General features: G+C 44.8%; 2 protein-coding genes across 2 annotated transcripts in view; both read right to left on the bottom strand.

Annotated features, from left to right (window-relative positions):
* Positions 1-14,836: 14,836 nt before the first annotated feature.
* Positions 14,837-85,423, bottom strand: LOC142313025 (uncharacterized). Its single transcript, XM_075352012.1, has 8 exons — positions 85,352-85,423; positions 61,442-61,530; positions 61,133-61,312; positions 60,928-61,051; positions 53,916-54,013; positions 53,629-53,719; positions 47,366-48,334; positions 14,837-16,324 (listed from the first exon to the last, which is right to left on the bottom strand). Exons 2-8 carry the CDS (start codon positions 61,517-61,519, stop codon positions 15,924-15,926), a joined length of 1,941 nt encoding a protein of 646 aa, XP_075208127.1. The 5' UTR covers positions 61,520-61,530; positions 85,352-85,423; the 3' UTR covers positions 14,837-15,923.
* Positions 85,424-93,745: 8,322 nt separating this feature from the next.
* The window catches only part of LOC142313024 (uncharacterized), a 327,494-nt gene continuing 284,727 nt past the window's right edge, over positions 93,746-136,512 (bottom strand). Inside the window, 6 exon segments of the mRNA XM_075352011.1 lie at positions 93,746-95,173; positions 100,093-100,183; positions 100,381-100,440; positions 112,911-112,974; positions 122,035-122,090; positions 122,184-123,304. Coding sequence (XP_075208126.1) covers positions 94,248-95,173; positions 100,093-100,183; positions 100,381-100,440; positions 112,911-112,974; positions 122,035-122,090; positions 122,184-123,304 — 2,318 coding nt within the window. The 3' untranslated portion in view covers positions 93,746-94,247.

Raw genomic sequence — 136,512 nt, 5'->3', positions numbered from 1 at the left:
CCCCCCAAAACGTGCAGCATCGCCCCCCCGGCCAGTGCGAGCCCCCCCCCAAACATGCAGCGTCGCCCCCCGGCCAGTGCGAGCCCCTCCAAACGTGCAGCATCATCCCCCCGGCCAGTGCGAGCCTCCCTCAAATGTACAGCGTCATCCCCCGGCCCAGTGCGAGCCCCCCCAAACGTACACGCGTCGCCCCCCGGCCAGTGCGAGCCCCCCCCAAACGTGCAAGGCGTCGCCCTCCCGGCCAGTGCGAGCCACCCCAAACGTGCAGCGTCGCCCCCCCGGCTAGTGCGAGCACCCCCAAACGTACAGCGTCATCCCCCCGGGCAATGCGAGCCACCCCAAACTTGCAGCGTATCCCCCCGGCCAGTGCGAGCCCCCCCAAACATGCAGCCTCACCCCCTGGCCAGTGCGAGCCCCCCAAACATGCAGCCTCCCCCCCTGGCCAGTGCGAGCCCCCCAAACATGCAGCCTCACCACCCCGGCCAGTGCGAGCCCCCCCCAAACGTGCAGCATCATCCCCCCGGCCAGTGCGAGCCTCCCCAAATGTACAGTGTCTTCCCCCACGGCTAGTGCGAGCCCCCCACCAAACGTACAGCGTCATCCCCCCGGCCAGTGCGAGCCCCCCCAAAACGTGCAGCGTCGCCCCACGGCCAGTGCGAGCCACCCCAAACGTGCAGCGTCGCGCCCCCGGCCAGTGCCATCCCCCCCAAACGTGCAGCGTCGCCCCCCGGCTAGTGCGAACCCCTCCAAACGTACAGCAGTCATCCACCCGGCCAGTGCGAGCCCCCCCAAACGTACAGCATCATCCCCCCGGCCAGTGTGAGCCCCCCAAACGTGCAGCGTCGCCCCCCCGGCCAGTGCGAGCCCCCCAAAACGTACAGCATCATCCCCCCCGGCCAGTGCGAGCTCCCCAAACGTGCAGCGTCACCCCCCCCGGCCAGTGCGAGCCCCACCAAACGTGCATGCGTCACACCCGGCCAGTGTCGTCCCCCCAAACGTGCAGCGTTGCCCCCCGGCCAGTGCGAGCCCCCCAAACGTGCAGCGTCGCCCCCCGGCCAGTGCGTGTCCCCCCCAAACGTGCAGCATCTCGCCCCCGGCCAGTGCGAGCCCCCCCAAACGTGCAGCGTCACCAACCCGGCCAGTGCCATCCCCCCAAACGTGCAGCATCGCCCCCCGGCCAGTGCGAGCCCCCCCAAACGTGCAGCGTCACCAACCCGGCCAGTGCCATCTCCCCCAAACGTGCAGCGGTCGCCCCCGCGCCAGTGCGAGCCCCCCCAAACGTGCAGCATCGCCCCCCCGGCTGGCCAGTGCGAGCCCGCCCCCAACGTGCAGCATCGGCCCCCCGGCCAGTGCGAGCCCCCCCAAACGTGCAGCATCGCCCCCCGGCCAGTGCGAGCCCCCAAACGTGCAGCATCGCCCCCCGCCAGTGCGAGCCCCCCCAAACGTGCAGCATCGCCCCCCGGCCCAGTGCCGAGCCCCCCAAACGTGCAGCATCGCCCCCCGGCCAGTGCGAGCCCCCCCAAACGTTGCAGCGTCACCAACCCGGCCAGTGCCATCCCCCCAAACGTGCAGCGTCGCCCCCCGGCCAGTGCGAGCCACCCCAAACGTTGCAGCGTCGCCCCCCGGCCAGTGCCATCCCCCCCCAAACGTGCAGCGTCGCACCCCGGCCAGTGCAAGCCCCCCCAAACGTACAGTATCATCCCTGCTCCGTGTAACCCCCCATAAGACACTTACCTTATTGAAGCCTGAGACATACCACGAGCTGCAGCCCCCAACACAGACAGGAGACACTGCTCTGTGCCCCCAACATCCAGGCTGAGACCCCAGAGCTATAACTAATGAGGAAACACTGACTCTTCTCCACCTCAGGGTCAGGATCCTCCGCTCTGCACAGAGGAGCACGAGCACTGCCGCTTCCGCCCACAGATCTGCACGGCACTGAGAAAGCCCCGCCTTTTCCGGTGACATCATGATTTCATGAAATCACTCCTCCCACCTCAAAAAATCAACTCCGATCTAGCCTCTACCCTCCTGCAGAGCCGCACACTAGATATATGGCTGCTCTGTGCTTCAGGACCTGTGATGATGTCACATGGAGGGGAGGAGTCAGGGGTCACATGATCAGCTCCTCAGTGTCACTTCCTACATGTATGGGATTCCTATGGACACACCATCTGAGTGAAAACATGGAGGTGTGAAGATCACCATTCCTTCTCATTACTATGCATGTGTTTCTGCTACGTGTGAACGATGTCTTACATAGTATTATTAGTTTTTTTTATAATTATTATTACTAATAATAATAATGATAATATATATTTATAGAGCACCATTAATTCCATGGTGCTGTACATGAGAAGGGGTTACATACAGAATACATATACAAATTCTCTACATGAGAGCAGGGTTTTGCAGCTCTTTACATTGCAAGGATAAGTTCCTCTTGGTGTGTCTGAGGGCATGAGAACTTCGGATCATGATGCTCCCTTAAATTAGGAGGTTGCCTGTAGCACAGCAATGGAGGATCTTTGAATATTGTTTTTAACCGGTTATCCTTGTGTAGAATGGGGTGAAGTTTCTTGGCTGTTCTTCTCACTACATCAAGCTGTGGGTTGTACAGGTCACCACCAGTGGCGTAGCAAAGGGGGGGCGGAGGGGACGGTCCGCCCCGGGCGAGACGTGTCAGGGGGGCGGCATTTTGGCCACTCCGCCTTCAGTTCTGCGGCCCCGCGGTCGAGTTCCGGGAACCGCTGTCCTCTGGCAGGAAACTGTGGCTGCAGTCCCTTTAAGACCACAGCGTCCTCCTGGTTTGAGCTTCATCTGTGGGCAGAGCTACCGCGCGCGGCCTGCTCAGTCCCACAGATGAAGGAGGCGCAGAGCCAGCCAGCGACCATCTCGGCGTTGTGTGTGTCCCCCCTCTCCTCCGTGACGGAGCGGTAAGTGCTACTCCCCCCTCACCCTCTCGACCTGTATACTCCCTCCCAGCCACCCGATTTATGGGCCCCAGTAAGCTGCATGGGCTTCCCCCCCCTGGAGCCGCGTGTGCGGGCCCCCAGGATGTTGGCGTATGCGGGGCCCCCAGGAGCCGCGTGTGTCGGCTCAGCTCGGCTACATCTGCCCTGTGCTCGGTGCAGGCTCAGCTTTGCTACATCTGTCCTGTGCTTGGTGCAGCCTCAGCTCTGCTACATCTGCCCTGTGTTTGGCGCAGGCTCAGCTCCTCTACATCAGCCCTGTGCTCGGTGCAGGCTCAGCTTTTCTACATCTGCCCTGTGCTTGGTGCAGGCTCAGCTCTGCTACATCTGCCCTGTGCTTGGTGCAGCCTCAGCTCTGCAGCAGCCGCGTGTGCGGCGCCCCAAAAGCTGTGTGTGTCTATATGTGCAGCAGAGTTGTGTGTGTATGTATGCAGTAGAGCTGTGTGTGTCGTATGTAGCAGAGTTGTGTGTGTCTGTAGGTATGCATGTATGCAGCAGCTACAGAGTTGTGTGTGTCTATGTATGCAGCAGCTACAGAGTTGTGTGTGTCTGTATGTATGCAGCAGCTGCAGAGTTGTGTGTGTCTGTATATATGCATGTATGCAGCAGCTACAGAGTTGTGTGTCTGTATGTATGTAGCAGCTGCAGATGTTGTGTGTGCCTGTATGCATATATACAAAGCAAGAAGGCCTGCGGAGGGACACCATCACATGTTTCTCAACGCTGGCAGGAAACTAGCCAGGTCTTTCACCGGGAAGGAACAACCACGGGAAGGGCAGTCTCCAGTCAAGGAGACCACCTATGCAAACATGGTATCCATCCACAGACAGCGTTTTCGGGGTATTTGCCCCTCATCAGGTGTGAGTAGGAATCTGGCTAGTGGACATTTGCCTAGTAAAAGACTATGTGAGCAAGGATGGTTGACCTTAGGGAGCTCAACATCCAGCCACTGCGGAGACACCATCACGTGTTTCTCAACGCAGTCTGTGGATGGATACCATGTTTGGCATAGGTGGTCTCCTACTTGACTGGAGACTGCCCTTCCCGTGGTTGTTCCTTCCCGGTGGAAAGACCTGGCTAGTTTCCTGCCAGCGTTGAGAAACATGTGATGGTGTCTCCGCAGGCCTTCTTGCTTTGAATATTTCCCAGGGGGCATTGCTCTAGAATCACTGCGTTGAGAAACACGTGATGGTGTCTCCGCAGTGGTGGATGTTGATTCTCCCTAAGGTCAACCATCCTTGCTCACATGTATGCATATATATGTATGCAGCAGCTGCAGAGTTGTGTGTGTATGTATGTATGTATGCTGCAGAGTTGTGTGTCTGTCTGTCTGTATGTATGTATGCATTGTGTGTGTCTGTATGCAGCAGAGTTGTGTGTGTCTGTCTGTATGTATGCTGCAGAGTTGTGTGTCTGTCTGTATGTATGCAGCAGAGTTATGTGTGTCTGTATGTATGCTGCAGAGTTATGTGTCTGTCTGTATGTATGCAGTAGAGCTGTGTGTGTCTGTATGTATGCAGCAGAGCTGTGTGTGTCTATGTATGCAGCAGAGCTGTGTGTGTGTGTGTGTGTGTGTGTGTGTGTGTGTATAAGCAAAAGCAGTAGCTACTCCACTGGTCACCACCAGGAGTACTTGACCAGATTTCTCTTTTTGATTGTATTGAAGCAGTTCACTTCTAGGGGTCCTTGTTGCTCTAATGATCTGATCATCTAGGAGGTGGGGTGGTAGCTTGTTAAAAATGTCTTTTTAAGATGGGTTAAGTGTTCATCCCTGTCTGTTAGGCTGGAACAGATACAATTATATCTGAGGGCCTGGCTGTAGACAATGGACTTTTTAATGTGTTTGGGCTGGAAACTGTCCCATCTAAGGTATGTGGGATGGTCAATGGGTTTCCGATACACTGATGTCTGGATTGAGCCATTTTCAATTTTTATGGTTGTATCCAGGAAGTTGATTTCGGTTTTTGAGTGGTCCAATGTCATGTTTATGGTAGGATGAAATGCATTGAATTTTTCATGGAGTTTTAGAAGCTCTTGTTCAGACTTGGTACAGATTATTAAGATGTCATCTATGTAACGGAAATAGGCCAATGGTTTGAGGGAGCAGGATGCTAAAAAGTCATTTTCCAGTTTAACCACAAAAAGGTTGGCATACTGTGGTGCCATTTTGCTTCCCATAGCAGTTACTGTGCTTTGTAGCTATAGCTCCTTGCCAAAAGAGAAAACGTTTTGTGTGAGGATGAATCTGGTGAGTCTTAATACAGACTCAGAAGGGATTCCATTAGCTTCAAGAAACATTTGGCAGGCGGTTAGTCCATCTTCATGTGGGATGTTAGAGTATAAGAATTCCAGATCCATGGTGGCTAAGATGGTACTCTCGAGTAGGGGATCTATTGTAGATAGCTTTTTTTAAAAAGTCAGTGGTGTCCTGTATATAGCTGGCTGTGTTCATTACCAGTGGCTTAAGGACATTTTCTACCCACCCATACATTTTTTCAGTGAGTGTTCCCACCCCTGAGATAATTGTCCTCCCTGGGTTACCTGGCTTATCAATCTTGGGAAGCATATAGAAAATTCCCATCCTTGGTTTCTTAGGTACTAGGTCCAGAAAGTTTGTGGAATCTGTACCCAGACATCTGATGACTCTTTTCAACTCCCTCATATATTTTGGGGTTTGGTCATTATCCAGTCTGGTGTACTACTGTATATCCGTCAGCTGTCTGTTTGCTTCTTTAATGTAGTCCGTTGTATTCAGGAGAACTATAGCGCCCCCTTTACCTGCTGGCTTAAAAGTGATCTTGTTTTTCTTCAGGCTGTGGATTGCCCTTCTCTCCTGCACACTGATGTTAGATGTTTCTTTTGCTTTTTTTTGTCCAATATTGTGGACTGTACCGAATATCTAAATGAGTCAATATATAAATATATGAGTGAATATAAAGGAGAAGCGCACATGAGAAGCACCCCTGGATTAGATCTTAGGTTTATATATTAAACTGCTCACCTGAAGAGGTTGTGCGCCCCCGCACAACCCCAGTTGTATGTATGTACAGTGCTGGCCAAAAGTATTGACACCCCTGCAATTCTGTCAGAGAATACTCAGTTTCTTCCTGAAAATGATTGCAATCAAAAATTCTTTGGTATTATTATCTTCATTTAATTTGTCTTCAATGAAAAAAAAATTAAAAATATGTCAAAAAGCCAAATTGGATATAATTCCACACCAAACATAAAAAAAGGGGGTGGACAAAGGTATTGGCACTGTTTGAAAAATCATGTGATGCTTCTCTAATTTGTGTAATAACAGCACCTGTAACTTACCTGTGGCACCTAACAGGTGTTGGCCATAACTAAATCACACTTGCAGCCAGTTGACATGGATTAAAGTTGACTCAACCTCTGTCCTGTGTCCTTGTGTGTACCACATTGAGCATGGAGAAAAGAAAGAAGACCAAAGAACTGTCTGAGGACTTGAGAATCCAAATTGTGAGGAAGCATGAGTAATCTCAAGGCTACAAGTCCATCTCCAAAGACCTGAAAGTTCCTGTGTCTACGGTGTGCAGTGTCATCAAGAAGTTTAAAGCCCATGCCACTGTGGCTAACCTCCCTAGATTTGGAAGGAAAAGAAAAATTGACGAGAGATTTCAACGCAAGATTGTGCGGATGGTGGATAAAGAACCTCGACTAACATCCAAACAAGTTCAAGCTGCCCTGCAGTCCGAAGGTACAACAGTGTCAACCGGTACTATCCATCGGCATCTGAATGAAAAGGGACTGTATGGTAGGATACCCAGGAAGACCCCACTTCTTACTCTGAGACATAAAAAAGCCAGGCTGGAGTTTGCCAAAACTTACCTGAGAAAGCCTAAAACGTTTTGGAAGAATGTTCTCTGGTCAGATGAGACAAAAGTAGAGTTTTTTGGGAAAAGCCATCAACATAGAGTTTACAGGGAAAAAAAGAGGCATTCAAAGAAAAGAACACGGTCCCAACAGTCAAATATGGCGGAGGTTCCCTGATGTTTTGGGGTTGCTTGGCTGCCTCTGGCACTGCACTGCTTGACCGTGTGCATGGCATTATGAAGTCTGAAGACTACCAACAAATTTTGCAGCATAATGTAGGGCCCAGTGTAAGAAAGCTGGGTCTTCCTCAGAGGTCATGGGTCTTCCAGCAGGACAATGACTCAAAACACACTTCAAAAAGCACTAGAAAATGGTTTGAGAGAAAGCACTGGAGACTACTAAAGTGGCCAGCAATGAGTCCAGACCTGAATCCCATAGAACACCTGTGGAGAGATCTCAAAATAGCAGTTTGGAGAAGGCACCCTTCAAATCTCAGGGACCTGGAGCATTTTGCCAAAGAAGAATGGTCTAAACTTCCTGCAGAGCATTGTAAGAAACTCATTGATGGTTACCAGAAGCGGTTGTTCGCAGTTATTTTGGCTAAAGGTCGTGCAACCAAGTATTAGGCTAAGGGTGCCAATACTTTTGTCTGGCCCATTTTTGGAGTTTTGTGTGAAATGATCAATGATTTGATTTTTGTTTCATTCTTTTTTGCGTTTCCATTGCAAGCAAAGTAAATGAAGATAATAATACCAAAGAATTTGTGATTGCAATTATTTTCAAGAAGAAACTGAGTATTCTCTGACAGAATTGCAGGGGTGCCAATACTTTTGGCCAGCACTGTATGTAGAATCCTCCAGGTGAGGGATCCTGCTCCTACTTCTGTTACCTACCGCTGATGTGGTTGCTGAGTCCGGGCTTAGTATCACTCCTGGCTCCTTGGATCCACCGGCACCATGGATCTTGAAGCACCTGTGCGATCTTCCGTCCTTCCGTCCTCCGGCAAGGTATTCTGATTAGACTTGGCAGGACCTTTACTCTAAGCAGCTACTTCCGAATTTCCCTTTAAGGGAGTAGGCATATATGAAGATAGGTATTTCGGTCTAATAGAGCGCTAATAAAGTGGCTGCCAGTAGTTTATATGATAAACTTTAATACTGAGCTCCTATTATTACACTACTCGTTTCAGAAATCCTCTGTTGCTTTCATCAGGTATATCCTATATACCTGATGAAAGCAAGAGGATTGCTGAAACGCGTAGTGTAATAATAGGAGCTCAGTATTAAAGTTTATCATATAAACTACTGGCAGCCACTTTATTAGCGCTCTATTAGACCGAAATACCTATCTTCATATACATCTACATTTCTGGCCCAGATGTCACATCTTTGCTGTCCAGAATCCCGGAGTGTCTATCAGCCATATCTTCCTTCCTTTCCTCTTGCCTCCTAAAGCTCAATGTGGCCAAAAATGAACTAACCATCTTTCCTTCATCTCACCTACATTCCCTACCTGATCTATCTATTACAATAAATAACATCACGCTCTCCCCAGTATCCAAAGTTTGCTGCCTAGGAGTAACCTTTGACTCTGCCTTGTCCTTCATACCATACATCCAATCCCTCACAACCTCCTACCATCGTCAACTCAAAAATATTTCCAGAATCTGTCCTTTCTTCAATTCTAAATCTACAAAAATGCTAGTGCATGCCCTCATAATCTCCCATCTTGATTACTGCAACAACCTCCTCTGTGGCCTCTCTGCTAACACCCTCGCACCTCTCCACTGCATCCTTAACTCTGCTGCCCGAATGATTCACCTTACTCCTTACTACTATCCCACTTCTCCCCTCTGCAAATCTGCAAATCCCTCCATTGGCTCCCAATCTACCACCATATCCAATTCAGACTACTAACACTGACCTACAAAGCCGTCCATAATCTGTCTCCTCCATATATCTCCGAACTAATCTCCCGCTACACTACAACACGTAATCTCTGGTCCTCCCAAGATCTCCTTCTCTCCTCCTCACTCATTCGCTCCTCATGCAACCACCTCCAAGACTTCTCCCAAGCATCCCGTTTTCTGGAATTTGCTGCCTCAACACATCAGATTATCTGCTACACTTGCAAGCTTCAAACGGAACTTGAAAACTCAGAAATGCCTATAATCTCCCTTCACCCAACTGTCTCACCACCATGCTGCAACTGCTGCCTCACCAACACCCCACCTACTGTCTCCTCCCCAATATCTTTTAGAATGTAAGCCCGCAAGGGCAGAGTCCTCTTCCCTCTGTACCAGTCTGTCTATTGTAACTTGTATATGTATTCACTATGTAACCCCTTCTCATGTACTGCACCATGGAATCAATGGTGCTCTATATATAAATATTAATAATAAATAAATAATAATGTGCACGTGCTGCCAACAACAGCAATGGCAGTGCAGCTCAATATTTAAATAAAGAAAAGGGGCAAGTCAATGTTACCTCCTACTACTACTCTGCTTCCTCCTCATCTGGTCAGCATAATACCTGCACGACCAACCTCAGCGCAGCCAGGAGGAAACGACAGGAGGCTGTTCTGAGACTCAACTTTGTGAGATTGAAATCTACCACTGCAAAAGGAGCCGTGGACAGACTCCGTAGGGGCCTTTTTAAAACTGTTGCTCTGTGGGGCAACTTTGCCTGTCTCGACTGTGTCAGGGAACTGGGAATACAGACTACATAGGGGAAATTTGTTGCTCTGTGGAGAATGTCTGGAAATCATGGCTGTGTGGTTGAACTGAGAATACAAATACAGGCTTCATAAGGGCCTTTTTTTTTTTTTAATTGTTGTTCTGTGCAGAATCTTTGAAATCCAGCCCTGTTGGCGTCACTGTTAAAATATTTAGTTTCTGCATTTACTCCCTATGTAACCATAATGGCTATGGTGACAGAAGCCCTTTCAGTTATTTTGCTATCCACATTTGTTTGCAGAGCAGTTGCCATGCTCTTACTCCCATTTAGGCTCCTTTTGCAGCCCCCTAGCCCTTACTTGACCATTTTACAAAACAGAACTTTGAGTTCCCACTGACTTGTATGACGTTTGTTTTTCGGGGTCAAGTTCGATTCCCAAACCAAACTTTTTTTTTTCAGTCCGTGCAAGTTTGGCGAACCCAAATATCCATTTGTTCGCTCACCCCCTACTTGTTAGGGCTCACTCTACTAGAGCAACTTCCACTTCTTGGTCTGAATTGGTACATGATCATGATCCAGTAGAACACATCTGTAGAGCTGCCTCCTGGTCATCTCTTTCTACTTTTGTGAAGCATTAGAGATTAGCTGTCTCTGCTACAGGGGATTCAGCCTTCAGCAAGAGTGCTGGAACAAGGTGCTGGTTCCAGTACCCTATCATAAAAAAAGTCCTCCTAAAAAGACTCCTCTCCCCCCTTTTTGTGTATATTTCTAATTGCTGCATGAACATACAAGGTGGTTGTGATCTTTGCTGCTTTTATGGTATAGAATGAGGAGTAGTCAATCATTTGTGGTTATTATTTTTTTGTTATCCTGTCTTCAGTTTCTATCTAGGGGTAAACATTAACCCATCTGTGCTGTGTACCAGCCACAAATGTCTTCACAGTACGGTGATCACGCTTACGTGTTCGTAAAATATTTAATGTTTTCATACCTTCTCCAAGACATTGCACTATTTTATGCTTTTCAGAAGCAGAGAGATCCTTTTTCTTTCCAATATTGCTTGAATCCTGTGTCTACATAATAATGTGGAACATCTGTCTTAAGTTTCCCTTTAATTGGGCTCATCTGGCAAACTCATGATCACAGGTGTTTGAGATTGATTTCAGTGACCAAAGACCATGAGACACAAGACCATCCATGAGTTTATTTGGAAAATTAAACAAAAAAAACTTTGACATATTTAATTTCCATAATAATTTGGAACGTAGCATATGTATATCATATACTGTATATTAATAGAAAATATTTGGAGCTATTTGGATTCTATTTGATTTTTGTATTCATGAAACGTCACTTTTGTAATTGATATATGTTTTCTTGTAGTATTTGATCATAAAATAGCTCAAAAAAGGCTTTTTTGTAAGTTTTTTTAAGTTTAAATTTATATCTCAAATTCAGAACATAGTTACATAGGTTGAAAAAAGACCTGGGTCCATCTAGTTCAACCTTCCTCCACCAATTCTACATTTTGCCATTAAGTCATTTATAACCAACAATGTTGTGTGTACTGAAGAAATCATCCAGCCCTTTTTTAAAAGCTTGTGTGAGTGCTTTTTCAGGGATTTCGTTAACTGTGTGACAAAAGGTGTGGTGTATATGGCTACATGTGCATGCTATTTAAACTATGTTGGAAAAACTAGACGAGAACCAAGACGACGCATTGGTGACCATGTGGGGGATATACGTCATACACGTGATACCCCTATATCTTGCCATGTTATGGAGTTCCATGGGGGAGAGGAAAATGCTATCTCCTTCTATGTTTTGGAAGTAATTAAACAGAATGATAGGGGAGGAAACTGGGATAACAGAATCCTTTGTAAAGAAACCAAGTGGATTTATCGTATGGATTTTGTGAGTCCCAAGGGTCTCTGAGGCCTTTCAGATGTTTCTTAGACTAAAAATATTTTTTCTAGGCGCTGGGTTGGCAACCTCTGCTTGAGGGGTACTTTTTGTGGTTTACGGTCAGGGGTTTTTCTTGGCCTCTTATCTTTATATTTGCAATATCTTTATCTGTAACAGCAATGATCTGTAATCTGTTACCTTCTGTGAAGATGCCTGCCTGTGCAGTTTGCGTGGGATTGCTCATGCGCTGTGCTAATTGTGGGCGTGTTGCAGTGGTGTAACAGGGTTGTGCGCACTGGTTGGACTCTTATCTGGGAGGAGCTGCCCGTATGGCATATTCCGTTGCGTGAATAGCGCTCTTACGCTATTCACGTAGAATGACGCATGCACAAGCTATGGCGGATATGTTGGGGTAATACCGGGAATGGGGCAGCATACACTGCTTAAAAAAGTGGCGGTCAGAAACTAGATTAGGTATGTTGCGTATTGGTGCCAATCCTGCTAGTTGGTGAGGGCCAGCTGGCCTGCTCAGATAAGGAGACGGGGGTGGGAATTTACTGATGGACCGCAAGACTATGTGGACAATGGGCTTATTGCCTTTGCAGGCCCATAGGAGACTAACTTTGAGATTTTGGTGAGTCAGTTTGTCCTATCATACATTGTATCATTATTGTGTATGGTTTCCCCCCTGTTTGGGCTTATTTGAGTGTTGTGCCCAGGATTTGGCACAAAGAACAAATACATGCACTTTAGGGGGAATGGGGAGTTAGGATTTTGGAACATGAATTGATGTATTTGGCAATCATAGGACCAACTTTTTTGTATTCTCTCCCCCAGATCTGTCAGGTGAATACTGGATCTATTGTTCCCACGGATTTATACAATCTTAAAAAGCCTCCAGATGAACCCCTGTGTCTAAATTGGGTTTGGGGGGGAAACACATCGAGGTGGAAGAATTCAGGACTGTATGCTAGATTATCTACATCATTTGGTGACCAACTTCAACTAATAATAAAAATAATAATAATCTTTATTTCTATAGCGCTTTACAATTCGGGAGGTTCACATACAAACAAGTAACAATTATAGAAAATACAATAATTAGAGGGAAAAAAACAACACTGCTCATGAGAGCTTACAATCTACAATAAGATGGGAGAAGGGGGGGGAACAAGGTACAAGTGCTTATTTACAATGACAATCCAGCCATCTCAAGGAAATGGGGATAGATAATGGCTTCCTGGACAAGTTGGCTAGAACCTTGAGATGCATTTGGGTGCCAACTACATTGAACCTATGCATCATTGACTAACTATGGTTATGGTGGAAGCATCACAGTTAAATCAGTGCCATATGCGTGACCAGCATTTAATGTTTTGGGGGGGTCATGTGTTTCATATCATAGCATTTCTATATGCAAGGTGTCGATTCGTATTGAATTGATGATGCCCTAAAACTTTGTCATTCACTTTTTTTCTCTATCTCATTCCATTTTTGAAATAAAAATGCTAACTCCGTTGTTTTCCACCAGGTGGCGCTATAGGTGGTTTCATTGTGTAGCGCATGGCTGCTTTACTATACCTAGACACCACTTTTACGCCTATAGCTGCCATCGTTCTCAAGTTAATGGCGGTGGACAGGATATGGGTGGACACACTGTATGTATATGTACTACCCCAATAGACGCCTGTAATATACGCTTATTGGATGTATTTCCCAGTGTATAGTATATCTGTGAATAGGGAATATTGCAGGTGTATATATAAATATTTTTCAATATCTAATGGTGTCTATTGAGGTAGTGTGGCTAACCAGATTCTGGTAGCACAAGTTGGTAGATTATAGTTTTATATTTCAATTAATAATTGCTACTTATAGCGGTGGAATGTGTGCCGCATAGTATCTCTAATAGGGTTATTCCTCTTCTATACTTTATCTCTCTCCTGCCTCCTCTTTTGTTGATGACCATTGGTTGTTGAATGGGTTAATTGGATAGAAGAAGGGTGAGTGGAGGTTTTGAGTAGGAAAGCCACCGTGGAGCACCTTTTACCTTATGGTGTACCTCCGCGTATTAGGTAGGTGGTCTCCCTACACCCTCCATTCTGGCATACATTATTGTTTGGCTATATCCTAATGTACTGTATTAATTTTATTATTAATTTTATTGAGTGGGGGTGTTTTATCAATGTATTGAGCAATAAAATATTTTTATTGGGGTATGTCTGTATTTTTTCCCCTATTGCTTGAAACCTGTGGGTGCTTAATAATGCGAAAAATCCTTCTGGAGTTTCCCTTTAATTGGGCTCACCTGGCAAACTCATTATCACAGGTGTTTGAGACTGATTTCAGTGACCAAAGACCATGAGACACAAAACCATCCATGAGTTTATTTGAAAAATGAAACAAAAAAAATCTTTGAAACTTTGAATTTAAATTTCTATAATAACTTAGAATATGGCATATGTACCGTATTTTTCGGACTATAAGACGCACCGGACTATAAGACGCACCCTGGTTTTAGAGGAGGAAAATAAAACTTTAAGCAAAAAAATGTGGTCATGACACACTGTTATGGGGCGAGGATCTGCTGCTGACACTGTTATGGGGGTAATGTCCCCAAATTCTCTACTAAGGTACCCCATCCTGGTAATGATCCTCCTGCCTTGTATATGATCCTGCTATAAACCCCCATCCTGCTCATATACCAGCATCCTGCTCATATTCCCTCATCCTGTTCATATACCCCCATCCTATTGATATACCCCCCATCCATCCTATTGATATTTCCCCCATCCATTCTGCTCATATACTCCCATCCTGCTCATATACTCCCATCCTGCTCATATACTTCCATCCTGCTCATATACCCCCATCCTGTTCATATACCCCCATCCTGCTCATATACTCCCATCGTGTTCATATACCCCCCATCCTGTTCATATACCCCCCCATCCACCCTGCTCATATACTCCCATCCTGTTCATATACCCACATCCTGTTCATATACTCCCATCGTGTTCATATACCCCCATCCTGCTCATATACGCCCATCGTGTTCATATACCCCCATCCTGTTCATATACCCCCATCCTGTTCATATACCCCCCATCCTGTTCATATACCCCCCATCCTGTTCATATACCCCCCATCCTGTTCATATACCCCCCATCCATCCTGCTCATATACCCCCATCGTGCTCATATACCATCCTGGTATATGGCCTGTATCCTATAGCACAGAGAAAAAAAATAAACGTTTATACTCACCTTTTCCTCACTCCCTGCAGCACCGATCATCTTCCTCTCAGCGGCAATGACCTGTGTGTGTGGAGCCGTTCCCCTGCAGCACGCGATGTCTTCCTGTCTGTGCCGATCAGCTGACCGGCACAGATCAGCTGACCGGCACAGACAGGAAGACATCGCGTGCTGCAGGGGGACGGCTCCACACACGGGGACGGGTGAGTGTACTGATTCACTGCTCCCCGCGCTGATGATGACGCGCGGAGGGCAGTGAATACAGCCGCACATGATCACTCCAGGCTGTAGTTGCCAGGGGTGATCATGCGGACCGGCTCTTTACTAAGCGCGTGTCCCCGCTCGTCCTCCCGCCCACCTGTCAGTGCCGGCTTCAGCGCTGAGAGATGGGCGGGAGGATGGGCGTGCATATGTAATGAGCGGGCCCACGTGGTCACGGCAGGCGCTACTGCTGCCTGCTCGTGCCCCTGATGACCCGCTCCACCCTCGTTCCCGGCCGCAGCCCTATAGTCAGACCATAAGACGCACCCCCAACTTTCCCCCAACATTTGGGGGAAAAAAAGTGCGTCTTATGGTCCGAAAAATACGGTATGTCATACACTGTATATATTAGTATAAAATATTCAGTGCACAGGGTGTTATTTATATTTCAGAAATTTGGATTCTACTTGTGTTTGTCTATTCATGAGATGTGACTTTGGTAATTGATGTTTTCTTGTACAATTTGACAATAAAAGGTTAAAAATCGTATTTTGGAAGTTTTTTGAAGCCTAAATTTATTCTTTAAAAATTCAGAACATGAATATAGCTTCTCCCGTTTGTGATTTCTCCTATGTGGAACAAGATTTATTATCTAATAAACAGAATTAAATATTCAAATAAATACTTCCAAAATTCTGGGTATGAAAATTTGTTTTCAAATGTGTGAGCTGTGTTGTTTTGAAATAAAGAAAAATTTCCGACATTCTCAACATAAATATGGCTTCTCCCCTGTGTGAATTCTTTGATGTATAATAAGACTTGATACCTGATTAAAATCTTGACCACATTACGAACATGAAAATGGCTTGTCGACCGTGTGAATTCTTTGATATTTAACGGGTGTTGATTTATCTGCAAAATATTTCTCACATTGTGAACATGAAAATGTCTTCTCCCCAGTGTGAGTTCTCTGATATATAACAAGACTTGATTCCTGACTAAAACTTTGGCCCCAATCTGAACATGAAAATGGCTTCTTGCCTGTGTGAAGTCTTTGATGTTTAACAAGAGTTAATTTATCTGCCAAACATTTCCCACATTCTGCACATATAAACAGCTTTTCCTGTGTGAGTTCTCTGATGTGTAACAAGAACTGATTTATTTGCAAAACATTTTCCACATTCTGAACATGAAAATGGCTTCTCCCCTGTGTGAGTTCTCTGATGTGTAACAAGAGTTGATTTACGACCAAAACATTTCCCACATTCTGAACAAGAAAATGGCTTCTCCCCTGTGTGAGTTTTTTGATGTCTAACAAGAATTGATTTATTTGTGAAACATTTCCCACATTTTGAACATGAAAATGGCTTCTCCCCTGTGTGAGCTTTTTGATGTGTAACAAGAGTTGATTTATCTTTAAACCATTTCCCACATTCTGGACATGGATATGGTTTCTCCCCTGTGTGCGCTCTTTTATGTGAAACAAGGTTTGCATGACGATTAAAATATTTTCCACACTCTGAACATGAAAACGGCTTGTTACCTACGATAGCCCTAACATACTTTTGGTGACTTTTATTATCCTTAATAGTCTGTGATGAATGATGTTTAAAAGGATCAAATGGTAGGTCTTTGCTGTCAATCACCGAGGTTACAGCTGGGATAATGCAATGTTCCTTAAGTGTGTCTTCTGGCACACCAAGATCATATGACTGAAAATTTAAAGATGTCAGAAGTCCGTCTGATGTCCTAGTACAGTCACCTGCAAAAAATATATGTACGAGAAGAATTTGTAGAAAGTGTAAAATTAAAAAAGCAAATTCATTTTTGAAGTGTTTTTTTTTTTTTTTCAGATTGTCAAAATATACTGGGTTGAGATAGAATGTGGTATATTTCAATAAACATTACTCATCTTCTTAATCCATTGTAATTTCAGACCTACCACCTTAGCGCTCTATCCAATCTTGGTCTAATCTGCTGTGATGAATAGCCCGATGCAATGGTCATGTGTATCACATATACTGTGAGGCTATTGCTGGATTATAGCGTTCACATGTTGTATATGGCACATTATGGATGCAGTCAAGTACAGAATGACCAGAGACAAGCCGCAAAGCAGCAGGGGCTGTGATTTGCGAGTAATGTTCCTCTTATTTATTTTCCTATTCACATATTTCCCCCAGCCCCGGGAGGTAGTGAACCTAAATTCTGCAACCAACTTCTATAAAAAGTCTAACTATTCTAATGGCCCATTAAGTCAAAGCTAGAAACATTAGAATACATTAATAACCGCTGTAAAAGACCACATACTCCTTTCTAGAAGACTCAAGATTTTTCAGTAAATCCACTAAGTATATCCATAACTATTTCATTGTTTGTTTTTATTAATGTTGATGATTATGGCTTACAACCAATGAAACCCCAAAAGTCATTATCTCAAAAAATTAGTTTATATAAGACCAACTGAAAAAAAGATTTTTAGCTCAGAAATGTTGGTCTTCTGAAAAGTTTGTACAGTAAATGCCTCAATACTTGAGGGGGCTCCTTTTGCATGAATTACTGCATCAATGCGGCATGTAGGCGATCAGCCTGTGGCACTGCTGAGGTGTTATGGACGCCCAGTTTGTTTTGATAGCCGCCTTCAGCTCATCTGCATTGTTGGGTCTGGTGTCTCTCTTCTTCCTCTTGACAATACCCCATGGTTTCTCAATAGGATTAGGTCAGGCAAGTTTGCTGGCCAATCAAGCACAGTGATACTGTGGTTATTAAACCAGGTATTGTTAGTTTTGGTAGTGTGGACAGGTGAGAAGTCATGCTGGAAAATGAAATTTCCATCTTGAAAAAGCCTGGCGGCAGAGGGAAGCATGAAGTGCTCTGAAATTTCGTGGTGGACGGCTGCGCTGACTTTGGTCATGATTAAACAAAGTGAACCTATACCAACAGATGACATGGCTCCCCATCACTAATCACTACCAAACCAAATCAAACCATCACTAATTGTGGACACTTCACACTAGACCTCAAGCAGTTTGGATTGTGGCCTCTCCGCTATGCCTCCAGACTCTGGGACCGCGATTTCCAAATGAAATGCAAAATTTACTTTCATCTGAAAACAACACCTTGGACCACGGAGCAACAGTCTAGTTCTTTTTTCCCTAGCCTAGGTAAGACACTTCTGACGTGGTCTATTGGTCATGAGTGGCTTGACAGAAGGAGTGCGATAGTTGTAGCCCATGTCCTGGATAGATCTGTGTGTGGTGGCTCTTGAAGCACTGACTCCAGCAGCAATCCACTCCTTGTGAACCTCCCCAACATTTCTGAATGGCCTTTTCTTAACAATCCTATCTAGGCTGCGGTTATCCCGGTTGCTTGAGCGCCGTTTTCTACCACACTTTTTCCTTCCAGTCAACATTCTATTCATATGCTTGGATACAGCACTCTGAACAGCCAGTTTTTTTAGCAATGACCTTTTGTGGCTTAACCTCCTTAAAATAATAGGCAATATGCTGGCCTCCTGATCAATGCTGAGGGACGTAATGTAGTGGGAACAATTGTGTTATTTTGGCGTTTCTGAAATGTATCTGTTAATTGTCACCTTCCTATAACCTTCAGACAATGTTCCCACAGAGCAGATTTGCTGAGAACCTCCGGTAACTGATGACCCGCATCATTCCCAAAGTGATAAATCCCGCTGCCGATAACATTGTGAAACATGTGAGGGGAAGCTCCACATTTCACTCTTTATGAGTGAGACCTATATCTGCAGCATAAACTGTCAGACTAAGCATAACAATCCCGCAGCTCCTGGCAGTTTACACTTTGGATATATTTCGCAGCGAGTGAATGAGATTTCTGAAATTACATAAAAGCAGTGGATTTTTTAAACGAAAACATTTAAATTTCACATTACAAAAACAAAACAGTTGAAAATAAGCAAAAAATGAAGAGCAACGATCTGTGAACCTTTCACCATAACCTGCACATATTCCATCTCCATTCCCAATTTAACAAACATAGGGAATAACCTCAGTAAATCTAAAAAGCCTACACACCCTTTAAAAACCCTGCCCTTAAGAATCACTTCAAAACTTTTTTCATCTTTAACACCTTCCCTATACAGCCCGTTTTAACCTTCCTGACCGGGTCAAATTCTACAGTTCTGACCAGTCTCGTGTTATGAGTAGTGATGAGTGAATAAACTCGGCATTATTTGTTACTCGCACGAATAGTACGGTATTTGCAATATCTGTTACTAGATGAACATTTTGCTCCTCGCTTGGCGAGATTCAAGTCTCCTCCCCGCATGTTTGAGACCTGGTTTTCAGCCACTAAACATGCTGGGATTGCTTGCCAATCACAAAAATGCCATGGCCATCTTTGCTAGTAGGATTCTGTGATTGGCTGGCCGGATCGTGTCATCAGGTCTATATATGACCCACCGACAACATCTTAGGTGAATTTCATCCGGAGCAAGGGGAGGGAAAGTGTCATGGCGCAGACTAGGGGAGAGTCTGGCGTGAGCCAAAACACACAACAACAGGGGTTACACCATGACAAACAAGTTGTACAACGGGGACACTTTAACAATGGAGGGTCCTTAGACTAGGGAGAGGGAAGATGGACACCTCCTTCATTTACCTGCCGATGTACCCTGCACTTCCAGCCAGTCCCTATACAGGTTCCTCACCTGTCGCCGAGCAAGAACCTGAAGCCCTGTAAAAGACCCTAAGAGTTCCTGGCTAGGGAGTGGGCAGGTGAAGGACACTAGGCCCACTGCTGCACTGAAACAAGACACCAGGTAAGGAAAACAGACAGGGGGAAACACCAACAATTTGCTGCAGACAGCGCTAAGAATGCAACCACCACAGCAACTTAAACAGAGGGAATAAGCAGCTCCTTTCACCTCCTGGCCCAGCATCCAAATGGCAAAGAGAATAACCAACACCCTTTGCTGCTAGCAGAGGATGTAGAAAGGGACTGGGAGTTGTCCCAAACCGGAAACACCTGAGCGGGTAATTAACCAGCTTGCTGGCAAGGAATACTGACATTTACCCTACAACTAACTGCAAAGGAAAGGAAAACACCTTTAATATTGAGTCAAGAATGGAAAATTACTCTCAAGTTCTGAATCTGTCACTAGTTTCATATAGCAAAGAGATGAACGTGACAGAAAGCTGCTATTGCTGCTGGATAAGGGACAGTGTTAGTGCGAGGTAGGACCTGCTTGAAGATTTAACCTTCATTCAACTTTTTCAGGGCTAAATCACAAAACCATTGGAAGCTGAGTGTAGTGCAGGGGGAGATATCGGAAGAGAGTACAGTTTGTGTAGAAAGGCATTTAGGCCAGGTTGTTTTAAATTACCTATTGCTGCTACAAAGAAGACGCCATTTTAAATGGATTATTCCATAACCACTGCTATATGAGCTTGTTTGTACAGGCAGAGATGTCATAGTAAGGTCCAGTTTGTAAAAAAAAAAAAAAAAAAAAGTATTTAGGCCGGGTTGATTGCATAAAATTACCTGCTGTATCAAACAAAACGCCATTTTAAAATGTAGGATTCTAAAATTGCTGCTATCTGAGCTGTGCATACAAATCAGAGTGAAGAGGGGGTTAATGCCGCGCATCAGCCAAAATGAAGATGTAGCACGTTGATGTTATAAACGTATTCTTTTATTCTATCGGTCTACGCGTTTCGAGGATATACCTCTTCTTCAGGACCAGTGCATCAACATAGTAACTATGTTGATGCACTGGTCCTAAAGAAGAGGTATATCCTCGAAACGCGTAGACCGATGGAATAAAAGAATACGTTTATAACATCAACGTGCTACATCTTCATTTTGGCTGATGCGCGGCATTAACCCCCTCTTCACTCTGATTTGTATGCACATCCATGTGGGGCTGCAGCAGACGCCTTCATCCTATGCTCTATCAGTGGTTGTGACTATCACAGCCTTTTCAGGTGAGTGTATTTTTCCTGATCTACCTCACTGATCTGTTGGTATTACACTATCAGCGCTCCTTATTTTTCAGTTTATCTGCTATCTGAGCTGGTTAGTACTCAAAGTTTAATGGAATAAGGGCTACAGAGTGTTTAAGGCTGTGTCCGCACTTTGCGTCGTCCTAATTGAAGTTCAAAACGCACCCTCTGGCAGTAATTGATTTTGCCAAAGTTGCTTCTGACCACAAAATAGCGCTAAAAACGCATGCGTATTTACTGCGTTTTAGCCGCGTTTTTTACGCTTTTTACATGCTTTTCCATTGCATTTTGAAAGATGCGTTTTGAACATAACAACACTGCTAAATAAAGTTGAAACAGTCAAACAATGAAAAAAGGGGGAAAAAAAAAGGAACATATAATTATTGAAATGATAAAGAAAATAGTTATATTTCTTATAATTATAGTGGTTTTATACTATTTAACAAATAGGAATAACGTTTGGAACACCATTCTAAGTCCGAACTGGGTGCAAAAACCTAAAAAAAACCATCACTATGGGGAGATAAGGTATGCACACCAGTGACTATGTAAGGGGAATACATGAAATAGCAGAAACTGCTGTGTGAATACTGACTTGAAAAATCCAATAGCTATATCCAAGAGTGAAAATGTGAAAAATGGAATCTGCATTACTGCCATGAACATATGAATCAAGAGAAATTTAGCTACTGAATTGATCAATGCAATAGAGCCCCAACACTACGCCAAAGTATTTCTCTACGTTGGGGTCCCTAGCTTGTGTGTGTCCTCTCATGCAGTTAAAAAACTTACCGTGTATGGGAAGCTGAGACCCAGGCTATTTATGCGTATGATATGGATTGGCAACACACACAAGCTAGGGACCCCAACGTAGAGAAATACTTTGGCGTAGTGTTGGGGCTCTATTGCATTGATCAATTCAGTAGCTAAATTTCTCTTGATTCATATGTTCATGGCAGTAATGCAGATTCCATTTTTCACATTTTCACTCTTACATATAGCTATTGGATTTTTCAAGTCAGTATTCACACAGCAGTTTCTGCTATTTCATGTATTCCCCTTACATAGTCACTGGTGTGCAAACCTTATCTCCCCATAGTTTTATACTATTTAGCGGTAAAATAGCAATAAATTTATATTTTTCATTAATTTAATTGTCGGACTATGTGTGTGTGTGTAAAGGGACATATTATTCCATTATTTTAATGTCAGAAAAGATTGCGTTTTGGAATTCCAAAACACATGTTTTCTGCACCTAAAAAGCAGGTAAAACGCTGGAATTTTGATGTTGCTTGCTTCTTGCTACTTCTCATTGACTTCAATGTTAGCAAAACGCAGCCCAAATGGCAAAAACAATTGACATGCTGCTTCTTTGAACACATGTTTTTTGCCACAAATTATGCAAATTAAACGCAGCGTTTATAAACGCTAAGTGCGGACGGAATTTCAGCGTTTTCCATAGACTATTATGGGAAACCAAAACGCATGCCTTTTGGCATGAAAACGCTGCTGCTCAAAACGCTGCGGAAACGCAGTTGAAAACGCAGAGTGCAGACACAGCCTAAAAATTCCATTTAGATCGGACTGATTGCCTTAAGGGTACTTTACACGCTGCGATATCGGTATCGATATCGCTAGCGAGCGTACCCGCCCCCGTCGGTTGTGTGACACGGGCAAATCGCTGCCCTTGGAGCACAACATCGCTAACACCCGTCACACGGACTTACAGTTAAGTCCAGAAATATTTGGACAGTGACACAAGTTTTGTTATTTTAGCTGTTTACAAAAACATGTTCAGAAATACAATTATATATCTAATATGGGCTGAAAGTGCACACTCCCAGCTGCAATATGAGAGTTTTCACATCCAAATCGGAGAAAGGGTTTAGGAATCATAGCTCTGTAATGCATAGCCTCCTCTTTTTCAAGGGACCAGAAGTAATTGGACAAGGGACTCTAAGGGCTGCATTTAACTCTGAAGGCGTCTCCCTCGTTAACCTGTAATCAATGAAGTAGTTAAAAGGTCTGGTGTTGATTACAGGTGTGTGGTTTTGCATTTGGAAGCTGTTGCTGTGACTAGACAACATGCGGTCTAAGGAACTCTCAATTGAGGTGAAGCAGAACATCCTGAGGCTGAAAAAAAAAAAATCCATCAGAGAGATAGCAGACATGCTTGGAGTAGCAAAATCAACAGTCGGGTACATTCTGAGAAAAAAGGAATTGACTGGTGAGCTTGGGAACTCAAAAAGGCCTGGGCGTCCACGGATGACAACAGTGATGGATGATCGCCGCATACTTTCTTTGGTGAAGAAGAACCCGTTCACAACATCAACTGAAGTCCAGAACACTCTCAGTGAAGTAGGTGTATCTGTCTCTAAGTCAACTGTAAAGAGAAGACTCCATGAAAGTAAATACAAAGGGTTCACATCTAGATGCAAACCATTCATCAATTCCAAACATAGACAGGCCAGAGTTAAATTTGCTGAAAAACACCTCATGAAGCCAGCTCAGTTCTGGAAAAGTATTCTATGGACAGATGAGACAAAGATCAACCTGTACCAGAATGATGGGAAGAAAAAAGTTTGGAGAAGAAAGGGAACGGCACATGATCCAAGGCACACCACATCCTCTGTAAAACATGGTGGAGGCAACGTGATGGCATGGGCATGCATGGCTTTCAATGGCACTGGGTCACTTGTGTTTATTGATGACATAACAGCAGACAAGAGTAGCCGGATGAATTCTGAAGTGAACCGGGATATACTTTCAGCCCAGATTCAGCCAAATGCCGCAAAGTTGATCGGACGGCGCTTCATAGTACAGATGGACACTGACCCCAAGCATACAGCCAAAGCTACACAGGAGTTCATGAGTGCAAAAAAGTGGAACATTCTTCAATGGCCAAGTCAATCACCAGATCTTAACCCAATTGAGCATGCATTTCACTTGCTCAAATCCAGACTTAAGACGGAAAGACCCACAAACAAGCAAGACCTGAAGGCTGCGGCTGTAAAGGCCTGGCAAAGCATTAAGAAGGAGGAAACCCAGCGTTTGGTGATGTCCATGGGTTCCAGACTTAAGGCAGTGATTGCCTCCAAAGGATTCGCAACAAAATATTGAAAATAAAAATATTTTGTTTGGGTTTGGTTTATTTGTCAATTACTTTTGACCTCCTAAAATGTGGAGTGTTTGTAAAGAAATGTGTACAATTCCTACAATTTCTATCAGATATTTTTGTTCAAACCTTCAAATTAAACGTTACAATCTGCACTTGAATTCTGTTGTAGAGGTTTCATTTCAAATCCAATGTGGTGGCATGCAGAGCCCAACTCGCGAAAATTGCGTCACTGTCCAAATATTTCTGGACCTAACTGTACCTTCTCTGCGATGTCACTCTGGCTGGAGATCCGCTTTCTTTCTAAGGGGGTGATTCGTGCGGCGTCATAGCGACGTCACACGGCAGCCGTCCAATAGCAGAGGAGGGGCGGAGATGAGCAGCCGGAACATGCTGCCCACCTCCTTCCTTCCTCCTTGCTGGTGGACGCAGGTAAGGAGATGTTCGTCGTTCCTGCGGTGTCACACATAGCGATTAGCGCATAGCATAGTGTTGCATAACGCATAGCGTTGTGACAAACAACATCGTACCTGTAGCAGCAACGATATTATTGAAATGAGCGACGTATCAACAAGCAACAATTTTTCACGTTTTTGTGCTCATTGATCGTCGCGCCTTGGTTTCACACGCTGCAATGTCGGTAATGGCGCTGGATGTGCGTCACTAACGACGTGACCCCGACAATATATCGTTACCGATATCGCAGCGTGTAAAGCACCCTTTAGATTACCTGATGCCATCCCAAACAAAATGCCATTCTAAAGGGAACTTGTCTCCAGGATTTTCCCTTATAACCTACGGCATTCTAGAATACTGTATATAAGTACCAAGGCTGTATAATGTAAAAAAGAGCTTTTATTATATTCACTTGTGGGGCGGTCGGGTCCAGTGGGCGTTGCTGGTCTCTGCTCAGGCGCCTCCTCTCTTCCTTCAGAGCTCCATGTGGATGATGCGTGGATGAAGCCTCCATTGCACTCCTGCGCATGTGCACTTTGATCTGCCCTGCTGAGGACAGAGCAAAGTACTGTAATACACAGGGAAAGGTCAAAGACCACCCACACATTTGCACTACAGTACTTTGCTCTGCCCTCAGCAGGGCAGATCAAAGTGTGTTTGCGCAACAGCGCAAAGGAGGCCTCTGTTTGTGTTGCAGGCGGAGGGGCGCGCTCGCCACGCTCGGGTCCGGGGCTTCTGCTGCTGCTGCTCGGTGGCTCGAGCGGTGGGCCGGACCCGGGGACTCGTGCAGCGCTCCTCACCAGTGAGTGAAAAGGGATGGTTTGTTTGGGGAGATAGTTTGTGACGCCACCCACAGGTCGTGGTGATAATGGGCACCACTGCTGCTGGTGAAGGGGATCCCGGGAGCGATGGCAGGGAGCAGCTAGGGTGTTGTCCCCTCCATGGGTAGGGGGTTGGTGCTCCCAGGGCCCGGTGATGATGCGGGGAGGCTGGATGGCTGGGGTGCAGGGGCAGCGCAGCGCGGTGCCGGATGGCACTGTTGTACTCACTCAGACAGAAAGTCACAAAGTCTCTGGTAAACCAAACGGCCGGATGGACGGGTCCCGCAGCCGGCTGCAGTGTCTTTGCTCTCCCCGGACAGGTGATGGTGGCTGTCTTTCCCTGCACCTGTGTAGAATGTGTCGACTCCGATGGTTTCCCAACGGTAGTCCGCTCCCCGACGTATAGGTACCGTAGGAGCCCTTTTGCCCGCAGGCGCTGGCCCTTGTATCTCTAGCCTGTGGCGGTGTCTGTGTATCCTCGCAGTGTGGACTGTTGCCTTCTAGCGGGACTTGGGTGTTAGGAAACCCCTGGGGTCCCGGTCACTCTCGGATTTGACCGTTGTCGGCGGCTCCAAGCCTAGTCGGGGTCCGATGGCCCTGCCTGTGTGCTTAACTTCACTCCGCTCCCCGGTTCGGTACCGGTGGGCCACCGCCCAACCCCAGTCCTACGGTTCCGCAGAGATCCGCTAACTCCTGCAGACAGCCACCACCGTCTGCCGACCTTGCTGTCATTGCCTGGGCTCCTATCCAGGCACACGCAGACGTTTTTCTCCTCTCACTTTCACCTCCAAAACACATCTGTCTCCTTTTACCGCCTCCAGGCCTGTGAACTCCTCGGTGGGTGGGGCCAACCGCCTGGCTGCACTCCACCTGGTGTGGACATCAGCCACTGGAGGGAGGCAACAAGGGTTTTTGGTTGACTGGTGTAACTATCCAAGGGAGGGGGTGTGTGTGGTGTTATGTCTGTGACTACCTGGCTAGTCCAGGGCGTCACATGTGCATGACGTAGGGTGCATCATCCAGATTGAGCTATGAAGGAGGACGGCGATGGAAGGTGGAGAGGAAGCGCCAGATCTGAGACTAGAGACGCCCATTGGACCCAATTGCCCCCCCCAGGTAAATATAATAAAGCTGTTTTTAACATTATACAGAGCGGCCTGGGCTCTTTTATACAGTATTCTAGAATGCTGTATATAAAGGCTCACTAGTGGTCGCTGCAGGTTATAAGGGAAAATCTTGGTGACAGGTTCCCTTTAAAAGGGAAAATTCTCAAACTGCTGTTATCGTTCCTTGTTACTGTTTAAGGTTTACTGGAGTGAGGGCTACAGTGTTTTAAAAAACACCAAACATATAAAAAAAATAAAGCCTTTTAGGCAGGGTTGATTGTGTTACATTAACCGATGCCGCCCAAACAAAACTTCATTTTAAAAAGGTAAAATTATAAAATTGCTGCTATCTGCTGCAAGATCAATCAGTCCCTTAAAGGGATAATTCCAATACATTATATTCTGTATTAAAAGCTTAGCTATGTACCTAATTGGAAAGTGGACATGGTGCTGATGTAGGCAGATGCCATGGCCGTGTGACATGGCAAACTGTGCAACTGTGCCTGCTTTTGTGGGAGCAGCCCAAACCTCATCTCATTCTAGGTTCCTGTCCCAAATTGTAGAGGGGGTGGGGGGGGAGTACACCCCTGTTGAAGTCAGAACAGTGCGAGCAGGTTGTGCCCTGGATGGCAGATAATGCTTCCAGTCTGTTTACTGGAACAACTTTGTCTTGCACACAGTGTCACTAGCCAAGAGGCTGAACCACATAATCCTCACCCTGATCCTCCTTTCTCCCACCATGAAGAGTCCAGGGAGACAAGAAGATCTACACTTGGACAGTCCAGGGAACTCTTTAACTTTCCATTCATGGCTTCTTCTGGCCTCTCTCCATGCATGTTTCAAGAGGGACATGAGAAGGTCATGTGCAGTGATTCACAAATATTTGAACAGCCATGGTCAGAAGAAACCAAAAGAAGGGAACTGCAATTACTCTCTCAAGACGTGGATGATGATGAGATACAGCTGACATCAGATCAGACTAAGAGCAGCAGTCTGCACCTCACACAGCTGCTCAAGGATTGCATACATGCGGCAAGACACACACTGGACGACATTGTCAATAATGGAGCACATATTACTAATGTGGATTACAGAACACAGAAATAAAACAAGTAAATAATTCCCCGAAGTCACACAATTAATGCAAATCACACTCTCTATAAAAGATGATTTCCAGAGCTGCTTTATCCTTAACAACAAACAATACAACCTGCAACTCACTGCAATGTCGGCCGTGGTGATGAGACTCCAACCCAAAAATGAATGCTCTCATCAATTCAAAGGTTATTTCAATAAAATATTAGTTTAACGGTGTGTAGATTTATGCAACCACATTATTTTAGCTCTCAGTTTTATAATTTTTTCCACTCAAACAGATCTTAGTTGGTCTCTAAATTAATTTTTACAGATTATGAGCGACATTAAAGGTGGAAAAAGTTCTGAAATTATTCGTACTGTTAGGATTATTTTTACACATTCCCCGTGTCTAGGATGTACGGGAAACCTCTTACACTTTATTTTTAGGATAATAAGTTTTGTTCCTTCTTCTTAGTCCCACATTGTAGCAGCTGCTGAATGAGAAGAATCTGTGACTTCTCTGCATTTAGTGGTCACTACTCACCTGGACGGTTATCTGTAGGAATCTCCTCTTTACTCCGCTCATCACCTCTCACATATGTCTCTGTAGTATTAATATGGGGCAGATCTTCACCCTGAAACAAATATTGTAAAAGTCACAGACAGATGGAGTAGTCCCATCTATGATCAGCTCTAATCCTGCCATCTCCACCGCTCTCATTACACAAGTATAACACATATAATACTGGAGGATAAAACAAGACTGAGCACAAGACCTTCACAGCCGTCTACACATCATAGGGAGATTTCATGGCCCCTTCTCTCCATCTACCTGATGATCCTGAGGAACATCGGGATCTTCTTGTTTACAGTCCTGTGGGAGAAGAGGACGGGGACATCTCTCTGGTGTTGTCCTCTTACTGGATAGACCTGGAGGAGATACATACAGGGACTGAATTCATTCCTTACATACAGATAATTATAGGCCGTGTGTATTTAGTCCTGTCTATTACCTGGTGATGTGAGGGGCTGGGGAACCTCCATCATGACGTCCTTGTACAGATCTTTGTGTCCTTCTAAATACTCCCACTCCTCCATGGAGAAATAGACGGTGACGTCCTGACACCTTATAGGAACCTGACACATACAATGATACCGTCACCCCCGATCCCTTCATAGCATTACTGTATAATGTCCCAGCATTCCCAGCAGTGTCACCTCTCCAGTCAGCAGCTCAATCATCTTGTAGGTGAGTTCTAGGATCTTCTGGTCATTGATGTCCTCATGTATCGGGGGGTGAGGTGGAGGCCCCGTGATTGGGCTCAGGGGTCTTCCCCATCCCTCAGACACAGGGGCCTGACAGCGCTCACTAGAGGTCTTCTTCACTACTGTGTAATCCTGGTTATGGAGAGACACAGTAAGAAATCTCACTCCAGACATTTCCAGAGTCCTCACCTCTCCAGTTCTGTCCATCTGTTATTCCCATAGATAAGAATGGTGTAATGTGACGTCATCAGAATCTCTCACCTCTCCAGTAAGCCGGAAGAGGATCTCTAGGGTGAGGTGTAATATCCTCTCCGCCATCTTGTCCCTGTCCATATCCATCCTTCACGGGGCAATCAGGAGAATTCTCTTCTATAGAGCGACTGTTCTCCCCAGCATCTAATGTGTATGGAGCCTGAGCCCAGTAATGGGGAATCTCCACACACCTCCACCTGCAGAGCCGCACACTAGATATATGGCTGCTCTGTGCTTCCAGGACCTGTGATGATGTCACATGGAGGGGAGGAGTCAGGGGTCACATGATCAGCTCCTCAGCGTATGCAGGACTCTGCTGTGCTGGGTGTCATGGTGCTGGATGAGGGGAAGGTTATGTGTGGGGTCAGGAGGGGTTTACAGTGTGGATCTAGTAGAGCCGTGTGTGTATGAGGTGTCCGGAGCAGAGCCGTGTGTGTATGAGGTGTACGGAGCGGAGCCGTGTGTGTACGAGGTGTACGGAGCGGAGCTGTGTGTGTATGACGTGTACAGAGCGGAGCCGTGTGTGTACGACGTGTACGGAGCAGAGCCGTATGTGTACGACGTGTACAGAGCATAGTCGAGTGTGTACGACGTGTACGGGGCGGAGCAGTGTTAAAGAAATTAAAGTAAAAAAAAAAATGGTGTAGGGTCCCCCCCATATTATGATACCTAGCACAGATAAAGCATACGGCTACAGGCTGCAGCCCCTAGTTGTGCTCTTATCTTGACTGTGTATCAAAATAAGAAGAACCGCATGTGACTTTTTATCTTAACTAATTTACATAATTTTAAAAACCATAATGTGGTTTCCCCACAATTTTGATACCCAGCCACATGATAAAGCCAAAAGCTAGGGGCTGGTACTCTAAGGCTGGGGAGACCCATGGTTATTGCCCACCCAAAAAATAGCAGCCACCCAGGATTGTTGCATCCATTAGAACTTTACCCGGCTGTTCTCGATTGCCCTGGTGCGGTGGCAATCGGGGTAATTGCGGTGACAAGGAGTTAATGACAGCTCACAGCTGCCACTAAACCCTAGATTAGGAATGACCGGCATCTATAAGACCCTCTATTACTAATCTGTGAGTGAAAAGAAATAAACACAAACACTGAAAAAATCCTTTCTTTGAAATAAAATACAAAAAAAACCCTTTCACCCCTTTATTAACTCCAAACACCCATTTCCGACGTAATATACGTCAGCTCCCACAACGATTCCAGTTTTGCTACATCTGAAGTGACAGCACATGGGCACAATAAAAAACTGAGATTGAGCCACAGCGGTGACGTCACTCGGGTTATTTGCGGTCACAGCTGGAGGTTGCCACGGTCCTCCACCTGTGACCACAGATAGCCTGACCTCAGGTGACCTCATGAAACTCAATGACCTCACTTCAGGTTCGGTCAATGAGTTCACAGACCTGCATCACCTGGCAGAAAACCTCATTTTGTTCGGCAAAAGAAGAAAAGTTTTGATACCGTGTTAGCCAGTTGAAAAATGATTGACTGCTCTCATTGAGACAAACAAAATTATAAATCTTGTAGTTCAGATACCTTTTAATGGCTAATAAAAATAAAATAAATTATATTACAGAGCAAGCTTTCAAGACTTCTCAGGTCTCTTCATCAGGCATGGTATGACAAAATATGTAAAGAAATACACATATATCCACAAACAGAGCAGAGGCATGGTATAATAAATGGACATTTAAATAAACAAAAAAATTGCTTACAGAGTGAATCCTTATTTAGCTTTAATTAGTGGTGTTAAAGTTTTATGGTCCCATAATTGTCCCAATGTCCTCACCATCTCTGGAGCAGAGTCCTCAGATTCTGTATCCATGTAAGATCAGAGTCTTGGTGTCCTCACCATCTCTGGAGCAGAGTCCTCAGATTCTGTATCCATGTAAGATCAGAGTCTTGGTGCCCTCACTGTCTCTGGAGCAGAGTCCTCAGATTCTGTATCCATGTAAGATCAGAGTCTTGGTGTCCTCACCACCTCTGGAGCAGAGTCCTCAGATTCTGTATCCATGTAAGATCAGAGACCTGGTGCCCTCATCATCCTTGGAGGAGAACCCTCAGATTTTGTAGTGAGTTAAAAATGCTCCTGACAGATTTAGTCGTGTGTGGACAGAATCAAACATTGTAATGAATTTATATTCCCAGACCATTGAATGATTGTGATCTGAAGTTGCCTTTTAATATGACAATTTTCATGTGGTTTGTGTTGTGCCCTGAAGCACAGAAATGTTTGGCCACAGGTAAATGTTTGGGTTTTTTTGTCTCAAATTGTGTGACGATGAGACCTTATTCTTGCTCTCAGTCTCTGTCCTGTTTCTCTAACATAAAAACCCCCAATAGGACATATAGTGCACAGGATTAAGCACACCACATTGGAAGAGGAACATGTGAATGTCCCAGGAATCTTCTAGTCCTGCTGTGTCTTAAGCCTTTTTCACATGTCAGTGATTCAGGTACATATGTGACAGATTTTATACATACCAGAATCACGGACATATGCAGACCCATTAAAATCAATGGGTCTGCGCACAAATCAGTGAATTTTGAATGACCGAGTCTCTGTGTGGCGTACACGAGTGTCCGTGTACTCTGTACAGAGGCATGTACGTTTTTTTTTCTGGCATCACTGATCTACCATGGTGTGGTCCGTGAAACACGTACCAGAAAAACACGGGCATTGAAAATAAAAAGCAATTTATACTCACCTTCTCCAGCGACGCTGTGTTCAGCCATTGCTCTCTGCTGCTTCCAAGCCGGCTCATTATGGATATATTTATGCAATGCACCGCGACCCGAAAGTAGCTGTAGCGGGGAACATCTGAGGCCAGAAACACAGCAGAGCTAAAAAGTTCAGCACCACAGACAGCAGGAGCAGGGACAAGAGTTTATCTCCATGTGCTATCACGGGTGTAATGCCAAAACAGGTGGGCACTTCCAGTTCTGCGGTGCTCGAATCACTGGATGGACAGACTCCACATCAATTCAACAAGCAGGATGTGAGGGCTGATCCTTTTTCATTGCTATCACGGATGACGGAACACGTATAATGGATAGCACATGGATAACCCACGTGTGCCATGAATCCTGAGCACACATAGGGACATGCGTTTTTCAAAACCTGTTAGGGACAGCACCACCCTCAAATAGAAGCATGCTCCTACCCATACACATATGAGAGCAAAAAAACAAAACTATGGGAATATAGGGCACAGCTAAACCATTAGTATATTGAAATATCCAGGGATATGAATAAAGAACAATCAAAGACCTTGATGTATGCAAAAAAAAGTGTTTAAATTTTAATGAGTTCAAAATTATAAAACACGTTAAAAACATGGGGAAGACTCAAAAACAAAGGTCCCCCCATATAGCAAATTGCACACAAACACTAAAGCGGGCTTTACACGCTGCGACAACGCTAGCATTTGTTGGCGATGTCGAGCGCGATAGCACCCGCCCCCGTCGTACGGCCGATATCTGGTGATCGCTGCCGTAGCGAACATTATCGCTATGGCAGCGTCACACGCACATACGTGCTCTGCGACGTCGCTGTGGCCAGCGAACTGCCTCCTTTCTAAGGGGGCGGCTCGTACAGCGTCACAGCGACGTCACACGGCAGGCGTCAAAAAGAAGCGGAGGGGCTGAGATGAGCGGGAAGTAATATCTCCCCCACCTCCTTCCTTCCGCATTGCCGGTGGAGGCAGCTAAGGAGATGTTCGTCGCTCCTGCGGTGTCACACACAGCGATGTGTGGTGCCTCAGGAACGAGGAACAACATCGCTAAGAAGCAGAAAACGATTATTTGTTTCAGGACAACCTCTCCGCTGCAAACAATTTTGACCGCTTTGGCGATCGCTTCAGGTCGCTCATAAGTGTCACACACTGCGATATCGTTAATGAAGCCGGATGTGCACCACAAACACCGTGACCACGACGATAATTCATTAACGATATCGTAGCGTGTAAAGCCCGCTTAACACCTCAGTGGCAGATAATAAATAACACAGGCTAGCAGAATAATAAAGCCTAAAGGTACACATAAATAACGATATCACATACAAAAATATCTTGAGGTACAGAGCAAGGGAAGCCTGTTATTACAATACTCAGAGTCTAATTGTGCAGGAGGTAGTGTGGATGCGCTTGCCCGCCCCACGTGTTACGCCACCTTATGTGGCTTCATCAGGGGTGTACTCAATTCAACAAGCAAGATGCGAGTGCCGATCCTTCTTGTTCAATTCATGTGCTATCACGTATGACGGATCACGTATCATGAATAGCACATGGATAACCCACGTGTGCCATGAATCACGGGCACACGGAGTGACATATGCATTTTTAAGACATCAGTGAAAAACGTCTGACGAGTGAAACAGGCCTTAGGGATCGGTATCCGGTCTTTGGTCTCTATAGGAGTGCAAATTTTGCGGCTTTTTACATTGCAAGGATAAGTTCCTCTTGGTGTATTTGAGGGCATTGAACTTCGGATCATGATGTTTCTTAAATTGGGATGTTGCCTGTAGCATAGCAAGGGAGGATCTTTGAATATTGTTTTTAAACGGTAATCCTTGTGTAGGATATGGTGAAGTTCTCAACCGTTTTTCTCAGTATCGGGAGAAATGACTCAATAATATATGTGCTGGATGGTGGGTGAAACAAAGGAGGCCATGTGGTGTGTTGTCTGACTTCTTTACGTTTTTAGATGGGAGTAGTCTCCAACACCTGGCTATACACACGCCCCAATAACATCACTTTTTACAGCTAATAAAAGCGGAGGTGAATCTTGGTCACAAGGCCCCTATATAAGTGTACCGCCCGGCGCTCGGCTACAGCCGAGCCGCACAGATCCGGGCTCGTTGGTGGGTGGCTTGAGCGCCTCTGGAGCCGGGGTCACTTCGCTCTGAAAGGATGCTGGCGCTACGTAGGGGTTAGGTTTACGGCTGGGGCCGTGGTTTTTAGTTAAGTTCGTGATGCCACCCACGGGTCGTGGTGAATGTAGACACCACCGCTGATGTTTACTAGGCCCCCGGGGATGTTGTTGCGCAGCCAGGTGTTGACACCTCCGTGGGTAGGGGGGTGATGGTCCCGGGGCCCGGTTGTGAGGGTGCGGACGGATTGGTGTGGTGCGGGGCGGTGCGCGGCCCGAGGGCACAGTTGTACTCACTCTGACAGATACACCGGAGTCTCTGGTAAAAAAAAAAAAAAAAAAGATGGTGGTCGGTGCCCGCAGCCGGCTGCGTCTGGTCCCCCACCCGATTTGGTGGTTCCCGCCTTTCTCCTGCAGCTTGTTTTGTAGCTGTGGACTGCCTGCGCTTCAGCGACGGGAGTCCGCTCCCTGGCTGTGTGTGTGTGTCGGGAGAGTTCGTTTGCCCGCAGACACTGGCCCGTGGGATCTCTCTGCCTGAGCGGTGGCTTTCTATCCCCCTCGTTGGGCTGTTGTCTTCAGTCGGGACTTGGTTGGGAAAGGACCTAAAGCCCAGACCTCAATCAGTGAATTAACTTAGTCCGGTAGATTCGGGACCTCGTTTCAGGGTCTGAGTATCCCCCTCTGTGCTCCGGTTTCCAGTCTGTTCCCCGGTTCGGTACCGGCGGGCCACTACCCTGTCCCGGTCCCTTACGGTTCCACCAGGCCGTCTACCCGGCTCCTGCAGGCGGCGACCACCGTCTGCCGCTTGGCCAAAGGGTGTCCAGGCTACGACCCAGAACCCTGTCAGACATTTACTCCGCTCTCTTTCACCTCCAAAACTCATCTGCCCTGTCTTTCCCGCCTCAAGCTATCCAAGCTCCTCGGTGGGCGTGGCCAACCGCCTGGCTCTGCCCCCTGGTATGAACGTCAAGACCCGAGAGGGGTGACCAAGGTTTTTAGGTTGGCTGCTGTTACTTATTTAGGGGGACGGGTGTTTGTGCAAGGGCCTGTCTGTGACTACTTGGCTAGTCCAGGGCGTCACATTAGTATCATACCCTGTGAGGGTCGCTCTCTCTTTGCTCTTCCTCTCAGGCTGCCCACACGCAAGAACAGCATGGGTGGGCTATAGTCTGTTGGGGTGGTATGTAATTGTGGGTTTGTGTATTTGTAAAGATATTATTTACTGGTGTTTCCTGTATTGTATGTGTATAATTTAGTACATGCTTTTACATGTGCTAGTATTATATTGTGTATTAAGCGTAGTCTTGTTAGTGAATAATAAACTTGTTATATTTTATTATTACAACAAACATTTTTAAGTCTGTGCTTGTTTGGGATACACCAGGTAGATAAAGTAAGTAATAGTAATAAAGAAAATATACCCTTGGGAATATATACAGTATATCTATGATATTGGGAATAGATCCTTTGTGCCCTTTTTCTCCATTCCACAAAAGCAGCCAGGCCATTGGCAAATGTGCAGGCAGGATTTGTTCCACCTGTAGTAAAGACTCCCCTTTTACAGTACCTCAAGCTGGGGGGTATAGCTCACCACCAGAGGTACATTACTAATTTCTCTTTTTGTTTGTATTGCACCAGTTCACTTTTAGGGGTTAACGGCTCTAATGATGTGATAATCAATGGAGGTGGGGTAGTAGCCCTGGTTTAAAAATGTCTTTTTAAGATATGTTAAGTGTTCATATAGGGCTGTGGAGTCGGACTCGGGTGTTCATTTTGGTGGATTCGGAGTCAGAGTCGGTATAAAATGGACTGACTCAGACTCCTAAAATATATAATAAAGTGGGTACAGTAGTTCAATGCAGAATGTGCTGAATATTTTTTCATAAGAATTTGGGAAAGTTATGAAATGTCCTATAAATGTCTGTTCTATTCCTGATCTAAGGCTACATTCACACACAGCATTTTTACTGCGTTTTTTGAGGATACGTTTTTCAGCTGCAAAAGCAGATCCGCTTTTTAAAAAACCACATCACCTGAAAGGTTTTTGAGCTCATAGATAATGTTTAATAGCAAAAGCAGATTAGAAAAACGCCACACAAACTGACATGCTCATTCTTTGTGAGGATCCGTTTTTGAGCCCAAAAACGGATCCTCACAAAACAATACTTCAAACATGATAAGTACAATTAAATTGATGAATGAGAGTAATGAACAACAGCTAGAAGAAAATTTAGGATTCAGTATGCTTGAGATGGAAGGCCACAGTGCTCTTCATGTAACTGAGGAACAAACAGATATTAGAACAGAAGAACAGCAAATGATAGTTTAGAATTAGATGATCTTGTTGAAGCTGCTTCAAAACACTTTTATATTCATCACATACGCTGTGTTGTGCACACACTGCAGCTGGCAATAAGAGATAGTCTGCAAGAGGGACATGCCGAAATTCTGATTGGAAAAGTGAGGAAATTGGTTATTGCCGCCAGAACCCCTAAAATTGATTCCATTTTAAAGAGACATGCTGGGAAAGGGGCAATTGTTGATCAAGCCACTCGGTGGGGAAGCACTTATTTAATGATTTGGCGATTGCTTGAACTAACAACGTTTCTTATAGATATGGCGAACCCTTAGGTAACACTAAATGAAGGTCAATGGACACAGGTGGCTGAATTGAAGGAATTGCTTAATCACCCATTTACCGTGACTAAAAAATTACAAGCTGAGGATTTAACTCCTGGCATTTTCATAATTGAGTGGAAGAACTTGCTATTTTGCCTGTCCCAAAGAGGAGGTTTAATCGCAGATGGCATTTCTGCTTCAATGAAACGGAGAGAGACACAGCTATTGGAAAATAAAAATTTTCTGGCAGCTGTTTATGTGGAACCAAGACATCATATACTGCTTGATGATCAACAGCTAACTAAAGGAAAAGAAGCTCTGACTGAGGTAGCAGTTAGGATGAGTGGCCTACAGGACTGCCAGGCGCAAGAGGACTTGGGTCCTGACAGTGCTACTGCTGCCATATCTTCATCCTAATCAGATGGGGAGTTTAACTTTGACAAGTATTTGGATGACATGGAGCAGGCAAAGCAATGCTGCAAGGAAATATATTTCGCTCCGTCTCCAATAGCAAGCAGACTGACCATATTTCAGCAAAATTTTTCACTTGCTCTCAAATAATAGAAAAAATCAACTGTTCATCAAAACTGTCTGTGCATGAGGCAATTCTTTTATACCCGGAAATTGTTAGCGATGTTGCCCATTTGGTTACGGCTTTACCTCCAACCCAAGTTAGTGTAGAGAGATTGTTCTCCAGCCTTAAAATTATTAGGTCAGATTTGAGGTCATCTATGAAGGAGGATCTGATGGAGGCAATTCTATTTCTTAGAACAAATTCATAGACTGCGCAAATGTTTAGTATATTTTTGTTGAAAACTGTTTTTTGCCACTTACATAGTTTATTACATAGCGTATACATATTTACAATTTGTTACAGTTGTTTGTGTTCTAAAGTTGTATTCCAATAAATATATTCTATGTTCTATCTAAATATCTTGATTATTGTATCATAAGAATGATTAAATGTCTGATGTTCACATTGTACTACAATAATTTTTTCTCTTAAATATAAGCAATATATGTGGGCATCGAAGTCTGAGTTGGTGCAATGGAAATTGAGGAGTCGGAGTCGCATGTTTGGCTTACCGACTCCACAGCCCTGTGTTCATCCCTGTCTGCTGGGCTGAAACAGATTCAATTATATCTGAGGGCCTGGCTGTAGACATTGGACTTTTAGGGCTCGTGCGCACGTTGCGTAATTGCATGTATTTACGCTGCGTATACCACTGCAGCGTAAATGCATGCATCCTGCGTTCCCGGCACAATCTATGAAGATTGTGCATGACATGTGCGCACGATGCTTTTATGAACGCAGCGATTTGGGTGCTAACATTTTGACTGAAATCCGTGCGTTCATAAAAGCAGAATGTCAATTATTTGTGCGTTTTGGATGCAGCTCCCACTCTGTCTATGGTGTGGGCAGCATCCCGAGCGCATGAAATCAGCTTTTTTTTTTAACAAAAACAATGCATTCATTATGCAGTGTTTCTGCAGCGATTTGAAGCGCACATGTGCTGTCAAATCGATGCAGAATATTCAGCAGTTACGTGCGCATGAGCCCTTAATGTGTTCCGGGTGGAAGTTGTCTCATCTGAGGTATGTGAAACGGTCAATTGGTTTCAGATATACCGATGTATGGAATTAACCACTTTGAATTTTTATGGTGGTATCCAGGAAGTTTATTTCCTTTTTCAGTGGAGCAATGTCAAGTTTATTGTAGGATGATATGCATTGAATTTGTCATAGAATTTTAGAAGTTCTTGTTCAGACTTGGTCCAGATTATTAAGATGTCATCGATGTAACAGAAATAGACAAGTGGTTTGATGGAACAGGATGCTAAAAAGTCATTTTTTGCAGTTTAGCAGCCATGAAAAGGTTCACATACTGCAGTGCCATTTTGCTGCCCATAGCAGTTGTTTGCCAAGAGATGCCGATTTGGTGAGGCTGGTGCCCCCAATCTATACCTCCTAGCAAAAAAATAGCATCAAAACCATATGCAATATGATACGGTTTTGATGCATTTTTTTGCCAGGAGGTGTAGACTTGGTGGAGGTGTAAAAATGTCAACACCAAATTTGCATCTATTGGCCAAAAAATGCACAAATACATTTTTACGCCATTTGGTGTTTTTCTGCCAAATAGTGAAAAATTGGTGCTGAAATCTGGTGCAGACATTTCTGTGTAATCCATTGTAGCTCCTGGCTACAATGGATTACAAGGCCAGGGATATCACCTGGCAAACAGGTGGCACGGGTATTTGACAGTGATCCCACTTCAAGGGGGAATGGCCAGAGAGATGTGAGCACCTTACAATTAAATATTAAACATCTAATGTATAAACGAACACAAATATGATGGAACAAAGCTTTCCTGGTGGATTACATTAAAAAAAGCTGATTCCATGTGGTTTTATTCCCTATCACTGATGAATCATTTTTTACTAGATAGGAAAATATCTGCACTGCAAGTTATAACCAATATATGGAATTATTCATAGAACTAAACCACAATTTGCTGACTGCATTAGAAATTGAATTAGAATAGTCATATAAAAATGTATCCACACCTGAAAATCTATCATCATTCAATACATCTATGGATAAAGCATCTGATGAATGGGAAAAGGAGATACGTGAGACAAGCCAAAACGTTGCTCTGAAATAGCAATGACGATCAACAAAAACGAGTCTACAAATGGCGATGCATCCCTACCCACAACCGTAACCAATGATGCCTATCCATATCCTGTATTTCGTCTTTATATCAGTCAGATACTTCCCAATTTTCCACGGCAACCTGATCTGACAAGAGAACTAAACGTAAATGGGATCAGATTTCTTCAACTAACAAATGTCCACAAAATCCAGAAGTACTGACCAAAAACACACCAAAAGGTCATCAACCTTTCACAGCATACTTTTTCTGTCAAAAGGTTTTACTTTCTCACCCAGTATATGTTTTGATCGCTTTACAGCTATAAAAGTACTTAAACATTTTTGCGAGGTTCCTTTCTGTTCAAGAAGATGTGGAAAGGTTTCCCCACACTCAAATAGGCAACTTTACTAATGCTAGAGGAGCTGGCTACCGAAGATGACAGTTTTGCCCTAGCTAAGATGTCTACATCGATCTAGCAGAAATAAAAATTCCACTATTATCCCTATATCTGCATGTGTAAATATTTCTACAATTGGTGTGCAATGACTTTAAAAGAAATACCATGAACTTTTTTTTAGGGATAACCTAACCCAACAGCAACATGCGAGTCTTAAACGTCTTAAAAATCTCAAAGATGTGATATAGAAGTCATAGTATAAAGCGGGTAACACTGTAGTGCGACTGTGCAAATTGTATAAGTCTGAGGCCTATTAAAAGATCAGTTTTGTTACTAGAAACTCACGTTCAACCCTCATAATTCTTCCATGCTACTTGGAAGAATTATGCAAAATACAGCTATCTGCCACAGAAATTCATTATACAGCACAAGGAGGTGCAAAACGGTCGTCGTCCACTGGGGGCCCGCACCCGGCTCTTTCCCCGCTATTTGTACCTGCACCGAATGAAGTAGATAAAGCACTTTGGAATATTGGATGGATTGTGCCATGGCTCTCTCTTGCTGGATTGGATTTAGACTTTCTCCTACTCTGACCACGTGTACACGTGACCATTTCCCTTAAATCGGATGACCTGGAGCTAACCTACTTTCCGGTATAAAAGGTATGGCACGGTTGTTGCAAAACCTCTTTTGCGTAGCATTTGTGAAATTTATTGCTTATTTTAAACTTAAAAAAAATATATATATACACAGTATAACTGAAAAGTGGGGCGTGCAATATTATTCGTCCCCTTTACTTTCAGTGCAGCAAACTCACTCCAGAGGTTCATTGAGGATCTCTGAATGATCCAATGTTGTCCTAAATGACTGATGATGATAAATATAAGCCACCTGTGTATAATCAAGTCTCCGTATAAATGCACCTGCTCTGTGATAGTCTCAGTGTTCTGTTTAACACACAGATAGCATCATGAAGACCAAGGAACACAACAGGCAGGTCCTTGATACTGTTGTGGAGAAGTTTAAAGCCGGATTTGGTTACAAAAAGATTTCAAAACTTTAAACATCCCAAGGAGCACTGTGCAAGCGATCATATTGAAATGGAAGGTGTACCATACCACTGCAAATCTACCAAGACCCGGCCGTCCATTTAAACTTTCATCTCAAACAAGGAGAAGACTCGTCAGAGATGCAGCCAAGAGACCCATGATCACTCTGGATGAACTGCTGAGGTGGGAGAGTCTGTCCATAGGACAACAATCAGTCGTACACTGCACAAATCTGGCCTTCATGGAAGAATGGCAAGGAGAAAGCCATTTCTCAAAGATATCCATAAAAAGTGTTGTTTGAAGTTTGCCACACACAAGCCACCTGGGAGACACACCAAACATGTGGAAGAAGGTGCTCTGGTCAGATGAAACCAAAATCAAACTATTTGAGCACAATGCCAAACGATATGTTTGGCGTAAAAGCAACACAGCTCATCACCCTGAACACACCATCCCCACTGTCAAACATGGTGGTGGCAGTATCATGGTTTGGGCCTGCTTTTCTTTAGCAGGGACAGGGAAGATGGTTAAAATTGATGGGAAGATGGATGGAGGACCATTCTTGAAGAAAACCCAGATTCTGCAAAAGACCTGACACTGGGACGGAGATTTGTCTTCCAACAAGAAAATGATCCCAAACATAAAGCAAAATCTACAATGTAATGGTTCACAAATAAACGTATCCAGGTGTTTGACTTGGCCATTCCAAGTCCAGACTTAAATCCAATCGAAAATCTGTGCAAAGAGCTGAAAACTGATGTTCACAAACGCTCTCCATCCAACCTCACTCAGCTCCAGCTATTTGCAAAGGAAGAATGGGCAAAAATTTCAGTCTCTCGATGTGCAGAACTGATAGAGACATACCCAAGTGACTTGCAGCTGTAATCGCAGCAAAAGGTGGCACTACAAAGTATTAACTTAAAGGGGACAAATAATATTGCACGCCCCACTTTTCAGTTAATTTTTTTTTAAAAAATTTAAAATAAGCAATACATTTCGTTCAACTTCACAATTGTGTCCCACTTGTTGATTCTTCACCATAACATTAAAATTTTTATCCTTATATTTGAAGCCTGAAATGTGGGAAAAGGTTGAAAAATTCAAGAGAGCTGAATACTTTTGTAAGGCACTATATATATATATATATATATATATATATATATATATATATATATATATATATATATATACATACATATACATACATACATACATACTGTATATGCACACTATATAGTTGTATAAAAATAAATAATTAAAAAAAGATGTGGCGCTCCGCAGTATTTTTGATTCTCAGCGCAGATAATGCAGACGGCTTTGGGCTGCCACCCCCGTCTGCCTGGCTTTACCTTGTCTGGCAATCAAAAAACAGGGAAGCCCATTTTTTTTAATTATTTAAAAAAATAAGTACAAAAAAAATAAAAATGCGTGGGCTCCCGCCATATTTTGATCGCCAGTCAAGTAAAGCCAGGCAGCTGGTGGCTGGAATTCTCCACAGCCTGCAGCCGCCGCTGGAAATGGCGCATTGTTTCTTAGTGCCATTTTCAGGCGCGTAAGCGGCCCTGGGTAATAAAGGGGTTAATACCAGCTTTGTATTCTCAGGTGGTACTAAGCCTGAAATTCATGGTGTCACGCCAAATTAGACATTAGACCACCATAAATTTCTAGTAAACAGTAAAAAAAAAACAAAAACAAAAAACATTTTTTTATTAGAAATAAAACAAAAAAACATGGAGGCTCTATCTTTATTATAAAAAAAGTCCTTAGTCCGACGTAATCCACAGGGACAGCAATGTCAACTCTGCTTCATCACTGTGCACACACACAGTCTATACACAGTGAGAAGCAGAGAGCATTGTCAGCTCTGCTACATTGCTCTGTACAAAGAGATAGCAGGCAGACAGTGAGGGTATGATTTCACTTGCGTCTCGCATTGTATCACCCCGCACCTGATGCTCTCAGGACAGGAGCGCATCACCTGCTAGGAAATACATGCAGCTGACCCGCTCCTGTCGGGAAATTGTGCGCTGTGATGCGATGCGACACTCGCACAGTGACAATGAAAGTTCAGTTACCAGGACCTTTGATGATGTCAGTCATGTGACCAGTCTGTAGCCAATGAGGTACTGGTCACATGGCTATGACGTCACGGAAGGTCCTTTTAGTCAGAGGTGATTACCGGGGGCCACAGCAATGATCGGACAGACGTTAAGCTGAAGCGGCCGGCTGACAGAGTCTGCAGGACGCGTCGCGGGACCTGTAAGTATGATCAGAATGTTTTTTAATAATGTGCTTTTTTTATTTTTTACAGCCCCTGGACCCGATCCGTAACACGAGTTTCCCAAGAAAGTTCGTGATCGGGATCGTGTACACGATCACTATGTGATCGGTACAATCCTCGATCTTTACAGATCGGGATCGCCCATCACTAATTATCATCAAATTGACTTCCTGGATGTGCTCATAAAGAGAGGTAATAACAGTTTCCAACAGTCTGACATCTTTCGCAAAGAAACAGCTGTCTGTTCTTACTCCAAAAATTGCTTTTTACATCCCACCTGTGTTTTTAATTTATTCATTTTTGATATTTGGGTTCTCTTCTATCATTATGTTGTTTAGTTATTTTGTGTTGTTTGATACTATTTCTATATAATTTTTGCATTTTGCTTGTTCCTTTCTCTTCATGTAATGTCTCATATAATAACATCATTAGGATATTATTCCCAGTACTTTCCTGTTGTTATGTTATATGTGTATTTGCCGCTATTGCTTCTGTTATCAGACATTTCATCTACGTACTAACCCTCTATTAGGTGCAATATAGCTTTCAGATATTTCATACAATACAGCTACGTTCAGTCGCACAGTCTCACTTGTAATCCATTGGTGTGGATGCGCATTGACTGGCCGGCGCTCGGTGTCTGTGGTAGTATCTAATTACTGTGCCTAGGGGTTCGCATTGTGGCAGCTGTTACGTGTTTTATATGTGGGAAGTGCATTGTTCGCCGTGGTGTCCGCTACATGGTGACGCCATTGAGGTTGCTGAACTCCTCCCTAAGTCAGCGTTATATGCACCAATGAGCATTGTGATTTGTGGGTGCATTAAAAATGACTTACTCAGAAGATGCCATTTTTGGTTATATTGTTTCTAATTTGTATGCTGTTGGATTTTCCTATCTCCATGTCTGCTGTTAAATAAAGAATTTACAAAAAAAAAAAAAATGACTAACTCTTTGGTCTATGCTATGTGTTCATGGGCTGCAGGTTGGTCATGATGCCAATCTCTCACAGCACACAGTCCGAAACACGTGTCGGGGAGGGGGCACCGCTACACAAGCCTCGGAAAAATTTTCTTTGTATGTACCCTGGCTGGAAGCTTTACACTCTATTGTTGTAATTTACGGTGTATTTTACAAAATAAAATTTTATAGAAAGAAAGAATTGCTTTTTGCATCACTATATTCTGAGAGCTAAAGTCGTTTTATTTTTGCAGCTCACCGAGCTATGTCATGGCTTGTTTTCACTGGGACAAGATGACATTTTCAGCAATACCATTTTCATTTACATGCGATTCTTTGATTTCCTTTTATTCCACCTTCCGTTGGTATGATGAAAAACCATAGTTTTTTCGCACTTATTTTTCCCTTCTTTTTAAAACAATCACAGAAAGGGTTAAATAGTATGACAGGTTAATTGATCTGCTTCTTCCAGCTGCGGTGATAGCAATTATTTTTTGTTTATCTATCCTTACATTACTAGAATATATTATAATATATACACATATTATATATATATATATATATACATACATATATACAGTATATACATATACACACATACACATATATACATACATACATACATACATAGGTTTTTATATATATATATATATATATATATTACACACACATACATATACACACACAGTATATATATATGTAATATACATACCGTATATAAATAAATAAAAAAATTAATGATTTTTTTTTGTTCTTTGATTTGTCATTTTCTTTTTTAAATCTATGTTTAGAATTTTTTCCACTTTTTTTGCAGCGTTGGTATGATTTAACAGGCTACCATAGGTGGCAAAGCCGAAGGTCACCATTTGACTTTCGATTGGCAGCAAATGATTAGATCGATTACGTAAGACTGTTTAGGTGGAAGAGGGAGCGCACTCACTTTCCTATCCTCCTAAATGCTAAGATCGCTATTGATCTCAGCATTGTTCTTTCCATTTGATGATAATAGATTTGATGGTGCTTCGGGGGATCATCAGAGAATGGGATATTTTTTTTAGCACCCGGCCCTGACTTGTACTTCTCACCACTTTGTTGCTGACTTGTTTGGAGATCTCCTTGGTCTTCATGGTGTTTGGTTAGTGGTGCCCCCTGCTTAATGGTGTTACAGCCTCTGTGGCCTTTCAGAAAAGGTGTGTATATACTGACAGACCCTGGGACACTTCGATTGCACACAGGTGGACTTCCTTTCACAAAAGGGTACTTTACACGCTGCGATATCGGTACCGATATCGCTAGCGAGCGTACCCGCCCCCGTTGGTTGTGCGACACGGGCAAATCGCTGCCAGTGGCGCACAACATCGCTAACACCCGTCACACGGACTTACCTTCCCTGCGACGTCACTCTGGCCAGTGATCCGCCTCCTTTCTAAGGGGGCGGTTCGTGCAGCGTTACAGCGATGTTACACGGCAGTCGTCCAATAGCAGAGGAGGGGCGGAGATGAGCGGCCGGAACATGCCGCCCACCTCCTTCCTTCCTCATTGCCGGTGGACGCAGGTAAGGAGATGTTCGTCGTTCCTGCGGTGTCACACATAGCGATGTGTGCTGCCGCAGAAACGACGAACAACATCGTACCTGCAGCAACGATATTAAGGAAATGAACGACATGTCAACGAGCAACGATTTTTCACGTTTTTGCGCTCGTTGATCGTTGCTCATTGGTGTCACAAACTGCGATGTCGCTAATGGCGCCGGATGTGCGTCACTAACGACGTGACCCCGACAATATATCGTTAGCGATGTCGCAGCGTGTAAAGCACCCTTAAGCATGTGACTTATGAATGTAATTGCGTGCACCAGAAATTTTTAGGGGCTTCATAGCCAAAGGGTTAAATACATATGCACATGGCAGTTTTTATTTTTTTTTTCTGTATTTTTCTCACTTCACTTCCCCAGTTTAGACTATTTAGTGCCGATACATCTCATACAAATCAAATAACAAAAATATTGAAACACAGCTTGTAATGTAACAAAATAGGTAAAAAGCCAAGGGGATGATTGGGTGAATACTTCCGCAAGGTACTGTATACTGCTAATATCTTTGCAATGGAGAAGTGAAATTTAAAAAACAAAATACATTTTATTCCACTGCGCATAATTAACATAATTCTTTTTAAAATATTCATTAAAGTTCTTTGTGAGGTCATACAGAATAGATTTCAGCATTTGCAAATTATACTAAGGTCTGCAAGGTTATCAACAGCGCAAGGATAATGTAACATTATTAAAGTAATATTTACAGAAGGATTTGGGGAGGGGGAGGCTTGAAATGGGAAAGAGAGTGAAGATTAATAGGGTAAATGTAAAGTCATGCATCTGGGCCAAGAAAACAAAAGGTCCTGAGACATCAATATGTTTTCACCAGAATTCTGTCAAAAATTTGTTAGAAATGTTGCCCTTTTTTGCCCAACTTAAACTTGCACGCAAATGTTTTTTTTGTTCAAAGTGGACTAAACTGGGTTGGCTGGGGTGGCAGAGAGCATGGTGTAGCCGACCCAACAAATCTATCAACATTGAAACCAATTGAGTGTCGTAAATTGCTCCAGAAATGTCCACCAGCTTTGCTGACTCAATAACTGCAATGTGCAAACTACATTTGGGACTCACTTCTGTGTAAAAACAGTGTGCCCATAGTGTCATGCTATGGGCTGTCAAGTAGGGGAATGTTACCTGCCTAACAGGCAGGTACCAATGTAAAGATTGGTGCAAAAAAGATAATGCTATGGGGTGCTTTTCAGGGATTTACATAGGCTCTATAGTGCCAAGGAAGTGAAATCTGAATTCATCACACCAATACATTTTGGGCATTGAATGGATAAGACTTTGCATTTGCGATTGGAGTAAGGCCATTTTCTGTTGCAGCATGACTTTGCTCCAGCACAAAAAAAAGTTCTGTCTGAACTCACAAATGCTCTTCTGAAGAATGCCCACAAGAACTCCCATTCTTGTATGTCTATCGATTTAGAATAGGAAACCAAAAAACATCCTTTAGGTCTAATATGCATATGTTCACACATATACACTATATGAACAAAAGTATTTCATACACTGTATATTTTAATATAAAATATTCAGTGCACAGGTGTGAAATATATTTGAGCTATTTAGATTCTAATTTATTATTGTATTCATTTAGGGAAAAACATTTCTTAAATTCAGAACATGAATATGGCTTCTCCCCTTTATTTACAATACGACTTTATAAAAAATTAAGCAACTTATTTTAAAATAAAACATTTTCCACATTCTGGGTATGAAAATATCTTCTCAACTATGTGAGCTCTTTAATGTTTAACATGTGTTTTGAAATAAAAGCAGTTCCCATAATTTCAACATAGATATATGGTTGCTTCCCTAGCTGTCTTTTTGATGACTAACCAAATGTGATTTAAACACACCACTTTTCCCACATTCTGTGCATGAAAATGGCTGCTCCTCTGTGTGAGTTCTCTGATGTTTAACAAAAGATGATTTATATACAAAACATTTCCCACATTCTGAACATGAAAATCGCTTGTCCCCTGTGTGAGTTCTCTGATGTTTAACAAGAGTTGATTTATCTACAAAACATTTCCCACATTCTGAACATGAAAATGGCTTCTCCCCTGTGTGAGTTCTCTGATGTGTAACAAGCCCTGATTTCTGATTAAAACATTTCCCACATTCTGTGCATGAAAATGGCTTCTCCTCTATGTGAGTTCTCTGATGTTTAACAAGAGATGATTTATCTACAAAACACTTCCCACATTCTGAACATGAAAATGGCTTCTCCCCTGTGTGAGTTCTCTGATGTGTAACAAGCCCTGATTTCTGCTTAAAACATTTCCCACATTCTGAACATGAAAATGGCTTCTCCCCTGTGTGAGTTCTCTGATGTGTAACAAGCCCTGATTTCTGCTTAAAACATTTCGCACAGTCTGAACATGAAAATGGCTTCTCCCCTGTATGAGTTCTCTGATGTGTAACAAGATTTAACTTCTCTCTAAAACATTTCCCACATTCTGAACATGAAAATGGCATCTCCCCTGTGTGAATTCTCTGATGTCTAAGAAGATGTGATTTCCTTGCAAAACATTGCCCACATTCTGAACATGAAAATGGCTTCTCCCCTGTGTGAGTTCTCTGTTGTTTAACAAGAGTTGATTTATCTACAAAAAACTTACTAGATTCTGGACATGGATATGGCTTCTCCCCTGTGTGACTTCTCTTATGTGCAACAAGGGTTGATTGATTATTGAAATATTTCTCACACTCTGAACATGAAAATATCTTCATTCCTTTGATAGTTATAACATCCCTTCTCTTACTTTTATTTTCCTTAATAGCCTGTGATGAATCAGAAGATAGGATCTGTTTAACAGGATCAGATGGTAGATCTTTGCTGTGAAACACTGAGGATACAGCTGGGATAACGTAATGTTCATCATTTGTGTCTTGTGGCACACCAACATCATATGATTTAAAATCTGAAAATGCCAGAAGTCCCTCTGATCTCCCAATACAGTCTCCTGCCAAGAATAACACTTTTATTACTTTTTCAATAATATAAACTTGGAAATAGTTTCCTTAGATTATAAAAAAAAATGTTAAATAAAATTGCAAGTCATGTTGCAAAATTCGATAATTCACTAATATGTTGGTAGTATTCTAACTAAACAGCACAGAGCAAGGACCACTAGATAATGATATCAGGCCACCAGGAGAGGCTCTAGCTGTTCTCCAGTTCAGTGTGAATTCAGCATCTTCCTAGGTTCATGTCTCAGAGTGTCGGTCACCACTATTTTGTATAAGACCCTCAGTGGAGAATCATAAATGAGCCTGTCAGTCAGTACTATTAGGTAGGGGGAGGGTGTCTGTCTTGCACAATCTCCGACAGCCACATGAATTTTATTGCAGAACAGAGGAACAGTGCGATTCTGCATGAACTTTGACTTTGTAGAAGTGTAATACTGGAAAAGTAAATTTGTAAAGTGGTTTTCTCGTGTTGATAAAAAAAAGTGGGAGATTGTGATAAATGAATATACACAGCTATACACCTCATTCCCTGACCTCACCCCCACTGTACTACAGAACACCATTCATTGTCTGTCCACTGTCTCCGACATTATGTCTGATCTCTATCTGAAATTGAACCTTTCCAAAAGGGAGCTTCTTCTACTCCCTCTATCTACTAACCTCCCTAAACCTGACATCTCCCTCTCTGTTTCTGGCACCATGATAACGCATAGGCAGCAGGCTCGCTGGCTGGGTGTTATGCTTGACATCGATCTTTCTGTCACCTTTACACAATCTCTCACTCACTCTTGTCACCTGCACCTGAAGAACATTTCTAAAATCTACTCCTTTCTCACCATGTAAACAACAAAACCCCTCACTGTGGCCCTCATCCACTCCTGCCTCGATTTTTGTAATTCTCTATTAGTTGGCCTCCCCCTCACTGGACTTCCCCTTCTTCAGTCCATCCTTAATGCTGCAGCCAGGGTCACCTATCTGGCTAATTATTACTCAGGTGCTTTCGCTCTGTGCCAGTCATTGCTGTAACGCACGCTGCCGATGTAGAGGCAGCAAGCGGGAGTAGTGGACCCACTGGATTACAGTGGGGACCTGGGTTTACCCTTTAAATGAAGGGTCTTAACTAAGCACCCACTGCAAGAACACCAGGCACCACTCCCAGGGTAGTGACTGGGACTGTGGCACCTGACCCCCAGGGCAGGTGATGGACTCCGGTGTAAACACGTACAGGTGGGGTGACTGAGGCAGGTATGGACAGGAATGGTGGGCACGGCAGGGATAGACAGTTATGGGAAGGCAAGTACAGGAAATTGACACAGGGATAAACGGGACTTGAAAACTAGCTAGTAGACTGAGACACTGACTAACTAGGAGCATTGCGCAGTCACCTCTAATGGGAGGGTGCCTTAAATACATACTGCCTCTGAGCATTTCCAGGAAATGGTGTGCCATTTCTTTGAGGAGGGCCAGTGTGCGCGCACCCTAAGCACACTCCAGGAAAACCTGGGCTGCGTCTACAGACTTCGGGAAAGGAAGGAGACAGCAGCACACGTGGATGGCCAGAACACTGCGGCAGAGGACGTGATGCGGCTGGAGTGGTGAATAATTCGGCATCTCTGCAGAGACAACGGCGCTACAATTGCACTGGCTTCCCATACCTTATTTTTCTACCAAGGGCCATTTGGAAATGTCTACCAACCTTCGTGGGCCGCACAAAATTATCAATGTGAAAATGACCCTGCTATTTTTATTTGGTCAGACAATTCATTAACTCACCCCTACACTCCTACTGTGGTGGCCGGAGCGGTTTCTCTTTGGTGTGGCTGTGATGTTTGGTGACATTGATCATGTTGCTTCTCACAGCTGCTTTTCCAGGTTTGTCTCAGTCTGGAGTGCAGTCAACTCTTTGTGACAATAAGATTGGTAAATCATATACATCACAGGAGACACTGGAGGCACATACATCCCATAGGAGACGCTGGGACTGCTGTATATAAATGACAGGAGACACTTTGGGCACTTATATCACACGAGGGGCAGGGGACATGTATATGCCCCGAGCCCCTCCTATGATGTATGTGCCCCCTGCCCCTCCTGTGATGTATATGCCCCAGCCTCTCCAATGTGATGTATATGTTCTCAACGTCTCCAATGTGATTTATATGCCCCAGCATCTCCAGTGTCATATATATGCTCCATTCCCTCCTGTAATGTGTATGGCCCCAGCCCCTCCTGTGATATATACATCACATTGCTACTGGGGCATAAACATCATAGGAGAAGCTGGGGCCATACACATGACAGGAGGGAATTGGGCAAATACACATGACAGGAGGGGCCGGGGCAAATGCACATGACAGGAGGGGCCGGGGCAAATGCACATGACAGGAGGGGCCGGGGCAAATGCACATGACAGGAGGGGCCGGGGCAAATGCACATGACAGGAGGGGCCGGGGCAAATGCACATGACAGGAGGGGCCGGGGCAAATGCACATGACAGGAGGGGCTGGGGCAAATGCACATGACAGGAGGGGCTGGGGCAAATGCACATCACAGGAGGGGCTGAGGCAAATGCACATCACAGGAGAGGATGGGGGCATACATATGACAGGAGGGGCTGGGGCACAGACATCAGTGGGAAGCAGAAAAATGGCTCTGGGACACAAACAGCACTGGGGAGGGTCACGGACAGCAGCACTGAGGAGACACGGACATCGCTGTGGGCACAGACATCACTGGGGGGACTGGGAAGTACGGACAGCACTTGCGGAGCACAGACATCATTAAGGGGCAAGACATCACTATGGGGGCTACACAGCACTGGGGGTGGTTCAAAGCATTGGGGAAACATCACTGGGAGTGATACACAGCACTGGGGGGGGGGTCACACAGCAGTTGTGGAGCACAGAGAGGGGATGGGGCAAATGCACATGACAGGAGGGGATGGGGCAAATGCACATGACAGGAGGGGCTGGGGCAAATGCACATCACAGGAGGGACTGGGGCAAATGCACATCACAGGAGAGGATGGGGGCATACATATGACAGGAGGGGCTGGGGCACAGACATCAGTGGGAAGCAGAAAAATGGCTCTGGGACACAAACAGCACTGGGGAGGGTCACGGACAGCAGCACTGGGGAGACACGGACAGCACTGGGGAGACACGGACATCACTGGGGGCACAGACATCACTGGGGGGACTGGGAGGCACGGACAGCACTTGCGGAGCACAGACATCATTAAGGGGCAAGACATCACTTTGGGGGGCTACACAGCACTGGGGGTGGTTCAAAGCATTGGGGAAACACATCACTGGGAGTAATACACAGCACTGGGGGGGGGGGGTCACACAGCACTTGTGGAGCACAGACACCACTGGGGGAGGGTGAGGGGGGACATAAACCTAGGGTGATCCACAGCACTGAGGGTTGCACACAACACTGGGAGGGCCACAAAGCACCAGAGGGCGAGCACACATCTTGGGAGGGTGGCCGCCGGGCTCACAGCACTGGAGGGTGGGCACCAGGCACGTCTCATGAGGGCGGGCACACTCCGCTGGAACCTCTGAAGCTGCTGTGGGACTAAAGCGCAGAGCGCTAAATCCACCCACAAAGTAAGTCCTGTGCTTGATGGCACTGGCTAGCGAGAGAGCCCATTGGTACAAAGCAGCGCATGTGGAGATTTAAAGGGCAGGTGCCCGGCAAAACCACGGCGGCAGCTCGAACACTACTGCTCCCGAGAATATGCCCGGGGGCCGCAGAAAAGGTAATCGCGGGACGCATACGGCCCGCAGGCCGGAGGTTCCCCACCCCTGCCTTAGAGGATCCAATTTAAATTGCTGGTTCTCACCCACAAACCTCTTCACAGCATGGCATCCCTCTACATCTCCACCCTTATCTCTGTCTATCCCCTACTCATTCTCTACGCTCCACAAACAACTTTCGACTAACATCCTCACTAATTCGAACCTCCCACTCCCGGCTCCAAGACTTCTTCTGAGAATGCTCTACCCCAAGAATCTATGATGATCTACAATTGCACAGCTTTAGACGCTCCCTATAAAGACATCTTTTTAAAGTGGCTATCACCCTCCCTAATCAAAGTCAATTCATATATATCCCCTTTACTATTCCTCAGAACATAATTCTCCCTCAAACTCCATTTCACCCCAAAGCATTACAACGATTGGCTGGTTATGGCTCATGCACCCTTTATCTATCCCCCATTTCTTCGAGATGGCTGGATCGTCATTGAAAATAAGCGCTTGAACCTTGTGTCACCCCCACCTCACCCCATTGTAGATTATGAGCTCTTATGAGCAGGGTGATCTTTATTTTTACTTTAAATTTTGTATCTTCTGTAGCTGTTACTTATGATTGTTTGTATATGAACCTCTGAATTGTAAAGCGCTGTGAAATATGTTGGAACTATAGAAATAAATATATTATTTTTATAATATAAGCATTACTCGCCTGTTGAATCCATTGCCATTTCAGGGCAACCACTTTACTGCTCTTCTTCCATCTTAGTCTACTTGGCTGCTGTAATGACGAGCCTGATAACAGACATGACCGTTGCATCAGGTATACTGTGAGGACAGCGATGGGCTGCAGCGCTCACATGTTTTATATGGCACACTATGGCTGCAGTCAAGTACAGAAAGGCCGGAGATAAGCACTGAAGCAGCAGTAGCTGTGAATGACGAATAATGCTTCTCTTAATCACATACTTCCCCCAGACCCAGGAGGTGGTGACCCTAAATTGTTCCCCAACTCCTATAAAAAGTTCAACTGGTAAGACATTAATGACGGCTGTAAAATACTCTGCCCATCTTTGAAAATGTCAGAAGTAAATTCACTGAATACGTCCAAAAGTTCTGCTAAGTCAATATTCATAGGTGAGATAATAGGTAACATACCGGCCTCCTGATCAATGCTGAGGGATGTAATTTAGTGGGAACAATTGTGTTATTTAGGAATTTTATAAATTTATCTGTAAATTGTCACCTCTAGAGCTAAACTCCGGCCCAATCTCACAATCAGGTGCAGAAAAATGCTGCTACACTCTGTGCAAGAGAGCGCAACCGTCTCATGTAACCAACTAATAGGACACATGCAGGATACCTGTCGGGGGCTGGATGCACATTCTCCGTGTCTAGGATGTCCGGGAAACCTCTTACACCTTATTTTTAGGATAATAAGTTTTGTTCCTTCTTCTTAGTCCCACATTGTAGCAGCTGCTGAATGAGAAGAATCTGGGACTTCTCTGCATTTAGTGGTCACTACTCACCTGGGCGATTATCTGTAGGAATCTCCTCTTTACTCCGCTCATCACCCCTCACATATGTCTCTGTAGTATTAATATGGGTCAGATCTTCACCCTGAAACAAATATTTAAAAGTCACAGACAGATGGAGAAGTCCCATCTATGATCAGCTCTAATCCTGCCATCTCCACCGCTCTCATTACACAAGTATAAATCATATAATACTGGAGGATAAAACAAGACTGAGCACAAGATCTTCACAGCCGTCTACACATCATAGGGAGATTTCATGATACCTTCTCTCCATCTACCTGATGATCCTGAGGAACATCGGGATCTTCTTGTTTACAGTCCTGTGGGAGAAGAGGACGGGGACATCTCTCTGGTGTTGTCCTCTTACTGGATAGAACTGGAAGAAACACATACAGGGTGTAATGCTAGTCACTGCTTATGGGTTGTACAAATCAGGAAAGCAAGGGTCTGGTGACAAAAGGACAAGTATGGATATAGGGAGTACACAAAGGCGTAGTCAAGTCATGATCCGAGGGTCAGAATTCCAGGAAGGCACGTAATGGATTCAGATAGTAAACAAAGATGTCGTCAGGTAATGGTCCAAGGTCTAAAGCCAGGAGGTCGCGACAGGAACAGGGAGCAGGCAGAGGAGTCAAGCAACAATGGGGTCAAGAAACAGAGATGAGAACACAAACAGAAACACAGGCCAACAGCACAACTATAGAACCAGAATATACAACTGGCAAGGTTCTGGGAGAGCATGCTCTGTAAACAAGCAGAGAAATTACCAAGAAGATAAAACACCTGAGCAAACAGCACCTCCAAGAACAAGCATGGAAGCCTGTGTTGTCAATTAATGTACCTAGTATTGAAGGGAATGCCGTACCCTACAAGGATCAACAATCACCTGCACCTCATACTGCAAACCACTGTCAATGGAACATGTGGGGATGAGGTAGACAAAGCTGAGGGAATTTTTTTTTTAAATTTTTTAACAGGGACTTGTGAAACACACTCTGGATATGCAAAGACTGAGGGAGTCTCAGTCTAAAGGCAACTGGATTGACCCAATATGATAAGATCTCATATGGCCCAATAAATTTAAGACCCAACTTTGTCGAGGGTACTTTGAGGTTAATATTCTTAGAAGACAACCACACCTTATCTCCCACCGTAAAGACGGGAGCAAAAGAACGTTTCATATCAGCCTTTCGCTTCTGGCGAAATTGGACAACCCCAATATTCTTTTGTACCTCCCTCCAGACATCCCCTACGTCTCCTCCAGGACACCAAGAACGTATCCTAGAGAATTCTTCAAAATGGAGATGAAAACCATAATTACAGAAGAAAGGCGAGATTCCATTAGACTTGATTGCCCCGACTGTTGAAGGCAAAATCTGCAAGAGCTAAGAACGAGCATCAGCCCTCCTGCTGAGCCGCAACAAAACACCTTAAAAGTTGTTCCAATGACTGATTTGTCCTCGCAGTCTGCCCGTTGGTTTCAGGGTGATAAGCAGAGGAAAATAACACATCAGTGCCCAATCTTTTACAGAACGTCCTCCAAAATTTAGAAATGAATTGCACCCCCTATCAGACACGATATTCAGGGGAAATCCATGCAATTGATAATGGAACTAAGTGAACTTGTTTACTTAATCGGTCAACTACTACCCAAATAACAGTCCTCCCACCAAATAAAGGTAAGTCAGTAATGAAATCCATGGACAAATGGATTCACGGCCTTTCAGGAATTGGTAATGGAGCCAATTCCTCGGCCAGCCAGTTACGACTTACTTTAGCTTGTGCGCAGGTTTCACAAGCGGATACAAAATCGTTAACAACATTATAGATGGATGACCACCAGAAAAGCCGGGAAATAGCCTTCTGGGTGGCCGTGACTACAAGATGACCACTCAACACAGAGTTGTGAAATTCCTGCAACAAACGCAATCTTAGGTAGGTATAAAGGAACAATCAACTTGGACTCTGGAGTAGTGGAAAGAGCCAACGACTGAGCATCACGAATCTCTGCCTCCAACTCTAAGGACACCATGACAATTACAATACTCTGGGGAAGAATTGAGGATGGAGGTTCTGGAGGAGATACAAAATCCAGACTATGTGACAAAGCGTCAGACTTCACGTTCTTAGACCCTGGCCTGAAAGTGATTGAAAAATTAAATCTAGAGAAAAATAATGACCACCTGGCCTGTCTAGGGGTAAACCGTTTGGCTGACTCATTATAAGCTACATTTTTATGGTCGATCACAACCGTGATTTGATGAACAGCATCTACCAAAAAATGTCTTCATTCTTCAAACGCAAGTTTTATAGCAAGCAGCTGACGATTTCCAACATCATAATTTCTTTCTGCAGGCGAGAATATTTTTGAGAAAAAGGCACATGGCCGCAAGTTGGTTAATGTTGTAGGGCCTTGAGACAATACAGCCCCTACTCCAACTTCAGAAGCATCCACTTCCATCGTGAACGGCCTCATGAGGTCTGGCTAAATATGAACCGGAGCAGACATAAAACATTTTTTCAACTTATGAAAGGACCCAACAGCCTCAGGTGACCAAACCCTCAGATCCTACCACTTACGCATGAGATCAGAGGTTTAACGATCTGAAAAAAAAACCTTAATAAATTTTCTGTAGTAATTGGCAAACCCCAGAAAACGTTAAAAATGCTTTAAGGTCGCTAGGTTAGACCCAATCAAATTAGGCTACTTTCACACTTGCGTTCAGCGCAGTCCGTCACTATGGAGAATAGCGCAGTCCGTTAACGCACTGCTCTATTCTCCATAGACTTGTATGGACGACGCACTGTAACGCAAGTGTCAGCGTTGCATCCGCTGGACGACGCAGCGTCGTTATTTTGACGCTGCGCCGGGCGGATGGAACGCTGCATGTAACGTTTTTTTGAGCAGCGGAAACCTTTATTTTTCACTGCGCATGCTCTCTTTTTTTTTTTTTTTTTTTTAATCACAAACTTTATTTTATTTCTCGGTGGCCGAACGTTCAGCTGAGCGCTCGGCCGCCGGCATGTCAGGGTACTCAGCTGATCGCCCGGCCGCCGGCATGTCAGGGCACTCAGCTGAGCGCTCGGCCGCCGGCATGTCAGGGCACTCAGCTGATCGCCCCGGCCGCCGGCATGTCAGGGCACTCAGCTGAGCGCTCGGCCGCCGGCATGTCAGGGCACTCAGCTGAGCGCTCGGCCGCCGGCATGTCAGGACACTCAGCTGAGCGCTCGGCCGCCGGCATGTCATGGCACTCAGCTGAGCGCTCGGCCGCCGGCATGTCAGGGCAATCGGCTGATCGCCCGGCCGCCGGCATGTTATAGCGCTCAGCTGATCGTTCACAATAGTCGGCTGCCGGTACTGTAAAGAAGAAAAAAAAATAAATAAATAACGCTTTCCGTTATTTTGTACGATCCGTAACATTGCGTTGTGCCACTATATGCAATGCATCCGTTCCATCCGTCACACAACGCAATGCTACGGAAGCCGTCCAACGCAAGTGTGAAACTAGCCTTATGACTTGCACCTTCCCAGGTTCGATTTTAAATGCAAATGTAGACACAATGAACCCTAGGAATGAGATTTCATGGACAGCAAATGTACATTTTTCTAACTTAGGCTAGGTTCACACTTCCGTTGTTTTAAATCCGTCAGGTCCGTCAGCAACGGATCAGTTGTTTTTAAGTTGTCAACTGATGCAACTAATGTGTTTTTCACAGGATTCCTTTCACAGGAATCCTGTGAAAAAACTGATCCGTTGCATCCGCTGTGCGTCCGATTTTTGACGGATCAGTCATGATCCGTTTGTGTTTGGGACAGCCCAGTGGGTGTGCCAAACCTGCTGGGCATGCTCAGTAGAGCATGACGGAATCCAGCGCTGGATTCCGTCATAAGACAGATTACGACGGAATCCAGCACCATAGACATACATTACAAGCCTGACGGATGGCGGCGAATTCCTGCGCGGTGCGTCAATTTTGACGGCCAGAAAAACGTTACATTCTGCGTTGCTCCCCGCCCAGCGGTCAGTCAAAAAAACGACGGACCGCGACGCAGCGGACGCAACGCACGGTCATCAGTCGCAATCCGCCACTAATGCAAGTCTATAGGACACAACGGAATCCGCTAAACGGATTCCGTCGTTTACCATAGCAGCAGATTAAGACTGATACATTTTAGCGGAAATGTGAACTTAGCCTTAGCAAACAAAGAATTTTCTCTAAGCCTTTGTAGAACAGTATGATATATCCATAATGAGAATCCGAATCAGGTGAAAAAACTTAAAATATCCTCCAGATAAACCACAATAAACCTTCCAATGTAATCAGAAAAAATATTGTTCATAAAGTTTTGAAAAACAGCAGGTGCATTGCTCAGTCCTAAAGGCATGACAATATTGTCAAACAGACCCTTGGACATTAAAAATGCTGTCATCCACTCATCACCCTCCCGGATGCGTATTAAATTATAAGCCTTTCTACGATCCAGTTTAGAAAACCATTTGGCCCCAGTAAGCTGATTATATAAGTCAGGGATAAGTGGAAGCGGATATGTATTTTTAATCGTTACTTTATTCAAATCACGGAAATTGAGGCAGGGACGGAGTCCTCCATTTGTTGTTTTTTTTTTACAAAGAAAAATCCAGCAGCTACAGGAGAGGAGGACAAATATGCCCTTTCCATAAACGTTTGCATATGTATGCGTTCATGGCAGCCCGCTCAGGGCCAGACAAATTATACAGACGAGCTTTAGGCAATATGGCATTAGGGACAAGGTTGATAGCACAATCATAAGGGCGATGGGGAGGTAAAATCTCTGCCTCTTTTTCAGAGAAAATATCTCTGAAATCCTTCAGGTACTCCGGAAGACCCTCCGGGCTAGCAGAGAAAACCTGAACAGAATTGAGAATTACTCATGACAATAAGATCCCCATTTAACACTATCCCTCTGATGCCAATCATTGACAGGGTTATGCATATATAGCCAAGGGATTCTCAATGCCAACCCCGCAGGTAAATTATCCATCACATAACAGGAGATGACCTTGGTATGAAGAGATCCCACTTTGAGTATGAATTCCAGAGTTGAAAACTGGATCAGATTCTGGAGTAACGAGTCTTGTCAATGGCAACAATCTGAATGGGTTACAATCTAACTGTCCCTAAACCAAGTTTCATAACCAGTCCAGAATTAATAAAGTTAGCTGCGGACCCACAGTCAATGAAAGCGAATGCTGATACAGATTGGTTCTCAAGAAGTAATTCCAGATTCATTAGCACTTTATCTGAGGAGTTAAGAGGTACCTGGAAGTCTGGGTGACGACCACGATAATCACCCAGACTTAGGCATCTCCTGATAGCTTGTCTGCTGGGGGAGGGGGGGGGGAATACCAAGCAGTCCTTCTGAAAATGTCAAGCGCGACCGCAATGGAAATCCAAAATCGCGACGTCGTCTTCTCTCCTTGTCTCTAGGACTGGCTGCACCAACTTCCATGGGTTTTGCCTCAGGTAGATGATCAACACTGGGAGGACTGAAGGGAACCTCCTGTCAAGCCTCACGTCTTTCCTGAATCCTGCGATACATTCGGATAGCCTGAGTCCTGGCCTCCCTCAATGAACCAAGTGGAAAGTAGAAAGCCAGAACGCCCTTTAACGTATCTGAAAGGCCGCTGTGAATCTGACACCTGAGGGCTGCGTCATTCCATAGAACTTCATTATAGTTCTGAGTGCCGACAATGGGTCATCTGCTCAGCGGTGCGGCCTACCTGTGTCAAGTTCATGAGCTTTGCCTCTGCCACCTGGACTCTGTCAGGTTCGAAATCTATCAACCCCAAAGCATCAAAAAAGGCGTCAACAGAAGACTGTTCTGGGGCTAATGGGGACAAAGAAAATGCCCATGTCTGAGGACCCTTCTTAAAAGGGACATAACAATTCCCACCCACTGGGACTCATTCCCTGACGATCGTGGCTGTAAGGTAAAAAATAATTTACAGCGCTCTCTGAAAATTCTGAATTGGTCTTTCTCCACTAAAAATGTAGATAAACTAGAAAAGAGAAGCGCTGATAGGGTTTTACCAGATAAAACACACGGTTAGCAAATGGTAAATGCACTCACCGATTGAGGTTGTGAGAGGTCACAACCACCACAGAGAGCATGAGATAATGGCAGCTGCAGCGGCCCCACGTGTTTCAGACTTCAAAGTGGAGAGGGAGAAGGGGTTAAACCCGCGCAATCCGCCAGTAATCCAGAAGGAGATGTTGATAAACACCTTTGATTTACTGGTCCTGAAGAAGAGGTCTTAGACCTTGAAACGCGTAGACCCATGGAATAAAAGATTGTTTAATTTATCAACATCTCCTTCTGGATTACTGGCGGATTGTGCGGGTTTAACCCCTTCTCCCTCTCCACTTTGAAGTCCACTAAAAACGTAACAGGGAGCACCACCACGAGTTCGAGGGAGCTCAATTGTACATCAGTCAGTCCAGGCGTCATGACTACAGTAGGTAGTGAGGGGTACTTAGACGTGCCCAACGTACTAGAAAACTGCCCATACTACTGAGTCTGAGAAGATTCTAACTTCTGATTCTCCATGGATTAGATCCTTGTACTACATGAGTCAGGTTTGCCATCTGTCTACAGAGTGCATACTGGATCCATGGGAGAAGAAAAAAAAAAAAAAAAAAAGGCAGGCCAGTCGTAATGTAATGCAGTCACTACTTACGAGTTGTACAAATGGAAGAGTAGTCAGGAAAGCCGGGGTCTGGTAACAGGAGGACACTTATGGATACAGGGAGTACACAAAGGCGTAGTCAGGTCACAATCCGAGGGTCAGAATTCCAAGAAGGCACGTAATGGATTCAAGGAGTAAACAGAAACATGGTCAAGTAACGGTCCGCAGTCTAAAGCCAGGAGGTCATGACAGAAACAAGCAGCGGTCAGAAAAGAGTCAAACAACAGTCCAGGGTCAAATAAAACAGAGATCAGAACACATGCAGAAACACAGGCCAAGAGCACAACTACTGAACCAAAATGAACGACTGGCAAGGTTCTGGGAGAGCATACTCAGTAAAGAAGCAGAGCAATAATCAAGAAGATGAAACACATGAGCAATCAGCACCTCTGAAAACAAGCATGGAAGCCTGCGCTGTCAATCAACCTGCCCAGTAGCCCAGGAAAACACAACAGAGCAGCTGTGCACGATGCTGTGCACAGAGGAATCAGGACCCAGGGATTGAATTCATTCCTTACATAAAGATAATTATAGGCCGTGTGTTTTTAGTTCTGTCTATTACCTGGTGATGTGAGGGGCTGGGGAACCTCCATCATGACGTCCTTGTACAGATCTTTGTGTCCTTCTAAATACTCCCACTCCTCCATGGAGAAATAGACGGTGACGTCCTGACACCTTATAGGAACCTGACACATACAATGATACCGTCACCCCCGATCCCTTCATAGCGTTACTGTATAATGTCCCAGCATTCCCAGCAGTGTCACCTCTCCAGTCAGCAGCTCAATCATCTTGTAGGTGAGGTCTAGGATCTTCTGGTCATTGATATCCTCATGTATCGGGGGGTGAGGTGGAGGCCCCGTGATTGGGCTCAGGGGTCTTCCCCATCCCTCAGACACAGGGGCCTGACAGCGCTCACTAGAGGTCTTCTTCACTACTGTGTAATCCTGGTTATGGAGAGACACAGTAAGAAATCTCACTCCAGACATTTCCAGAGTCCTCACCTCTCCAGTTCTGTCCATCTGTTATTCCCATAGATAAGAATGATGTAATGTGACATCATCAGAATCTCTCACCTCTCCAGTAAGCCGGAAGAGGATCTCTAGGGTGAGGTGTAATATCCTCTCCGCCATCTTGTCTCTGTCTCTTTCCATCCATGATAGTTCTGAAAATTATATAGATTCATTTTTAGTATCTTATGTAATAATAACCGAATAATAATAATATCCAAAATGAGAAGAGAATGAGAGGATGTGATAACATATATAGTGCAAAAGAAATCCTGGAGTAATGACGTCAGTATAAGGCTACATTCACACGACCGTCCTGTTTTTGCGGTCAGCAAAAAACGGTACTGTTTTTTCACGAATGCATCCCTTTGGCATCAGTCTGACATCCGTTCCGTTCACGGGCCGTGTGTCATCCGTGTGTCATTTGTGTGCCGTCTGTTTTTTGCAGACCGCAAAAAACGGAAACAGCTAGTTAAATGGATGGATAGATATATAGAGAGAGAGGGATGACTAGAGAGAGAAAGGAATGAATAGATAGATAGATAGAGAGATAGCTAGAGGGATATATAGATAGTAGATGAGGAAGACATAAATAACTAAAGGGTCCTTAGCCTTGTATTTAGCTAAAAAATAAATAATTTAAAAAAAAAACCAAAAAACGTGGGGTCCCCCCTATTTTTTGTAGCCAACTCGGTTGAAACAGACGGCTGCAGCCTGCAGAACACAGCTGGCAGCTTCACCTTGGCTGGTAATCCAAAACCAAGGGCACCCCATACTGTTATTTTAAATTAAATAAATCATTTAAAATAAAAAACGTGGCGTTTCCTCCGAATTGGATCACCAGCCAAGGTAAAGCGGACAGCTGTGGTCTGGAATTCTCAGACTAGGGAGGTCCGCGGTTCTTGGACACTCCCCAGCCTAAAAATAGCAGGCCGCAGCCACCCCAGAAGTGGCGCATCCCGATGCCCTGGTGCGGTGGCAAATGGAGTAATATATGGTGTTGATACCAGTTGTATAATGTCACCTGGCATCAAACCCTGGGGTTGTGATGACACGGCATCTATCAGATACCCAATATCACAAACCCAATCAGTAATGGGAAAAAAAAAATTACTACAAACAAATTTTTATTTGAAAAAATACTCCCCAAAAATATTCCCTCTTCCACCAATTTATTGGAAAGAAAATCAAATCCGGGTCCGGCGTAATCCAATAAGGGGATCCCACGACGATCCATCCTCACTGTCCCAGTCAATGAAGAACAGAATGTTCCCCAGTGGCTGGGAGAGCAGTGCAGTGACCTGAGGTAACATCATAAGGTGAGCCCAGGTCACTGCAGGGCATAACCAGCGCTGACTTCAGGAGGTTAGTGACGTACATTACCTGTGGTCACGACGTCAGCGCTGGTCACTGAGTTCAATGACCGCCGCGTTTACAAGAAAAATATCAAGCTGCTCATGACGTCACTGCTAGTCACAGTCTTTTATATGGCGGGCATAGAAAGCAGTGATGAGCGCTGACGTCAGGAGTCCAGGACTTCATCACCGCAGGTAATGAACTTTACTAACCTCCTGACGGCAGCGCTCATCATCGCCGCGGCTGCAGTGCGAGCAGCCACAGGGCTGGAGCTGGACACAGACTGCAGGGGCACCCGACGGAAGCCACACGGAAGTTCTTCCGTGCGGCTTCTGGGGATTTTGCAGACCCATTGACTTGTATTGAGTCACAGTCTATTATTACAGAACAGAACAGGACATGTTCCATAATAATGGAACGGACATACGGCGCAGGATCGGATGCACAAGGAAGTGCTACCATGTGCCATCCGATCCTACACAAAAGACATTAAAAAGAGAGGGTCCTGTCTGTGGGTCTGCAAAGAAAAGAAAAGGGAACTGACCAGGACAGATGGAACAGTCATCTGAATAAGCCCTAAATCTAGTAGAGGACTTCATATATCTAGAAATTAGACTTTTTTTTTTTTAATCACCATGAAAAACTAATGTCTCAGAAAAGAAAAACAGAATGAAGGAGAGTGTGAATAACGACTAATCCTGATAGAGAAGAACAGGGAATCTCCACACATCTCCACCTGCAGAGCCGCACACTAGATATATGGCTGCTCTGTGCTTCCAGGGCCTGTGATGATGTCACATGGAGGGGAGGAGTCAGGGGTCACATGATCAGCTCCTCAGTGTATGCAGGACTCTGCTGTGCTGGTTGTCATGGTGCTGGATGAGGGGAAGTTTATGTGTGGGGTCAGGAGGGATTTACAGTGTGGATGTAGCAGAGCCTTGTGTGTACGAAGTGTACGGAGCGGCGCCGCGTGTGTACGAGGTGTACGGAGCGGCGCCGCGTGTGTACGAGGTGTACGGAGTGGAGCCGTGTGTGTACGAGGTGTACAGAGCGGAGCCGCGTGTGTACGAGGTGTACGGAGCAGAGCCGTGTGTGTACGAGGTGTACGGAGCGGAGCCGTGTGTGTACGAGGTGTACGGAGCGGAGCCGTGTCTGTACGAGGTGTACGGAGCAGAGCCGTGTGTGTACAAGGTGTACGGAACGGAGCCGTGTGTGTACGAGGTGTACGGAACGGAGCCGTGTGTGTACGAGGTGTACGGAGCGGAGCCGTGTGTGTACGAGGTGTACGGAGCGGAGCCGTGTGTGTACGAGGTGTACGGAGCAGAGCCGTGTGTGTACGAGGTGTACGGAGCAGAGCCGTGTGTGTACGAGGTGTACGGAGCAGAGCCGTGTGTGTACGAGGTGTACGGAGCGGAGCCGTGTGTGTACGAGGTGTACGGAGCGGAGCCGTGTGTGTACGAGGTGTACGGAGCGGAGCCGTGTGTGTACGAGGTGTACGGAGCGGAGCCGTGTGTGTACGAGGTGTACGGAGCAGAGCCGTGTGTGTACGAGGTGTACGGAGTGGAGCCCTGTGTGTACGAGGTGTACGGAGCGGAGCCGCATGTGTACGAGGTGTACGGAGCGGAGCCGTGAGATGTACAGAGCAGACCCGTGTGTGCACCTCACAGCCACACCCTGACGTCTCTGATATGTTGGAGCCTTGAGATACGACCTTGTCACTTCTACCAACACGTGATGCTCCGCGCCCCCAAGGTGTATGTAAGGTCCGCTTGGCACAGACACCCCCTATTTACATGGGCACAGGGAGGCATGGGACGAGAGACAGAGAGGGTCGCGCAACACTCCGCTTGCTCACAACCCCGACAGACCCTTTTCACTAGCCCCAGTTTAACAGGGTTTTGCCGGTTCGGTAGTCTGCCACCAGTTCCTCATTAGATAGAAGCCTCATGCATTACCAGGATTATACTGGGACAGAAACCAACCCACCCACACCAGGCTTTCAGTGCACATTTCCATAGACAAAGCTGCTAAGCACAGAAGAGGGTGGATTTGGACTCTACCTCACAAGCCACTGAGATCTACTAATGGTAAGAGGCTTTGCCATTCTTCTTCCAAGAGAGGCAACTTTTTAGTTTTCAGTCAACATGGTCATGTGAGGGCTCTTTTTTTGCGAAACGAGTTGTACTTTGAAATGCAACCATGGGTTTTACCATATAGTGTACTGGAAAATGGCCAAAAAAATCCAAATGCGGAAAAAATTGCAAAAAAATGCGATTGGACGATTGTTTTTGAGATATTTTATTCACTGTGTTCCCTATATGGTAAAACTGATATATGGGTGTGATGCTTCAGGTCGGTAAGAGTACGTAGATACCAAACATGTATAGGTTTACTTTTATCTAAGGGTTAAAAAAAAAAAAAGATTTGCGCCATTTTCCGCGACCCGTAGTGGTTTCATTTTTCAGGATCTATGGCTCAGCGATGGCATATTTTTTGCGTCTCAAGCTGTCGTTTTTAACGGTACTATTTTTGCGCAGATGCTACATTTTGATTGACGGTTATTGCATTTAGCGCAAAATCTGTGGCAACCAAAAAACTTAATTTTGGCGTTAGGAATTTTTTTGCTGCTACGCCGTTTACCGATTAGGTTAATTGATTTTATATTTTCATAGATCAGGCGGTTCTGAACGTGGTGATATCAAATGTGTGTATTTTTTTAACCCTTTAATTTTCAATGAGACGAAAAGGGGAGGGGGGTGATTTAAACTTTTAGATTTTTTAATTTCTTAAAACTTTTTTTGTAACTTTTTATAATTTTACTAGGTCCCCTAGGGAACTATAACGATCAGTTGTCCGATCGCTCATTCATTTCTCCCGATCAAAGCATCACCGCTCAGACCGAGAGAAATGCTAATCTCTTGTAACAGTCAGCACTCACTGTTTCTTACAGGACCTAAGTAATGTGAGCATGACCCTTTGCTACCATGACAACCACCGGATCCACGTGATCACGTCTTGTAACTTCCGGTATGGGCCTGTGAGTAAAGTTATAGCGCGATCGCTATTATAATGGCGCTGTCACATATTGACTGCGCCATTTAAGGGGTTAAAAGGCACGGGCGGATAGCAATTCCATGCATACCTTCTAGGCACACGTGTCAGCTGTATAAATCAGCTGAGATGTGCGCTGATCGCCGCAGGCTGCTTGCAGCAGCCCGCAGGGATTAACACTATAAGGGTATGTGCGCACGTTGCGTACTAGCCCAGCACCGTAAAAGGTGCGCTTCAGAGCGCAGCTGAAAAGCTCCGTTCTGAAGCGCATGGTGCCGGCGAGATCGTGCGCTCTGCCTGCAGCTCCTGCCATAGACAGAGCAGGAGCTGCCGGCAAAGCGCACGGAAGAAGTGACATGTCACTTCTTTTTGCGCAGCGCTTCGGCAGTAGCTGAAGCGCTGCGCTCTAAAACGCCACGTGCGCACGGCCCCTGCACAATCTCCATAGACTGTGCAGGGGACGCAGGACGCAAGCAGTTACGCTGCGCTACAAAGCGCAGCATAACTGCATGAATTTACGCAACGTGCGCACATAGCCTAACTGCTAGGACATAATATTACTGCCCACGGTCATTAAGGGGGTTAAGCTAACATTGCAGGTAAACAAATAAAGACTGAGATAACAGACACAGGGCTGAAGTCTCTGTTTTAAAGGGAAGGTGTCGTGCCCAAAAAAATAATGTTTTGTTTAAATATTATTTGTTTTTAATTGAGCAAAATATAAAAAAAAAATTAAAACGTTTGCTATTTTCCACTCTTAAACACTAGGGGGAGCAGCTGCTGAAATCCTACAAAAATCCCACTGTAGAAATTGCCTTAGAAATTGGATTATAGCTGCAGTAAAATGGGCAGAATCTGTTCTCCTGTGTGTGATGTCACCTCTCCCTTCCAATCTGGATGTTTCCAACAGATAAGAGAGAATGAAATGTAGGGACACAGTGCGGAGCCATTTTGTTGGTGACCACAAATGTCTAAAGTGTCACTAAGGACAGCTACATCGTGCTACTCACATAATGCTCTGCACGCCCCGGTCCAGCAATGCTCTGCCGCATGCACGCCTACTAACAATGTTCTGCCACATGCACGCCCGCAATGCTCTGCCACATGGATGCACGCAGTGTGTGTGTGTGTGTGTGTGTGTGTGTGTGTGTGTACACACACACTGTGTATATATTGTGTGTGTGACCAATCACCCAGGATGAGGACGGCGGAGCCAGCATGTGTATATACTATATACCATGTACTATACACTACATACTGTGTGTAGTGTGTATACACTGTGTGACCAAGCAGCATGAGAGAGGCAGAGCCACTGTGTGTATATAATATATACCGTGTACTGAGTGTATATACTATAAACTGTATGTATATACTATATACCGTGTGTACACTGTGTATAAACTGTGTGTGTGACCGAGCAGCATGAAGGAGGTGGAGCCAGCATGTATATATACTATATACCATGTACAGTGTGCATATACTATATACTGTGTATATACAATATACTGTATTTACAGTGTGTGTATATAGTGTGTATATAGTGTGTGTGTATCCCCCTAAAGGCCCCTTTACACACAAACTTTCTAGCGATCCCACCAGCGATCCCAACCTGGCCGGGATCGCTACAAAGTCTCTGGTGAGCTGTCAAACAGGCAAACCTGGCGCAACGACGCAACAGCGATTCGGACCTGTAGAACGACCTAGCTGGTCATTGGGGACGTTGTAAAGCAGCTTTTTGAAAGGGAAGTCGCTAACGAAGTCGCTGTAAAGTCCCCTCTACACACTAAAACTTTGCTGCACAGCGGGAAACAAAGGACCAAAGAATGGTCCTGAACGATTTGTAGCGATCACAACTTCACAGCAGGGGCCAGGTCGCTGATGTGTTTCACACACTGCAATGTCGCTGGGGAGGTCGCTGTAACGTCACAAAACCGGTGACGTTACAGCGATGTCGTTTGCGATGTTGCAGTGTGTAAAGCCACCTTTAGCCTGTACCATATTGTAATCAGGCTTCAGCAGTAGCTATTGTCCTTGATCTGGTGGGGGGTTGCATATATATTGTTCTCCTCTGCAGGAGGCTTCCCTAATACACAATCTCTGGAGACTGTGTTCTAGGAACTTCTTTCTAACTAGAAGCTACAAGTAGTAAATGTTAAAGGGGTGGATCTGAGCACTTCTGCCTATCCAGGGGGTGGATCTAAGGAGAGGTGGGAGATTCAGCCACATGTTTTTTTAGTTTAGTTATGCTTTGTTGTGTGAAGGAAGAGGAACTGATTGAGGCCAGCTCCTTTTTGCCCGTATATGGACGATTGGACATTGAGGATCATCTGCCACGCTGCTGGATTTAGGGAACTCATCTGAGGACTGTTACATTTTCCTTGGCGTCGCATTGCCGGGTGGCGCCCCCGGATCTGTTTCCTTTGTGTGGACTCTAAAGAACCATTTTAATATTGGATGGTTTATGCTCCCTGCCTCATTAAATCTTGTTGGATTGTTCATCGGCCTGGCGTCCCTTACTCCTCTGCCGCATACCCCATCACAGTGACTGAGCAGCATGAGTTAGGTGGAGCCAACGTGTGTATATACTGTGTACTGAGTGTATATACTAAATACCATGTGTACAGTGTGTATATATACTGTGTGACCGAGCAGCATGAGGGAGGCGGAGCCATCGTGTGCATATACTATATACTGTGTGTATATACTGTATACCGTATGAACACTGTATATATACTGTGTGTGTGACCGAGCAGCATGAGGGAGGTGGAGCCAGCGTGTGTATATACTATATACCATGTACTGTGTGTATATACTATATACTGTGTGTACAGTGTGTATATACTGTGTGACCGAGCAGCATAAGGGAGGCGGAACCAGCGTGTTTATAATATATACCATGTACTGAGTATATATACTATACACCGTATGTACACTGTGTATATACTGTGTGTATGACCGAGCATCATGAAGAAGGCGGAGCCACCGTGTGTATATAATATATACCGTGTACTGAGTGTATATACTATAAACTGTATGTACATACACTATATACCGTGTGAACACTGTGTATATACTGTGTGTGTGACCGAGCAGCATGACTGTGCAATGCTCTGCAGGCACGACCACCCAAAATGCTCTGCCACACGCCCACAGTGCTCTGCCGCACGCTCACCAACAATGCTCTGCCATGCACGCACACACAATGCTCTGCCACGCACACATAATGCTCTGCCACACGTACGCATAATGCTCTGCCTCATGCACACATACACAATGCTCTGCCATGCACGCTGACACAATGCTTTGCCACGCACACATAATGCACTGCCACGCACGCACACACAAAATGCTCTGCCGCATGCACACACACACAATGCTCTGCCACGCACGCGCACACACAATGCTCTGCCACACGCATGCACACAGTGTGTGCGTGGCAAAACAATGCTCTGCCATGCACGCACACCCAATGCTCTGCCACGCACACCCAATGCTCTGTGTTGTGAATGTCAGTTATGCTTTTGCTTCTGTGAGGCTCCCTCTTGTGGCCAGGCCAGGAATGGTTTGGTCAAAGACCAGGTGTTTTGAGCAATGGGCGTTTCCATTGCTAACTGTCTGCCTATTTAAACCCTGGTCTGATAGCAGGCTATGCCGGATGTCAGTTGTTTTTTGTTCACCAGCCTTCTTCATCCTGCTCCAGACCACATCTACCCCAGATAAGTGCTTGGCTCTTTATTTGTTGTTTGGTTCTTTTTTATCTTATCTGAGTTTGTCATTTACTGTGGTTGTTTTCAGTTTATTTGCATGCAGGGATCTTCCCTCTCAGTTGCTTAGCTGGGAAGCTTCCTGCAGCTATGTTTGGAGTATTGCTCCTACAGTGCCTACAAGTAGTATTCAACCCCCTGCAGATTTAGCAGGTTTGATAAGATGCAAATAAGTTAGAGCCTGTAAACTTCAAACAAGAGTAGGATTTATTAACAGATGCATAAATCTTACAAACCAACAAGTTATGTTGCTCAGTTAAATTTTAATAAATTTTCAACATAAAAGTGTGGGTCAATTATTATTCAACCCCTAGGTTTAATATTTTGTGGAATAACCCTTGTTTGCAATTACAGCTAATAATCGTCTTTTATAAGACCTGATCAGGCCGGCACAGATCTCTGGAGTTATCTTGGCCCACTCCTCCATGCAGATCTTCTCCTAGTTATCTAGGTTCTTTGGGTGTCTCATGTGGACTTTAATCTTGAGCTCCTTCCACAAGTTTTCAATTGGGTTAAGGTCAGGAGACTGACTAGGCCACTGCAACACCTTGATTTTTTTCCCTCTTGAACCAGGCCTTGGTTTTCTTAGCTGTGTGCTTTGGGTCGTTGTCTTGTTGGAAGATGAAATGACGACCCATCTTAAGATCCTTGATGGAGGAGCGGAGGTTCTTGGCCAAAATCTCCAGGTAGGCCGTGCTATCCATCTTTCCATGGATGCGGACCAGATGGCCAGGCCCCATGGCTGAGAAACAGCCCCACAGCATGATGCTGCCACCACCATGCTTGACTGTAGGGATGGTATTCTTGGGGTCATATGCAGTGCCATCCAGTCTCCAAACGTCACGTGTGTGGTTGGCACCAAAGATCTCGATCTTGGTCTCATCAGACCAGAGAACCTTGAACCAGTCTGTCTCAGAGTCCTCCAAGTGATCATGAGCAAACTGTAGACGAGCCTTGACATGACGCTTTGAAAGTAAAGGTACCTTACGGGCTCGTCTGGAACGGAGACCATTGCGGTGGAGTACGTTACTTATGGTATTGACTGAAACCAATGTCCCCACTGCAATGAGATATTCCCGGAGCTCCTTCCTTGTTGTCCTTGGGTTAGCCTTGACTCTTTGGACAAGCCTGGCCTCGGCACGGGTGGAAATTTTCAAAGGCTGTCCAGGCCGTGGAAGGCTAACAGTAGTTCCATAAGCCTTCCACTTCCGGATGATGCTCCCAACAGTGGAGACAGGTAGGCCCAACTCCTTGGAAAGGGTTTTGTACCCCTTGCCAGCCTTGTGACCCTCCACGATCTTGTCTCTGATGGCCTTGGAATGCTCCTTTGTCTTTCCCATGTTGACCAAGTATGAGTGCTGTTCACAAGTTTGGGGAGGGTCTTAATTAGTCAGAAAAGGCTGGAAAAAGAGATAATCCAAACATGTGAAGCTCATTGTTCTTTGTGCCTGAAATACTTCTTAATACTTTAGGGGAACCAAACAGAATTCTTGTGGTTTGAGGGGTTGAATAATAAATGACCCTCTGAATAAACTTTTCACAATTTAAAAAAAAAAAAAAAAAAATAACAACAACATTCTTTTTTGCTGCAGTGCATTTTACACTTCCAGGCTGATCTACAGTCCAAATGTCACAATGCCAAGTTAATTCCGAATGTGTAAACCTGCTAAATCTGCAGGGGGTTGAATACTACTTGTAGGCACTGTATAAGTCCATGTGTTTGTTACTTCTTGAATTTGTAATGGTTCCTGCTTTCTGTTCATTGGTATGGCAAGAGCACCTGGTATAGGACAGAGTTCAGATCTAGCGATCTGAGGGCTTTTTGTATTATCAGGTTTTTGGATTTTTGCATGGTATTTCCGAAAACATTGTTTCTGACAGAGGGGTGCAGTTTGTATCCAGATTTTGGAGGATTTTTTTGTTCCAAATTGGGTGATCAGCTGTCTTTCTCCTCGGCGTTTCATCCTCAGACCAACGGTCAAACTGAAAGTGCTAAGCAGACCCTGGAGACCTATTTACGGTGTTTTGTTTCTGCGGATCAGGATGACTAGGTTTCGTTTTTGCCTTTTGGCTGAATTTCCCCTTAACAATAGAGCTAGCTCTACCACATTGGTGTCCCCATTTTTCTGCAATTTTGGGTAATACCCTAGGTTCCTCTCGAGGCAGCTTGAGGCGTCTGACTGTCCAGGGGTGGATTCGGTGGTAAACAGAATGCAGCAGATTTGGGGGTAGTGGATAAATTGTTTCAATCCCAAGAATCTGCCCAGAAATTTGCCAACCGGCGTCAGACTGTTGGTCCCCGGTTTAAAGTGGGGGACATGGTGTGGTTGTCCTCTAAAAATATTCCTATGAGAGTTCCATCTCCTAAATTTAAGCCCAGATTTATTGGACCTTATAAAATTTCGGAGACTATCAACCCTGTATCTTTCTGTTTGGCTCTGCCTGTGTAATTTAAGATTCACCATGTCTTCCATAAGTCCTTGTTGAAGAGACGTGGAGCCAACAATTCCTGCAGCAGCGCCTCCTGACCCTGTTTTGGTACAAGGGGATCTGGAGTATGAGGTTGAAAAAATTCTGGATTCCAGTTGCAGTAGGCGACAGCTTCAGTACCTTGTGAAATGGAAGGGTTATGGGCAGGAGGATAACTCTTGGGTTGTGGCTTCTGACATTCATGCGGACAGGTTAGTTCGCGCCTTCCATCATGCTCATCCTGAGCGACCTGGTGGTGTTGGTGAGGGCTCGGTGACCCCTCTTCAAGGGGGGGGGGTACTCTTGTGAATGTCAGTTATGCTTTTGCTGCTGTGAGGCTCCCTCTTGTGGCCAGGAATGGTTTGGTCAGAGACCAGGTGTGCTAAGCAATGGGCGTTTCCATTGCTAACTCTCTGCCTATTTAAACCCTGGTCTGATAGCAGGCTATGCCGGATGTCAGTTGTTTTTTGTTCACCAGCCTTCTTCATCCTGCTCCAGACCACATCTACCCCAGATAAGTGCTTGGCTCTTTATTTGTTGTTTGGTTCTTTTTTTATCTTATCTGAGTTTGTCATTTACTGTGGTTGTTTTCAGTTTATTTGCATGCAGGGATCTTACCTCTCAGTTGTTTAGCTGGGAAGCTTCCTGCAGCTATGTTTGGAGTGTTGCTCCTATAAGTCCATGTGTTTGTTACTTCTTGAATTTGTAATGGTTCCTGCTTTCTGTTCATTGGTATGACAAGAGCGCCTGGTATAGGACGGAGTTCAGATCTAGCGATCTGAGGGCTTTTTGTACTGTCAGATTTTTGGATTTTTGCAGGGTTTTTCTCCGGCCATCATCAGTCCCTTTCCTGTCCTGTCCTATTTAGTCAGTAGGGCTTCACCTTTTGCTAATCCTATCATCTGTGTATTGTGTTTTCCTATATCACCGCAGTCTTTGAATGTGGGGGGGCTTGATATTCTTTATCTATTTTCTGAGGCAGAGAGTTATTCATCTTTCCTTCCTTTAGGATAGCTTTAGGATAGCTAGTTCTCCGGCAGGGTTCGCGGTGCACAGGATGTTAGTTCACCCCTCGGCTACTTCTAGTTGTGAAGGTTAGTAAGGGGATGGCGGCCAGATTAGTTGCCAATGCTCTTGTCACCTTTTACTAATGATTTATGGTGGTCTTCCATGGTTCCGGATCATAACAGCTCTGCCACGCACGCGCACCCAATGCTCTGTCACGCACACACACCCAATGCTCTGCCACGTACACACACCCAATGCTCTGCCACGCACACACACCCAATGCTCTGTAGCGTACGCTGACACAATGCTCTGCCACGCACGCACACAATGCTCTGCCGCACGCATGCTGACACAATGCTCTGCCATGCACGCTGACACAATGATCTGCCACGCACGCACACACAATGCTCTGCCACACGCACACACAAAATGCTCTGCCACATGCATGCACATACAATGCTCTGCCATGCACGCACAATGCTCTTCTACGCACGCACACAATGCTCTGCCATACCACACACAAAATGCTCTGCCACACGCATGCGCGCACACAGTGCTCTGCCACATGCACGCCCGCTGCGGCCGGGGGGGGGGAGAAGGGGCGGTCTCACTACTCACACAGGCCGACAGGTGACAGGCCATGGAGGGAGAGCGTGGGGGTGTCATTGGAGACTGTAGATTCGGCGGGGAGGTGGGGGCGGTATACTACTCACACAGGCCGAACGGGTGAGAGGGGGAAAAGTTCACACAGCATGACCGCTGTGAGCTGCAGAAAGTGGCGCTGATCTCCTCCCTCTGCTGTGATCTAGACAGCCAAGGGGGCGCGTCCAGGTCACAGCAGGGAGCTCTCCTGTAATAAGCCTAGGGGTCGGAGTCCGACTATCAGTCTATGCCCTGGGGGCTGCCATAAAGGAGGTGAGTAACCGTCGTAACACACAGCAAATCCAGCATGGCAGCCTCCAGTGCTTCAGTAGCACTAGAATTAAATAAAAACAAAATAAACAGTGAGTTTAATTTTGTATTAAAAATACTTGATTTCATAATCACTAATTACAAAAAAAAAAAAAAAAAAAAATCGCAACACCCTACCTTTAACCCCTTCCCGACCATGGACGGATATATCCGTCATGGAGTGTGTCCCGTTAAGCCCCGCCCCCTGCCATGGGCAGGCGGCGGTCGGCACACATCAGCTGTTTTCAACCACCCACGGCCATTAACCCCTTAAATCTTGCTGCCAAAGTCTGGCAGCAAGATCTAAATGCGCGCGGCCATGTTTTTTTACTTACCGCCGCCCCCACCGGAAGTCACGTGCGTGATCACGTGACTATCGGTGGTTGCCATCGTAGCACAGGGTCATGTGATGACGCCTGCAGCTACGAAGTTTCACTTTCGTTTTCCCTCGGCCGAGAGCAGAGGGAAAAAGAAAGTGACTGTATCTGCTGTTTACAGCTGTATAGCTGTGATCAGCAGATAGATAATAGCGATCGGATTGCTCATCGCTGTAGCCCCCTAGGGGGACTAGTAAAATAAAATAAAAAGTAAAAACTAAAATTTTAAAAAATAAAAAAAAACAAACCTAAAAAGTTCAAATCACCCCCCTTTCCCCCCATTGAAAATTAAAGGGTTAAAAAATAAATATACACATATTTAGTATCGCCGCGTTCAGAAATGCCCGATCTATCAAAATATAAAATCAATTAATCTGATTGGTAAACGGCGTAGTGGCAAAAAAATTCCAAACGCCAAAATTACGTTTTTTGGTTGCCGCAAGTTTTACGCAAAATGCAATAACAGGCGATCAAAACGTAGCATCTGCGCAAAAATGGTACCATTAGAAACGTCAGCTCGAGACGCAAAAAATAAGCAGTCACTGAGCCATAGATCCCAAAAAAAAGAACGCTATGTGTTTCGGGAAAATGGCGCAAAACGTGCGCCACTTTTATTGGACAAACTTGTGAATTTTTTTAACCCCTTAGATACAAGTAAACCTATACATGTTTGGTGTCTACAAACTCGCACCGACCTCAGGCATCATAGCCACACATCAGTTTTACCATTTAGTGAACACCGTGAATAAAACATCCCAAAAACTATTGTGCCATCACACTTTTTTTTGCAATTTTTCCGCATTTGGAATTTTTTTGCTGTTTTCCAGTACGCTATATGGTAAAACGTATGGTTTCATTTAAAAGTACAACTTGTCCCGCAAAAAACAAGCCGTCATATGGCAAGATTGACGGAAAAATAAAAAAGTTACGGCTCTCGGAAGAAGGGGAGCAAAAAACAAAAAACGCAAAAACGGAAAGTGCCCCGGGGCTGAAGGGGTTAACACTTGCAACATGCTGACTTCAGGTAACATTGCAGGAAACTGCTGACATAGTCCCATTAAGACCTGCTCTGGGTACAGCGCCATCTTTCATAAAAGACACAGGTGATTTTTTACTAACTGTAGGATTTTGAGTGTCAAGAGGAATGTTCTTTAGCACCAATTGATGTAGATTTTTGGGAGAAAAATTCAATTTCTGGACCTGAGCAGACTATATAAATATCATCTACTGAATATGAAGGAGGAAAAGATTGATATATTTTAAGAAGGGGTTGGATATGGTATAGATGTATTTATTCTCAAAAGCTCCTATATACAAATTAGCCAGAATACATGCAACAGGTGCACCCATTGCAGTAACATTTTTTTAAGAAAGCCACTCATTGCCAAATTGAAAGATATTGTGGGTTAAATAAATTCTAATGGGGGGGCGGGGCGATGTAGCCGACCAGAGAGGACGCATGGGAAGAGAGCTCCTATAATCCTGATCTTATCCTGGCCATTTACACCCGGTTACCTGATCCATTTACTCACTGACCTGCTGCTGTGACAGGAGACAAAATCTGGAGGCTGCAGATTCCCACTGGAGCTATTCTCTGACTCTTGCACGGCGTTGCTGGACCTCCTGAGGCTGGAGAGTGTGGAGCAGCAGCCATCTTCCCTACAGCATGCATTTCCACAGTGAGCAGCAGAGCATGACTCCGGAGAGCAGTGAGGAGTGACAGATTTATGGCCAGAAGTGAAGACCCAGGAGTGGTGAGCACAGGGAAGTTAATTCTCCCTTAGCTGTGTAACTGGCAGTCAGCGTGCAGCATATTAAGGGGCCGGCTGCAGTGTGGAAGACTTTAACCCATAGAGTGCTGGAGGGTCTGGAGTGTGTGCCTTGAAAAACGGACCCTGCAGATTGTTCCTGACACATGAAAACAAATAAGTGACACATATTGAAGTCCCCACGCTGCACAGGCCTGCATCATCCTGATAAATACACCCAGAGTGCTGTTCTGCCCTGGGACTCCCTTCATTCTTATTATCCACCATATAAGTGGCTGTTTTCCGGCTCTCTGGACGTGGTGAGGAAGTGGAGACAGACATATTACTAAATATACATTATAAAAGGCACAGATTCAGACGCACGGGGGCACGATAAGAGAGGGGTGCAGAATCAGCAAATCCCCAGTGTATCAATATGAGTCCCCCTAAACAAAGTGGAGCTATTGACAAACTTAAGGAGTTCGCAAGGGGTGGTCAGGCAGATGCCCCTAAAGCCAAGAGAAATGCCACCCCAAAAGGTCAGGCACTATTGGATGACGGGTCAGAGGATAAAGAGGATTTAACCCTGAGGCAGGTGTATGAACAGCTTCTACAAGCAATTTCTACAAGCAACAGCTCCCTCACAGGGAAAATTGAGCAGGTACATTCAGAGGTGGGCCTCCTGCGTCAGGACATGCAATCCTTGAGGACCCGAACAGCGGAAGTCGAGACGCGAGTGTCTGAACTTGAGGATCAAACTGTAACACTCAAAACAAAAATGACCACAATGGCCGGATCGGCAAATGCATGACGCCAGAAAGCAGACGATCTGGAGAACCGCATGCGTCGAAACAATATACGAATCATAGGACTGCCAGAGCGCTCGGAAGGTCAGCATCCGGAACAATTCCTGGAGGAGTGACTGAAATGTAATCTCGGAGATGAGTTCTCCTCGACATTTGCGGTGGAGAGGGCGCACAGAGTTCCAACAAGGCCTCCTATTCCAGGCGCGCCACCACGTCCCTTTTTAGCAAAGATGCTCAACTACAGAGATAGAGACACAGCACTCCGTCTGGCCCGACAGAAGAGCCCACTCAAGTTCAATAATGCTGCGCTCTCAATCTTTCCGGACTTCTCGGTGGACCTCCAGAAACAGAGGGCCCACTTCATGGAGGTGAAGAAGAAATTAAGGGAGCGGAACATCATCTACTCTATGCTGTACCCTACCCAGCTCCGCATAGTGCATGAAGGGTTACCTCTGTTTTTTACTACACCTGCTGAGGCTGAGGACTGGCTACAGGTACACCCGAAACCTAAGGGGCAGAAGCCATGAGATTACTTTCCTAAGTGACATTTTCTGTGCCCCATGGCGACCCTCTTCTTCCATGATTGCTTGAAGCCCCCTTTGGAGACAGATGGGACTTCCCCGTGCCTCGAGTGATGGAGGAATTGGCCAGGAATTGGTTCTTGTGAAATGGGAGCCCTATCTTGTGCACCCTTATACCACCTATACCAGGACACTGTATTCAGTGGTGGTATCCCCATTGATGTTTGAAATGTTTTACAGGACTTATCGGAAAGGTCCTGAAGTTCGATATTGGTTCTATATGTTTACAGCTGCAATTGCATTAACTTTATTTCTTTGCAGGGACAGGCTTATTACTGTTGGAGGGTTGACCACACTTAATTGCAGGCAGAAAGCGTCTTATACCTGGGATCCTGGTTCTATAAAAAGATCTATGTGATATGGGGTCAGAGCTAATATTTATGACCTGGAATGTCAGAGGCCTTAAATCGCCCAAAAAACGTATTAAGGTATTCTCCCAAATTAAGCAAGTCAAGGCCCAACAGGTGGTACTGGTAGAGACTCACCTCACACGGGACACAGCCAGACTAGTAAACAAACCGTGGGTACAATGGTCGGCACATGCGTTCCACACCAGCTACTCCAGGGGTGTCTCTCTATTGGTCCATAGACATATCCGTTGGGAAGTGAAGGTGGTGAGGCGTGACCCGGAGGGGCGATTTGTGTTTATATATGCGTCTATAAACTCTAGAGATTATGTGCTGTTATGTATTTACAACCCCCCGCCAGCTCGCATCTCCATTCTTACACAAGCAATGAGCTTTGCCCTCAATTATCCAGATGCTTATGTGTTATGTATGGGGGATTTTAATCTTGTGATGAATGAGGAGCAGGACAGGTTTCAGATGGATGGAGGGGGACAACATTCGGCCACACACTTGACTGATTTGCAGCAATGCGCGGAGGGAGGTGGGTGGATTGACCTTTGGCAACTCCGGCATCCTAACACCCAAGAATATACATGTCATTCTTCTACTAGACGCACGCTGTCCCGACTAGATTATATTTTTGGGGTCGAGCAATATCGCAACCTGGGTGGATGACGTGATACACGGGGTCAGGGGCATATCAGATCACAGCCCAGTGATTCTTACTATGAAGACTAACCAAGGTGTTGGTAAACCCTTTTGGAGGTTAAACCCCTTTTGGCTGAAACTAATAGATCAAAGTGATAGAACTCTGACCCAAATAGAGGATTTCCTGGAAGCACACCCTAAACCCTGGAATATTAACTTGGTGTGGGACACTCTTAAAGCCTACCTTAGAGGGTGTTTGTCTTCAACCATAACATATCTTAAAAGAGTGACTAAAACTGAGGATGATATAGTAGAGGGGAGACTTAGGGACTTAGAGGCAATATATATATCGGCCCCAACCGATGGAAATAGAGCGGCCTGGATGCAATCATATAGGTTATATATGCAGCACTCTGAGACCAAGTCCAAACGCAAATTGTTCTTTACCCGACAATCATATTTTGAGCTTGGAAATCAATCCAGTAAATTATTGGCATATATGGTTAGGCAACACAACACTTCAAATACAATATTGGGTATACGGAGGATGGATGGCTCAATAGCTACATCCCCTGAGGATATTTTAGAGTGCTTTTGTGAATACTATAAAACCCTATACACATCTAGAAATCCTCATGGAGTTCAAAGTTGTGTGACATATTTGTCGGATTTGGAGTTTCCCACTTTGAGTGAATCACAACGGGAGTCTCTGGAGGCGGACATCACACTGGATGAAGTGATTACTGCCATCTCGGATATGGCTAGGGGGAAATCTCCGGGTCCAGATGGCCTTCCCATAGAATTCTATAGTAAATATTGTGACGTATTGGCCAAGATTCTTTTAGAGGTCTTCTCACATTTTTCAGCCGGCGACTCTCTACCTGCCTCCTTGTACGAAGCACATATAGTTGTGCTGAGGAAGGAGGGTAAAGACCCACTAGACTGCGGTTCATACCATCCTATATCCCTAGTTAACGTGGATTACAAGATCTTTACCAAAATACTGGCGTCCAGGCTTAATTCAGTCATATTGAGTATAGTTCACCCAGATCAAACCGGATTTATGCCTGGGAAAAACACCTCTATAAATATAAGACAGGTCCAGTCCATAGTGCAATATAGCACACTGGTCCAAGAGAAAGAGTGGGCCTTGGCCTCGCTGGACGCGGCCAAGGCATTTGACTCGGTAGAATGGCCATTTTTATTTGCCTGCCTCCAGAGATTCGCTTTTGGGCCTAAATTCAGTAACTGGATTCATATGTTGTATAGGTCCCCGACAGCCAGGATACTAGTCAATGGTGCTATGTCTACACCCTTCGCATTGAATCGGGGCACAAGACAGGGATGCCCTCTGTCTCCAGCATTGTTTGCACTAGTTATTGAAGCTTTGGCAATTAGAATCCGCTCTCATCCACAGATCACTAGAATCACTATAGCCGACCGAACAGATCAAATAGGATTGTATGCGGATGACATGGTTGTCTTCTTAGATCGAGTGCAAGAGACTCTACCGGTGGTTATAAATACTATAGATACATTTGGGGAGTTTTCGGGACTACGCATCAACTGGGATAAGTCGGCTTTGATGCCATTAATGTATGGGTCTGGAATTTCAATGGAGGGTAGGTCACCTTTGCAATTGGTAACTAGCTTTAAATACCTGGGAATACACATACAGAAAGACCATACACTAGACCTGCAGACAAGTATAACACCACTTCTGGAGCACGTTAAACTTAAATATAACTTTTGGAGCAAGCTACGCCTGTCAGTGGTTGGCAGAATAAATTTAATCAAAATGATATTACTTCCAAAGCTTAGTTATACACTACAACATAGTGCAGTATCAGTACCCAAATCCTTCTTCTCAATGTTGAACTCTCTTACTACTTCTTTCATATGGGGGAAATCCAGACCCAAACTTCGGTTATCCATTTTACAGAGATCCAAAAGACTGGGAGGGATGGCTTTACCGGAGTTCTTCCTCTACTACCTCGCGGGACAGCTTAGGGCACTAGAGACTTGGATGCCTGGATGTCAGCTGCCAAACTCTGAGAGTCACTTGGCACACACGGCTGGGACTGATCGTTTAGTGGGTTTTCTGGAATCATATGGACTGAGAACACCAGGCAATTACCCCTCCTCAGGTTGGCAAGATTAGTCTGGCGACAAGCCAAGAGGGTGGTACACTTCGAAGGGGTGGTGGCGGAACTCCCATTATGGGGGAATAGCCACTTCCATACTCTGGGAGTTCATCCCTCGGCGCAATTCTGGGCCACTCACAGAGTCAGTGCATTAGGTGATCTTTTTGTCCCGGGAACCACAACCTTCAAGTCCTTTGAACAAGTCCAGATTGAATATAATGTTCCAAGATCACAGTTTTTTAGATACCTGCAGATTCGCACAGCGATTCAATCCCACATACAGAAAATTGGAGTGAGGAAATTGATATCATCACTTCCTATGATAGGTATTCTAAAATCACAAGGACCTCGAGGCCTCATCTCAGCTATATATATTTACCTGTTGTCGGTGGGGGTGGAGTCGGACCCCTTGCCAGCCCAGGATAGATGGAAATCTCTAATTCCCTCTCTACAGGGAGAGGAATGGGAAGAGATATTGGAATCTCCGACTGCGGTATCCCCTTCGGTTAATAATAAGTTGATTCAATGCTACATTGTCCACCAGGCATACCTTACTCCAACTCGATTATTTAGTATGGGCCGTTCTCGTACATCGGAGTGCCCGAAGTGTCATCTCTCAGGGGCAAATTTCATACATATGATCTGGAGCTGTCCCAATATATCTTCGTACTGGCGGGGAGTGACATCTCTGCTGACATAGATTGTGTCGATTCCTGTTTTGTGTGACCCTTTGATATGCCTGTTTGGGGTGGTGGAGGAAGAGTCCTGGGATCATTACATGACAATATTCCTCAGAGAGGCATTGTTTCTGGCTAGGAAATTAATAGCTCTGAGGTGGATGGGAGATTCGAATCCAGCTGTACGGTCCTGGGTTAAACTAGTCAATGCAACCATAGTCTATAAGCGGGTGGTATATTATAATAGGGGGTGCCCGGGAAAATTTAACAAAATCTGAGGTTTGTGGAATTCTTCTCCAGACACACTTGCGGAGGTTTGAGGGAGATTATGCGGACAATGGTGGTTCCCGTTAGATGTTGGGATATGAAACACTGTCCAATGGTATATTGAGGTATAATAATGCAATGTGGCTGTTGTTCTTTTTTTTCTTCCTTTTTCTCTTCCTCTTTCTATCTTGTTTTCAAAATATGGTCATGCTGATAGTTAGAGCTGTTCTTATGCTCAATATAAAATTAGATATATATGCAAATGATAAGAAGTATGAATAATAACATTGTTCTATCTTAACTGCTAAAGATATTATGGACTTTATATGACTGTTTATTGTTATATTTAAATATTACTATCTATGTACTGAGCTATCTTTATATGGCAAATGTCAGTTGTACCATGTTTGAAATTGTTAATAAAACGAAGTTAAAAAAAAAAAAATAAATTCTAATGCTTCTCCAAATATATGAAAATGTCCTCCTTGCCGATATTTCTTAGCATTTTTTTAAATTACACTCTCTTGTTGGGGGATATTTGTGTAAAGGCTTTCTACATCAATTGGTGCTAAAGAAAATTCCTCTTGCCACTCAAAATCCTGCAGGGTTAGTAAAAAAAAAAAAATCACCTGTGTCTTTTATTAAAGATGGCACTGTATTCTGAGCAGGTCTTAAAGGGACTCTCAGCAGGTTTCTGAAGTGCAAACTGAAAACCATATGCTGCAAGTGTTCAAACAGAGACTTCAGCTCTATGTCTTATCTCACAGGTTTTTTTTTTGTTTACCTGCTATGTTAGCTTAAGCTTCTTATCTTTATCACTAGTGAGTCTCAGCAGGTATGTGAACTCAAGTCCCCCTTCTGTGATTAAGAACTTCTGTGTATGGAAATGTAAACTGAAAGCCTGGTGTGGGTGGGCTGGTTTCTGGCCCGATATAACCCTGCTAATGGACCAGGCTTATAGTCGAGTGGTGCCACATATGTTGTGCTATTTTCTTGTTAAACTTCATCTTCCATAGCTCCTCTTGAACCTAGGCAAGTAGACCGAAAGAAAACATCGCTAGGAGGCCCATCACACCGAAGGAAATTGCTTCTACTGTGGCAATCCTGAAATCAAATCTGCTCCTGTTCCAAGAAGTTGGGAAACTCCCAAGCCTAGCGTCTGTTGGAGAGACTACCCTGGGCAAGAGCAACTCCTCTCTGAACTTGAGTTTGTCACTGACAGTTTCCTGTGGTAACACCCGGCTCACTGAGTCTGATCTGGATTCCATATCCTCAGGAAACTTCATGCAACAGGCGGGGGTGAACCGGTGTCAGATTCCAGTTAATAATCTCTAGAGTCCCTTGGTGATGTCATCCGTTGTCAGGAAAACTCTGTCCGAGAATGGTCGATTCATTATTGAGCTGGTATGAACGTTGCATTTGGAAAAGATCACCTATGTACTACCAGGCCTGTCCCATTCTTTGCTTCTGGGACTGTTGTGGCACAAGCCAATCTTGGATTGGAGGTCCAAAGAAGTGCTTCATGGGGGTCAGTCTTGTCACCAAAAATTTCTTGTCCCTATTCGTCCTGCTCGACTGCCGGTTACTCCATCAAACCTACTGAGCTTGCTCCTTGCTTATTGGTCTTACATGGATGTCTTCAATAAGAAGGAAGCATAGACTCTACCTCCTTGAGGCCATAGGATTGTCCTATAGATCTACGTACTAGTACATCTGCTCTCCTCCTCGAGGTCGTATTTACCCTCTGTCCCAGGAAGCGACACAAACCATTTCCGAGAACATGCAAGAGAATCTAGCTAGTGGATTTATCCAGAAATCTTCCTCCCCAGCTGCACAGCTGCAACTTGATTCTTCTTTGTAAAGAAAAAGAAAAGTTATCTCTCTCTGGCCCTGTATTGACTACAGGGGTGTCAATGTGTCAATGACATCTCAATCAAAAATAAATATCAGCCGTCCCTCATACTAAAATTGTTTGATCATCTCAGAGGCTCCAGAAGCTTGACTAAACTTAATCTTCAAGAAGCGTATAACCTGATCCGCTTACGCCAGCGGGACAAATGGAAGACCATTTTTAACACCATGGACGGTCATTGTGAGTATCGTGTAATTCCATTTGGCACACTGATCTACCATAATAGTGCGTCACCCACAGATCCCCCATGAGAGCTTCATCCACAGATTCCCCCATAACAGAGTGTCATCCACAGATTGCCCATCATCCCACAAGCTTCCCCTCATGTTATTCACAAACATGGTTCAAGTTACTTACAATGCTGCTGTTGAGTCTATATTGTTAAAATAATGTTTTTATAATTTTATTAAAATGTTTTAGTGCACTATTTGGCTCAAAATATATAATTTTTAAATTTTCCTCCTCTAAGGCTGCTTTCACACCTCCGGTTTCTGCAATGCGGCACAATACGGCACTTTGCAGGAAAATCGCAACCGTTTTTTTTGCTGCCGGTTGCGTTTTTACTGCATAGACTTTAATTAGTGCCGCATGGGCTCGCGTTCGGTCCGGTTTTTGCCGCATGCGGCAGATTTAGCCGATGCGGCGGCCGGATGGAACGTTGCCTGGCACGTTTTTTTGTGCGGCAAAAAAAACCGCATCGCGCCGCATTCGGCCGATACGGCGCATTTTTCAATGCATGCCTATGGTGGCCGGATGCGGCAAAAAACGCATCCGGCCGCCGCATGCGGTTTTTGCCACTGCGCATGCTCAGTAGCATGCCGCAAGCAGCAAAAACCGGACGGGCCGCATGGTAAAAACTTATGCAAAGGATGCAGTGTTTCCACCGCATCCGTTGCATAGCTTGCACAGCCGGATTGAGCCGCACAGCGTCTTATAATCAGCTGCATCTTATAAAGCGAAAAACACGGTACAAAAACACGGTACATCTATTTTTATGAAACGTGTAACTTTTGCTATTTTTCACTTTTTCCATGTTAAGTCCATATCAGTATATGGAAACTCAAAACGCATCATTTTATACGTGACGTATTCATTCCACTATAATCTGCACATTCCCCGTGTCTAGGATGTACGGGAAACCTCTTACACCTTATTTTAAGGATAATAAGTTTTGCTCCTTCTAAAGGCCCCGTTACACGCTACGACATATCTAATAATATGTCTTAAGCGGGCTTTACACACTACGATATCGTTAATGAATTATCGTCGGGGTCACGTTGTTTGTGACGCACATCCGGCTTCATTAACGAGATCACAGTGTGTGTCATTTGTAAGAGACCTTAAACTATCGCAAAATTGGGAAAAATCGTTTACCGTGGAGAGGTCGTTCTGGAACAAAAAATCATTCTCTGCTTGTTAGCGATGTTGTTTGTCGTTCCTGCGGCAGCACACATCGCTGTGTGTAACACCGCAGGAGCGACATACATCTCCTTACCTGCCTCCACCGACAATGCGGAAGAAAGGAGGTGGGCGGGATGTTACGTCCCGTTCAGCTCCGCCCCTCCGCTTCTATTGGACGCCTGCCGTGTGACGTCGAACGAAACGCCCCCTTAGGAAAGGAGGCGGTTCGCTGGCCAGAGAGACGTCGCAGAGCAGGTATGTGCGTGTGATGCTGCTGTAGCGATAATGTTCGCTACGGCAGTGATCACCACATATCGGCCGTAAGCTGGGGGCGGGTGGTATCGCGCTCGACATCGCCAGCAAATGCTAGCGATGTCGCAGCGTGTAAAGCCCGCTTTAGTCCCACATTGTAGCAGCTGCTGAATGAGAATAATCTGTGACATCTCTGCATTTAGTGGTCACTACTCACCTGGGCGGTTATCTGTAGGAATCTCCTCTTTACTCCGCTCATCACCCCTCACATATGTCTCTGTAGTATTAATATGGGTCAGATCTTCCCCCTGAAACAAATATTGTAAAAGTCACAGACAGATGGAGAAGTCCCATCTATGATCAGCTCTAATCCTGCATCTCCACCGCTCTCATTACACAAGTATAACACATATAATACTGGAGGATAAAACAAGACTGAGCACAAGACCTTCACAGCCGTCTACACATCATAGGGAGATTTCATGGCCCCTTCTCTCCATCTACCTGATGATCCTGAGGAACATCGGGGTCTTCTTGTTTACAGTCCTGTGGGAGAAGAGGACGGGGACATCTCTCTGGTGTTGTCCTCTTACTGGATAGACCTGGAGGAGACACATACAGGGACTGAATTATTCCTTACATACAGATAATTATAGGCCGTGTGTATTTAGTCCTGTCTATTACCTAGTGGTGTGAGGGGCTGGGGACCCTCCATCATGACGTCCTTGTACAGATCTTTGTGTCCTTCTAAATACTCCCACTCCTCCATGGAGAAATAGACGGTGACGTCCTGACACCTTATAGGAACCTGACACATACAATGATACCGTCACCCCCGATCCCTTCATAGCGTTACTGTATAATGTCCCAGCATTCCCAGCAGTGTCACCTCTCCAGTCAGCAGCTCAATCATCTTGTAGGTGAGTTCTAGGATCTTCTGGTCATTGATGTCCTCATGTATCGGGGGGTGAGGTGGAGGCCCCGTGATTGGGCTCAGGGGTCTTCCCTCAGACACAGGGGCCTGACAGCGCTCACTAGAGGTCTTCTTCACTACTGTGTAATCCTGGTTATGGAGAGACACAGTAAGAAATCTCACTCCAGACATTTCCAGAGTCCTCACCTCTCCAGTTCTGTCCGTTATTCCCATAGATAAGAATGGTGTAATGTGACGTCATCAGAATCTCTCACCTCTCCAGTAAGCTGGAAGAGGATCTCTAGGGTGAGGTGTAATATCCTCTCCGCCATCTTGTCCCTGTCCATATCCATCTTTCACGGGGCAATCAGGAGAATTCTCTTCTATAGAGCGATTGTTCTCCCCCAGCATCTAATGTGTATGGAGCCTGAGCCCAGTAATGGGGATCTCCACACACCTCCACCTGCAGAGCCGCACACTAGATATATGGCTGCTCTGTGCGTACAGGACCTGTGATGATGTCACATGGAGGGGAGGAGTCAGGGGTCACATGATCAGCTCCTCAGTGTATGCAGGACTCTGCTGTGCTGGGTGTCATGGTGCTGGATGAGGGGAAGTTTATGTGTGGAGTCAGGAGGGGTTTACAGTGTGGATGTAGCAGAGCCGTGTGTGTACGAGGTGTACGGAGTGGAGCTGTGTGTACGAGGTGTACGGAGCGGAGCCGTGTGTGTACGACATGTGCAGAGCCGAGTGTTTATGACATGTAGAGCGGTGCCGTGTGTGTACAATGCGTTAGGCCCTTGCCCTATTGAAGCTGAAGGAATGCTCCGCTCTGTCCTGCACACGGTGATGTTATACGGAGCCGCCTGGACGCTCTGCACTCACAGCTTATTGCTCCTCTCTGGTGTTTCCGCACTATAAAGGCCCTGTCACACACAGAGATAAATCTGCGTCAGATCTGTGGTTGCAGTGAAATTGTGGACAATCAGTGCCAGGTTTGTGGCTGTGTACAAATGGAACAATATGTCCATGATTTCACTGCAACCACAGATCTGCCAAAGATTTATCTCTGTGTGTAACGGGGCCTTAAGGCCTGAGGAGTCGATCAGAGACCTCATCCCCTCCCCTCCCCCATGTTCTCGTTGTACCCCAGGATACAGTGTGATTTGGAGGTTGGTGTAGAGACTTCTCGTTTCTTTTACCATTTCACTGCACTTTTAATTTTACTCCATCCTCAGGACATTATATGGTAATATTAGGGGTGTCGCTCAGAACTACAAGTCTTCAGGTATAAAGCAAGCCCTCGTACGGCTGTGTTGACGAGAAAATAAAAAAGTTCAGTTATGTTCACACACCAGAATCAGCCTGAAAAAGTGCTGCAAATGCTACTGATAAAATGCACATAAGGAACAGCAGAGTCAAAACCATATTGCTGTGGAACTGTTCCGTCTTATATTAATTCTGGATTTCGAAACCTGGAAGCGGTTAATGCCAGTGATCTGCTCATTCTTCAGCAGCTAAGACTAGTTTCACACTTGCGTTGTGCGGCATCCCTCGCATTGCGTTGTGTGACGGATGTAACGGATGCGTTGCATATAGTGGCACAACTGATGCGACGGATCCTGCAAAACAACGGAATCCGTTGTAGCTTTTTTTTTTTTTCAGCAATTTACTCAACTGAGCATGCGCAGTTGTGTAAAGACGGATCCATCACAGGAATCCGTCAAATGACGGATTCCACCACCATAGGCTTCCATTATAAAAATGACGGACGCTGACGGAATCCAGCACATTGCATTTTTTTAACGCTCTGGGAAGTGCAGAAAAACGCTACATGCTGCGTCCTTTCCACCCGACGGATGCAACGCAGCGTCGGATGACGGATACAAAGCAAGGCCATCTGTTGCAATGTGTCATCAATACAAGTCCATGGGAAACAGCGCACATCCGTTAACGGATTGCGCTGTTTCCCAAAGTGGCGAATTGCGACGGCTGCCAAACAACGCAAGTGTGAAAGTACCCTAATAGGGTTTATAATACAGAGTAAAAGACACTGGTGGGGTTGGAGCCGCTGCAACGACAGCCAAGCCACTTCAGGAAGACGATTGCCGGTATTTTCCTGGACCAGTTTTGCCTGGAGAGACTGGTTGGCTTCTGCTGACATCTAACAATCCATGTGCAAATGGCCTTATAGTTCTTAGAGGAGATAGAGGGAAAAAATCACCTGGTCATTAATGGGTGAAAGTACCACATTGCTGCTAGATCATAGACTCCACTGTGACATCCTTGTGTCAGCAGAGACAGGATTAATTCCTGTGGGCTGTGCTCTGATGGACTTTGAGGGAAGTAGTGGCATTTGGCACACAGATTTTGTGGACATACAGTAGTTTTCAGGTACTATGTTGTACTGGCAAAGCCCCTGATGTACCAGTTCAGAGGAAACCCCGGGGCAGAAAACTATGTGACAGATGCGTAACCCATGAAATGACTGGTATAAGGAAGGTTCATCAGTGTAGCAGCTGGACAGCAATACGAGCATAGGTGCTGTATTCAGGATGAATTGGAGGAGAATCTTTTGTAAGAGGGAGACCGATCAGTAGAGTGTTCCAGTAGTCCAGATGAGAATGAATAACAGCAAAAGGACGTGTTTATCAAATTTGTGCCAAAAATCAGATTCTGGAGAGGTTTTTATGGCACAGGTGACTTCAGTGAGTGATAAGATATAGGGAATAAAGGTAAGTTCTTTGCCACATATGATCCCAAGACATTGAGCGAGCTGTTTGGGAGCTGGGGTTGAACCAACAACGAAAGTTGCAGTGTTAACTGAAAAAGTAACGGCCACAGATCTTCACTTGGACTCCAACGCCAGCAATTTGGGGATGGGGTACACTGCTATGGGTTGAGGTTACTAAAGATGAGCTAGTTTGAATTTTTCGAGTTGAAGATCAATTCCCAAACCTATTGCCAGTTTTTAGAAGACATTCTTCAAGCAGTGGTACAGGAAAAGTCTGCATCTTTGAAGAAAACCATGAATTTTATGCAGAACAATGCTCCGTCGCAGTATCAAAGTCTCCACTGCTTGCCTTCTAGTAAAGACCTGAAAGATGGAAGAATTATGTCCCTTCCTCACCTGACCTAAACCATATTGAGAACTTGTGGCCTTTCTTAAATGACAGTAGGAATAAAATTACATCTATGAACAGTGTCTGGGTGCGGCCCAAAAAGTTGTCAACAGATGAAGAAACTGACAGACTCCAGATATGAAAGGTGTATGACTATTATTAAAAAAGAGGGGCGGCTGTATTATTATGTTAATCACTGAGATTTTCTTTTTTTTTTGGGGGGGGGTAATGTCAGAAATGTATATTTGTTAATTTTGAGCTCTTTGTTTTTTATTCTCACTGTAACTGATAGAAACAAACAATTGAGATGGGAAAATTGATGTTTTTCATTTAGTTCCCCAATGAGTCTGCCCACAGATTTTCTCCTAAGGAGACAACGTGTCATGCCTCAGATTCGGGACTCGAACCAGTGAACTTATGCTAGGTGGTCAGTTTCCTTCAATGCTGAGCCATGGCCTGGTCGGTCCCTGTCCAAATACTGATGCTGTTATACTTTTGCTTCTATCCTTTTCGTTTACAGTTATCAGATGTTTTCACGCTCATTTTCTCTGTCCTATCACAACCCGGGTAGGGCTATTTATACTCTTCATATACCAGCTTTCTTTGCTGGCTCTATTCCTAAGTGGATGTCTGTTAAGGAGTTCCAGCCCTGTAGCTAAGGGGTTTTTTTTTGGCACAGACCATTTTTCTTTTCACTGTGTATTCCCATTTGCCTTTCCTACTCCTACTTTTTGTTTTCAGTTAGGTTGTTAGGAGTTTACCCTTGTTTGCAGTTATTAGTTTTCCTTTGTCCATTTGTGCTTGTGTTATGTTTCAAGACCTTGGGTCCTTGTCTAGTTCTGCACAGTTGTGCTATCTTGACTTGTAGTGTTAGTAATCTTAACTCTAGTTCCCCAGGAGGGTCAAGAGATAATTCAACGGCTTTTCTTCAGGCAGACAGATCCAAATTGTGAGTTTCTACATCCCAGGGTGAGATACAGCGAGAAGCATCAACTAAAAGAATCGGAGCTTCCAGCTGTCCTCAATGATACTGTACATTTGTCAGTATCACTTGGCAGTCACTTCTGGAAGAATTCCCACTGACACATTCTCATTCTTGTATGCTAATGGATTTCGAACAGGAGACCATAAAACATCTAGGAGAACTATTAGTCATATATTCCACAAGTATACCAGAAGTCCATTTGTCCATGTAGGGAACACAGTGAGTATGTGGAATAAGGTGCTTGTCAGATAAGACCAAAGTAGATCTTTTTGTGCCAAATGCAAAACACTATGTGTGGCAGAAAACTAACACTGCACATCACCCTGAAAACACCATTCCCACTGTCACACATGGTGGTGGCAGCATCATGTTGTGGAGACGCTTCTTTTCAGCAAGGGCAGGTGGTTAGAGTTGATGGGAAGATGGATGGGGCTAAATGGAAGGCAATCCTGGAGGAACACCTTTTAAGGCTACAAAAGACTTGATAATGGGATGTAGGTTCACCTTCAAGCAGGACAGTGACCCTAAACATCCTGCTAGAGCTACAATAGAGGGTTCAGAACAAAACATATTCATGTGTGTGAATAGTCCAGACAGTCTAGAAGTAAATTCCATGCAGTATCTGTGGCAAGACTTGAAAATTCATAGATATCTCTGAATGAGAGCTCAAGTGCAAAGAAGAATGGGCAAACATTTTATCTTTTATATGTACAAAGCTCAGAGACATTCCCCAAAAGACCGTAGCAGTAATTGCAGTGAAAGGTTGTCCTACAAAGTATGTATTGAGGAGTTCAAAATATCCAGCTGGAGCATACCTGAATGGCTCCCAAGTCTCTGCTAAAGCCACAGGAGGCGGAGATGGCTGCCTAACAGCGTGTAAGCCTGAAAAGGGCAGACCCAGGGGATCCTAATGCTCTGGCAACTGGCACCACAGGTATATAGACATTTATTCTGCACTCTACATTGAGCACTTACATCAGGTTATCTATGTAAATCTCTGAAACACGAAATTTAGATGGAGCCCCTGACACATGATTCCCTATAATGAAGCAGAGGGAGACATTTTGGACTCAGTCTGTCATATGATCCTGCGATGTCCATCTTTTTAATTGTGGATAAAAGCACAGTCAGACGCAGTTTTGTGCATTTATATAATGGAGGACACTGCTGAACAGAGGCAAAATAAAGTCCAGAGTAGCTCTGCTTCTCTCATTCTAGTGAATGGATCTGTCAGCAGTTTAACCTTTATCACGTCATTCAGAGATTTAGATGGAGACCTCGATATAAGTGTGCAGAGTAGAGTGCAGGATCAATGTAATCCAAAATAAATGTTACCAAAAAAAAAGCTTCAACTTAATCCACTGTAAAATGGATCAAGGAGAAATATATCGAGGTTAGTATCCTTGGTGATGTAAGCTGGTGCAGGCTCCAGACCATATAGTGCTCAGAGAGTTAATAGGGCGTGTAAGAGCCAGGTTTAAGAGCAGTCAGAGAGATGGGTAGGACTGGCTTCTCACATATCTCCACCCTGGGAGTGTGCTATCGCCAGGAGCATATTAAGAATAGCCAAGCTCCCGGGCAGTTTAGAAGCATGGTGTCAAGAGTGATAGTCATGTGGTATCTGGTCATAGAAAGTCACAGCGTTTGGCTGCGCAGAAGGCTCCCCGACTTTCCATTGTTCCTGCTGTCAGCATTCATTGGTATAGTTAGCTTTCCTGCTGGATTCATCTCTCCCCCTTTTAGACCCAGCAGGAGGTTGACTGCCACCTAGCTGCTGATCATCAGCATTCTCTGGGTGCTTAAATACCCCTTTCTTCCATGGACTGGTGCTAGTGATATTATTCAGTTAATTCAAGCCTTAGTTGCAAGCAAGTGGCTTGTACTTCTCTGTTGTATTGTTGTATTGTTGCTGAAAACGTTGCTGAACTTCTACCCGTATCATCTGTAGATAAGTAGTTCATGCATTTTCCCTCTGTGTGTCCTCCTTGTGTCGTCTATAGCGTTTAGTGGGGTTGACGAAGAGCTCATCCCATCCGTTCCCTATTTAGGACCCAGAACTAGGGACACCTAGGGTCAGGTATTCGGCTCGGCGCATATGTGTGCCACCTATCTAGGGTGGTGAGGGACCAGCAGTAGGTTTAGTCAGGGGTCACCATCTTCCCCTTCCATAGACACAGGGTTTCCCTTGCATTTTGCTTGGTACTTCCCCTTACTTAGCATGACAGCTGGCCCACCCCAACCCTGATATATTGTGTGACCCATTTTTCAAAGATCATGTGATTAACACACAGGTCCTCTGGTGCACTTCCGTGTATGCAAAATAATAGAGACAATAGTGTGAGTAGCACATTTTTTTACCTTGTGTACAGCACTATATATAACATAGTGCAATACATAACATAGCAGGGATGGAAAATTAATTTTTACAAGGATCCACATGACAGACCGTGACTGTTGTGAAGGCCGAACCATTGTTCACTATATGGTAAAACTGATGTGTCATTGTGGTGCCTGAGGTCGGTGCGAGTTTGTAGATACCAAACATGTATAGGTTTACTTGTATTTAAGGGGTTAATAAAAAAAATCACAAGTTTGTCCAATAAAAGAGGCGCACTTTTTACGCCATTTTCTGAAACCTGTAGCGCTCTCATTTTTTGGGATCTATGGCTCAGTGACTGCTTATTTTTTCCATCTCAAGCTGACGTTTTTAATGGAACAATTTTTGCGCAGATGCTACGTTTTGATCGCCTGTTATTGCATTTTGCGCAAAACTTGTGGCGACCAAAAAACGTAATTTTGGTGTTTGCAATTTTTTTGCCGCTATGCCGTTTACTGATCAGATTAATTGATTTTAGATTTTGATAGATCGGGCATTTCTGAACGCGGCGATACCAAATATGTGTATATTTTTTTAACCCTTTAATTTTCAATGGGGCAAAAGGGGGGTGATTTGAACTTTTAGGTTTTTTTTATTTTTTTAAAATTTTTTTATTTTACTAGTCCCCCTAGGGGGCTATAGCGATCAGCAATCCGATCGCTCTGCACTATCTGCAGATCTCAGCTACAGAGCTGAGAACTGCAGATATGGTGCTTTACTTTCAATGCCGGCTGTATTCCGGCATTGAAAGGAAGTGACTCATGTTAGCTACAGGCGTCATCACATGACCCTGTGCTACCATGGCAACCACCGAAAGTCACGTGATCATGCTCGTGACTTCCGGTGGGGGCGGCGGTAAGTGGAAATCATGGCCGCGCGCATATACAGCTCACTGCCAGACTTTGGCAGCGAGATGTAAGGGGTTAAATGTTCCGGGTGGAATGCGATTCTACTCGGAACATGCAGGCACACGTCAGCTGTTAAAAACAGCTGATATGTGCGCGGATCGCCGCATGCTGCCCGGGGCAGGGGGCGGGGCTTAACGTCACACGCTCCATGACGGATATATCCGTCAAAGGTCGTGAAGGGGTTAATATGAATTGTATCACTTAATATTTAGCAGAATTAAGTATGCTGGCATCCCCTTATTTACAATATGATCGCATCAAAAAATTGAAGTAGAGAAAATCCACTATAGAATGAACAGCTGTTTTATTGAAATATTAAAAACATACAAAATCACATTTTTCTTTATTTGACCAAAAATTAACAAATAAAGACAAAGAGGATAGGTCCCCAAAAAGGTTTTAGTAATAATATAGAATAAATTGATCAACTGGCAGAAGACATGACAATCAGTAGTTCAATATCACCTAAGTCAAAATTCTTTGCAATTACAATAATCAATGTCTCAATATATGTAACCAATAAGATGTTGAATTTAATATAGAGATCAAAAGACGTGTAAAATTGCAATATCCAAGTGTAGGATGGTGACCAGTAATATCTATCTAAATAATTGCATGTCATATACCCCATGATCCCAATATATATTCAAAAGTGCCCAGTGCATAGCTTACCCATAATGATGATATAACAGAACACCCTTCATGCAGCCCCAGGGGTCTCCACAGAGGGTTCTCTGTTATAGCATTATTATGGGTAAGTTGTAATGTTTAACAAGAGTTGTTTTAAAAGAAAAGCATTCCTACAATCTCAACATAGATATGACTTCTTCACTATTTGACATGTTTGGTGTTTAACCAAATGTGATTTACACACAAAACTCTTCCCACAATCTGAACATGAATATGGCTTCTTGCCTGTGTGAGTTCGCTGATGAATAACAAGATTTGATACCTGATTAAAATCTTTGCCACACTCTGAACATGAATATGGCCTCTCCCCTGTGTGAATTCTCTGATGTGTAAGAAAATTTGATTTTTGATTGAAATCTTTGCCACACTCTGAACATGAATATGGCTTCTCCCCTGTGTGAGTTCTCTGATGTTTAACAAGAGTTGATTTATCAGCAAAGCATTTACCGCATTCTGAACATGAAAATGGCTTCTCCCCTGTGTGAATTCTCTGATGTGTAACAAGAATTGATTTCCTTGTAAAACATTTCCCACATTCTGAGCATGAAAATGGCTTTTCCCCTGTGTGTCTTCTCTGATGTATAATAAGATCAGATTTCTGGTTATAGCACTTTCCACAGTTTGAACATACAAATGGCTTTTCCAATGCATGAATTCTCTGATGTCTAACAAGTTTTGATTTTTTTGCAAAACATTTCCCACATTCTGAGCATGGATTTGGCTTCTCCCCTGTGTGAGTTCTCTTGTGTACAACAAGAGTTGATTGATAATTAAAATATTTCCCACACTCTGAACAAGAAAATGTCTTCTCTCCTCTGGTAGTTCTAAGATCTTCACTTTCACTTTCCTTTTCCTTAATAGCTTGTGATGAATCAGAAGATAGAACTTGTTTAATAGGATCAGATGGTAGATCTTTGCTGTGAAGCACTGAGGATACATCTGGGATAATATAATGTTCTTTATTTGTGTCTTGTGACACACCAACATCATATGATTGAAAGTCTGAAGATGCCAGAAGTCCCTTTGATCTCCTAATACAGTCACCTGTCAAGAATAACACTTTTATTACTTTTTCAAGAATATAAACTTGGAAATAGCTTTTTTTAACTATATAAAATGTCCATTGAAATTGCAAGTCATGTTGCAATTCTGATTATTCACTAAATCTGAATCTGATTATTCACTAAAACGGTGACAAAACAGTTCACATTCTAACTGTAGACCACAGAGCAAGGACCGCTAGATAATGATATCAGGCACCAGGATCAACTCCAGCAGTTTCCAATTCAGTCTTGAATTCAGCATCTTCCTAGGTTCGTGTCTCACAGTGTCAGTCACCACTATTTTGTAGTAAGAACCACAGTGGAGAATCATAAATGAGCCTGTCAGTCAGTATTATTAGGTGGGTCTGTCTGGCACAATCCCTGACAGCCACATGAATTTTACTGCAGAACAGAGGAGCAGTGCGATTATTTATGAAGAACATCTGACTTTGTAGAAAGTGTAAAACTTAAAAACATAAAATTGCAAATTAATTTGTAAAGTGGTTTTCTCAAGTTATTAAAAAAAAAAGAAAAAAGTGGTTTAAGGGAGAATTTGGTAATAAATTGAAATAAGTATTACTCGCCTGTTGAATCCATTGCCATTTGAAGGCTACCACTCTTCTCTACTTGGCTACTGAGATGAGGAGCCCAATAACAGACATGACTGTTGCATCAGCTATACTGTGAGGACGGTGATGGGCTGCAGCGCTCACATGTATATGGAACATTGTGGCTTCAGTAAAAGTACAGAAAGGCCGGACATACACACCGAAGCAGCAGGGGCTGTGATTGGCGAGTAATGTTTCTCTTATTTATTTCTCTCCTTAACACATACAAGTTCTGCAACCAACATCTATAAAAAAAAGTCTAACTATTCTAATGGCCCATTAAGTCAAAACAGGAAGCATAGTAAGATATTAATGACCAATGCAGAAGACCACAAGATAATTTCTAAAAAACAAAATATCATTTTGAGGGACAATAAAACTGAACTTATGTGGTTGCAAAAGTGTTAACACAGTCTTATAATTGGGGATGTGGTTGTGTTGTGGTGAGTAAAAAGCTGCCATCATTTATACTGAGAAGGAAAAAAGGTGATCCAGCTCAACTGGGGCAAAGTCCGGCATGCAAGGATAACACTCTGGCAGTGCAAGGGTCCAATAGAAGAAAGAAAAATCCAGCTTCCGGAGTAGTAGTAAAACTGATGCAAAATTTTATTAAAAGACGTAAAAATTAATGTGATGACAAAAATAGGGAGCCCATATGCGGCGTAAGGCTACGCGTTTCGAACGCTGCCTGCGTTCTTTGTCAAGCCTGAGTGAACATGTTTTGCTCACAAGCATTTAAACTCACTCCTACCAATGGGAGGAGTGTGTTTAATCAGAAAGCACATGTGCCAGCATGGGGTAGATAACATACAAAGCAACAATACAAAAATTCAACAATAAGTGAACAGTTTTTTGTTTTTTTTTGGTTTTTTTTCATATATACAGAAAAGATTTTTGATGTTAAAATTCTACATAAAAAAAACTATCATCCGAAATGTACACGCGAACATTATCTACCAAGATTTAATAATGAAACATGACATCTCGTCTCAGATTAAGACCATTGGGTATTCTAGTTCCCAAATGAAATATCCAAAAAGCCTCACGTGTGAGAACCTGATGTTGGATATCACCACCACGAGGAGAGATTTTAACTTTTTCTAAGCCAAAAACACGCAGGGAGTCAGTATTGCAATTGTGATGTGGAATAAAATGTCTGGATGCCGATGAGAGATTTCTGGCTGGAATAACGGTGCCCTTAGAATTATAAATATCCCGGATATGTTCATTAAAACGCACCTTGAGTTTTCTCACTGTACAACCAATATAAAGTAGGTTGCAGCTGGTGCACTTAATGCAATAAACCACATTGGTGGTATTACAATTAATGTACCTCGAAATGGAATATGTGACAGTCTCACCAGTATTTGAAAATGAGCTACAAGGTAAGGCAAATTCACATCTGCGGCAGCGTGAGGTGCCGCACCTAAAAATCCCTTGTGTTCAAGCCAGGTGGAAACAGGTTTATTTTTTACAAAAAAACTAGGTGAAACAATGTTGCCCAGTGAAGGTGCTTTTTTAGCAACCACATTGCAACCAGATTGCAGTATGGTTGCAAGAACAGGGTCTTCATTTAAAACGGGTAAATAACGTTTAATAATATTTTTGATGTGATTAAATTGTGTGCTGTATTGTAAAGATAGCACTATTTTGTTATGCAATTTCATATTATTCTTATTGTTTTTACATTCAGAGTTTTTATTTGAAAAATCTATCAAATGATCACGTTTTTTATTTTCTACTATCTTGCGTGCTCTCTGAAGTGTCCAGGATGGATAACCCCTTGCACTTAATCTGGATTCAGCTGACCTGACTTCATTGTTATATGCAGAATGCTCACTGCAATTACGCAAAACCCTGGTAAATTCACCCACTGGTACAGCTTTGATTGTATGATTAGGATGACTACTCATAGCATGTAAAATTGTATTTCCAGCCAGTGGTTTACGATAAATACAAGTGGATATAATCTGGTTAGGCATGCCTGTGAAAGTCAAATCCAAAAAATTAATTTTATTATTGTCACAAAAATGGGTGAATTTTAGATTGAATTGATTATAAGATGCACCCCCAACTTTCCCCCAACATTTGGGGGGGAAAAAGTGCGTCTCATGGTCCGAAAAATACGGTAGTTTTCTTTTTCCATTCAAACAGATTTCAGTTTGTTTCTCCAGCATTTATACAGACTATAGGCGACAATACAGGTGGAAAATGTTCTTAAATTATTCTTCTTGGCAGGATTTCTTACATGACAAAAACCTGGCATTTTATTAGGGGTGTGTAGACTTTTTAGATCCAGTTTATATACAGTATATCGCGAAAGTGATTACACCAAATTTTTATAAAATATTTTATTATATATCTTTTAATTTGATAATACTGAAGATCTGACCCTGTGATACAATGTACAGTGTCAGTGTGCAGCTTATATAACAGTGTAAATTTGGTGCTCTCTAAATAACTGAACAAACAGTAATCAATGTCTAAACCGCTGGCAACAAAAGTGAGTACACCCCTATGTGAAAATGTCCAAATTGTGCCTAATTAGCCATTTTTCCTCCCCAGTGTCATGTGGCTCAATAGTGTTTCAAGGTTTCAGGTGTAAATAGGGAGCAGGTGTGTTACATTTGGTGTTATCACTCACACATGCTACCTCATACTGGTCACTGGAAGTTCAATGTGGATCCTTATAGCAAAAAATTCTCTGAGGATCTGAGAAAAATATAATTATTTTTCTACATAAACAAGACCCAGGCTATAGGATGATTGCCAACACACAAACTCAGCTGCAGCACAATGGCCAAGACCATACAGCGGTTTGACAAGACAGATTCCCAACAGAATAGGCCTCACCATGGTTGACCAAAAACGTTGGGTGCACGAGCTCAGCATCATATCCAGATATCTTCAAAATAGATGTAGGAGTCTTGCCTGCATTGCTGAAAAGGTTACAAGGGTGGGGGGGTCCGCCTATCAGTGTTCAGCCCATACGCCTCACACTGCATCACATCGCATTGCTCTGCATGGCTGTCGTCGCAGACTGAATACTCTTCTAAAGATGATTCACAAGAAAGCCTGCAGTTTGCTGAAGACAAGCAAACTAAGGACATGGATTACTGGAGACAAGTCCTGTGGTCTAATGAAAAAAGATCAACTTATTTGGTTCAGATGGAGTCAAGAGTGTGGCGGCAACCAGGTGAGGAGTACAAAGACAAGTATGTCTTGCCTACAGTCAGACATGGTGGTAGAGGGTCTTGGTTTGGGGTTGCTCAAGTGCTGCCAGCTGTGGGGAACTACAGTGCATTGAGGAAACCATGAATGCTAACATGTACTGTCACACTGAAGCAGAGCATGATCCCCTCCCTTCATATTCCAACATGATAACGACCCCAAACACCTCCAAGAAGCCCATTGCCTTGCTAAAGAAACAGAGGGTAAAAGTGCTGGACCCGCCAAACGTTTCCAGATCTAAATCCTATTGAGAATCTGTGGGGCTTTCTCAAAAGGAAGATGAAGGAGCACAAGATCTCTAACATCCACCAGCTCCGTGATGTCATCATGAAGGATAGAAGAGGATCCAGGTGCTCCTGTAAAGCTCTAGTGACCTCCATTCCCAAGAGAATTACGACAGTGCTTGAAAAGTATGGTGGCCACATAAAGTATTGACCCTTTGGGAACAATTTGGCCATTTTCGCATAGGGGTGTACTCACTTTTGTTTCCAATTGTTTTCACATTAATGGCTGTGTTCTGAGTTATTTAAAGGGCACATCAAATTTACAATGTAAAGACTTGTTCCCACAATCCGGTAACATTGCTTTTTAGATGTAGTGTCTTGCCTCCTGCTGAGACGAGACTGTCCTCTGCGAGAGAACACAGCATCTTGGATCATGGGTATGCACACTTATACAAGCTGTACACTAACTGCTTTACATTGTATCAAAGTGTCAGATTTTCAGTGTTGCTCCATGGAAAGATATAAAATAATTACAAAAAGGTGAGGGGTGTACTCACTTTTGTAATACACTGTGCATCGTGCATCTATTTTTACAAAATATGTGTTGATTTTGCAATAGTTTATACTTTTCCATCCTCATTGTGTATCAGGATATGGAAACTCAAAACGCATAATTTTATGTGTGACGTTTTTATTCCACTATAATCTGCACATTCCCCGGGTTTAGGATGTACGGGAAACCTCTTACTCCTTATTCTTAGGATAATAAGTTTTTTCCTTCTTCTTAGTCCCACATTGTAGCAGCTGCTGAATGAGAAGAATCTGTGACTTCTCTGCATTTAGTGGTCACTACTCACCTGGGCGGTTATCTGTAGGAATCTCCTCTTTACTCCGCTCATCACCCCTCACATATGTCTCTGTAGTATTAATATGGGTCAGATCTTCACCCTGAAACAAATATTGTAAAAGTCACAGACAGATGGAGAAGTCCCATCTATGATCAGCTCTAATCCTGCCATCTCCACCGCTCTCATTACACAAGTATAACACATATAATACTGGAGGATAAAACAAGACTGAGCACAAGACCTTCACAGCCGTCTACACATCATAGGGAGATTTCATGGCACCTTCTCTCCATCTACCTGATGATCCTGAGGAACATCGGGGTCTTCTTGTTTACAGTCCTGTGGGAGAAGAGGACGGGGACCTCTCTCTGGTGTTGTCCTCTTACTGGATAGACCTGGAGGAGACACATACAGGGACTGAATTCATTCCTTACATACAGATAATTATAGGCCGTGTGTATTTAGTCCTGTCTATTACCTGGTGATGTGAGGGGCTGGGGACCCTCCATCATGACGTCCTTGTACAGATCTTTGTGTCCTTCTAAATACTCCCACTCCTCCATGGAGAAATAGACGGTGACGTCCTGACACCTTATAGGAACCTGACACATACAATGATACCGTCACCCCCGATCCCTTCATAGCGTTACTGTATAATGTCCCAGCATTCCCAGCAGTGTCACCTCTCCAGTCAGCAGCTCAATCATCTTGTAGGCGAGTTCTAGGATCTTCTGGTCATTGATGTCCTCATGTATCGGGGGGTGAGGTGGAGGCCCCGTGATTGGGCTCAGGGGTCTTCCCCATCCCTCAGACACAGGGGCCTGACAGCGCTCACTAGAGGTCTTCTTCACTACTGTGTAATCCTGGTTATGGAGAGACACAGTAAGAAATCTCACTCCAGACATTTCCAGAGTCCTCACCTCTCCAGTTCTGTCCATCTGTTATTCCCATAGATAAGAATGATGTAATGTGACGTCATCAGAATCTCTCACCTCTCCAGTTCTGTCCGTTATTTCTATAATATATATATTTGCCTTATTCTGTCTGTCACCAAAATGATGTCATTACAGTGACAACCGTCGCATTGGCCGCTGGACTCGGCCTGGCCCCGCCCCCCCACGGATTGCCCGCTCGGCTTGGCCCCGCCCCTTGCACGCATTCCCCGAACCCACAAGGAGCCTCGACTTCCAGGTGAGTGCTGCACCCCCGGGAGCCCACACCGGCAACCCAGCCGAGACATACCCTCGCGTTGCCGGCGTACGCTGGTAACCATGGTACACATTGGGTAACCATGGAAACCACTTTGCTTAATTATTCGATTGTGTACCATGGTTACCAGCGTATGCCGGCTTCCTGCCCATTCAGATCGTTGGTCTCCCGCTGTCAAACATGCCGATGCGTGCTGCACAGCAGGAGAACAAACAAAAAGTGAACCAGCACTGTCGCTTTGAATAGTTACCTTATGTGTATTAAAACCCAACAAAGAACCCCATAAAATCCAATATTTTATTAATCAAAACCAAAACAAAGTGCAAATTAAAACCAATATCATTCGGATTGCATATTGAGGTCACAGGGATGATTCTGGGCAAATCCCTACTCTCTCCCTTCCTGACCGCGGGGGTTGGCACCCTATTATAATATACGCAATGGCGCCCCCGCTCGACGTGGACTGACCCTACAGGCCCTGACCTGGCAGTCTTATAAAGTGCTGCTGAACACTGTGGGCCTCAGTATCTTATCTCAGTGAGAATCTCATACATCCATTCAGACACTCTTAAGAGCCCTAAGTTAGATAGATATTCCAGGTTTTACCCTTATCTATACTTGAATTCACTGTTATAAACAGCACATAATCAGATTTTTAGCCTAGAGACACAGTCCATGTCGCCTATGCATCAGAATTAATAGATGTCAATCAAAAATGATGTAGCCAGATGACCACTGCTTCGCTCCTATGCATAGCTCACTGCCCGACGCGTTTCTCCTCCCGGACCATGGATCGACCGGAGGTTCATCAGGGGCTGTCCATAGCGTAATCGCATCGATGGCAAAAATTACTATTAAGCCACAAAATTGATCCTCCAATGAGGTGCAGTACTCGGAAATTTCACTGTCCACATGTATACATCTTATTAGTGTCACAGAATGTAGAACGCCATTATACTCCACACCATTGGCATGCGTCCTGCCTGTGAAGACATCTGACTGAGTACAGCACGTTATCTGAAGGATCCGTTCTACATTCTGTGACACTAATAAGATGTATACATGTGGACAGTGAAATTTCCGAGTACTGCACCTCATTGGAGGATCAATTTTGTGGCTTAATAGTAATTTTTGCCATCGATGCGATTACGCTATGGACAGCCCCTGATGAACCTCCGGTCGATCCATGGTCCGGGAGGAGAAACGCGTCGGGCAGTGAGCTATGCATAGGAGCGAAGCAGTGGTCATCTGGCTACATCATTTTTGATTGACATCTATTAATTCTGATGCATAGGCGACATGGACTGTGTCTCTAGGCTAAAAATCTGATTATGTGCTGTTTATAACAGTGAATTCAAGTATAGATAAGGGTAAAACCTGGAATATCTATCTAACTTAGGGCTCTTAAGAGTGTCTGAATGGATGTATGAGATTCTCACTGAGATAAGATACTGAGGCCCACAGTGTTCAGCAGCACTTTATAAGACTGCCAGGTCAGGGCCTGTAGGGTCAGTCCACGTCGAGCGGGGGCGCCATTGCGTATATTATAATAGGGTGCCAACCCCCGCGGTCAGGAAGGGAGAGAGTAGGGATTTGCCCAGAATCATCCCTGTGACCTCAATATGCAATCCGAATGATATTGGTTTTAATTTGCACTTTGTTTTGGTTTTGATTAATAAAATATTGGATTTTATGGGGTTCTTTGTTGGGTTTTAATAGATGTAATACCCCATTTTCATTTCTCTTGGTTGACTACTTACCTTATGTGTACCATGGTTACTAGCTTACCCCGACTCCCGACACACGTGTCCCGGAGGCGGCGTACGCTGGTAACCATGATACACATCGGGTAACTATGGAAACCGCTTTGCATACTTGCCTGCTCGGCCACGCCCCACACACAACACACACACTGCCCACTCGGCCATGCCCCCCCTACACTCTGCCCACTCGGCCACGCCCCCACACATTGGGCACCTATACACCTCCCCCAGGACTACTCCACCTAATAGACACCCACTCTGCCCGCTCGGCCACACCCCCCACACACTCTGCTCTCCCCCCAGGACTACTCCTATTATCCTCCTCTCTCCCCAGGACTACTCCTCCTATTATACTCCTCACCTCCAGGACTACTACTCCTATTATACGCCTCTCCCCCAGGACTACTCCTCCTATTATACTCCTCACCCCCCAGGACTACTCCTCCTATTATACTCCTCTCCCCCCAGGACTACTCCTCCTATTATACTCCTCACCCCCCAGGACTACTCCTCCTATTATACTCCTCTCCCCCCAGGACTACTCCTCCTATTATACTCCTCACCTCCAGGACTACTACTCCTATTATACGCCTCTCCCCCAGGACTACTCCTCCTATTATACGCCTCTCCCCCAGGACTACTCCTCCTATTATACGCCTCTCCCCCAGGACTACTCCTCCTATTATACGCCTCTCCCCCAGGACTACTCCTCCTATTATACTCCTCTCCCCCCAGGACTACTCCTCCTATTATACTCCTCTCTCCCCAAGACGACTACTCCTATTATCCTGCTCTCCACCTATTATACTCCTCTCCCCCCAGGACTACTCCAACACACACACTGCACAAAATATACCTCCCCCCAAAACACACACACACACCGTGCAACACACACAGGACCACACACACACAACGCTGCAGACACACAGCGCTCCACAAGCAACGCAACACACAAACAACACAGCTCTCACACCCCCCCACACCCAGACAACACCCAGAACATTTACAGCGCCCTACACAAACACTTGGCAACTACACAACAACACATACACATATATATATATATATATATATATATATATAAATAATTAGCTGTACTACCCGGCTTCGCCCGGGTTAATAACTGCTGTTAACAAAATAGAATGTATTAACAAAAATGTATTCTGCACATAAAAAAAACCACAAAACAAATAGATATAAATGTAATTATGTCTGTCTCCCCCTCTGTATATATCTCTCTGTCTCTCTCTCTCTCTCTTTCTCAGTCTGTCTGTCTGTCTGTCTGTCTATCTATCTCGGTCACTTTCCCTGTCTGTCTCTTTCCCTCTCTTTCCCTGTGTCTGTCTCTTTCCCTGTCAGTCTGTCTCTTTGTCTATTGTAACAAAGGTTACTCACAGCACCTATAAGTTGTGGATATGTTGCTAATACCAGGAGGTGCACACCCGGTCCAAGGGATCCACTTGGAACTTGCAGCAACAACAGAAAAAAGAAAGGACAGCTCCTCCAGTATGATAAGCAAAATTCTTTTCCTTTATTCCATTTGCAACGTTTCAACCTTCCGGTCTTTTTTTTTTGCGCATTCTTTTGAAGTTCTGGCTGCACTGTGGCTCCCAGCTGCATTCGCTTTAATGGAGGCAGGTTTTTTGGCGAATAACTGTAAAGCGCGGGGTTAAAATTTCCCCTCAAAACATAGCCTATGACGCTCTCGGGGTCCAGAAGTGTGAGTGTGCAAAGTTTTGTGGCTGTAGCTGCGAAGGTGCAGATAACAATCCCGGACATACACACACACACACACACACACACACAACACACATGTGGCGCCCTGGACAAGCCAGGACGTCACAGGTACTGCAACAACACACCCCACACCCCGGTTAGGCACATCTAGGTCAAACACAAATCCTTGTTGCCTCACTCCAGGGGCTGATGTCCACACCAGGGGGTGGGCCAGGCGGTTGGCCCCGCCCACCGAGGAGTTCACAGTCCTGGAGGTGGGAAAAGGAAGTCAGATGAGATCAGTTTGGAGAGGCGTTGAAGTGAGGAGTGAAGTGGTAGTAGAGGAGACTGACCGTGTCCGGGTGCGTGGCCCGGGCACATACAACAAGGTTGGCAGACGGTGGTGACCGTCTGCAGGAGAGGCTGATTGAAGTGAACCGTAAGGACCGGGGACGGGCGGTGGCCCGCCGGTACCGGATTGGGGAGCGAAGAGAAGCCAGCACCATTCGGCAGGGCTTACGGACCCCGACCAGGCTAGGAGTCGCCGTAAAACCGGTCAAATCCGTTAGCGAAGGGAACCTCCGAGGTTTCCCAGCAGTCAAGACCCGATTGAAGGCAACTGCTCAAACCGTGAAGGGAAATACAGTCTCCGCCAAGGCTACAGTTCCCAGGGCCAGAGCCTGCGGGCAAAGGGGGCTCCCTCAGCATCCATCCAAGCTGGGGAGCGGGTTACCGGTGGGAAGCCATTTGAACCGTGAACACAACACAGGTGCAGGGAAAGGCAGTCACCACCAACCTACCGGGAGAGCTACCGCAGCCGTCTGTGGGACCCGTCCATCCAGCCGTTTGTTTTACCGGAGACTTTGCATTCATCACTGGCTGAGTGAGTACCACCGTGCCGTGCGGCACAGCGCTGCCCCCGTGACCCTGCACCTCACCAGGCCCCGTAGCCCGCCTGCCATCCCTAAAACCCTCACCGGGGCCCGGGACAACCAACCCCCTACTTACGGAGGGGAGAAAACAACATCCAAGCTGCTCCCCGTCACCGCTCCCGGGATCCCCGTCCAGAGCAGCGGTGGTGTCACCAATTTCACCACAACCGTGGGTGGCGTCACGGACAATATCCCTAAACCAAACCACCCCCTTTCACTCACGGGCGAGGAGCGCCGCTCGAGTCCCCGGGATCCAGCCCACTGCTCGAGCCACCACCGAGCAGCAGCAGCAGTAGCAGCGCCGGACCCGAGCAGTGGGAGAGCGCAGCGTCCCCTCCTCCGCCCGCGACACATAAACTTCCCCTCCTCCGCCCGCGACACACACATTCAGCTTTATATATTAGATATATAACACAAATCATACATTAACTACACAATAAATTCTAGAATACCCGATGCGTTAGAAACAGGCCCTAGATAAGAATGGTGTAATGTGACGTCATCAGAATCTCTCACCTCTCCAGTAAGCCGGAAGAGGATCTCTAGGGTGAGGTGTAATATCCTCTCCGCCATCTTGTCCCTGTCCATGTCCATCCTTCACGGGGCAATCAGGAGAATTCTCTTCTATAGAGCGATTGTTCTCCCCCAGCATCTAATGTGTATGGAGCCTGAGCCCAGTAATGGGGAATCTCCACACACCTCCACCTGCAGAGCCGCACACTAGATATATGGCTGCTCTGTGCTTACAGGACCTGTGATGATGTCACATGGAGGGGAGGAGTCAGGGGTCACATGATCAGCTCCTCAGGGTATGCAGGACTCTGCTGTGCTGGGTGTCATGGTGCTGGATGAGGGGACGGTTATGTGTGGGGTCAGGAGGGGTTTACAGTGTGGATGTAGCAGAGTCGTGTGTGTATGAGGTGTACGCAGCGGAGCCGTGTGTGTACGAGGTGTATGGAGCGGAGCAGTGTGTGTACGACGTGTGCGGGGCAGAGCCGTGTGTGTACGACGTATGCAGAACGGAGCCTTGTGTGTACGGAGCGGAGCAGTGTGTGTACGAGGTGTACGGAGCAGAGCCGTGTGTGTACGAGGTGTACAGAGCAGAGCCGTGTGTGTACGAGGTGTACAGAGCAGAGCCGTGTGTGTACGAGGTGTGCGGAGCGGAGCAGTGTGTGTACGACGTGTTAGGACCTTGACCTCCTGAAGATGAAGGAATGCTCCGCTCTGCCCTGCACACAGTGATGTTATACGGAGCCGTCTGGACGCTCTGCACTCACAGCTTATTGCTCCTCTCTGGTGTTTTCCCGCACTGTAAGGCCTGAGGCCTCGATCAGAGACATCACCCCCTCCCCCCATGTTCTCATTCTCCCCCCCCTCCCCCCATGTTCTTATTCTCCCCCCCTCCCCCCATGTTCTCATTCTCCCCCCCTCCCCCCATGTTCTCATTCTCCTCCCCCATGTTCTCATTCTCCCCCCCCCCTCCCCCCATGTTCTCATTCCCCCCCCCCCTCCCCCCATGTTCTCATTCTCCCCCCCCCCCCTCCCCCCATGTTCTCATTCTCCCCTTTATAGGTTGTATAAATGTGAACACTTATTGGCTTGCAACGTATTAGGTGATGTATAATTGTATAATGCGGGATGTGCGGCCTAAGGATATCTGTTAGGCTGGTTTCAGATGTCCGTTTGTAATCCGGTACCAGTCACACGCATGGTTATGGTCATACGTGTGACATCCGTGTTTGCATACGTGTGACACGTACCGGGTAAAACACGTGTCTCTGTAATGAAAAGATGTTCTATATTTACCTGTATCCAGCAATGCTGTCTCCGGCTCTGCTGCGTCCCGCTCCTGATCCCCGCTCATTATTTTCATTGATTATTCACTGCCTGAGGATCTGGAAGCCGGAGCATCGCGGGGACAGGTGAGTATACAGCAGTTTGTGCAGTGACATCCAGGGACTCATCAGGGTTCCCAATGAACTCTCATGAACCCCTGGAAGTCACCATCGTGACACTCGCTGTAGCGCAGTTGTCGCAGGGGTGTCATCAGGAGGTCATCAGAGTTCATTGGGAAATCCGATGTCCTCCTGTATGTCCCTGCACACACACTGCTGGCAGATTACTCACCTGTCACTAGCGATGCTGTCCTCGGCGGTGCTGTCTCTTTTGCTGTCACCGCGATGCCCCTGCTCCCAGCTGCTCAACGCGGTGAATAATCAATGAAAATAATGAGCGTGGGTCAGGAGCGGGACGCAGCAGAGCCGGAGACAGAATCGCTGGATACAGGCAAATATAGAAAATCTTTTTATTTAAAAACCCGTATTTTCTCCGGTACGTGTCACACTGATGTCAAACGGATCACATCAGTGTGCGGTCCGTGTGACATCTGTGCTGCTGGAGAAAAAACGGGCACGTCTCCGTGTGAAATAGCGGGGCCACACGGTCCGTGTGAAAACACGGCCGTGTGAGAGTACACAATAGGGTAACATGTGTACATGTGGCATCCGTTTTAAAAACGGATGTCACACGTACCTGAAACACGGATGTCTGAAACCAACCTTAGGGTGAACACTTAACCAGGGTTCACTCGTGTTCCCTACTGCCTGATTCTAATTTGTGTGGATCGAGTGCATGCTTGAAAAATGAGATCAGACACACAGTCGGATATTCATCTCTAGATGTGTCCATTGGTTAGTGGGTTGAACAATGTGTTAGTCCATGAGCTGATTGGTGGGCGTCATCGTAGGCAGGTCTATGATGTCATTGAACAGATCCGTGGTGATGCTGATGGGAGGGATGTCATCTGGTGGATCCATGCTGATAGGAGGGTCTATGATGTCATCGGTGGCCATCTTAGTTATCTCTGAAAACCTGGTTCATGTAAGGCAAATCGACACTTCTCACAATCCCCTGTCAAGAGGGTAATCAAGTATTTGATCTAATGGCTCTCCTCAACATATCAATACCCATCATCAAGATGTGCAGGAATATCAGGCATCTTGTTTTCCTTAAGCAAAATGGGTCAAAAATAGAGATTTAACGGACTCTGAAAAGTCAAAACTTGTAAAACATCTCACAGAGGGATGCTGTTGTCTTGAACTTGCAATTTTATTGGTGCGAAACCACAGAACCCTGAAAAGTTTTATTACAAATCGCCAAACAGAGTCGCAAATAAACATGTTTAATAAATTATTATTATTTCTATAGCCCCAACATATTCCTCAGCACTATATAATTAAGCAGGGACATGAACAAACAGCGCTTTCTGTCAGAGTCTGTATGTCAGAGACAAGATCATAGATCTGCACAAGGCTGCAATGGGCTACAAAACCATAAGTAAGATGCTGGGTGAGAAGGAGACAACTGTTGGTGCAATAGTAAGAAAATGGAAGATATACAAAATGAGTGTCAAATTGATATCAATCAGGGGCACCATGCAAAATCTCACCTCGTGGGGTATCCAGGATAATGAGGAAGGTGAGAGATCAGCCTAAAACTACACGGGGGAACTTGTAAATGATCTCAAGGCAGCTAGGTCCACTGTTACCAAAAAAAACATTGGTAACATATTATGCTGTAATGGCTTAAAATCCTGCATGGCCGCAAATTCCCACTGCTCAAGTAGGCCCGTCTGAAGAAGGCCCATGTGCAGCTGGCCCGTCTGGTTTGCTAATGAACACCTGGATGATTCTGAGAGTGATTGGGAGAAGGTGCTATGGTCAGATGAGACAAATTGAGCTCTTTGGCTTTAACTCAACTTGCCAGGTTTACAGGAAGAGAGATGCTGCCTATGATCCAAAAAACAACATCCCCACTATCAAGCATGGAGATGGAAACATTAGGTTTGTGGGGGGGTGTTTCTCTGCTAAGGGCACAGGACTATTTGACCAGCTCAAGGGGACAATGGATGATGCCATTAACAGTAAAATCCTGAGTGACGACCTCCTTCCTTCCGGCAAGACATTAACAATGGGTCGTGGCTAGGTCTTCCAGCATGACAATGACCCAAAACACACAGCCAAGGCAACAAAGGAGTGGCTCAAAAAGAAGCACATTAAGGTCATGGAGTGGCCTAGCCAGTCTCCAGACTTTATTCCCACAGGGAATTTATGAAGGAGCTGAAGCTCCGAGTTGCCAAGCGACAACCTCAAAATCTTAATGATTTAGAGATGATCTGCAAAGAGGAGTGGACAACAATTGCTCCTGACATGTGCGCAAACCTCATCATCAACTACAAAAAAATGTTTGACTGCTGTGGCTGTCAACAAGGGTTTTGCCACCAAGTATTAAGTTTTGTTTGCCACAGGGAACAAATACTTATTTCTCTTTGAAAAATGCAAATTAATTTATACAATGTTTTTCTGGATTTTATTTTGGATATTCTCTCACTGTTAAAATTAACCTACCCTTAAAATTATAGACTGTTCATGTCTTTGTCAGTGGGCAAAGTTACAAAATCGGCAAGAGATCAAATACTTATTTGCCCCACAGTACATACATATATCACACATAGACACACAAACACACAGTGTTGTGAAAAAGTGTTGCCCCTTTCCTGATTTCTTATTCTTTGTCACACTTAAATGTTTCAGAGCACCAACAAATTTAAATATTAGACAAAGATAACACAAGTAAACACAAAATGGAGTTTATAAATGAAGGTCTATACTATAAAGGGAAAAAGAAATCCAAACCTACAGGGCCCTGTGTGAAAAAGTGATTGCTCCCTAAAACTAAACTGATTGGCCCACCCTTAGCAGCAAAACAACTGCAATCATACATTTGCGATAACTGGCAATGAGTCTTTTAACGCTCTTGAGGAATTTTGGCCTCTCATTTTTGCTGAATTAGTGTAATTCAGCCATATTTGAGGGTTTCCCAGTATAAACAGCCTTTTTAAGGTCATGCCACAGCATCTCAATCGGAGTTTCACTAGACCACTCCAAAGTCTTAATTTTGTTTTTCTTAAGCCAGTCAGAGCTGGACTTGCTGGTGTGTTTTGGATCATTGTCCTTCTGCATAACCCAACTGCACTTCAGGAACAGATGGTTGGACATTCTCCTTCAGGATTTTTTCTTAAACAGCAGAATTCATGGTTCCATTTACCACAGCAAGACTTCCAGGTCCTGAAGCAGCCCAGCCATCACACTACCACCACATTTTACTGTTGGTATGATGTTCCCTTTCTGAAATGATGTGTTACTTTTATACCAGATGTAATGGGACATAAACACTTTCCAAAAAGTTTAACTTTTGTCTTGTCAGTACACAGTATTCTCCCAAAGGTCTTGGGAATCATCAAGATGTTTTCTGGCAAAATGGAGACAAGCCTTTTTGTTGTTTGTGCTCAGCAGTGGGTTTTCATCTTGAATCTCTGTCATGCTGGCCATTTTTGCCCAGTCTCTTTCTTATGGTGGAGTCATGAACACTGACCTTAACTGAGGTGAGGCCTGCAGATCTTTGGATTATGTTGTGAAGTCTTCTGTGACGTCTTTGAGTTGACTCTGCACTCTTGGGGTAATTTTGGTCGACCAACCACTCCTCGGAAGGTTCACCACTGTGCATGCGTGCTATGCCATTCCCGGAGCTCTCAGTACAATTGACTTCTGGGCAGGTTCTGGGGCGGTAGTGACATCAGCCACCATCTGCCTGAGTCCTTAAAAAGGTCATAGGATAACTGAAGTGAGCACTAGTATATATAATATTTCATTGGGGTCATAGAGCTAGGGACCCCAATCTAGTGATATACCTTGACGAGGTTTTGGGGCTCAGTTACATTGATCAATGCGATTGCTAAATATCTCATTTTTCCTAATATTCATGGCAGGTATGCATTTCATTATTCACACTTTCAAGTTAGCAAGTGGCATTTTTCATTGTATGCTTCAATATTTTTCGGTATGCTTATAGCATTATACTATTATCTAAGTTTGATGTGCAGCCTTATCCTTATGTATTATGTATTTTTTGGCTTGCACTCATAATATATATTAGTGCTCACTTCAGTTATCCTATTGGGACATCTTATGGGCATACATTCTAAACGATGCCACCATGGTGCATGGGAGGTCTCGTAACTGTGCTCTGTGAGTCTGGGGTGATAGCATGGTAATCCAGGATAGTCCGCTTTACAATGTTGTAATCCCAGTTCTACTGTCAGTCAATGGTACGATAAGCCTCTGCCAAGCTTCCTTTCAGGAGTCCCACTAACAAACACATCCAGCCAGAGTGGGGCACCTCCATCATGGCACACTGCTGCTCAAAGTCCTTGAAGAACCCCTCCACATCTCCAGAAGCCTCATCAAATGGCTTGAAGTCCGCCTGGGTAATCCGTACAGGCTTATGGATCCCTGGGTTTACACTCCAACTCATATTATTCCTTCTGTCGGACTCCATTGCTTCTTGTCTCCTCTGTGGTCGGCCAGCAGCCTCCTTTTTATACTCCTGAGATACACCTGGGCCCAGAACCGCCATTTCTTCTTAGAGCCACACCAACCACTGGCTTTTTGGGGCAGCGATCCCCGTCTCCTTTTTCCTAATGTTCATGGCAGGTATTTATTTCATTATTCACACTTTCAAGTTAGCAAGTGGCATTTTTCATTGTATGCTTCAATATTTTTCGGTATGCTTATGGCATTATACTATTATTTATGTTTGATGTGCAGCCTTATCCTTATGTATTATGTATTTTTTGGCTTGCACTCATAATATATACTAGTGCTCACTTCAGTTATTCTATTTAGTAATATGAAGTTTTTTTCTGAATGTGAACACAGTTCCACCCCTTTCGACCACGTTTTTTCCATATCCTATATAAGCAAGTCCTTGGTTACCTCTCTCCACACACAGCAGTTTTTAATTGCAATGAGATGACACACAGTTAGGGTCATAGAGCTAGGGACCCCAATATAGAGATATACCTTGACGCGGTTTTGGGGCTCAGTTACATTGATCAATGCGATTGCTAAATATCTCTTATCCTAATATTCATGGCATGTATGCATTTCATTATTCACACTTTCAAGTTAGCAAGTGGCATTTTTCATTGTACGCTTCAATATTTTTCGGTATGCTTATGGCATTATACTATTATCTATGTTTGATGTGAGTCCTTAAAAAGGGGCAGGGTGCCAATTTCTAGAGGTCAACAACCATGCTGGACTGAAAGTGTCTGCAGTTTTCGTTTTGCGGACCTTGCATGGGTTACAGGCCAGGTGAGTGCCAATGTGAGTGATGGGCTGGAAATCCCCAGTTCTGTTGACTGAAAAGACCTAAAAAAGCAAAAGCACTTTAAGCAGACCAGATTATTCAGAGATGAATGAAGAATGAATGGTAAGACCACGATATGGGTCCATTTCTGAATAAGAGGTGTAAATCAATGGATAAAAGTGAAGCTGTGAACAGCTCACCAGACTGTTAATTGATGGTGCGGTGCCTGGAAACCTGACCGAAAGTCAGGTGGAACTTGAGAAAAAAGTGAAGGAAAATCCAGCATCCGCATATAAAAATAAAACATGGCTTTATTGAAAAAAATTAAAAACTAAAAAAACCCATGACAATATTTCAAGTAGACTAGATCGACAGTCTACGCATTTCAAACATTTAACCTGTTCTTAATCATGACAACCATGTTGTTATGATTAAGAACAGGTTAACTGTTGGAAACACGTAGATGTAGATGTGGGGGTGAGCCCCTAAAAGTTTACACAACCTCTGTGACGATAGCTCTAATTTTTTTGATCCTATGGATATAAGGATCGATAATGTACTACCCAGATGCTACTTGCCCACTACGACACATGCAAGAGCTGCCATTTTCTATTACGAGGGGCTGCTGATAAGTCTTTGGCTTTACCCAGAAAGAAATGAGATAGGATGATGAAACTTAATGTTTATTCCGCATACTCTCCACTGATGTCAACACACTTCTTACATCGCTATTCCAAGTTCTGTAAGCCTAGCAAAAAGAAGGATTTCGGTTGTGCCTCAAAACGGGCATCCATAGCAGCCATGGCATCAGAAATGGTGTGAAATTTGGTACCCTTGAGGTTGTTTCTTTAGGTTTGGAAACAGATGATAGTCGGAGGGAGATAGATCTGTTGAATAAGATGGGTGGTCAAACAGCTGGAAGCCCAGCTCTGTCAATTTTGCCATGGTCGCTTGTGCAGTGTGAGCGGAGGTGTTGTCTTGCAGGAACAAGATTCCTTTGGATAGCTTGCCGCGCCTTTTGGCCTTCAGAGCTGCCTTCAATTAGTCCAAAAGTTCAATGTAATACTTTACATTGATGGTGGAACCATTTGGAGGGTAGTCCACTAGGAGCACGCCCTCCTTATCCCAGAACACAGACGCCATCACCTTAGTGGCTGATTTGTACACCCTAAAAGTCTTTGGACGAGGAGAACCACTGTGCCTCCATTCTTTTGACTGCTCCTTGTTTTCAGGGTTATACAAATAAATCCAGGTCTCATCCATAGTGATCAGTCAATCCAGGAAATTCTTATCACTCCGGAAACGCTAACAAATGGATCGGGAAGTTTTCACTCGCGTGCTTCTCTGATCTGTTAGCAAACATTTGGGGACCCACTTTGCAGATAGCTTCCTCATGTCGAAATGTTCAGGGATAATGACACAAAAACGCTCACAGGAAATCCCCATGATGTCTGCTATTGCTTTAGCTGAAATTCGTTGATTCTCCAGTATGAGGTTGTGCACAGCATCGACGATCTCCGGAAAAACAACCACTCTTGGCCGTCCAGGACGTTCCTCATCATTGGTGCTGAAGTGGCCCGTTTTAAAATTTGGCAACCCAGTTCTTAACTGTGGAATATGAAGGGCATTGATACCCCAATGTCTGTGACATATCACCATGAATATCCTTTGCAGACGTCCCTTGCAGAAAGAAGAATTTTATCACTTCTCTGCTCTCAGTTGCTGTGAATATCACATTAGACTCTGCCATTTTGTTTTCCCACATGCGTAGAACACTGTTTTCATAAGCAACAATTTTAAAAACATAAATTAGACACATAAGGCTTTCATGTGATGTAACATTCGTTACCATAAAAACAAAAAAAATCACAAACCCAAAGACTTATCAGCAGCCCCTCGTACACTGTGACAAAGGACCTCTGGTCTTGGCTCCTCCAGATGGTGGAGGACATTGATAAAGTTGTGTCTTGTGACATTTCAAACAAGTGGTATCCACCAGTACGATGGTGTTATATACTGGACAAGATACCTGGATAACAAGCTTATATAGGCCTCATCAGGAAAGACCCTCTCTATTCACCTGGATTTGATTATCAGAGATATCAAGACTCTAAAGTGGAAAATGAATTGGGAAAAATTATATATTTCTCCACACCAAGAGAGAATAATCCTGGGGTTTATTCTGGACACCAGAAAAATGTCCCTGTCTCTTTCTTTACAAATACTCAGAGTACTCAAGGCCGCAGTCAAATTATTGAGAGAATCGTGCCTTCGGCAGATGATGAGGGCCTTGGGACTGATGGTAGCAGCCAGCGAAACGATCAAATGGGTCAGATGGGATACGCGTCCTTCGCAGCTGGAGATACTGCAAAAATGGGACAGAGACTTATGTTCTCTGGACGAGCTGACATTTCATTTCAGAGAAATTAGATTATCCCGGAGACTCTGGTTTCACTTCAAGAATGGCAAATCCTTTACTCCCCCTGTATGGTCACAGATAGCAGCTGATTTATCTCTAACAAAATAGAGTGCCAACATGAAGGGCCACAGAGGCATGGCTTCCGAAACAGAAACTACTCCTGTCCAAACTTGGAGATTAGAGTAATTCAGAGAGCTCTTTCTCACTTTATCCATCCATCCACCGATCCAAGGGAAGGCCATGAGGATCATGTCTGATAATTAGATGACCCTATCCTATATAAGCCAGCAGGAAGGCACAAGATCCATACCACTCTCACCGGAGGCATCGATCTTTATCTGGGCAGAGACCAGATTTAAGCAGTTGACAGCTGTGCATATCAAGGGGAACTGGAATATCCTAGCTGACCAGATAAGTAACAATCTACTTCTTCCAGGGAAGTGGTCTTTGGATCAGCACATTTTCTGTCACATTATGGAACTATAGGGAAACCCTCAGAGCAACTTGATGGCTTCCCAAGAAAATGCAAAAAGGTAGATCATTTCTGCTCCTCTACAAAAGAAACAGTGGGCGATGAACGCTCTTCGCCCAAGAGGGCATTTTTCACACCTTTGATTATTACGAGCAGGGTAATGTATTGGAAACTAACTTCCAATCAGCCAGTGACTTAGGACGACCAATGTTGTCCTCACCTGGATCGCAGTCATCTGATGGCTTGGAGGTTGATTTCCCCTTTGTAAAAATTACTGTGCCTTGCGAAAGTTTTCGGCTCCCTTGAACTTTTCAACTTTTTCCCACATTTCGGGCTTCAAACATAAAGATAAAAATTTGAATGTTATGGTGAAGTATCAACAAGTGGGACACAATTGTAAAGTTGAATAAAATGTATTGCTTATTTTAAAACTTTTTTGAAAAATAAATAACTGAAAAGTGGGGTGTGCAATATTATTCGTCCCCTTTACTTTCAGTGCAGCAAACTCACTACAGAAGTTCATTGAGGATCTCTGAATGATCAAATGTTGTCCTAAATGACTGATGATAAATATAATCCACCTGTGTGTTATCTAGTCTCCGAATAAATGCACCTGCTCTGTGATAGTCTCAGTGTTCTGTTTAAAGCACATAGAGCATCATGAAGACCAAGGAACACAACAGGCAGGTTCGTGATACTGTTGTGGATAAGTTTAAAGCCGGATTACAAAAAGATTATGGATCATTGTGATTATATGGGACTATCAGCACTGTAGCTAATATTCCAAAGGTTCGAGCACCAACAAGACCTATGCTAGAATCAGAAAGGATTTCTATGCTTGATGCATGAAACGCCAGGTGCCCTCTCACTCTCCTACCTTGTGGGACAATCTGGACCTTCTAGAGATGGCATCTGGGCCTTGTCTTGGAGCAACTCTATAAAGCTCCTTGTGTGAGGATATACTAGGGCATCTCAGTAAATTAGAATATCATCAAAAAGTTAATTTCAGTAATTCAATATAAAAAAGGAAACGCATATATTAAATAGAGTCATTACACACAGAGGGATCTATTGCTATATATTATATTGAGTCATTACACACAGAGGTATCTATTTCAAGTGTTTATTTCTGTTAATGTTGATGATTATGGCTTACAGCCAATGAAAACCCATTCTTTGTGGGTGGGAAAACATGCAAATCGGCAGTGTATCAAATACTTATTTTCTCCACTGTAAATGTGGTATCGCTGTAATTGTACTGACTGAAAGAATAAAGCTGTCTTATAAATTTTACCAATGTTAACTTACCAGAAATGATACCAGAGTTGAAGGGCTTTTTGTATGACTGTAAATCACACTGACCCGAAGGATAAAGCTGTATTATCAATTATATCGCATAAGGAACAATGTAAAGAATAATTAAAAGGAATTCTTATCTTGCTGTTGATTTTTCATTCTTAATCACAAAGATCGCAGGAAAGTGAGGCTCAAATTATCCTGCACTCTATGCAGAGCACTTAATTCGGGAGTTTTTGTGTAAATAGCTGAAATACGAGATTCAGATGGAACCCCAGACAGAAGATTTCCTATAATGAGGCAGAGGGAGTCACCTTGGACTCAGTCTGTCCTATGATCCTCTGATGTCTGTTTTTTTAAGGATGCATAAATGTGCAGTCAGTCACAGTATTGTGTATTTCTGAAAAGGCAGAAAACTGCTAAACAGAGGCTAAACAGAGTAAAGAGTAACTAAGCCTGCCTTATTATAGTAAATGGATCCATCAGGGGTGTTATCTGAATCACGTAATTTGTAAATTTAGAGGTCAACCCCCAATGTAAGTATTCAGGATACAGTGCAGGATAAATGTGATTTAAGGATGCATGAATGTGCAGTCAGTCACAGTATTGTTTATTTCTGAATAGGCAGAAAACTGCTAAACCGAGTCCAGAGTAACTCTGCCTGCCTCATTATAGTAAATGGATCCATCGGGGCTGTTATCGGAATCACGTCATTTGTAAATTTAGAGGTATGTAAGTATTGAGCATAGAGCACAGGATAAATGGGATCCAAAATGTTATGTAAAAATGTTCCTTCGAAAAGCGTCAAGTCAATCCACAAAAAAAAAACAAAAAACAAGTCCTCACTCAAATCCATCATCTGTCAATGGAAATATAGGGAGTATCCATGTTATTGGTAACACAAAAGGTTTTGGAAAAGTGTAATGGTTCATCTTCCAAAAGAAATGCAGCAAAATCTGCATTTTCAAATCCAAAAGTCTCCTCCCTTCTGAGACCCACAGTGTGTCTAAACCACATTTTAAGGAGGAGAGCGAGCTTAATTTACAGGGTGTGTACCTCCAGAAGGATGATCTGGCACTACCAGGGCAAATTTGCAATATTCAATCAGTAATATCTGCTTGTTTCTGGAAACACCCATGGAGTCTAACTTATCACTACTCCTGTAGATAAATTCTCAGAGGACTGTAATTACCGTATTTTTCGGACTATAAGACGCACCGGACCATAAGACGCACCCTGGTTTTAGAGAAGGAAAATAGGAAAATATAATTTTAAGCAAAAAATGTGGTCATGACACACTGTTATGGGCTGAGGATCTGCTGCTGACACTATTATGGGGGTAATATCCCCAAATTCTCTACTAAGGTACCCCATCTTGGTAATGATCCTCCTGCCTTGTGTATATATATATATATATATATATGTCTCTCATCCTGGTATAGCCCCATCTTGCTATATACTGCCATCCTGGTATGTGCTCCCATCCTACTATATATGCCATCATCCAGCTCATATACGCCATCATCCTGCTCATATACCCCCATCATCCTCCTCATATACCCCCATCATCCTGCTCATATACCCCCATCATCCTGCTCATATACCCCCATCATCCTGCTCATATACCCCCATCATCCTGCTCATATACCCCCATCCTGCGGCACACACAAAAAATAAATAAACGTTTACACTCCCCTTTCCTCGTTCCACGCAGCGTCGCTCCTCCTCCTGTCTGTGCCAGCAGCGCTGTGTTGAGCCGGCCACGTTCCCTGCATCATCGCGATGTCCTCCAGTCTGCCAGCGCAGCTGTGAGGACACCCGTGCGCACAGCGATGACGTCATCGCTGTGAGCACCGCTAGTCTCCAGTCCACACAGCGCGGCCGGCAGACTGGAGGACATCGCGATGCTGCAGGGGAACGGTGAGTACATTGATTCACTGCACCCCGCGCTGATGATGATGCACGGGGGGCAGTGAATACAGCCGCACATGATCACTCCAGGCTGTAGTTGCCAGGGGTGATCACGGCCAGCTGTTAATTATGCGCACGTCCCCGCCCATCACCCCGCACACACGTCAGTGCCAGCTTCAGCGCTGAGAGATGGGCGGGAGGATGAGCGTGCATATGTAATGAGCGGGCCCACGAGGTCACGGCAGGCGCTGCTGCAGCCTGCTCATGCCCCCGATGACCCGCTCCACCGCAGCACCCTCATTCCCCGCAGCCATGCCCCACGTTCAAACCATTAGACACACCCTCCACTTTCCCCCAACATTTGGGGGAAAAAAAGGTGCGTCTTATGGTCCGAAAAATACGGTAACTAAATGAGGTCACAAGAACATTGATTCTGCTCTTTTGCACTTAGGGGCTCTGTATATGGAGTCTGCAAACTATTCTAGGAAAATTTGAGCTCCAATAGTCAAATAGTGCATCTACCCTCCTGAGTCCTGCCGTGTGGCTAAGCAGTCCTGTACAGCCACATGTAGGGTATTGCCAGATTCAGCAGAAATTGAGTGACAAATTTTGGCGCCATTTTTACCCATTTCCTAGTAAAAAAATGGGCTAAAATAAGATTTTTGTGGTAATAATGTATAATGTTCTGTGGTACACCTGTGGTGTCAATATGATTACTGCTCCCTTAGAAAAATTCATTGTAATTGTAGTTTGTAAAATGGGGTCAGTTATAGAAGTGTTCTGCTGTTCTGTCACCTCAGGTGAGCTAGAATGTGACATAACACCTACAAAACATAACAGAAAAATCTGCACTGTAATATTGCGTTCCTTCCCTTCTGCACTTTGTACAACGCCTCAAAAGTAGGTTTCGATGAGGGGTATTGCTGTACACAGGTGAAACTGAGTAACAAATTTTACTGTTTCATCCTATTAAATCTTTAAGTAAAAACCTGAGGCCAAAGCAATATATTAGTGGAAAACCTGATCTATTTTTCATTTAATTATCCGATCCCAATGTTATACATATCTGTGAATCGACTGAGGGTTAAAAATGCTCCCTACACCCCTAGAAAAATTCCTTGAGAAGTATAGTTTCCAAAATGGAGTCACTTATGGGGATTTCAGCTGTTTTGGCATGTCAGGGGCTCTTCAAATGTGACATGGTGTCCTTTTATAATTCAGGGACCGAGGAGGATCAAAAAATGCGGAATCCCAAATAGTAGAGTGGCTGGAACCTTAATGGATTGCAGACCTAATTCTGACACACAACTAGAAGTAGCCGTGAGACGAGCCTACGATGACCTAGTCGTCTCGACACAGCCGGAGAACTAAATATTCTCACAGATAGAGATATAAGAAAGCTAATCTGCCTCGGAGCAGTCCCCAAAGATAGATAGATAGCCCCCCACATGTAAAGGCTACGGTGATATAGAAAAACACAATACAAAGCTAGAAACGACAGATTCAGCAAAGGTGAGGCCCAAACTATCTTTATAGGAAAGGATAGGAAGGAGCACTGTCTGCAACCGTAAAAACCCTAATATATACCAGCACTTCAGATATGGAAAAATCCTGAGGTCACACAACCTCTTCCCCACTGTATCAGCACTCTGATGTTACTGGAATCCAAAAACACGGCTATAGATGAGGGACAATTAAAACCAAGCATGACAAACACAATACCTTGCAGAATCATGGAGCTAAGTATACAGACACTTCCAGCAGGGAATAATCCCATTCCACTAAGAACTCCACACAGACAAAATAGGAATCAAGCATTAGTATCACAGCAGAAAAAAACAACAAGAAAGTGGAAAACAAACAACAGAGGTACAAAGACCACTTATCTGAGAGGAGTTCTGGTAGTAAGCAGAGCTGGTTACAGAATGTCCTTAACACACAGGAGACCATTGAGCACCAGCAAGTAACAAGAGAAAACTACTCAGTTATATAGTCCCAATCTGACCCTGACTGCCAGTCCTCTACAAGTGTGTGGCTTTCATTCCACAAATCAACTGCACCGACAGCACTGACCATAAGAGGGAGCCCCAAACTGGAAAACGTATTCACAACGGTGTCCATAATCTAGTCCTGCCAAAATGGCACTCCAAAATTAAAGTAGGGCTCCTTCCAGTCTGAACCATCCAGTCACCCCAAACTGCAGTTTTCCACCACATATGGAGTATCGCTGTACTCAGGAGAATATGCACGGTCCATTTTCTCATTACGCTTGTGAAAATGAAAAATTTGGGGCTAAAGCAACATTTATGGGAAAAATGTGATTCTGTTTTCCACAGCTCAACGTTATAAAATTCTGTGAAGCACCTATGGGTGTAACATGCTCACCTTACCTCAAGATAAGTTCCTTCAGGGGTATAGTTTCCAAAATGAGGTCACTTGTGGGGGGTTCCATAGTTTAAAGGACATTAGGAGCTCTGCAAATGATCTGGCCTGTCTACACTAGTGTCAGCTGCCACAGATCTGAGGAATGCCTTGGAGTGGTACCTGACAGTTACCTGCAGCACTAACCTAATCTCACAACTAAATGCTCTAGAGAAGATTAGGTAGCTGTTCAGTTACGCCCCTCCAGGGTAAGTCATGGTTCAGTGGATTCACATTTCCTTCCCAGCCAGATTGGCTGTTGCCATTCCACCAGTAACAACATAAAAATTAAAAGTTTGAAAAAATGTGTCTAATTTTTTATATTTTCAGAACTATACTTTAAATCATAACAACTTAAAGTCACCAATAATATTTAGTAGAATGTGTCCAAAAAACAATTTCAGAATCACGATATGTTAAAGTGTTCTATTGTTATTACAACATAAAGTGACACTGGTCAGAGTTGAAAAATGTGGCCTGTTCAGAAAGGTGAAAACAGGCTTTGATGTGAAGGGATTAAAAAAAATAAATAAAAATATAAAAAAAATTCTATTTTGCAAGTTTTTTGGATCTTACTTTTTTTTAATGGGGGAAAAACATTACTTAAATTCAGAACATGTATATGGCTTCAGCACTTTATGTATAATCTGTCTTAATTTCTGATAAACAGAATTTAATTTTCAAATAAAACATTTTCCATATTCTGGGTATGAAAATGGCTTCTTAGCTATGTGATCTCTTTAATGTTCAACAAGAGATGTTTTGAAAGAGAAGCATTTCCCACAATCTCAACATTGATATGGTTTCTTCCCTATGTGACTTTTTAGATGTTTAATCAAATCTGATTTACGCGCAAAACTTTTCCCACAGTCTGAACATGAATATGGCTTCACCCCTGTGTGAGTTCCCTGATGTCTATGAAGACTTGATATATGAGTAAAATGTTTCCCACAGTTTGAACATGAATATGGCTTCTCCCCTGTGTGAGTTCTCTGATGTAAATGAAGACTTGATGTCTGGTTGAAATATTTCCCACACACTGAACATGAATATGGCTTTGCCCCTGTGTGAGTTCTCTGATGTCTATGAAGACTTGATATATGTCGAAAATCTTTCCCACACTCTGAACATGAAAATGGTTTTTCCCCTGTGTGAGTTCTGTGATGTGTAAGAAAATTGGATTTGTTACTAAAATCTTTGCCACACTCTGAACATGAAAATGGCTTCTCCCCTGTGTGAGTTCTCTCATGTTTAGCAAGAGTTGATTTATCTCCAAAACATTTCCCACATTCTGAACATGAAAATGGCTTCTCCCCTGTGTGAGCTCTCTGATGTGTAACAAGATTTGATTTATTTGTAAAAAATTTCCCACATTCTGAACATAAAAATGGTTTCTCACCTGTGTGACCTCTCTGATGTCTAACAAGATCAGATTTCTGGTTATAGCACTTTCCACAGTCTAAACATGCAAATGGCTTTTCTACTGCATGAGTTCTCTGATGTCTAACAAGTTTTGATTTTTTTGCAAAACATCTTCCACATTCTGGACATGGGAACGGCATCTCCACTGGGTAAGTTGTCTTATGTAAAACGAAGTTTGATTGACAATTAAAAGGTTTCCAAAACTCTGAAAAGGTTTTCTCTCCTTTGGTAGTTCTAACATCCCTTCTGTGACTTTTATTTTTCTTAACAGTCTCTGATGAATCAGAAGATAGGACCGGTTTAATAGGATCAGATGATAGATCTTTGCTGTGAAGCACTGTTGATACAGCTGGGATAATGCAATGTTCTTCATACGTGTCTTGTGGCACATCAAGATCATATGATTGTAAGTCTGAAGATGCCAGAAGTCCCTCTGAGCTAATAAAGTCACCTGCCAAGAATAACACTTTTATTACTGTTTCAATAATATATTCTTGGAAATACTTTATTTCTAACTATATCAAATGTCCATTAAAATTGGAAGTCATGTTGCAAAATTTGATTTTTCACCAAAATGGTAACAAAACAGTTAACATTCTAACCGAAGACCAAAGAGCTAGGACCACTAGGTAATAACATCAGCCCAGAAGGATCAGCTCTAGCAGTTTTCCAATTCAGTGTTGAATTCAGCATCTTCCTAGGTTCATGTATCAGAGTGTCAGTCACTACTATTTTGTAGTAAGAACCTCAGTGGAGAATCAGTCTGTCACAGTAGGTATGGGGACGTACCAAGCAAAAGGGAAGGGAAAGAAAACCCTAAGCCTAGGGAAGGGGGAGATGATGACCCCTGACCAAGCCTATCGATGGTGCCTGCCTTCCCTCACCAGATCGGTTCCGCACCTATGCTCTGAGCAGGATACCTGACCCTAGAACTGGGCCCTACTTAGGGAACGTGTGGGATGAGCGCTTTGTCAACCCCACTAAGAACTAAAGAAGACACAGAAAGCACACACGGGGAAAAGCACATGATCAACTTATCTACAGATGACTCAGGGAGAAGTACAGCAAAGAACAATGATGTTTCTTCATAGAATGGTAGAGTTGTAAGGGACCTCAAGGGCCTTCGGATCCAACCCCCTGTATGTACATGTTTTCCTAAATCATCCCAACTACAGTGCTGGCCAAAAGTATTGTCACCCCTGCAATTCTGTCAGAGAATACTCAGTTTCTTCTTAAAAATGATTGCAATCACAAATTCTTTGGTATTATCTTTTTTTTTTTTTGCTTGCAATGAAAAAACACAAAAGAGAATGAAACAAAAATCAAATCATTCATCGTTTCACGCAAAACCTCAAAAATGGGCCAGACAAAAGTATTGTCACCCTTAGCCTAATACTTGGTTGCATAACCTGTAGCTAAAATAACTGCGAACAAACGCTTTCGGTAGCCATCAATGAGTTTCTTACAATGCTCTGCTGAAATTCTAGACCATTTTTCTTTGGCAAACTGCTCAAGGTCCCTGAGATTTGAAGGGTGCCTTCTCCAAACTGCCATTTTGAGATCTCTCCACAGGTGTTCTATGGGATTCAGGTCTGGACTCATTGCTGGCCACTTTAATAGTCTCCAGTGCTTTCTCTCAAACCATTTTCTAGTGCTTTTTGAAGTGTGTTTTGGGTCATTGTCCTGCTGGAAGAGCCATGACCTCTGAGGAAGACCCAGCTTTCTCACACTGGGCCCTACATTATGCTGCAAAATTTGTTGGTAGTATTCAGACTTCATAATGCCATGCACATGGTCGAGCAGTCCAGTGCCAGAGGCAGCAAACCACCCCAAAACATCAGGGAACCTCCGCCATGTTTGACTGTAGGGACCGTGTTCTTTTCTTTGAATGCCTCTTTTTTTTCCCTGTAAACTCTATGTTGATGGCTTTTCCCAAAAAGTTCTACTTTTGTCTCATCTGACCAGAGAACAGTCTTCCAAAACGTTTTAGGCTTTCTCAGGTAAGTTTTGGCAAACTCCAGCCTGGGTTTATGTCTGGGGGTAAGAAGTGGGGTCTTCCTGGGTATCCTACCATACAGTCCCTTTTCATTCAGACGCCGACGGATAGTATGGGTTGACACTGTTGTACCCTCGGACTGCAGGGCAGCTTGAACTTGTTTGGATGTTAGTCGAGGTTCTTTATCCACCATCCGCACAATCTTGCGTTGAAATCTCTTGTCAATGTTTCTTTTCCTTCCACATCTAAGGAGGTTAGCCACAGTGGCATGGGCTTTAAACTTCTTGATGACACTGCGCACCGTAGACACAGGAACTTTCAGGTCTTTGGAGATGGGCTTGTAGCCTTGAGATTGCTCATGCTTCCTCACAATTTGGATTCTCAAGTCCTCAGACAGTTCTTTAGTATTCTTTCTTTTCTCCATGCTCAATGTGGTACACACAAGGACACAGGACAGAGGTTGAGTCAACTTTAATCCATGTTAACTGGCTGCAAGTGTGATTTAGTTATTGCCAACACCTGTTAGGTGCCACAGGTAAGTTAAAGGTGCTGTTAATTACACAAATTAGAAAAGCATCACATGATTTTTCAAACAGTGCCAATACTTTTGTCCATCCTTTTTTATGTTTGGTGTGGAATTATATCCAATTTGGCTTTATGACAATTATTTTTTTTTTTCATTGAAGACAAATTAAATGAAGAGAATACCAAATAATTTGTGATTGCAATCATTTTCAAGAAGAAACTGAGTATTATCTTACAGAATTGCAGGGGTGCCAATACTTTTGGCCAGCACTGTATATGTTTATCCAGTTTCCGCTTGAAGATTGAAGGGTCTTCAAATTAGATACATGGCCTGAGCTTGACCTTTACGCCTTGGAGTTGCTGGCTTGCCCTGCGGCAGGTGTACTGTCGGATCGCGTGTTTAGCATGCCAAGGCGTGTGATCACAGACAGGCGCATACGCCTGTCCACAGTCAACGTGGGCAAGTTGACATTCACTAAGATGACCAAGGCGTGGATCACACAGGACTTGTCCATACCTTTGGCTGACTAAAGAAGTATACCTGGTTCAAGATTTTTTTTTTTTTTTTTAAACACCAAATTTTATTCCAAATTTTCATGTGCATTACATCTTATGAAACTATATAGCAAGTATGAATTCACTATTTCCATTAACAGGTTATTGTCAATTAACTATTCCTCCTGTTTCCCTTGTTTCCCCCCCTTAACTATGTTTTGTCTTTCTTCTATTCTAAAATAACCCCCCCAACAACTTAGCACACTTTTCCTCCTGTCTAGCCCACACGAAGAACACCCAACAACGCCAGATTTTGTCATTTTAGCATCACCACATGTCTCTAGATGAATCATTTGCCTTCTTATCACTCCTTCACATTATGGCAGTTTTAATTTCCCCAATGTTCCCTTAATGTCTTCTAGTAGATACCACTGTACGTGAAGGGGGTAACTATTGTTTGTAATTCTGTAGCTTCACATTGTTTTTCCATGAATTTTCTCCATTTTTTAAAGAATGCGTCGGTCAAACCGTCTCTGTTTTTTTCTGCTGTCCTCTGTTCAATTCTAAGTAGCATTTTAATCTGCCTCATTACCTCGTCTTCTGACAGAACGTTCCCTTCGAGCCATTTGCCCAGTAAAGCCCTTTTTCCAATAATGGCTATACTATGGAACAGCTTTGGTATTCTATGTCTTTTTTCATTCACTCTTGCCATTTGTTCAACATGGTCATCATGAAAAATCCATATCAATGGGTCCATCGCCACCTCTACCCCCCATATATTAGTTATTAGCACCTGCATTTTTTTCCAGAATTTTTGACTCTCTGGGCATTGCCAAATCCCATGTAACAGATCTGTGTTTAACGTCTTACATTTGGGACAATGTACTATTTTATTAACCTTCTGTTTGTTTGGTATGTTGAAGCCATAGATCGCCCTGTGTATCAGTCTAAACTGTGTGTCCCTCCAGCCCTCATTAACCACCTCTTTTCTCATTCTCATCCATCCTCTTAGTATCTTGTCCCCTGCTGTCTCATTTCCCAATTGTCTCGCCCAGTTTCCCAGGGTCTTATCCCTGTTTAAGGGAACTAACACCTCTCGCAAAGCTTTGTATAGTGAAGTTATGTTAATCTCCCGCTGCTCCTGCATAATAAAGTTGGTCCATATCATTCATCCCTTGTTCCTTCCCGACAGCTCTCAGTAGCTGCATTATACCTTTCTCTATCTGTTTATATTGTATAACTTGGAATGGAGATAGCCCATATTTTGTCACAATTTCTTGATAGGACAACCATATTTTCCATCTCATGAAGCAGATCTTTCACCCCTTTTATACCTTTTCTCCTCCATTCTATAAATAATTTGTTTTCCCTGCCCGCTGGGAATTCCGGGAAACTCCATATGTTTAAGTATTTAGAAATTCTCCAGGGTAAGTTGAATTTTTTTCTCACCGCCTTCCACGCCATCACTGTATCTCTGCATATTAGTGAGTTTTTAATGTGCCGTGGTATGTTAGCAAGTGACGTATGCAATATTGCCCCCAAATCCCAGGGTTTACAGAACTCGCCTTCCAATCTTATGTCCGAGTAACCGTTTGTCTTCCTTAACCAATCTATTACATGTCTCATGAGGCACGCCAGATTGTACCCTCTAATGTTTGGCATTTTAATACCCCCCTTCTCCAGCGTCTGCATTAATTTCTCAGCCTTTATTCTCGGACTTTTTCCCCTCCACAAGAAGGTCGAAAACGCCTTGTTCAGCCTGTTTACGTCTGTGTGTTTTAATAATATAGGGATGGTCTGCATTGGAAATAGAAGTTTTGAGAAACTCATCATTTTTAGAAGATGGTTCCTACCCAGTAGGGACAATGGAAGCCCCTCCCACAACTTCAATTCCCGTTCTATTTTCGTTATCAGTGGTTTAAAATTTAGCTCATATATCGCTGCAGGTTGGCGTCCCACTTGGATTCCCAGATATTTAACGTGGGTTCTCGCTATTGGTATCCCATGAACATTGTCTCCTATTCCCTGAGCTGCCAACACCGCTGTGCTCTGTTGGTGTAGAAACAATATTTCACATTTTGCCTTATTTAATTTGAAACCTGCCAAGTTTCCGATTTCCTCTATCCGTTGCAGTGTCATTGGGAGTTCCTTCTGGGGTTTATTCATAAACAATATAATGTCGTTCGCAAACAGGGCTGACCGTAGCACCTCCCCTCCAATGTTGATACCTTCAAAGCAATTTCCCTCATTCAGCATTCTTGATAGGGGCTCGATCGCCAGGTTGAACAGGAGGGGGGACAATGGGCACCACTGTCTAGTCCCTTTAGTCAATGAGAAAGGTCTCGACAGAAATCCTGGTGTCGCCACCCTGGCTTTAGGATTCGCATATAATACTCTAATGAATGTTCTAAATGCTCCCTGAATGCCTACCTCATCCATTACTGTTTCCAGCCATGACCACTTTACATTATCAAATGCTTTTTCGGCATCTAATGTGATCGTGGCTGGAAATGCCCCCTTCTGTGGTTGTCCGTGCCTATTGGCATCCATTACTAGCATGGTTTTTCTTATATTGGTCACCGCCGATCTCCCCTTTACAAACCCTGATTAGGCCTGAGAGATTACTCTCGGCAATATCTCCGCCAGTCTGTTGGCCATCAATTTGGCCAGTAGTTTTAGGTCCTGGTTGATCAAGAAGATCGGTCTATAATTTGTTGGATTATCTAGGTTTTTCTCTCCCTTAGGTATGAGTTTTATATATGCCGTGTTGAGGTGACTCGATATTTGAGTGCCTCCCAATATGTTGCTAAACATACGTGTCAATACCGGTGAGATCTGCTCCTTCATCACTTTATTGAATTCCCCATTGAACCCATCGGGTCCCGGAGCTTTATGTACGTTTAACTCTCCTATCACCTTTTGGACTTCTTCTATTGTGACTTCTGCATTCAGACTAGTCAGCTCCTCTGTGCTGAGACGTGTGAGGTTTATCTGTTTCAGCCATTCTGCCCCTCCTTCACCACCTTCATTCCCCTTACCATACAGTTCCTCATAGTAATCCCCCAAGATCTGGTTAATTTCCTGTGGTTTTGTGGATTTGTTCCCCTCCTGTCCAGTCATACTGGTTATTGAAGTCATTGGTCGCCTTCCCTTAGCCAAATTGGCCAGTAATTTCCCTGCTTTATTGCCGTACCTGTGCAGGTCAACCTCCATTTGTGACTGTACTAGCTCTTCCCTTTTTCTTGCCCAAAGCTCGAACCTTTGTTTCGCCCCCTTCCATTCCTCTTTTGCTTTTTGGGACATGATTTCCAAATATTTCATATATTTTTGTGCATGTGTATGTCTCTTGATTGTAGCAGTATACCCCATTAGCCTCCCTCTCAGCACTGCTTTTGCTGCTTCCCAAAATATCATTACATCCGTCTCATGTTCACTATTAGTGTTGCTATACTCTTCCCACCAGCCCTTCAGTATTTTAACAAAGTCCGTATCCCTAAGTAAAAAGGACGGGAACCTCCACAAATAGTCCGATCCCCTCTGAACTGTGTCATTTATTTCTAAGGTCACCGGGCTGTGGTCCGATATCACCATGTTCTCAATATCTACATCTTTGACCCTACTCCAAAATGATTGGTCAACCAGAATATAATCAATTCTTGACCATGCGTCATGCGGATGTGAGTAGTGAGTGAATTCACGGTCATATGGGTGCTGTAGCCTCCAACTGTCTTTCAGATTTGTGTCTTCCAGCAGCCTAGCCATCAAGCCTTTTGTCGTTTTTGTCTGCCCACCTTGACCCCTGTTATGTCTCCTATCTTCTTCCCCTGAGACCACCGCATTGAAATCTCCTCCCACTATTTTGTTCCGTTCTGTGTCCATTCCCACTTTACTTGTGATGAGTTTGAAAAACGAATTCTGTTCATTGTTGGGGGCATATATGTTGTGTATGCTAAACTCTCCCTGCGGGCTGTTTAATTTTATATGGACATATCTACCTTCCTCATCGCTATCTTGGGAAGTTATTGTATGGTTGAAATGTTTGTTTAATAGAATCATGACCCCTGCTTTCCTTCCCGGGAAGCCCGACCCAACTACTTTTCCTACCCATAATTTCTGCATTCGGAAAAAATCTTCCCGTAGTAAATGCATTTCCTGCAGCAGTGCGATATCTACCTTCAATCTTTTAAGATGTCTCAGAACCATCATGCGCTTGTGAGGTGATTTCAGTCCTTTCACGTTCCATGTCACTATTTTAACCATAGTCCCCATTGCCCATGTTTTTGCGTCGCTATGCGTCCCCCCGTGTGCGTGGCTTTGTGTTTCCTCTAACTTCGCTGTGCGCTTACAACTATGTATTGCCTGAGCACAACCTTGTGTCCCAATCTTGGCATTAACTATAAACCTGTTGGTTACCCCCCCCCCCAACTGCTCTCAATTGTCTTTCGGTATGTTTATATAGTGTTGCTTTCCCTGAACCCAACTATTCAACCTAGATCTATTATCAACTAACAACCCCTCAACTGTCCCCCCCTTTACAATCAAATGTCTCATCACTTCCATTTTTTCTGTGATGCGCCTGGCTCCGCAATCCCCTCTCAGCCAACTGGTTAACATTTACATATAGCCTGTCCCCCATTGTTCTGTTATCTAACACACCAGAGCAAGGCCTTCCTGGTCAACAACCATGCCAGCATTCAATACCCCCTCCCTCATTGCCCATAAATAGCATTTGTTGCCTCTGATCTCAATTTCACTCCACCTCCCAGCAGCATAAGTGACCTGGCTACCAGAGGAGTGATTTATCAGTAGATACTGAAGAGAGAGAAACTCGGTCCCCCATAGATGTTAGGACCCCCCTACACCCCCGAGGGGGCAGGGCACCTTGGTCAATATAAATTGAAGAGGCGAGGAGAACTAAAGAGAAGAGGGAGTGAGAGAGGAAGTGGAAGATGAAGCAGAGGAGGAAATAGGAAGTGGAAGAGGCAGTGGAGGAGGAAGTAGGAAGTGGAAGAGGAAGCGAAAGAGTAAGTAGGAAGTGGAAGTAGGAAGTGGAAAAGGAAGTAAGAAGTGGAAGAGGAAGTGGAAGAGGAAGTGGAAGTAGGAAGAGGAAGTGGAAAAGGAAGTAGGAAGTGGAAGAGAAAGTAGGATGTGGAAGTGGAAAATGAATTAGAAAGTGGAAGTGGAAGTAGGAAGTGAAAGTGGAGTAGGAAGTGGGAAAGTAGGTATGAAGTGAAAGAGGTAGCGAAAGGGGGAGTAGGAAGTGGAAGAGGAAGTGGAAGTAGGAAGTGGAAGAGGGAGTGGAAGTAAAAAGTAAAAATGCAATGATAAACAGTAGATGTTACTCATCCCCTGCATTCTGTCTGTCCCCTCTCTCCTGGGCCCCTCAGTTCAGTTCAAAATATCAATTCTTCTCCTTGTAGCCCCTCTCATGCCGCTCCCTTCTTCTGGTTTCCAGGTCTACGCGACGGCGACCTCCTTGTCTTTGGGCTTCCTGCATGGATCTCTCTCCCCTCCTCTCTCCCCTCCATCCAGTTCTTCCGGCCCGATGCCTGGCTCTCCTCCTCTCCTCCATGCCGGTTATGTTGCCTCTCCGGGGATTCCTCCGTCTGGTTTCTGTTCTCCATCTCCTCCATCCACTTCTCCGCCTCCCTCAGGTCTTTCGTCGCAAAAAGGGATCCATCACGTCTTGTTACTCTCAGTATTGCAGGATAGAGCAGTTGCAATTTTATGCCTTTACGGTACAGCGCAGTGCAGATCTTACTAAAGGCTTTCCTTTTGCGTGTAACCTCCGCCGAGTAGTCCCCGAAGATCAGTACTTTTTGTCCTTGTAAAGACAATGGGGTCCTCCTTCCTCTAAACGCTCGCAGCAGCTCTTCTTTGTCTTTGTATTCCAAGTATTTTATTATCACTTGGCGCGGCCTGGCTGGTCCAGTCACTCCCGTGCTGCTTTCCTTCCCATTTGTTCTTCCTGTGCCTGGATGCTCTCTTACAGGGCCCACTCTGTGCGCTCTTTCCACCCTGCATTTATGCGTCAGACCCAATGCCTTGGGGAGCTCTGCTTCACATATGCTGTCCAATTGCCGCATGCTTATGGATTCTGGCAGTCCCACCAGCCTTAAATTGCTTCTTCTGGAGCAGTTTTCCAGATCTTCCAGTTTGTCTCATGGCCTGGGATCCCTCCACCATCCCCTGCAGCTGCCCCTTTAATGCTGTCACCTCGTCCTCTGTGTCAGAGATTCTTTGCTCCATCTCTAACATCCTGGCTCCCTGCTGTGTGATCTGCTCCTTTAAAGGGAGATAGCGCTGCCCCCACCATGGCCTCCAAGGAATCCTTGATCCTGTCTGCCAGGTGCACTGCCACTGCACCAGCCAGACGGTCATAGTCTATTTGCAGGCCTGGTAGCTGTTTGTGCTGCTGGGCTGCCCGCTGCTCTCTCAGCTGCTCCCCCTCCTCCTCCTCCATCTGCTTCTGCTCACCTCCCTGCATACCGCTGCAGCCCGCGTCCGCCGCCATTTTCTGCTCCATGTGCTCTCCCTCTGCAGCACCCTGCTTCAGCTGTCTGCCGCTGCTCCGGAGGAGGTACCGCTCCATGCACGGTCACCTCCCACTCCTTGCTTCTCGTTTTCCGCCTCCTCCCGCGGCCGTGGGGCTCTTTTAGTCGGTCTGTGGGGCTGAGGAACGTGCGGAGCTCTGTCTCCCACGTGCTCACATCACAGCGCCGGAACCGGAAGTCCTTTATTCTATTTTAAAAGGGTTTTTTGTGGCGGCACTCAAACTGTTTAATTTTATTAATGTACTTCCTATTTAATCATGATTACTAGGGTGACAAAACCCTTTTAAGCAATTTTCCTATTCACATTTGTTTGCAGGGTAAATGTCCTGCTCTTACCCCATATTTGCTTCCTTTTTCTCTAGTCCCTTCCACGACAGCATAGGAGGTTGTCTCTCCACGCCCTAATTGGGACAGGAAGCACAAAGAGGTTAAAAGGACCCTCCCACCTCCCATAGCCAGTGTCTTTCCTGTCCCCATGGGGCATGGAGAGGTTTTTGGTTTTCTCCTATACTGTGGTGGCCGGCGAACTGCAGTATGCATTTTTTTTTTCTTCCCCCTACCTTAGCCGGGCAGTATTGGTCGGGCCTTCGCCGCTCCTCCCTTACTGTTCCCTCACTCTGTGGGGGACCGCTGCTCCAGCCTTCCGGAGCTCCTCTGGGGTGATGCAGGCTGTGTAGCTCCCCGGCCGGCGTCCTCCCTGAGCCACCGGCTGCCTCCTGTATGCACGCTGCAGTGCGACCCGGAAGTGCTGCCGCCGGCGGGACTTCCGGTCTCGAGTCCTTCCGGTATGGGCGCTTCCGGTCGCGGAGGCAGCGTGACGGACACGCCGTCGCTTCCACGGCCTGTCGGGGACCTGCTGCGGGAGGCGGGGAACGTCACCAGTCGCTGGGGGGGGCAGGCCTTTCCACAGGAAGGCTGCCCTGAAGGCATCAGAACCACGGTAAGGATTCTTCTGTGTGCACTGCCAGGTCTTCCTCTGCTTCTGCAGAGCCCAGCGTTTCCCCCTGCCTCAGTAAGAGGCTGAGGGACGGTCCCTTATGCCTGGTTTCAGGCTGACATGGTGGCTCGTTCTGGTCTGTGGTTTCCAGGAGGATGTGCCTGCTGGTATATGTCTCAAGTCTGACAAGTGTGCAAGGCTGAGGGAAACTTTGCCAGCAGTGTACGTCTGTCCCTTCCAGGGGCTACTGGTAGCTGATGGCCTTGGGTGTGTGAGCTTGGGAGTTGAATCCCAGTGGACGCTCCTGGATATTGCTGTATCAGGGCATGGGCTGGCTGCCTGGTCTGATGACGCCTCTCTGTTTCCATTGAGTGGAGAGGGCAGGCATTGTGTGTATAGCTGCTTAGGGCTGAACACCGTCCTTTGTGCCAAGCTGCGGTCCATGATGATACAGGAGCTTCAGGCCTCACTAGCCTCCCTCCCTACTGCTGAGGGCAGCACAGTGCCTCAGTGGTTAGCAATGCTGTGAGATATAATGCTGTGGTTGTTGGTTCAACTATTGCCTGCATTCCCAATCGCAGATGCACTGTTGAAATGTGTGACTGCAAAGGGAACCTGCTCCAGCAAAAAAGTGACCTCCAGTCGTCTGATCCTGAGGCTGATTCCACCTCGGTGGGTCCCGATAAAGGTTTTCCTCCGGGAGGCCTGACCGGTCTTTTCTTTTTCCCTCAGATGATTGGGGGATCTTAATGGAGCAGTTGGGAGCACTATGGGGTTGGAGGATGAGTAGGTCCTCCCCTCCGTTCAGGGCGAAATGTTCGCGGACCTGAAAACCTCTGGGCAAGGGGGTTTCTTGTCCATGCTACTGTCCTGGATCTTCTCTCTGGAATGGGATTTCCTTGAGGAGCTTTCCGGAGTGTCCTCTGACACAGATTCCCCTGGAGAGTTCTGGGTTGCTTTGGGAGATTCCCATGCAGGTGGCCAAGGTCGCTATACAAACAGCGCTCCCCCTTGCGGCCGATTCCCAGCTTATGAATCTGATAGTTAGGTAGGTCAGGAGTCTCATGAAGAAGTCCTGGGAGGCTTCGTCATCTCCCATTCGGGCCCATACTGCCTCCTCTTAGGTCCCCCTGTCCCTCCTTCGGAGGCTCGACCAGTGGAGGCTCATATTCCTGGGGTACTCCTAGGGATGAGTTACTGGAATCCCTTCCCTTACTTGGGAAGGCTACTAGTTTGGCAGGTACCTCTGTGTAGTCGGTCCGCCTGGCTGCCAGGACCTCAGTCTTGTCTAACTCGGACAGACGAGCTCTAGGCTAAGGCTTGGAGTGGGGACTCTACTTCCACACTGAGGCTTGCTCCCTTCCGTTTAAGGGGTACTTAGGGTTGGGCCTGCCCTGGATGATATTCTGGATAGGGCGACTGATCGTCAGGCCTGCCGGATCCGACACCCTCCAGGCAACGGTTCTTTCGTCCCTCGATACCTCGGGCCTCCCAGCCCAAGGGGAGAGGGGAGTCTGACCATGGGAGCTACCCTTAGGATGGGGGGAGTAATTTTCTCATCCCTTCCCATCCACAAAGTCCTCAGCATGACGAACAGTGGGTCGGCTCGGGTGGGGGGACGGCTCTCTGCCTTTCTTCCCCAGTGGCGGGCCTTCTCCGCCTGCCCATGGGTCCTCCAAGCTCATCTCAGAGGGTCTATTGGTGGACTCCTCCCCCCCCCCCCGGCCTCCGAGTCACAGCCCTGTCGTCACAGGGTTCACAGGATCTCCTGTGCTCGAAGATTCTGGAGTTAATCCATTCGGGGGTCGTTTCTTCAGTCCAGAGTCAGGAAGTAGGGGTAGGTCGCTACTCCGTCTCTTCCTTGTCAAAACACCATCTGGAGACATCCGGATTATCATCTATCTGAAGCGTCTCAAACCAGCGGGTCAGATACCAACGTTTCAAGAATGGAGTCTGTGAAATCTGTTGTTCCCCTGCTCGGTCTCCGCCACCTGTTGGCCTCGATTGCCCTGAGGGACGTCTAGTTCCATGTGCCCTTACATCCTTGTCTCAGGCAGTACCTCAAAATTGCGGTTCTGCATGGAGGGGCCATGCTTCATTTCCAATTACAGGTACTTCCCTTCAGGTTCTCCTCGGCTCCAAGACTCTTTTCAAAGATCAGGGCTGAGGTGGTCACCTTCCTCCGTTGCAGGGTTGGCCTCAACCAGACAGGCATCCTTCCCCCAGAGGATAACAGATTGACGCTGCTGGCCAAACTCTCGACGTTTCACAGACAAGCGCGCCCGACCCTTCGAGGCGCTATATCGGCCCTGGGTTCTAGGACGTCCTGCATTACCTCAGTCTTGTGGGCTCCGGCCCACTCTCGTTGTCTACGGGATCGTATCCTGGTTCATTGGGTCTGACTCCCTTCCTCCCTGAACACCGGTTTCGCCTCTCGGCACCCGTCTCCTCGTCCCTTCTCTGGTGTGTCCCTACAACCTGATGGTAGGGGTTGCCTGGACCCGGTCACCCCTGGTTACACTGGCATCCGATGCCAGCCAGAGGGGCTGGGGGGGCTATGGTGGCAAACTCTCAGTTTCAGGGGGGCTGGAGCCCTTATGTCGGCACCCAGTTCTCCAACTACCGGGAACTCAGGGCGGTCGGAGAAGCCCTCCTCGCTGCCCAGGTTCTCGTCCGGGACACTCACGTCCTGGTCTACTGGGACAATGTCTCCACAGTGGCACATCTCCGCCATCAGGGCAGTACTAGGTCAGGCGCCCTGAAGTCCGTGTGCTCCCGGATCTTCCACTGGGCAGGACAGTCCCTGCTATCCCTTTCTGCAGTCCATCTACAAGGATCCCTAAACCTTCAAGCAGACTTCCTGAGTCATCAGGATGTTCACCCAGGGGAGTGGAGTCTGGCCCAAGCAGTGTTCTGCTCTCTAGTGGCAAGGTGGGGTACTCCAGAGGTAGACCTCTTTGCTTCAGCAGGAAATCGCAAGGTCGCAACATTTTTCTCCCTGAACCCTCGGGGCAACGCGTTGGGGGTGAACGCCTTCTGCCACAATTGGTCCTTTTTGCCTCGCCTACGCCTTCCCGCCTATTCCTCTTCTCGCACGAACCCTGAGGACGATCAGGGACGACGGAGCCACGACCATCCTGGTAGCTCCCCTG

The sequence above is a fragment of the Anomaloglossus baeobatrachus genome, chromosome 5 (genome assembly GCF_048569485.1).
Source record: "Anomaloglossus baeobatrachus isolate aAnoBae1 chromosome 5, aAnoBae1.hap1, whole genome shotgun sequence".
Classification (NCBI taxonomy): domain Eukaryota; kingdom Metazoa; phylum Chordata; class Amphibia; order Anura; family Aromobatidae; genus Anomaloglossus; species Anomaloglossus baeobatrachus.
This window is presented reverse-complemented; position numbering and strand designations above follow the sequence as displayed.

Excerpts from the sequence above, each read along its gene's own strand:
- LOC142313025 (XM_075352012.1), bottom strand. The coding sequence starts at position 61,519 with ATGGAAAGAGACAGAGACAAGATGGCGGAGAGGATATTACACCTCACC. Across the intron at positions 61,313-61,441 it reads TCTTCCGGCTTACTGGAGAG|GATTACACAGTAGTGAAGAA; the intron begins GTGAGAGATTCT and ends CTCCATAACCAG. Across the intron at positions 48,335-53,628 it reads TCCTACAGATAATCGCCCAG|GAGACTGTATTGGGAGATCA; the intron begins GTGAGTAGTGAC and ends TATTCTTGGCAG.